Source organism: Megascapheus bottae, chromosome 3 (assembly GCF_031878675.1).
Source record: "Megascapheus bottae isolate mThoBot1 chromosome 3, mThoBot2.hap1, whole genome shotgun sequence".
Classification (NCBI taxonomy): Eukaryota; Metazoa; Chordata; class Mammalia; order Rodentia; family Geomyidae; genus Megascapheus; species Megascapheus bottae.
The window spans coordinates 82,818,397-82,929,954 of NC_143511.1; the positions used below are offsets into that span (position 1 = coordinate 82,818,397).

The window sequence follows — 111,558 nt, forward strand, 5'->3', positions numbered from 1 at the left end:
GCGGTTTAACCCGAGCGTCTGTCCTGCGGCTCACCTGCATCACGGCTGCCCGGACGAAGCAGCCTCACCCGGTGGTGGCACGCCCCGTCCACCCGCCGCCCGCCTCCTCAGAACAGCTGGACTAGGCTCAAAGAAACCACGACAGGATCGGCCGATCAAACAACCAACCAAACTAACAAAACAACCGGGACTCGGAAATCTGTACATCAGAGCAAGTACGAATCCACAACTCCAAGGCAGGTGAAAATATCTGAGATGTCATCTGGAAGGTTAGCTATTAAGCAATTGGTAACAGCAGCCAAAACATTAAGCAAATAATGTTTATTTTTATATCGATGATACACTTAATATACACGTGGATTCAAGATACAAAATTCATTTACAAGAGTTCACACCTGATGAATGTAGTCACATTCCTAAAGAACATTTATCAATGCAAAATTTTCTTTATTACACTGACAACAAAAAGCAAGTATTCTGTAATCGTGTTTAATAAACATCAAAACAATGTTTAAATCCCCATCCTCTAATATTTAAGTGCCCTCAAGGTGATAGGCACTGTGTAACAGGAAAAATATTGAATGCCTATGGATCTGCTCTGCAGAATCACAGTGTTTACTCTGAAATTCATTTAGTGAAGGTAGTGAAAAGTTTGCTGTCTTTTATGACAAATCACGTACACAGGAGCCAAACGTGATGAACTCGAGAAAATAAAGTAGCATGAAATTTCCAACCTCTAAAATCTATGAAATATCATCTTTAACAGACAAAGCTGAAAAAAAGCTTCTGGAAGGGGGCAGGGAAACAAAACAACGAACGTCCTTGTTTAAGAGAATGTATAGCTTATGCAATTTAGAAACACTGAAAGACAAGATTTACACATCACCACAAATGTTCAAGTCAAATGATATTGATAATGTAATTTTCCCTTAGTTGTAGGTTGTAAATATCCCCTTCAAAGTTTATTCTACTGGTATTACACATAAAAACGAATAAATCCAAACAATTTGCTGTCTAACAGAGCTGAGTTGAGAGATCTTGTTCTAAAGTATTAACTCACAATACTCATAAATTTTAATACAAATGAGCAACAAGGCTGTGTCTCAAGGATTACAAGGGATCTGTGAAATAGCTAGATAGGCAACCAAATAGTTTCATTATTTGCAGGACAGATTAGCAGCACTTGGATAAGGATTGTTACATGAAAATTATTGTGCTTCAGTCTCTTGAGGAGAGCTAATATAACTCTATAGTCCCTATAGTGTTATAGTTCTAGAACATTTCAGTTACAGACAAGCACAATTTTTACAAAAGTATTTCATACCACTAGAAAAATCAAGTAATTATATCCTCCAAACGCAATTTCTGCTATGATTTCAACAAGTGCATTTCTGCCTAATACTCATAATGCGGACGACAGATTCACTATAATTTTCAGGAAAAAATAAAGACCAACTTTTTACATAATTCCTACTTGATTAAATTAAGCCTTACTGATATTCTGAGTAAAGAAAGAGGATACCAACAGTATGTTGGCTATTGTTGAGAAAATGGCCTAAAACTACAATAGTCTTCAGAGCAAAGTAAGAAATGACCTCTACTACTTCACTGGACTGAATGATTAATGCAAACACTATTTATAGGGGTGCCAACACAATGAACAAAATCCTTCACTGATGACCTCTGCCATGAAACTGTCAGGACATATCTGCATTTCCCATGATCTAACTGAGACCTTTCTACTACACCTGGAAGAATCCTGGAAAATATAGGACTTCTTAGTTTAAACTGCAAAGTTTGCTAAAAAAAAAAAAAAATTGGAAAATCAATGTGGCAAAAGGAATGTTGTAAATTGGATAATATTAAGACACAAAAAAGTTCTAAATTATCAAAATACTAAAGGCAATTTAATGATGACATAATAAACAAGACAAACTATTCTTCAGAAAATAAAATACTGTGTTACAAAAGTAATAGTTTTCTGAAGATTTTTTAATACATCACAATAGCTTTAATTTAGTGGGAAAAATCAGTGGAATACAAAGGAGGGTGAGCATAAGATTTGGAAAAAATGCAGTGGTGTATGGTTTGGAAATATTTACTTGGGGATTATACTGGTTCACATTTTATAGTGATTTAGTCATACTGATTTGATGTTTAGAAAATTTATGATTTAAATTAGGTTTACAAATCTTTTTTTTTTTTTTTTTTGGCCAGTCTTGGAGCTTGAACTCAGGGCCTGAGCTGTGTCCTTGGGCTTTCTCAAGGTAGAGCTCTACCACGTGAGCCACAGCATCATTTCCACTTTTTTCTATGTATGTGGTACTGAGGAATCGAACCCAGGTCTTCATGAATGCTAGGCAAGCACTCTACCACTCAGCCAAACTCCTGGCCCAGCTTTACAAATCTTAATTTGAGTCAAGGACAAGTGGACAGTCATAACTTTCAAATGAGAAAAATGTATTAGACAAACTTAAACACCTTTCACTGCAGACTTATAAGAAGGCTACCCAAAGTTCTTTAACTCAGTCCATGAATTTTCACTCCATAGGTTTATGAGAAAAGTGTGAAACCTAAAATTATCAATATATCCATAAACAATATTACATCTAAAAAGATGATTGTCTTAGGCTATAGATTGGAATTGTCCACTAAAATGGGAAAAAAAAGTTCCCAATTTGTAGTCTGTTATGTGACCAAATTCAGGCTGGATTATAGGAAACTGTGTATGTAATGTACTTCAAAATATTATGAAACTTGAAACTACAATTCAAATATGTTTTTAAAAATAAATTATACTTTTCAAGAGTAGTGTGATAACTAAAATTATTTGACAAAGAAATGGTTAAAATGTCTTAAAATTAAGAAAGGGTGCTTCAGTTAGTGATTAAGTGACAATGTTACATAAAAACAGAATTCTTTTCAAAAGTCAATATTACACAAAAAGAATAAGTGGAAAAATACTAATTTTAGCTTAAGAAAACATTCCTATTTACAGAAGTCCAAAGAAAATACTATGGCACCAACAGATGAGTTATCTTCTATACATTTATCTTACCTAGTCAAGTGCAAACTCTTACCCTCTAATACCCTCCCTATTACTCCATTCACAGGCCAATTACTTTCCTGTGAAACAGGGCAGGTTTAAATAATTGCAACTTGAGGAAGGTGAATCATCTTTTGTGTTTGGTTATCTTGTCTAAGAAAATGGTCCCAGTATCCTGGAAGGTCTGGGAGTCACAGCACAAATGGTGTCAAGTATCAGAGTGTAAGAGAATGAAGGGAAAGGACGTGCTTTTCACAGCAATCCCTAACACACTGAACAGCACGGCTACAGCTCTCCAACTGTGCGATCAGAGGTCACAGCCACAGTGTCAGTCTTATCTGCTGTACCTTTGAGACATAAACTGACTATGCAAGCTAGCCCTGCACTTGGATTTCTCCTGTTTTAACCTCCTGAGGGCTGAGATTGCAGGTGTGTACCATTGTACATGGCTTCATAGTTGCTGCTATTCTCTCAAATGAATGCTCACATTAAGCTGAGTCAGTTCCATGAATAAAAGTATGGTATGTCTTTTGTTGAGTAGCAACTGCAAATATAGGATTTGGTTGCAGAAAGAACAAAACATCAGACCCTATGTACTAATTCAATGACTTCTCAGAAATAATATAATATTACATTGGAGAATTTATCCAGGTAAAAGCTGTAAATGATTTTATTTTAAATTTAATGCTACAATTTAAAAGTGTTAAGAACAGTTATCTGTTCTATTAAAAAATACCATAGTAGGTAAATGTAATATTTTGGGGGATGGTCAATGCAATCCGGAACTAATTGCTCTTTTCAGGTGATTTACTATTGGATAAGTTAGGTTTAATCTTCTGAACAAGAGGGTAAAAAGCTGCTGTGCAGTTTATACTTTATCATGATAAAATAACTTCTACTTCATTTCTGCAGTGAGTATACTGAAGTGTCTATTAAACATCTCTTTGACTCATGTAAATAACCATACCATCTGAACACAGAGGTAACTCAATGTTGATACTCTGCAATATCCCACAGATTCATAAATGGGCACAGTATTTTCTGTATCCACTCCAACTCTATCATCCCAAATTTTTCTACCATGTGGGGAATAGTTAAAACATGAATGCATATGGGAATATATATGGTCAGACTGCAGAACACAAATGGTCTCACAGAGACTCCAAAGTACAATAAAAGGTATTGGATTTACTGGAAGCTTTTTCTCCAACGAGCACACTCATTCATATGCAATTCCAGAAAAAAAAAATCTAGAGTTAGTGCCAAGACAGGGCTAACTTACCATGGCTGCTCCAAGCATACTGATGGACAGCCTCGGCTCCTCATTAAGTTCCATTCTACCTAGATTACATCTTCTTCATTAATGCCTTTTTTTTTTTCTGCCTCACAGAGACACAGGTAAAACAAGGCATACTGATGAAAAAAAAGTTCCAAAATTTATAGTCAGGCATTAAAACAAGTAGGAACTATTTTTCCCCTACTTAAAGAACATTATTTTCCTATTTAAAAATGTGATTGAAATGATTTTTCCCCAAATCCCTTGAGTACTGATATAAATGATGCACTACTCAGTAATAATATTCAAATATGGGTCAAGAAAACAAAGCACAAACACAGCTGAAGAATCTGCTGGTGTCTCAGTTTCACATATTTAGGTTTTTCAGGTTCCTATAAGTTATCATTCAATTTACATGGAAGTTTGCAGGTGGTTTTTACAGCAAAGAATGTCCAGCTTCTCATTAAGATCTTTATGTCCTAATTTTAACTGCAAATGAGCACATTTTATCCCAACACACGCCCCTCAAAACAGAGGCCGATGGATGAGATCCAGCCACAACCTATCTAAAGCAGCACGAACGATGCCACTAGGATGTCCTCACAGAACTTAAATAAATTCAGCCCACACAGGGATGGGTATATCATATACACATACTACCTCATTTGCATACCAAGATATTTACAAGTATGTATACATATATACAAAAAGTATGCACAGATTGCATTGAGCATCACAAAAATATATACATGCCATTAAAAATAAGAATTCTAAATAAATAAGGTAAATAAAAAAGAGCCCTCAATGTAAATATTATTGTTCAAATAAGCACAAAGCAACAGAACACAAAAACACCCAAAATATCACCAGGGGACTCAAGGCATTCATACTCAAATCTTTTACTCACATATTGGTGGGCAGATGATTTTGAACTATTGGCAGGAGCCAAATTACAAACCTTGGCACTTCACTGTTCTTCTAGCCAGAATGTTCCCTGGTTATCAGACAGATTCTAAGTCTCATGAACAATTAAGTTCAAGATTTTTCAAATGAGTTGAAACTACCTCTCCAAGATAGAACGTTACTAAGTCACAGAGGTCAGAGATGAAACTCAGAAAAGGATGCCAGAGAAAGCTCCCAAATTGAGATATACACATAGAATCTGATTTGTCACTTTCCCCTTTATCTCAATTAAATACAGCACAACTGCCAACTAATGTTTCAGGGAATTCTACTGCAAGCAAACAGGCAGTAGTCCCAGGTCAGAAGAGGGTGTGGATGAGACCCAGACCCTTTATCAGGAAACAGCAAACACAAATGGATCATTCTTTGTTTCTATAATGACCAAATGTTCCAACTTGTTTAAAAATATGAAGGGCACAATAAATCCTCTGCTTTGAGAGGTTCAGAGAGCACCACTTTCTAGAAGGAAAACACACATACAAAGAATATATCCTGATTAAAGTCAGGGGACAAAATCTGACGTAGAATTAACAAACACACCTGGTAGGAGAGAGTCACTGGTTTCAATATTTGACACACCAAGAAAAATAAAGCAACTTTTATGTCAACATAGAAATTTCTAATAATTTCTTTCTTATACAAAACAGTGGAGCCGCTAGAGAAACAGGGCTGAGATTAGGAGATCTGAGTTTTAGTTCTAGCTGTCAGGGTGGATAATTAAATAGCCGTTTTTTTTTTGTTTGTTTGTTTTTGCCAGTTCTGGTCTTGGGCTCAGGGCCTGGGCACTGTCTTGGGCTTTTTCCCTCAAGGCTAGCTCTCTACCATTTGAGCCACAGCACCACTTCTGGCTTTTTTCTATTTGTGTGGTACCGAGGAATTGAACCCGGGTCTTCATGCATGCCAGGCCAAATTCCCAGCCCTCACATAACTTTCTGAATCCAGCTTTCTCTTTTGTAAAAGAGGAAATATGGTTGATTTACCAACTTCAGAAACAAGTGAAGGCAGAAAATTCCATTGTGCTTCATTGTATGTGTGTGTGTGTGTGTGTGTGTGTGTGTGTGTGTGTGTGTGTGTGTGTGTGTGTGTGTGTGTGTGTGCGCGCGCATGACTGACCTCTTGCAATCTTATGCTTTCTAAATTGTTAACTATGGTTCTTAAGAGACCAGAGACTATATCAGAATCTCCAGGAAGAATTTGTGCAATCTGAAAACAAAAGATTTTGTTTTCTATTGCTTTGGTAGTCTTATTACTAATATTTAAATATTTATGAATTCTGAAATGAAATAAGCAAAGGCCAAATTAAAAAATATTTATAAGGAGGGATGGTAAAAGCAATTTAAACACAAAATTCTTGCCTCAGTTCCACTGAGCCATTGGGTGACTGTTCTTTTTACATACCACTCCCTTGATTAACATATGAAAATGTAGAGGCTGGGTAAAAGCACACAGAATTATTCAATTCTGTGCACCTAAATTTTTCCTAACAAAATGTAAGAAAACTGTTTTCTGCCCACCCACCCCCCTTTGCCAAATGTCACCTTCTTATCCATGCTACCTTCTGACTTTCATCACTATTTTTGGTGCTGGTTCTGGGGTTTTAACTCAGATTTTGTGCTCCAGGCTAGCACTACTACTTGAACTACAGCTCTACTTCTGGCTTTTTTAGTAGTTAACTGGAGATAAGAGTCTCCAGAGCCTTCCTGCCCAGGCTGGCTTTGAACTGCAATACTGTGATCCTAAGTACCTTGGCTTATAGTCCTACGCCACCAATGCCCAGATTGTGGGTTTTGTTTTTGTCAGTCCTGGGGCTTTGAACTCAGGCCTGGGCACTGTCCTTGCACTTTCTCAAGAATAGCATGCTACCACTTGACCCACAGCACCATTTCTGGCCTTTTCTGTGTGTGAGGTACAGAGGAATCAAACCCAGGTCTTTGTGCATGCTAGGTAAGCACTCACCACTAGGCCACACTGCTTGTTATTTTTATTTTATATCATTCTATTTCATTTTGGTGAGCTGTACACTAAGATAGGTGCTCTACCACTTGAATCATGCTCCTAACCTTCTATACATTGTTCTTTTTTTAAAAGAAATATTTTACCTTCCAAATGTGCTGTTTTCTCCATCATATTCATCATTGTCTAACACATCTTACATTTACTGCCTGATTCCTCTACCAAGACATTAGCTTCATGAAGACAAGACTATTTCCTTTGAGCTGGGAGCTGGTGGCTTATGCCGGTAATCCTAACTACTCAGAAGGCTGAGCTCTGAGGATTGAGGTTCCAAGCCAGCCTGGGCACAAAAGTATGTGAGACTCTCGTCTCCAATTAACTACCAGAAAACTGGGAAAAAAGAAAATTTTCTTTGCATTTTTTTCCTTTATTCGAGACAGGATATTGTTATGTAACTCAAGCTGGCCTCAAACTTGCATCTCTTCTGATTTTACCTATTTAGTGCTGCAATTATAGGTTACATGCACCATCATCTCCTGTCTAAGCCAAGCATTCTGTGTGTGTGTGTGTGTGTGTGTGTGTGTGTGTGTGTGTGTGTGTGCAGTGCTGCAGTCTGAAGCCAGAGCTGTGCACATGCTGGGAAAGCACTCTACTACAGAGCCATCCACAGAACCCAGAACTTTGATTGCTTCACCAGTGAGTCAAAGCAGCCATGGAAATCAGTGGCTGTGGGTAGGACTGGGGATTGAATTTGGGTCTCATACTTGCGAGGCAGGTGTTTTATCACTTGAGCAATATGCCTCTAACCCTACCTTTTGCTGGATATTCTGAATCTAGTTTTTTTTGTTTGTTTTGCCCAAGCTGGTCTTTAACATTGATCCTCCAGATCTCAGACTCTTAAGTAGCTAGGATTAGTGGTGTGAATTACTACTTACCTATTTGCAAGTCTAGAGCACTTTCAAACAGTTATGCTCACTTTGAAGATTCAAGATCATTTCAGTTCATTTAGTTTTTGAAACGATATAGTCCAGTTTCATCTGGAACTCACAATCCTGCCTCATCTCTGAGTGCAAGAGTTATGGACATCTATTACTTTCCTTACTAAACAGTTGTCTGGCTCTTTTGGGGTTTTATTTTTATTACAAGTTTTCATCATTACAAATATGTCTTTCTTAGGAATCACTATGGGACTTTAGATTACGGCATGGTTCCCTGAGGTGAGAGGTGTATAATCCTTTACTTTTTTTTTTTTGGCCAGTCTTGGGGCTTGAATCCAGGATTTGGGCACTGTCCTTGGGCATTCTCAAGACTAGTGCTCTACCACTTAAGCCACAGCACCACTTCTGGCCTTTTCTGTGTATGTGATACAAAGGAATCCAACCTACAGCTTCATGCATGCTAGGTGAACACTCTACCATACCACTAGGCCATACTCCTAGAAGTAGAATTTTTTACTGGTAGTTAAACTTCTAAAGTAGAATGAAGGGCTAGGAATGTGGCTTTCTGGTATAGCTTTTGCCTAGGAGGAACACGGCCCTGGGCTCTAGTCTGTAGAGTATAGTCTCTCTCTCTCTGAGCTAGTCTCTAAAAAAGCTAAGTGGGACTTGATAATTTTCTCCAACAGATGATCTATAAACATGATCTAGAAAAATATGTTACCTAGAGTAAAAACAGACATGAGTTTTTCTGGTAATGGACAAATCAGAATTTCAGGAACTAAATATCCGCACTGTAGAATGAGAATTGGAAATGATGTTGGATCAAGCACTGCTCTTTGCATGGGAGAGGGCTGAAAAGCAAGACACATGAAGCCATTTGTCACAGGACATCCTTCTAGTTACTAAGAAAGCCAGAAATAAAACTCACATCTCCAGGTTCTCAGACCAGTGCTCCTTTTGTGTAGCAGGTAAAGATGAAAGTCAGGAAGATACACATTATTTGAACATCAGAGGAGAGGAAAAAAAATGTGGGGAAGAGAGGAGTATAACAGGCACAGAACCTTGAGACAAGGGGAACAAGAGGCCAGATAATTAAAGACAGTCTCCTGCTGAAGTTCAGGTGAGTGCTGTTAGGAAAAGAAAACTGGGAAATTTATTAAGATACTGGGGGAAAAAATGAGTGGGGAAAGAAGAAATCTATTTGCAAATAAGAAGTAATTCACTAGCAAAAGAAAGCTTATCCCAGAGTGACTTTCCCAGGTTTTAGAAACACTGTTTGAAAGAAATAAACAAAAATAAAGTACGTTTTAAAATGGAAATGAAACACAAAAGGTCTTTAAACCCATGAACAATTATTTGATTTTAGATGAAAAAGCAGCCAAATTGGAACAGGTTATGGCATACTTAATACCAAAACAATTCTCTAGGTCAGAAATGACAACCAAGTGTAACATCTTACAGTAAAATTTCCAAGGGACGAAGGAAAGAGACTTCAAAGTAATCACTTCATTTGCCCTGGTATAGCCAAGGGTAAGCTGCAAGTCTATACAAAGATTAGGTAATAGGCCTTTTGATTAATAAGCTTCTAAACTTGAAAGTTTTACATCAAGTGATGAAGAGATCACTATTTATATCTAGTGCAATGATGAAGGGAAGTGAAGCACAAACATCTTCATATTACACAGAGCCCTAAATAAAACAATAACACTTGTACATGAATATAAACTACCATGGAAGTTTTTATCAAATCATATCCCTAAACTGTGAATGAAAAAAAAATCAACATACATTTTACCTTCATAACACCAAGATACCTTCAACTGACAGTAGGAATATCTGATTTTAAAGTCTGAAGAAACTTGAACTAGTCTAAACATCAGAAACTGTACTGTACACTGACTTCAATCTCGAATGATCTCAGAAACTCAAGCATGTAAGGAAAATTCCCATTGGAGACACTATTAGGAAGCCAACCACTGTTTTGTTTTTTGACTGAAATATTTGTTATTGCCTATTTCATTTCCAACACTCAAAACTATGCAAATGTCATGTAACAGAAGACTCACACATTCCAAGTATTCATAATCACCTCAAGTCCTAATTAAAGATTTAGTTTTATTTATTTATTTTTTTTGCCAGTCCTGGGCTTGAGCTCAGGGCCTTAGCATTGTCCTTGGACTTTCTCAAGGCTTTGAGTTCTACCACTTGAGCTACAGCACCACTTCTGGCTTTTTCTATGTATGTGGAACCAAGGAATCGAACCTGGGTCTTTGTGCATGCTAGGCAAGCACTCTACCACTAGGCCAAACTCCCAGCCCAAAGATTTAGTATTCTGAGGCAAATCAACTCAAGGTTTCTGAATTATTGACATAATTATTAAAAGGAATTCAATGATTTCAAGAACTGTTACCACGCTTCAGAGAATCACACATTTTTCCTACTAATGCAGATTGAAAAGCAATACCAGGGAAGGATATTGTTCTTGAGTTTCAGTAGTTCATGCTAGACAATTTCATTTGCGTGTTCTCTAAATCCAGTCATAAAAGGTCCAAGGGTAAAAGTGTGGAATTTTCCTCATTATGAAAAACAAACAACTTGCTCTTCTCAGGGTGAAAATCCTATAGGATTGGATGTTGCAAGTAAGTATGCAGATGTCAAAACCAAAAAAAAAAAAGAAAAAAAATTAAAAGTCCAAGATTGACACTTTAAAAGACCTGAAAGACTGCATTTAAAAAGTGATCCTAAAAGTTTGAACTTGTTTTCTCAGTTTGTGGTCCTAAAATTAAAAAATAAAAACTAAGTTACACACTGTGTGTCTGTCATCACATTAGAAAACTGCACCATTTAAAATCTGTGGAGAATGAAAACGGTTTCAACAGGAGTGTTATGGTTCTAATAGTCATCGATGGTATTTTCAAAGAAGACACTTCGGACATCCAAGATGGCCGCTAGTTCCAAAATGTGCTTCTGAAGATGAGGATTCTCCACTGTTTCATCCCGTGGCAGTTGTGGGTACGACTCTGGGTAGTTTCGTGTTTCCTGGTAGGTAAAGAAGAAAAAAAAAATCAAGTGGGTGAATTTAATGGAAGAAAATTATATATAGCTTTGATACATCATTAAGGAGAGACTAAAATTTGTTTTTCTTGATAGTGGTTGATAGCTGAATTACTATTTGATCTCTAAAAATGATAATTTCATATGCTTTCACCTAAGATTTAGTGATTTGTTTTACAAATGTTTGCCGAGATCCATATCACTGTTACGCACATAATTCAGTATCATCTAGGAACCACATACAGATGCTTTCTGGGAGTGAAGAATGTTAGCACATCTGAAAATCCAACACAGCTTGTTAAATCAATGTAGCCAAAATGACAAGAGAAATATTCAAATTAATGGCTTTGGTAGTTAATTACACTTATAATTATACAAGAAATATTAATAGAGCAGATAAGAAGTTGGGGGCTACTGAAAGAAAGGAGGCAAAGCAACTAATCTGGGGACAGAATGCAGATTCAGGTTTTATTTGAGATACTGGGATAATATAGATGGGACATATATCAAAAGACAGATTTACAGTGTGTTATGGATATGGATATAAGTCAGTTTTACAGCACTTGGGAATAGAAGAAGAAGAAGAAGAAGAAGAAGAAGAAGAAAAAGAAGAAGAAGAGGAGGAGGAGGAGGAGGAGGAGGAGGAGGAGGAGGAAGAAAAGCGGAGGAGGAGGAAGCGGAGGCGGTGGCAGTGCCAGTTATAGTGGCTCACACCTATAATCCTAGCTACTCAGGAGGCTGAGATCAAAGGATCATGGTTCAAAGCCAGCCTAGGTACTAAAGTCCATGAAACTTTTTTTTTTTTGGCAGTCCAGGGCTTGGGCTCAGGGCCTGAGCACTGACCTTGGGCTACCCTCACAGCTAGAGCTCTACCACTTGAGCCACAGCACCACTTCTGGCTTTTTTCTACATATGTGGTACTGAGGAATTGAACCCAGGTCTTCGTGCATGCTAGATAAGCACTCTACCACTAGGCCAAACTCCCAGCCCCTGTAAACTTAAATTTTATTTTATATAAGTGTCCTGTAGTATCTGACACTGAAATGAGTAAAACTATGTCATTAACAATATTTTTTACCTACCCGAAAAATCTTGTGCATTCTCATGGTGGCTGAACAGAAGATGAATCTTGTGAGAAGCAAGCGAAGAAATTCATCTCCAAAAAACTGCAGAAATGCCTGATCTGTAAAGAGGAGAAAGGTGACAGTAAAAGGTTTATGTGGAAATTACACTTCAAAAAAGATGAAGAAAGTTCAGGAAAATGCTCTCAACTTTCCTGCCTGGGACAAAGCCCTTTTCAAATCCAAGCACTTTAAGATAGGTAAGAATTACATTTGGTTAAGTGTGCGGTTAGACTGGTAGGGTACCTATTGAACGCGAATGGGTCAGGAGCTGGGCAATATCACGGTTGATTTTTCGAAGGTACTCTTGACACTTTTCCCATAGGCTTCTACGCATGCTTGACAGTCCAGAGACAAACAGGAAGGCCATTAGAGGATTGTTCAAAAAGAGAGTGAAGAGGCTACCACGTTGAGATTGATCTGTAATACAAACATGTTACACATATAGACAACAGTTTTGCAAAAGGTAAAAGATACAGATGAGGAATACTTTAATATAGTGATGAGATATAAAATTAAAGCAATTCAAAAATGCAAGTTCTTTCTACAAGTGCAAAAATATACCCCAGGCATATTGACTTCTTTTGAGCCAACATAAAATTGGAGCCTTGTGTATATAAGAGAAATGAAATCTTGCATTCTCTGAATTCTTTTTCATTCTCTTTGGTTAACTGTTCTTTCTCTGGTGAACCCTAAATATCAGCAATTTCTTTCTCTGACCCTATACACTGCTTATCTCATTGGCTCCTCTGATTTTACCACCTAATGTACCTGTTGAATTTGTAGTAATTACTGGATACTCAAAATGTCCACATTGAGACACAATATAATATGCAGTGGATTTCAAAATTTCAGTTAAAAAAAAAAAAGAAAGAACCTGGGGCAGGGATGTAGCTCAGTGACAAAATGTTTGCATAGCAAGTACAAGGACCTAGTTTCAATCTCTAGTTCCAAAAAAGAAAAGACAACAAACAAAACCCAAAATATCACAATACCAAAAATACCTTTTTAAAGAAAAAAGGCATGATGCTAACATTCATTCATCTTTTTCTGTATATGTTTAAAAAAATGTGGACAAGTCAGACACTGTTGGCTCATACTTGTAATCCTATCTACTCAGGAGGTTGAGATATGAGGATCATGGTTCAAAGCTAGCCTGGGCATGAAATTCGGTAAGATTTTTTTTTTTTGGTCAGTTGTGGGGCCTGAACTTTGGGTCTGGGTACTGTCCCTGAGCTCTTCAGCTCAAGGCTACCACCCTACCCCTGGAGTCACAGCTCCACTTCTACTTTTCTAGTGGCTAACTGGAGATAAGAGTCTCATGGACTTTAGTGTCCAGGCTCACTTTGAACTGAGATCCTCAGATCTCAGCCCTCTAAGTAGCTAGGATTACAGGTGTGAGTTCAGCCCTTAGTTCTTATCTCCAACTAACTATCAGAAAACTGGAAGTGGCACTGTGGTAGGGCACTAGCCTTGAACTGAACAGCTCAGGTACAGTGCCCAGGCCCAGAGTTCAAAACTCATGACCAACAACAACAACAAAAAAATTGGGTAAGCTGGGGACTGGTAGCTCATGTCTGTAAGTCTGTAATCCTAGTTATTGAGGAGACTGAGAACCAAGGATTACAGTTTGAAGCCAGCCCAGAGAAGAAAGTCTGTGAGACTGATATCTCCAATGAACCAACAAAAAGCTGGAAGTAGAGCTCCAGCTCATTAGTGGTAGAACACTAGCCTTAGAGCAAGAAAGTTTACGTTTTCTCTCTCTCTCTCTCTCTCTCTCTCTCTCTCTCTCTCTCTCTCTCTCTCTCTCTCTCTCTCTCTCTCTCTCACACACACACACACACACACACACAAAGTGGGTAGTAGAAAAATTTAAAAATCAGATGTAAAACTTACTCGATAGTTCTATTGGAAGTGTTGCTCTAGACTCCTAAATTCAACCTGTCAAAGCACCTTGATGCCCACAATGGAAAGCAAATTTCTTCCCATTTTATTCTTTGCAAACATGCTTCTCTTCTTGGTCCCACCAACGACTGAGCTAGAGATCTGAAAGTCTAGTCCTATCTTCTTGCTCCCATACGCAGCCCATCACATCTTGCTGGTGCAAATGGGCTTTGTATCGGTCACTGAGTACCAGCTCCAGCCACTTTGTCTCCCTATTCCAGTAATTCATTCTCGACTAGCTTAACCACATGTTCTTTCATTCCACTCTTCTGAAATTCTTTGCTGAGACCCCACTGTGCTTTACTTAAATCATGTAACAAATCTTAAAAGGTTTTTTATCATTCAGTCTCGCAGTCCTACACTATCCTTCAAGTAGAAAAGCTACTTTAATTTCTCTGAGTGCACTCTTAAGCTCTCTTTTCTTAAGCCTAGCCCATGCAGTATCTCCACAGGAACACTTAATGTTTCCAACCCTCATCATCATGTGATTCTCCATGTCTGAAGTCCACCTCAGACTTCTTATCCCCTTGCTTTAACCCATGCACTGGTTATCAGCTACTTGGCAGTGTTCCTGTGCCTCTCACAGTACTTAGGTCATTTCTACTGGACACTGGCTCTGTGAGAAATCTAACATACTATCAGGAATCTAACATATTATCTTTGTTACCTGATTCATGGTAGAACCAGGGCTGATGGTGCATGCCTGCAATCCTAGCTACTCAGGAGGCTGAGATCTGAGGATCACAGTTCAAAGCCAGCCCAGGCACCAAAGTCCATGAGACTCCTATCGCCAATTAACCACCAGAAAACCAGAAGCGGTACTGTAGCACTAACTTTGAGCTGAAAAGCTTAAGGACATTGCCCAGGCCCAGAGTTCAAGCCCCATGACCAACAAAACAAAAACAAACAAACAAACAAAAAAAGCTAGATAATTGGTATTGAATGAATAAAGCTAATCTTGGCTAATGACAGAGATGTAGGCTTTTGACTCCTAAAGAACAGGAAACTGCTAGGTTTGTTCCAAGATAGAGGGCCAAATCTTTTGCAGTGGTCCTAATCTCTCTCTTAATAGAACTATACATGTGTTTAGGTGAAGAATTTTAATTCAGATACATGAGGTCGAAGCTTCAGAGCTCAAAGACAGGATGCTGGGGCCAAAGGGTCAAGTACACACATGACAACTAAGCATATTATGACCATGAGAGTATTTTCTGGATAACTAGCACTATTTCTAGATACCTAGCACTGTTCTATGAGGTAGGCACTAGTATTATTTCCCTTTGACAGATGAGGTAACTGAGACACAGATTGCTGACTAACTGTTATAGATCACACAGCAAGTTAAGAGGTGAGGTTGAGATTCAGTCTGTCATTTGGTTTCCAAACTCTGTGCTTTTCCTTCTACCTAATAGTCTTTCAGGCCAAATAATGCTGTCATTAACCCATTTGAGGATGTAGTTTTTCATAAAGCTACATCAAGACACAACAGATGGATAGCACTCTCAACTAGCTGGACTGACTAGAGCCCATCCAGAAATGACTAACAGGATGACAAAATCCTCAAAGCAGGAGAATTTTACCGTTGTTTGAAGGTAAGTTCTATCCCATAGGAATTTAGCTTGTGGCTACATGAACTTAGTATTTCTATATGTTTTGCTTTGTTTTTCCCTGTTAAGCAGCAGAACTTACCTTAAAACAAAGGTGAAAGTCTCCAGCTTCTCTCAGGCATTCAAATGCTGACCTTCACTTCCTGTGTCAAACTATGTCAGCAGACAGGACTTCAGAGCTGGGAGGTGGCAGTACAATGCCATCTCCCACAGAGAGACATCGGCACTATTCACAGTCAGGGAGATAGCGAAACAGTGACAAGTACTGCTAAGACAGTGGTAAGCTTGCTGAGTATGTAACCTACGAAATGACTGGGAGTTAGAATTATACTTTATGCTTCCGATTAAGGACAAGTTACTAAGGGCAAAAGATCTTTTGATTTGCAGCCACTAGAAAAATGGCCCAAACAAACTTGTCCTTCTGGCAGATTTGGAAGAGGTTCTTTCATTTAAATAGCACGAGGTAAAAATTTAATGGGTAGGTGAGTGGGTGAGGGACAAGACCCTTTTAAGTTGTACCAAATAGATTATCCTAACTCTTAAGCATAAGCTGGAAAGTTTCCTAGATCAGAAATCTAAGATGCCTAAATATATAACCAAAGATGTAGAAAATAGAACAAGTAAATCAAGACAAATGCCTGCAAAACAAATTTTTAAATTATGGTTCATGAGTTTCCCAACAGCAAGGGACCAAAACCACTCTTCCTCAGATAGGAATTATCTCAAGGCACGTTAAGAAGTCTGGTTGTTGGCAAGGCTTCTGGGTATAGTTGTTTTGACACCTGCCACATTAAACAGCATAAATCCACACTTAATCAGTATGGGAGGGAAAACAAAGATCAGTATTTCTCAAAATGAAGTTCCGGCTCATACGCAGCTACTATATATGTCAGACACTGAGAGAACGTACCTTGTAAAGCTTTTGGATATGCCGTGGGAGATAGTAAGCAGACTAGTGGCTGTCCAAACAAGTTTGTGAAATTCTGTAATATACAAGAATTTAAATATCTTATTAAAAATCTGACCAATGGGAGTTACTTAACATTTTGTCAAAGTACATCATGGGTACAGACTGAGTTCTTCTGATTCTAAGCAGATGTGGAAAAAGCAGCTCTGCAGACATATAACATGCATACCTAATGACTATGCATATAGACTTGCTAATAAAAAAGTTTCTCACTGAACAGTTATCATTAATAATTCAACTACTGATTTTAAAAATAACAGCAAATATATACCCCTTCTGGTACAGGACATGAAAGGGTAAATTTTCCAAAACGCAGGATCTTAGCTTTTAAGAGCCTCAAACTAAACTCTGATTTTAGCCTCTAAAGTCTGATTTACCGGTATGTGAGGACTGGAGCCATCTCTGATTGAGAATTACAGTAACCTTTCACTGCTCACATAAAATAATATATATAACTAGAATGTCAATGTGTTAATTCTACTAAGAACTAAACTAATACTCAAGACTTTGTGGCCAGGCACCAATCGCTCACGCCTGTAATCCTAGCAACTCAGGAGGCTGAGATCTGAGGGTCAAGGTTCAAAGCCAGCCTGGGCATGAAAGTCCAAAAGTCTATGAGACTCTAATCTTGAATTAACCACCAGAAAACTAGAAGTGGCTCTATGGTTTAAAGTGGTAGAGCAGTAGCCTTGAGCTGAAGAGCTCAGAGATGTCGAGGCCCAGGGTTCAAGCCCTACTACTAACCAAAAAAAAAAAAAAAAAAAGACTGTATAATTAACGATATCTTTTTCCTAAAGATAAGACTTTCATAAGCAAAATCATAAGTAAAATGATAAACTGTTTGATAAAGTACAAATAAACTCTTAGGAGCAAAATAAAAAATGACTTGAAAAGGGGAAGGGGTGTATGGCTCAAGTACTAGAGTTTAGAGTGGCTGCTTTGCAAGCACAAGGCCCTGAGTATAAATTCAAATGCCACAAAAATAAATAAATAATAAGGGCCATGAGTGTGACCTAGTGGCAGAGTGCTTGCCTAGCATGCATGAAGACCCAGGTTCCATTCCTTGGTAACACATTCACAGAAAAAGCTGGAAGTGGTGCTGTGGCTCAAGTGGTAGAATGCCCCTGAGAAAGCCCACAGATAGGGCTCAGGCCCTGAATTCAAGCCACAAGACACACACACACACACACACACACACACACACAGCCTCTAAAGTACTACGAAAATGAAAATAAATAAGTTAAAAGATATATGTTCTTAGAAATAAACCAATTTCAGTTGGGTATGGTGGTTTAGCCTGTAACCTCAGCTACTCAGGAGGCTGAGATCTGAGGACTGCGTTTCAATGCCAGCCCAAGTACTAAAGACCAAGACCATGAGACTCTTATCTCCAATTAACCACTAGAAAACCGAAGTGGCTCTGTGGCTGAAGGGGTAGGGTGGTAGCTGTGAGCTACGGAGCTCAGGAACAGTGCCAAGGCCCAGAGTCCAAGCCCGACAAAAAAGGGGGAAAAAAAAAACAGAAATAAACTCATTCTAAATTTCTATTATACTAATTTATTAATATTTAAAATAACCTCAAAAGCAGATACTATTTTTTTGGTATCATGGGAACTGTAATTTGAATACAGAAACCGGCTTTTTTGTGGGTCCTGGGGCTTGAACTCGGCCGGGGAACTGTCCCTCAGCTCTTCAGTTCAAAACTATGGCTTTACACCTGGCCTGGGAGTTGTCCCTGAGCTCTACAGCTCAAGGCTACCACCCTACCCTTGAGCCAAGCCCCACTTCCCATTTTCTAGAGGTTAATTGGAGATAAGAGTCTCAGGTCCTTTTGTGCCAGGGCTTTTGAACCTTGATCCTCAAATCTCAGCCTCCTGAGTAGCTAGAATTATAGTCGTGAGCCACAGAAACTGGGTTTTTGCTAGTCCTGGGGCCTGAATTTGGGGCCTAGGCTAACACTCTACCACTTGAGCCACAACTCCATTCTGGGTTTTTTTGGTCGTTAAATGGAGATAAGAGTCTCACAAACTTTCAAAGACAATATATGTGAGGGTGTGAAAGGTGACATCCAATTATGAAGTATCATTGGGAGTAAAAACATATTAAATTTTTCTTTTCTTGGCTGGGAGTTTGGCCTAGTGGCAGACTGCTTGCCTAGCACGCACAAAGTTCCAGGTACCATTCCTTGGTATCACAAACACAGAAAAAGCCAGAAGTGATACTGTAGCTCAAGTGGTAGAGCTATAATCTTGAAAAAGACCAAGGACAGTGCTCACACCCTGAGTTCAAGTCCCAGGTCTGGACAAAAGAAAGAATTTTTTTCTTTTTTGGGGGGTATGAGTCTAGAATTTGGCCTGGTCGTTGTCCCTGAGCTCTTCAGCTCTAGCTCTCTACCACTTGAGTCACAGCACTACTTCCAGTTTTCTGGCAGTTTACTGGAGATAAGAGTCTCATGGACTTTTGTGCCTGGGATGGGTGAACCATGATCCTCAGACTTCAGCCTCCTGACTAGCTAGGATTACAAGTGGGAGCCACCAGCACCAGGTTACAATTTTCTGAATGTACATAAAAATGTACGGTAAGGTATGAACTTGACCTGGTGTATCAATACATTCTGTCCTATCATCAGATTGTAACAAACAATTCCTTTTCATTGACAAAGACACAGAATAAAGTTTCCTTTGATTTCTGAGAAGGCACATATTTGATTGGACTCTTGGCTTGGAAAGTTTAAAGGGAATAATAACCAATAAACCTTTTCCTTCACTAACCTCTCACCCTCTCCTACCTTCTAAGACATACACACAAGAAAGCAGATATTTAATTTCCTTGAAATCCAAAACTTCGATTATTATACTTTAAAAAAAGGAGAGCAAAGCTGGGTACAGTGGCTCACACCTGTAATCCTAGCTACTCAGGAGGCTGAGATCTGAGGATGGAGATTCAAAGCCAGTCTGGGCACTAATGACCGTGAGACTTTTATCTCCAATTAAAAGCCCTAGAAAAACGGAAGTGGTACTGTGGGTCAAGGGGTAGGGTGGTAGTCTTGAACTGGAGGGCTCAGGGACAGTACCCAGGCCCAGAGTTCATGCCCCACAACTGACCAAAAAAAAGAGAGAGAGAGAGAAAAAAAAAGAGGGTAGCAAGAAGTAAGAAGCTTTAAAACTCAGAGTGGGCTAGATGCTAAAAAAGAAACAAGTCAGGGCCAGGAGTTTGGCTTGTGGTAGAGTGCTTTGCCTAGCATACACGAAGACCTGGGTTCGATTCCTTGGTACCACATACATAGAAAAAAGCCAGAAGTAGTGCTGAGGCTCAAGTGGTAGAGCTCTAGCCTTGAGAAAGTCCAAGGACAGTGCTCAGGCCCTGAGCTCAAGCCCAGGACTGGCAAAAAAACAACAACAAAAAAAAAAACAAAAAAAGAAACAAGTCATGAAACAAAATGCAATCCATACTGCGAGTTTGGCCTAGTGGTAGCATGCTTGCCTAGCATGCATGAAGACGTGGGTTCAATTCCTTGGTACCACATACATAGAAAAAAGCCAGAAATGGTGCTGTGGCTCAAGTGGTAAAGCCTAGCCTTGAGAAAACCCAAGGACAGTACCCAGGCCCTGAGTTCAAACCCCAGAACTGGCAAAAATAAAATTAATAACAAAACGCAATGCATATAATTGGGGCTATCACTTTTTTTTTGTGGGGCTTGGAATCAGGGCCAGGGTGCTATTCTTGAGCTCTTTTGGTCAAGGTTAAGTCTGGTGCCCTACAACTCTGAGCCATAGCTCCACTTTTTTCTGGAGGTTAATTGGAGATAAATCTCATGGACTATCCTGCTCAGACTGGCTTTGAATCAGTCTTCAGATATCAGTCTCCTGAGGAGCTAGGATTACAGCTGTGAGCCACCAGCATCTGGTTCAGCCATCCTTCTTTTTTTTTTTTTTTTTTGCCAGTCCTGGGCTTGAGCTCAGGGCCTGAGCACTGTCCTTGGACTTTCTCAAGGCTAGAGCTCTACCACTTGAGCCTCAGCACCACTTCCGGCTTTTTTCTATGTATGTGGTACCGAGGAATCGAACCCGGGTCTTCATGCATGCTAGGCAAGCACTTTAACCACTAGGCCAAACTCCCGGCCCTCAGCCATCCTTCTTGACAATTGGGTGTTACCAGTCCTGAAATCAACTACTGTTTGCTTCTTTATGTTGTTGGTGCCCATGAACAGCCATAACAGAAACAACTTTTTCATCCAGGCTCGAGTCCCAGCATGTGTCAGGACAAAGAATTCATCAAGGACACATTCCAACACAGTGCAAAAGCTCTCTAAAGGTGGGGTTTTCAATTTCCTACCGATTCTTTTTCATTTTATTATTATTTTTTTGCAGTGCTGGGACTTGAACTCAAGGCCTGGGCACTGTCTTTGAGCTTTCTCAAGGCTAGCCCTCTATCACTTGAGCCATACACAGTACCACTTCTGGCCTCTTCTGTGTATGTGGTACCAAGGAATTGAACCAAGTGCTTTGTGCAAGCTAGGCAAACACTAGGCCATACTCCTGGCCATTCCTATCAATTCTTATAGTTTTTTTTTGTTTTTGTTTTTGTTTTTTGCCAGTCCTGGGCTTGAGCTCAGGGACTGAGCACTGTCCTTGGACTTTCTCAAGGCTAGAGCTCTACCACTTGTGCCTCAGCACCACTTCCGGCTTTTTTCTATGTATGTGGTACCAAGGAATCGAACCCGGGTCTTCGTGCATGGTAGGCAAGCACTTTAATCACTAGGCCAAACTCCCAGCCCCTCAATTCTTATAGTTTGAACTCTTAACAATAAACTTTGAAGAGTTTAATCTGTCATTCTCTTAAGAAAATCAGTAAAAATCATTGTTTCAGTATTAAAAGATTTTTTAAAAAGACATGTTATTCTTACAATATTCAATATTACCTGGTTGTCATAATTTTTTAAAGTCAATCAAATGTAAAACAATATGTTAATATGCAAGGACTATCATTTTGTAAGGTGAGACAAAAGTTTTACTTAAACTAAAGCAGCTTAGTGTGTAGAAAGGGAAAACATTTGAAAACTAGAAAATAAAATTCAATTCTTATGTCTCTACCTCTATAAAAGAATATTACTCTGCGTTATAAAACAAAAATAAACCTTCCACCAGAGATCTTGGAAATCTTGATTATTTTTTTCCTGCAGGAGGATTTATTATTTTCCACTGAGTGTGTCCATTCATGCGTTTTCTTCTTGTTTCTATTCATAGCACCAGATCCTGACTAGCATGCACAACCTCAAAAGAAAAGAAACACTAAATCCGAACTGTGTAAATTAAGTTGGAAAAAAAAAAAAGCACAATAAAAAGGCACACGCTACAAGGGGCGTCCTTAGCTGGTGCCTGTGTACACTGCTCTCTCTCACCTTGTAGGCGACACTGTTAGACGAGTCCACGATGACAAACAGGGGCTTCCTTGTGAAAGGGTACAGGTCTCCAGGATGAAGGCTGTAGAAATAACAACAACTGTGAGGGATTGCACAACTATGACAGCCAAGGCTTAGAAATCCTGATCCATGCTCCTCTTAATCACAGTGCTGGGAGAAAACCAAAGAGTAATTACGGTGAGAACAAAACATGTCTATATTTACTGGGACAATCTAAGTGGGTTGGCCTGAAAAACTGTTGAGAGACCATTATTATTCAAGAATAGGTAAGCTAGCTACTTAGAAGGATGAGATTGAGAGGATGATGATTCTAAGATATACCTTGGGAACAAATTTTTTGTTTTTTTCCCTGTCAGTCCTGGGGCTTGAATTCTGGGTTGAGCTGCTGTCCCTGAGCTCAACTCAAGGCTAGTGCTCTGGCACTTTGAACCACAGTGCCATTTCATTTTCTGGTGGTTAATTGGAGGTAAGTGCCTCATGGATTTTCATGTCCAGCTTTAAACCATGATCCTCAGATCTCAGCCTCTTGAGTAGCTAGGATTACAGGCATGAGCCACCGATGCCAAGTTTTTGAGAGTATATCTCAACAAGTAATCTGGGTGTTCCGGTGTGGGCCTGTCATCTTACTTACATTGGTCTGAGAAAAGTAAAACCCTATTCCAAAAAATAAGAAAGAGCTAGGGATAGCCAGGCGCCGTGGCTCACGCCTGTAATCCTAGCTACTCAGGAGGCTGAGATCTGAGGATGGAGTTGAAAGCCAGCCCAGGCACTAAAGAACGTGATACTCTTATCTCCAATTAATACTGGAAAATGGGAAGTGGGGCTGAGGGTCAAGGGGTTGGGTGGTAGCCTTGAGCAGAAGAGCTCAGGGACAGCTCCTAGGCCCAGAGTTCAAGACCCATGACCCACAAAGAAAAAAAAAATCTGGGGATGTGGCACTAATGGTAAGGATCTGACTGGAAAACATAAAGGCCTGAGTTCAAATCCCAGTACTGCGAAAAAAAAAATCGAAGCAAAAGAGAAGTCTACATACTTAAAAATGAATAAATACATAACATGGAGCCTTCAGAAGTCAGTACATAAGCAAATGCTATTGTTTCTTTTTTTCTTTTAAAATTTTTCTTGAGACACAGTTCCAGGCTGGTTTGGAATTCTCTATATAGTTCAAACTGACCTCCTGCCACAGCCTCCTGATTGCTGGGAAGTACATGCTTGGAAGTATGTCTCGTGTGTGTGTGTGTGTGTGTGTGTGTGTGTGTCACTGTGCATGTGACAGTCCTGGGGATTGAAATGAGAGCCTGGGCGCTGTCTCTGACCTTTTGTGCTCACGGATAGTGCCCTACCACTTGAGCCACAGCACTAACTATGAGGACTAGCCTTGAGTAAAAGAACTCAGGGACAGCTCAAGCCCAGAGTTCAAGCACCACAGCTGAGGAAAATAAATTACATATAAATGAAACCATCCAGTAATTTTTTTTTGGGGGGGGGATGTCAGTTGTGGGGCTTGAACTTTGGGCCTGGGTGCTATCTCTGAGCTCTTCAGCTCAAGGCTACCACCCTACCCCTTGAACCACAGTACCACTTCTAGTTTTCTAGTGGTTAATTGGAGAGAAGAGCCTCACATTCTTTAGTGCCCAGACTGGCTTTAAACTGGATTCTCAGATCTCAGCTTCCTGATTAGCTAGGATTACAAGTGTGAGCCAAGTTACCAGCTGAATAGTTATCATAAATGGAATTTTAGATACATCACTTTTTGGTGCTAGTTCTGTACACAGGGCCTTCTTGTGCTTCTTAGGCATGTTTTCTACCATTTGAGTCATGCCTCTGGTCCATTTTTGCTACAGCTATTTTTTTCAGCTATGATCTGTTTGTACTGAAACTTCCTACCTAAAGCCTTTGGCATAGCTGACATTACAGATGAATGCCATTACACACAGCTTAGTTGACTTGCTACATTTTTGCCAGGGCTATCCTTATGATCTTCACAGTCGATGGCTCCAGAGTAGCTGTGATTATATGAACCATTCCACCTGGCCCCGTTTTTATTCATAATTACCCTTCTCTCAACTAGAGACATTTTAGGCACAATAACAGTTTATGCAATGTGAAGGTACTTTTCCTATAAATCATATAACTAAGTAAATTCATGCTCTATCAAACCAACAGAACTATGTACTCAAAACTTTATACTGGCTGGAAATGTTGCTCAGTGGCAGAGCACTTGTCTTGCATGTGTAGGGCTGTAGGTCTGATCATCACCACCACCACTACTAAATCCCAAAGTTCATATTAAGGAAAAAAAGTTGACATATTTGCTGTTCTTCAAGTTAGAAAAAAAATTGCTGTTATTCCTAATGAAAGTAGAGTGCCAAATATATAATAGATACTCCAAAAATCTTTTCTCAGTGTAGTTCTAGTTTTCTATGTTGATCTGACACTGCTGGCATCTCAGTAAGTGTTACTAACTGTGGTCGAAGAGAACCATTCCCGTAGCAATGAAAGTCTCTGCTCCACTTACTGTTTTGAAAGGAGGGCTAGGATTCTTGCAACAGAGGAGACATAGCTACATACCAATGCATTTCCTTGTGAGACTGGTTTCGTTTGTGGATTGCATCTCCATTTATAACGTCCCGGTTGCTGTTGGTAAGAACACCTCCAAAGTCATAAGGGCCTATCAAAACAAAGGGAGAATCCTAGAATTCAGCTGGAGAGTAACATGGATCTGATGATATTCAGATGCAAAAGTATTGAAGGAATCTCTCATTATACAAACTGGAAAATAATTACAAAGCAGTCTAATTATTTTAAAATCTAACATTTTAATTTAATGCAATATTTAAATGATTTCGGCATGTTGCTTATTTCAACATTTAAAAAAATCATTTAATTTTTCATCAGTTCTTCAAATAGTATATAATGACAAACAAAACAAGAATCTACTGAGTCCCATGAACCTGGGTAGTAAAAGGGATGTTCAAAACGACTTCTACAATAGAAGCAAAATTTAAATGTCTCTTTTAAACGAAATTACTTTAAAAAGAGAGTTGCACACTGATATCTTAATCTTCAAAATAGTGTGCAAATATGTACATATGTGTACACATATACACCTCCTCTGTCTCTGTCTCTACTTTTCTAGGCTGGTTTTGATCTTCTGGGATCAAGAAGTTCTCATGTATTTATCAGACCTTTTGGCTCTAATAATGTAATTTAAATAAGCTAACTGCAAAATTTAGAGAAAAATATTAGTGGAATGTGAAAATTCTCAAACCCCCAAAATTCCTCCCCCACCTTTTTAAAATCAGTGACAGGGCTTGAACTCTGGGCCTGGGTGCTGTCCCTGAGCTCTTCAGCTCAAAGCTACCACCCTACCCCTGGAGTCTCAGCCCCACTTCCTGGCTTTCTAGAGGTTAATTAGAGATAAGAGTCTCAGGTTCTTTAGTACCTGGGCTAGCCGACCCTCAAATCTCAGCTTCCTGAGCAGCTAAGATTACAGGCGTGAGCCACCACGCCCGGCAACCCTTTGTTTTTAAGAAATGCATCACAATATTTTAGTGTGTGTGTGTGTGTGTGTGTGTGTGTGTGTGTGTGTGTGTGTGTGTGTGTATTCCAGTCCTAGGACTTGAATTCAAGACCTAGATAAGGTCCCTGAGATTCTTTTTCTCAAGGCTAGAGCCACAGCTCCATTTACAGCCTCTTGCTGGTTAACTGAAGATGTGAGTCTCATGGGCTTTCCTTTCCTGTTTGAGCTGACCTCAAGACACAATCCTTAGTTCTTAGCTTCCTGAGTAGTTAGGATTACAGTGTGAATCACCAGTACCCCACTTATCCATGATAATTTGAAATAGTGATCAATATGCTAAAAAAAAAAAGGGGGGACCCAGAAACTGGTTGCATGTTGGAAGACACAGAAATAATTGTTTATAAATAAAATCACTAATTTTTTAATGCAATTTTAAAGCAGTTAAGAATGTGCCTTATTTGTAAAGCAAGAATTGATGTATACTCCATTAAGGCCTCACTGCAATGAAGACTATGGTGGTTTATTGTTTTGTTTTCATTTTAACATTTTAAGAGAATCTGTAGTCATGCAAGGAAGATGGCAGGGACATGCGTTTTATAAAGGAATGCAAATTTCAACAAACAAATGAGGAGGAAAATGTTTAAAATGTTAATTTTTTTCTCCAAAGATTTGATTGCCTTATTCACATTCAAGTTACTAATCTATTATGACCCATTTCTAGATCTAAATATTCTGGATAGTTTAAGATTTTTTTATTCTGAAACAGCATCCCAATATTCCACAGACTGAACAAAAGAAAATAAAGAAAAAAACAAAAGCACTGAAAGTGAGATCATAACAAGGACTTGAACTTTCACAGTTACAAAAGTACACTGATTTCTACAAAGACTTTCAGCCATGATATAGCCGCTGACCAGAACCCCGAGTTCACTAGAGGCTCACAAAAAATTCAATGTTGTTTAGCTCATAGCTGGGCTTGCTTACTCCCTCACCCTTTTCAACTTTAAAACACAAAACTCCATACATATGTATCTGATTAAGATGCTCTGAACAAATTTGATAGTGAAGCACGTATTTCATATATGAATTTTCTGATCTTTATGGGCTTCAAGTGTAATAGTTCAGCAAACAAATTAAGACTGGAGTATCTGCAAGATTGCCAACTTGATAAGCAAAGCAGCTTTTAAATTTGGAAGTCTGTTTAGAAAGCTTGAAATGGTCTGTGGGCTCTGGGCCATCGTCTTGTAGAAAATAAAGACAATTCAAGCCCTGCTCACGATGGGAGCATTCCTTTATTGTACCTTCACTATCAGAACGACCTGTGGGGAAAACGCCAGTGGCTGACAGGTAAATCAGAAGCACACTATTGGCAGGCAGCTCCTGAAATTAAAGAAAACCACATACACAAAACAACAAACAGGAAAAACAACACAGTTTTATTTACAGGTCAGGACATTTTAAAGTTGTGAGGAAAACAGGAACGTAACTTAACATACTGTTGTTACTTCCTAAAAAGTCTCCCGGTTCTGACTGAAAATCACTTAGCAAAGGTTCACTAGTAACCTATAATGGGAAACGGTTGCCCACAGCTGGGAAAACAGTCTCTGCTTCAACACCCCTCTCACCCCACCCCTTAGAGTCTATTCTCTGAAAACTAAGAATGGAAAACAATGAACCAACAGTTGATCTAAAAAACAAGCTCTCCCCTCCACATTTTTATCGAAATAAACTTCAGGAATTCCTGATTTTCATCATCCATTTTTTCTTCTTTTTCTTTTATTGGAGATAAGATCATATACATTGGCTTCAAACTCAAACTCTTTCTACCTCTGGCTTCTAAACTATTCAATTACAGGTATGCACCACCATTCCTATTCTTCTTCACAATCCTTCTACCACTGCCTTCTGAGTTCTGGAATTATAAAAATGCACATCTCTCCTGTTTACAGAGACTGTGTCCGAGGGCTTTCTGTATATGAGACATGCTATACAATCGGCCAGTTTCTTAGGTCTTCACTGACAAACCTAGAGTGGTCTAGTGATCCAAACATGGTGAAACAACATTATGACACCATAAGCAACTTTCATCCTTCAGATTGCTGTGATTCAGGTCGCTGTCTAGAGGCAGCTGTCCATGTCATATTTTACCGGACCTCTTGACTCCACAGCTGAAGGGTGACTCTCAGATTTCACCAAGGACATCCTTTTCCCCCAGCAGAAGATAGTACTAGACCACACATACCTTAAAAGATGCTGCTAAAAATGTATACAGCTGGCTGAAGGTGGGTTTGTAGAGCAGATACTTGTGGGGGTTTTCTCGCCTGGCAGGCTTGTCAGCTGATTCCTATATTTGCATAAAATAACAACAGACATACAAACTCTGTTTGACAGATGAGTTACAATGCCTTATTTTCCCCATCCTCTCTGTCAAATATCAATCATTTTGCTCACTATAACTTTGCTTTATGAATTTCTCCATGTCTCATAAAAATGAACACTTTCATTCATACCAATCACCCCAAGGGAAAGCAGAACACAGGTCGCAGCTCACCTGCATTCCTGGTTTATTCATTTGAGAAGCTAAATTCATTGGCTCGCGTTCCAGGGCTTGTAACATCCGGAACATGTCAACAGTCAGTTCACTAAACTTAACCTGCAAGAAAAAAAAAAACAAGAAACAGCGCTGCTGGTGTAGTTTGGGAACTTGAGGTCTTCAGTCACAACATCACTCTTGGGTTTCATGTGTACTTAATGATGTTAAAGGATTTGGAGGGCTTTTTGGCTTGGTTTTTGTGCTGGTATTGAGGCGTGAACTCAAAGCCTTATGCTCTTAGCTTTTTCCCTCAAAGATAGGACTATAGTTTGGGCTTTTTATTAGTTAATAGAGATAAAAGTCTTGTGACTGGGCTTGCTTCAAAGTAATAGTAGTTTTTTCTTTTTCTTTTTGTCAATATGGGACTTGAACTCTGGGCTTTGAACTCTTCAGCTCAAGGATGCCGCTCTACCCCTTGAGCCACAGCACCACTTGCAGTAATAGTAGTTTTATAAAGCACCTGTTTGCATGAAATCTACTACTGTTGTATATATGTATCTGGTACCGGTTCTGGGGTGTGAACTCTTTTTGCTCAAGGCTAGCTCCATACTTCTTAAGTCACAGCTCCATGTCTTGCTTTTTTGGTAATTATTAGAGTTGCATGGTCTTTCCTGCCCATTTAATTCTACTTTTATAGATGTCAATTTTTTGGCAAACTTGTGTCCTACTGTCTCTATTAGTTACATTTCCCCCTCCCCCCCCCCCTCTCTCTCTCTCTTTCGGTTGTGGAGCTTGAACTCTGGGCCTAGGTGTGCTGTCCCTGATCTTTAACACTCTACCACTGAGCCACACCATCACTTCCGATTTTCTGGTGGTTAATTTGGAGACTTGGAGATAAGATTCTCACAGTCTTTTGTGCCTGGGCAGGCTTTGAACTGAGATCATCAGATCTCAGCCTCCTGACTAGCTAGGATTACAGGCATGAGCCAGAGACGGACAGCTCGTTTCTCATTTTCTAAATTCACTTATATTGACTTATACTGTACTGATTCTTCATTTGCCTAAAAACATATGATTGAATCCCTGTAATTAGACATTCCAGGTGAGCTTTCTATATTAAGGTTTATGCCTTTCTTTTGCCGAGCATAAATGTGGGAACTGACCACCCAAATTTATTCAGAATCTGAATTTAGGGCAGTGTTACCATTTTGATAAAACACAACCCATCTTTCCCAACCCTGTGTTAGGTCCTGGATTTTCAAGTTTGAGGAAAATTATAGGCATATATTCAAGATAATAAAAAACAAATTTAGAATTATGGAATTATAATAATTACAATGCTAAAATCAGTGATAAAGAATAAATCATAATAGTAGAATCATACCCAAAGGCAAAAAGATACAGGATATACATAAGGTAAGATTTTCCACAAATGCCTATAAACTACTCATCTCTCTCATTCTTTAATGTTTTTCTAATTGGAAAAGTCATATTTACATCTTTGGCAAAGTTTAGAAAGTTATAAAGAAGAAAATAAACTCACTTATAATTCAGTAATTCAGAAATAAACATTTCTGATATTGGTAAATATCTTGATAGTTTTTTTCTGTACATACATCTATACTGACATTCTAACATAGGAAATTGTTTTGTTTACATGTTTTCATAATAAGATTATTTTCTTATATTATTAAAATTCTTTGTTCTTTGGAGGCCAGGAATTTGGCCTAGTAGTAGAGTGTTTGCCTAGCATGCAAGAAGACCCAGGTCTGATTCTTCGGTACCACCTACACAGAAAAAAGCTGGCAATGGTGCTGTGGCTCATGTAGTAGAGCTCTAGTCTTGAGAAAGCTCAAGGACAATACTCAGGCCCTTAGTTCAAGCCCCAGGACTGGCAAAAAAAAAAATCTTTGTTCTTGGAAGAAAGCAAGAATAGCCTATAAACACAGGAGAAAATGCTCAACACACTCCTAGCATAAAGGAAATGCAAATCAAAATAACATTGAGATTCTCACCCCAATAAGATAAGTCAACCTTGCTAGGCATGGTGGCTTACGCCTATAATCCTAGCTACTCAGGAGGCTGAGATCTGAGGATCACAGTTCAAAGCCAGCCCCAACACTAAAGTCACTAAAGTCCATGAGACTCTTATCTTCATTAATCACCAGAAAACTGGAAGTGTCCCTATGGCTCAAGGGGTAGGGCAGCAGTCTTGAGCTGAAGAGCTAAGGGACAGTGCCCAGGCTAAGAGTGCAAGCCCCACAACTGACAAAAATAAATAAATAAATAAAAAAGATTTGTTGACTTCAACAATTCAAACAATAACAAATGCTGCTGGGGTGGGGTGGTAGGGAAAAGGCAACCCTACCATACTGTTGGTGGGAATGTAAACTAGTACAATTACTCTACAAGACAGATTGGAGACTCCCAAAAAACTGAAACTAAGCATAGCCACCCATATCACTCCTGGGTATCTACCCAGAGCATTACAAATCAGGATATAGTAAAGACACCTGCACATCCAACCTTATTGCTGCATAATTCCCAATAGCCATGATAAGGATATAGCCCAGATGCCCTATAATAGATGAGTGGATCAAAAAATGTGGAACATATACTCAGTGGGAATTTACTCATCTATCAGAAAGAATAATATGCTATTTACAGAAAAATGGCTGGGCCTAGAAAAAATATGCTAAGTAAATCATGCTCAGAGAGACAAAGGGTACATGTTTTCTCTCATATGTGGAAGTGAGATCTAATATACAAACATACATAACATAAATAGGGTTATATGCATATATATAGAAAAGAACTGAATAAATAATGGTATAATCAAGGGAAGAGGCCAATAGTGTAACTCCTTTAAACAACTAACTATTTAATAAAATAAATACCAGGAAGCAAAAACATGTTTGGGTGGGGAGGCAGTAATGAGACGGAGGTACACAAATGGAAGAGGGCACGCAAATATATTTACTATATTCAATGGGCACTATGTAAAAACTGGAAGATAGGGATGGCATGGGGAAAAATGGGGAAGAACACATTGTACTCATAACCTGACTGAAACCTTTTTGTAGAACATGTGTATGTGTATATATATTTACATATAAATATGATATACAATAATATATAATATATATTTTAAAAATTCCAGGTGAATCACTGAAGTAGTTATATATTCCATACATGCACATAATATAATTCATTAACCATTTCTTCATAGATGGATATTAGGATATTTGCAGGGGGAGAACTCTACGATAATCAAAATGCTTTTGCAAAGCTAATTTTAAGCATAAATCCCTTTGAAATGCTTTACCTGATTGTTACAATTACCAATAATGAGTGCATCAGCCAAAGACAATTGGCCCACAATCATGCCCTGCTCCAGCAGTGGGGCTCCTGTCTCAGCAAGGCGATTAGATGTGATAACGATGGTGTTATCATCATTTAACACCATCACCGGATCTGCCTAAAGAAAAGAGCAGGAGGTTAACGGCAAGACAAAGTATGAGTAAAAGTTAATTCTTCTTCCTGACATCATATACATGCAAAAACACATGTCACACTCAATACTGATAGTGAGCAAAACCTTTTCTTAATTTAGTTTTATTTCTTATAGTATTATAAATTAAACCCATGCCCTGAATATGTGAGGCAAATTTTCTACTACTAAGTCATAGACAGCCCTGACAATTCTGCAAAAGAAAGAGAAAAAGAAAATCTAGCCATAGCTAGGTGCCTGTGGCTGAGGCCTGTAATCCCAGCTCTTTGCAGTCATGATTTGAGACCAGCCTAGGCAAAAGATCACAAAAACACAGCTCAATAGAAAAACCTGGATGCTATATTCCTGTGCTCAGTCAGTAAACATATCCAGGCCAGACCAGTAACACCCTATTTCAAAAGCAGCCACTGTAAAAAGGACTGGAGCCATGGCTCAAAAGGCAGAATGTCTACCAAATAAGCATGAAGCCCTGAGTTCATATAACCTAGGCTTGCCGAATAAACCAAACTGACCTCAATGAAAGCGGCTACTTCCTGAAGCACCAAGTTCCATTCCACTTGATCTTCTGTATTAAAACGGTGAGTATAATCCTCTATTTCATCTGACAACTCCTGATATTAAGATATCACAAAGAAAAGTATTTGAAACATCCCATAAAATATATGGCTACATGATAATCTTCTTAATATACACTATTATACTTAAGAAGTTTCACTACTCGGAACACCCAGTTCCAATTACCATGGAAAAGACAGAATGAAAATTGCACTGGCTTGTTTCAAGATCAAAAACTGAAGAAGGACATGCACTAAATTTGAACTTTCGAGGTCTACTCCCCAGTCAATGCTATGTGAGCAACCAATCTATTGGTAGAAAAGTCTGAGTGGCATCTGTACTGGGGCTTGAACTCAGGGCCTGGGCACTGTCCTTGGACTTTCTCAAAGCTAGTGTTCTACCACTTGAGCTACAGCACCACTTCCAGCCTTTTCTGTATATGTGGTACTGAAAAATTGAACCCAGGGCTTTGTGCATACTAGGTAAGCAACCTACCACTAGGCCATACTCCTGCCCCCAATGGAGTGATGTCATATGTTTGAAGATAGTCTTGTTAATAACTAGGATTGAGAAAGACAGAGAGGTATACAGAGCTACTTCAGGTATGCTGAAAGACTGTTCTTTCTTTCTTTTTTTTTTTTGCCAGTCCTGGGCTTGAGCTCAGGGCCTGAGCACTGTCCTTGGACTTTCTCAAGGCTAGAGCTCTACCACTTGAGCCTCAGCACCATTTCCGGCTTTTTTTTCTATGTGGTACTGAGGATTCGAACCCGGGTCTTCATGCATGCTAGGCAAGCACTTTAACCACTAGGCCAAACTCCCGGCCAATGCACTTTTTCTTCACCAAACCTTTCCACTGTCTTCTCCTAAACTAAGGATCTTCACTGCTGCTTGCAATTCCTAGCCTATCCATGGATAAGGTGTAAAATGTAAAACATGCAAGGGATGGAGATAGTCACTTAAGAGTAGTCAAATGTGTTTGAAACACAAGCCAGGAAATGTTCTGTCACAACCTTGCAGAAGTAATTATGTTTTAAATCTAACTGCTCTTTGATACACAAATAGAGCACATTTGTCATAAGGCAGCACTGGGCTCAATTCCTAGAACACACTTCGAAAAATTGAACTAGCCAGGCATAGTGGCTCACACCTGTAATCCTAACTACTCAGTAGGCTGAGATCTCAAGGTTCAAAACCAGGCTGGGCACAAAAGGACCTGAGACTCTTATCTCCAATTAACCACTAGAAAAAACAGGAAGTGGGGCTTGGCTCAAGGGCAAGCCTTGAGCTAAAGAGCTCAGGGACAGTGCCCAGGCCAAGTTCAAGCCCCATGACCTCCCCCACACACATACACAAAAATTAACTGCAAATCTACAAATAATCCATATATAATTAAGAGATTAAGATGTGTTAATATCCTAATATTAACTAATATTATATATATTAATATTAGATATATTATATTACTATCCAATACTTAGGAGACTGAGGCAAGAGGATTGTAAGTTAGAGGTCAGCCTGAACCTATCTTTAAAATGAAGCACACTAAGCTGGGCGCTGATGGCTTAGGCCTGCAATCCTAGCTACTTAGGAGGCTGAGATCCGAGAATCAAGGTTCAAAGCCAGCCTGGGCACTAAAGTCCATGAAACTCTTATCTCCAATTAACCATCAGAAAACGGAAAGTAGATAGAGGTAGAGCAGCAGCCTTGAGCTGAAGAGCTCAGGGACAGCGCCCAGGCCCAGAGTTCAAGCCCCATGACCACAAAAAAACCCTAAACAAACCCTAAAATGAAGCACACTTACCTTTACCAGATCCTTTACAACATCCATTTTGTTGAGAAGAAGACAAACCACTATAAATCTTGCATAGTATCGCAGCTTCTTAACTACCAACTCAGGTCTATCGTAGAGAAATGAAAAATTGCTCATTAGATAAAACATAATATATGATTTTTTGATATCTGAAACCTGTGTGTGTGTGTGTGTGTGTGTGTGTGTGTGTGTGTGCGTGCGTGCGTGCGTGCGTGTGTGTGTGTTTATGCCGGTGCTGGGGCTTGATCTCAGGACTTCAACAAGACTGATGCTCAACCAACTACCTGAGCCACATCTCCATTTCTGGCTTTATGGTAGTTAATTGTAGCTAAGAGTTTTGTGGCGTTTTCTCTCCAGGCTGGTTTTGAAACACAATCCTAAAATCTCAGCTTCCTAAGTAGCTAATTACAGACATGAGCCACTGATGCCTAGCATGAAGGAACAGTAATTGAAGGAACTTTGATAGAGGACGATGTAAGAGAACAACAAAGAAACAGGAGGGGAAATGTGACTGGAGCATTACACACAGAACTGTGTCTAGTCATCCCTTTCTACAAGGCTGTACACATGCAAGGGACCTGAGGGTATTCTTAGAAGGGGCTTTAAAGGCCGGGAGTTTGGCCTAGTGGTTAAAGTGCTTGCCGAGCATGCATGAAGACCCGGGTTCGATTCCTCGGTACCACATACATAGAAAAAAGCCGGAAGTGGTGCTGAGGTTCAAGTGGTAGAGCTCTAGCCTTGAGAAAGTCCAAGGACAGTGCTCAGGCCCTGAGCTCAAGCCCAGGACTAGCTAAAAAAAAAAAAAAAAGAAGGGGCTTTAAAGAAGTTCATTTAGGGCCGGGAGTTTGGCCTAGTGGTTAAAGTGCTTGCCTAGCATGCACGAAGACCCGGGTTCGATTCCTTGGTACCACATACATAGAAAAAAAGCTGGTAGTGGTGCTGTGGCTCAAGTGGTAGAGCTCTAGCCTTGAGAAATGTCCAAGGACAGTGCTCAGGCCCTGAGCTCAAGCCCCACAACTGGCAAAAAAAAAAAAAAAAAAAAGAAATTCATTTAGCTGTATAATTCAGCACTGTCAACAACCAAGTATTCTCTAGAAAAACAGGCCAAAGGTTTGTTTTAGCTGGGCACTGTTGGCTTAGGCCTGTAATCCTAGCTACTCAGGAAGCTGAGATCTGAGGGTCACAAGCCTAAGCCAGTCCAGGAAGAAAAGTCCACGCCACTCTTATCTATAATTAACCACCAAAAAAAGAAAGAAAGAAACCCAGAAGTAGTAGAGCACTACCTTGAGTAAAAAAAGCTCCAAGACAACACTCAGGCTCTGAGTTCAAGCCCCAGGACCAGCACACACACAAAAAAATCCCCAAACCAAAAGAAGAATTTTGTTTTCTTTCATTGCTAAAAAATATATAACAGCTGAGAGTTGTTAGGAGTGGAAAGAACATACAGACTCCTGTCCCTCAACTCTTTCTTTCAACCATTCGTGGAACCCTAGAAACAAACACTCCTGCACATCCCGAGTTCTTCCCTCAGTTCATCCTTCTCTGAACACTGTGATCAGTGCTCAGCCAAGGACGTCTGGGACCCGATTAGAGGACTATCTTCTGAGGGGAAATTAGCATGCCTGCTCTTCTCCTACCTAAGCACCTAAGAGGATACAGATTTGTAATATAGTGTTCAATAGATTTCTGCTGGAAATCAGTAAGTTCCACATGATTCTTTCTGAGGCTATAAAACTACATAAACAGGAAGGAAGTTACAACACAAAATTCAAGCAGCTAGAACCAACGTTGCTCTAGTCTCATATAACAGTTGTTACAGTTGTCAGCAGGCTTTTGAAAATAAAATTACATAGGTTAATGAGAATAAAGCTAATTCACTAAGCCTCACTCTGGAGTTGTTTCTTTTCTATGAAACTTGTAAGACGATCTTTTTTTTTTTTTTTTTCCTCTGTCCTGGGGACTGAACTCAGGGCCTAAGCACTGTCCTTGGGCTTTCCTCAAAGCTAGTGCTCTACCACTTGAGCCACAGCATCACTTCCGGCTTTTCTATGTATGTGATACCAGGGAATTGAACCCTGGTCTTCATGCATGCTAGGCAAGTACTCTACCACTAGGCCAAACTCCCAGCCCTACCCTCTTTTTTTTTTTTTTTTAAAAGCATGGAGATACATACCTGTCTTCTTTATTGACTTGGGAGTAATATGATCTCTGTCTGATTGCAGAGTAGAAGGAGAAAGCCTCATTAAGATAGCTGGTCTCAGATGTGCGTAAGCTATGAGAAAAAAAAAAATATGACCCAAACTGAAACTACCCACCATGAGAAACACTTGTTCTATGCTACTTATATCTTTCTACATGGGGAGATGGATAGGAATAAACGACTTAATATTAAGTTAGCAATGCAATAACATCACTCTTAATTTGTATAACAATAAAATAACAGTAATAATAAGCCAGGGATAATGAAGTAGTTACATCTATAATCCTAAATTCTAGCTATGTAGAAGCTGAGATGAGATGGACTGTGGTTAAGGCTAACCTGAGGAAAAAGTTAGAGAGACCTCATCTCAACTGCTAAAAAAAGTTAGGCATGGAGGTACATACTAACTAACTTAGCTATACAGGAAGTACAAATAAAATCATATTCCAGGCTAACCTGAGGTATGCAAGATCCCATCTGGTAAAATAAAATAGAATGATAGGGGGCCATGGCTTAAGTGGTAGACTAGCAAATGCAAAGCCCTGAGCTCAACACTTACATTGAAACAAGGAAAAATAATAAAAAATATTTCCCTCATGCTCCCAAGGAAATTTATTATTTTTTTTTTTGCCAGTTCTGTCTGGGGCTTGAACTCAGAATGTAGACACTGTCCTTGAGCTAGACTATGCCTCCAGTACCCAAGCATTTTTTTATGCCAACTAAAGCACCTATCATTCTCATCATCCTACAAAGTGACTCTCCAGAGAACATTGGACTTGGTTACATTTGCCCCCAGGGCAAGGACCTAATTCATGGCACTGGAACCTTGGCCCATTTCTTTAGTATTTTCTTTTTCAAAGCTCATAAAAGGACTAAATGTACTGATCTATGATTTTGGTTCTTGGTTTAAAATTTATAGATTGTTTTTTGATACTGGGGTTTGAACTCAGAGCCTCATGTCTGCTAAGATAAGTAGGCATCAGCACCTACAGTTTTGTAAGGGATTTTTAAGAACATATTCTTCCCAGGAAACTGATTTTGATGGTGGACATTTTAGACAGCATGCCAAACATGAAGAAAGATGAATCACTTCCCTTATCTTTTAAATTGTGAAGTAGTCCAAGCTTTCGGTACTGTATATGTGAAGTTACTTTGTGATTAAGATTTAGATTGCTAAAATCAGCTAGATTTAGAGTGTTAAATGCCACTCTTCCTTGACTCAAGGGTAGGCATATAGATGTGATTGTTCCAGGGATGTAATCAAAAAAATACTTTCATATAGTGCATACCATATTCATATTGAGTTTTGAAGTATTCTTCCAAAAAGCAACCACTAAAGCATGAATGTGTGCATCCCATCAAGACATTAGCAAAGCCATAGAAATGAATTCATTTGCGCTGGGTGTGGTGGCTCATGCCTATAATCCTAGCTGTTCAGGAGGCTGAGATCTGAGGATCGCAGTTTAAAGCCAGCCTGGGCACTAAAAAGTCCATTAGACTCTTATCTCCAATTAACCACCAGAAAGCTGGAAGTGGTACTGTGGCTCAATGGGTAAGGCAGTAGCCATGAGCTGAAGTGCTCAGGGACAATGCGCACGCCTAGAGTTCAAGCTCCACAAGTGACCAAAAGACAAAAAAAAATTCATTTGATATTAACCATGTATCAAAAAACAAGATCAAGCCAGGTGTGCACCTATCTACTCAGGAGGCTAAGATCTGAGGATCAACTGGTTCAAAGCCAGTTGAAGCAAGCAAGTCAGTGAGACTTTTACCTCCAATTAACCACCAAAAAAGCCAGAAGTAGAATTGTGGCTCAAGTGGTAAAAACAAGGAAGCTCATGAATAGCATCCCAGCCCAGAGCTCAAGCTCAAGACAGGCTTACCCATGGGTGTGTGCAGGCATGCACACAGACACACATGTGCACACTTGCTCACACCACACACACACACACACACACACACACACACACACAGAATTCCTTTAAGTCCGATTAAAGGAATTGTTATTTCCATGGAGCAAATATAACTGCTTGCATTATGGAAGGCTATTTCCTGAAGCTGCCTTGAAATCTCATTTGAAACAGATTTCACTTATAACTCATTATCTAGCCCAGAACCAGTGAGTATATATGAGACCTTGGCAGGCAGTGTTGCAATCAGAGCAATGTTTTCGTCTTCAAATGTGTAATTTACTTACTAGTAGTGGTAGTAGAGCTGCCCAATCTTGGAAGCAATTTCACCTATTTGCCATCGCTTCAAGCCATACCGATTATCTAGGACTTGTCTGTTTTATACAGGAGACAAGAAAATAGAAATAAGCAACTATAAATTTTAAAAGTAACCAAATCTGTAAAGTCAACAGGATAAAATAGCATGCAATTAGCAAAGCTTATGAATTTCTCATGAGATTTCAATCTAATTGTTCAACAAGATTAAAAGCATTTATTAAATATCCTTTTAAAAATAAGTTGGGATATAAAAAGGAGTCCTTAGGCTCTGTTTATTCAAATTAGAAACAATATCTCTTCCCCAAATAGCTGATCAATAAACAGATACATTCCTGAGTAAACTAGAGATCGTTTTCCCATACTAGTTAACATAAGGATGCAACAGTGTCTCAAAAAATTAGATAATGAAAAAATTAGACATTAACAAATTTAAAATCTTAAATAAATGGAGGAAAAAAGGATTCATTCTTATTTGGCCCATGATCATGAAACTGGGACTTTAAAAGTCCCAAGATAAAAGTACTGAGATAGTTAAAGGTGAAAACTTGCTATAGATGGGCCTTCACTCTCCCTTAAAATTCCTTCAAAGTTCCTTTACCGATGTTGCTGCTGGAACTTCCAGAGTTTGGTGTAAACATCAAAAGTTCTTCCAAAGTAGGACTGCCACTGCTTCTGTCCATATTGTGGCAAATCTCTGTAATAACAAAATGCATATATCAACCTCATATCTCTTATCCTGTTTGTGATAGTAAAAGACTTGAAGGACTTAAGGTACTTGAACTTAGGTTTTCTTTTTTTTTTTTTCTTTTAATGTTACTATAGCGGCAATATACAAAGGAGTCACAGTCACATAAGTCAGGTAAAGAGTACAAGGTCACCCCTCCTTCACTCTCTCCTAGTTTTTCCCTCTTCCCTCCCATCCCTACTCCCAAATTGTTCAGTACATTTTCTTTTCTTTTTTCTTTTGTTTTGCTGGTCCTGGGACTTGAACTCAGCCTGGACTCTGTCCCTGAACTTCTTTTTGCTCAGGACTAGCTTTGCCTCCACTTGAACCACAGTGCCAGTGCCACTTCCAGCTTTTTTTTTTTTTTTTTGCCTGTCCCTGGGCTTGAACTCAGAGCCTGGGCACTGTCCTTGGATACTTTTTGCTCAAGTCTAGCCCTCTGCCACTTGAGTCACAGTGCCATCTCTGGCTTTTTCTGTGTATATGATACCAAGAATTGAACTTGGGGCTTCCCGCATACTAGGTAAGCACTCTACCACTAGGCCACACAGGTTTTCTTAAAAAAAGAAAAAACAAAACAAAGTAGGCTGGGAAGGCAGCTTAGTGGTAGAGTGCTTACCTAGCATGCATGAAGCCCTGGGTCCAATTCCTCAGTATCACATAAACAGAAAAGGCTGGAAATGGTATTGTGGCTCAAGTGGTTGAGTGCTAGCCTTGAGCAAAAGAAGCTCAGGGACAGTGCCTAGGTCCTGAGTTCAAGCCACCGGGCTGGCAAAACCAACACCAAAGCCAAAACAAAAAGTTAATATTGTTGGAGCAAAGATAGTTCTACAGATCAAGGACATATTCTTCCCTAAACTTGTTCTCCTTGCCCTTCGCACCTATTCCTTCGTAACTGTTCCAGCACTCTTTGTTCTCCCTGGTGATCATATTTATACCCATTTATACTGATAGCTTCCAGATGTCTGCTTTCAGCTAAGATCTTAGTAGTTTGGAAATCTGCTGTAGGGAACGTATCTAGGCATGAGTGTGAAAGTGATTTACTTTTCTCAATGATTCTACCCTGTTTTTTTTTTAAAAACATACACGCCCCCTGTCCTTTAGAAGACAAATAACTTACTAGGCACTGGTGGTTCACGGCTGTGATCCTAACTACTCAAGAGGCTGAGATCTGGGCAGCAAAGCCCATCAGGTTCTTATCTCCAATTAACTATCCAAAAAAAGCTGGACGTGGAGCTGTGCCTAAGTAGTAGAAGGATAGTCTTATGCAAAAAAGCTCAAACACAGTATCCAGGTCCTGAGTTGAAATCCCAGGACTTGTGCACACACATGCACACACACAAAGAAAACAAATAACTCTAGCTCATGAACATGGGCTTAGCCATTGTTAATTCTTTGCTAATGACACAGAATGAAAAGTTCTCTACACCATGTCCAGAGAATAGACTTTGTATGGTTTAACATTTTCATTTCTCCTTTATGTTTCCCTCCAACAAAAGCCATGTTTAATGAGCCTTAGGGATTGTAGACTAACATGGGAGCCAGAAATAAATCTATTGCAGTAAGTCACCAACATTTGGTTATTTGTTACAAATGCCTAATTTGCAAAACTGAGTGAGTACTGCCATAGACAGCAGGAGTAAATTACTGCCATGAAAAACACATATCCTATGTGACACTAGCATTGAGATTAGGAAGCAAGGATGGGAGCAAGCACCTGAATGTGCAGAAATCAAACTACAGGCAGACAGTGGGACTAATGGTTTACACAAAGAAGTCAGAAGCAGTATAGTACCGGACTTGGAAGCACTTTATCAAAACAGCACTAGAAAAAAAGATGAACTCAACAAAGGAGTGGCTAGAATCATATGATGGTGAAGAAATATAATCCACAAGACTGAAAGATATAGACACGGATAATATTCAGCTATAAAAGACATAACTGAGCTGGGCACAATGGTGGTGGTAGACATCTGCAATCCCACAGAGGGGAAGGCCAAGAGTGGGAAGACAGGAGAATGCCAGATGAGGTCAGCCTGCACTCCACAGTAAGTTGCTGCCTCAAAACAAAAACAAAAACAAAAAGACATCATGAAGAACTGTTCACTATTGATGCACTAAAGACTCATGCTCCTCTTCAGGCCCATAATCAGTTATAATCTGTAAATAAACTGAAAGTGATCCAAATGCATTCTTAGTATGGGGCAGAAGAGATCAGGAACTGGACATTGGTGGCTCATATGTAATCCTAGCTTCTCAGGAGGCTGAGATCTGAGGATCTGAGATCCTGCTGGCCCAGGCAAGAATGTACCCAAGGCTGTATCTCCAATTAACCACCATTAAACCAGAAGTGGCAATGGCTGTTACTCAAAGTGGTAGAAAGCTGAGCAAAAAAGCTCAGGGACCACGCCTGTAATCCTAGTTACTCAGGAGGCTGAGATCTGAGGATGGTGGTTCAAAGCCATCCCAGGTACTAAAGACTGTGAGACTCTTATCTCCAATAAACCACTAGAAAACGAGAAGTGGGAGAAGTGGCGCTGTGGCTCAAGGAGCAGGGCAGTAGCCTTGAGCTGAAGATCTCAAGGACAGCAACTGGCCCGGAGTTCAAGCCTCACAATCAACAACAACAAAAAAAGCTCAAGGACAGAGCCTAGGTCCTAAATTCAAGCCCCATAAACCAAAAAGAGAGAGGAAGGGAGGAATGAAGAGAAGAAAACAGGAAGGGAGAATAAGCATTTGGTTGTCTTCAAGAGGCTTGACAAGCTGAAGTAGCTGTCATTAAGGCTAGTCTCAAAAATGTGTGGGTTTGGCTATTGGTACAGGGAGCTAACTTGAAAAAACATAATCAACTGCTTTTCATGACTTAGACGGCCAAATAATCTAAAGTCGCAGCAGTCACTCATTGATTATAGTGTGGCATACTTTTCATCCTACTTCTCAGTTGTCAGCTCTTTTGTTTTTTAATAAGTAGTTATCAAATGTGTCAATCTTATTTTTATGGTTAGTGCCTTTTCTGTCTTTTTTACAGAAAATGAACCATCTGATGATATTTTCAAATTTAACTCTAAACCAACCAAAACCAGTTTCAGATCTATGTAACAAAATTATATTTGAATGTTAGTTTAAATGTGTGTGTGTGTGTGTGTGTGTGTGTGTGTGTGTGTGTGTGTGTGTCTGTTTAAAACAGTTTGACAGATCTGGAATTAGGTTTCAGTTTTTCTGATTGGTGTCTCAGCTTTTCATTTTGTTCTGTTTCCTATTTATTTATTTATTTTGTCTGCCCTGGGGCTTGAACTCAGGGCCTGGGTTGAGCTTTCTCAAGGCTAACCTTCTACCTCTTCCAGCTTTTTCTGTGTACATGGTACTGAGGAACTGAATCCAGGGCTTCGTGAATGCTAGGCAAGCACTCTACCACTAGGCCATACTTCCAGCACCTCACTAACATTTTTGTTTATTACTTTAGCTTTATAATAAGCATTTTTTTTTAACCAGGCACAGTGGCTCACGCCTGTAATCCTAGCTACTCAGGAGGCCTAAGATCTAAGGATCACAGTTCAAAGCCAGCCCAAGCACTAAAGACTAAAAAAAAAAAAATACATTTTTCTTTTTTCACCAATCCCAGGGCTTGAACTCAGGGCCTGACACTGTCCTTGGGCTTTCCTCAAGGCTACTGCTCTACCACTTGAGCTACAGCAGCAGTTGTAGCCTTTTTTTGGCGGGGAGGGGAGGTCATGGGGCTTAAATTCTCAGCCTGGGCGCTGTCCCTGAGTTCTTCAGCTCAAGGTTACTGCCCTTCCCTTGAAGCACAGCCCCCACTTCCCATTTTCTAGTGATTAATTGGAGATGAGTCTCTTGGCTTTGTAGTGTCTCCCTTAATTATAGGTGTAAGCCAACACGTTCAGCCAGTTCTAGCTTTTATATGTATGTGGTACCGAGAAATCAAACCTGGGTCTTTGTGAAGGGTAGCAAGCATTCTACCACTAGACCAAACTCCTGGCCCTAGTTTTTTTTTTTTTTTCTGTGTATGTAGTACTGAGGAATTAAACCTGGGTCTTTGTGCATGCTGGCAGGCACTCTACCACTAGGCCAAACTCCTGTCACTCCCCCCTCACTTTTTTTTTGGCCAGTCCTAGTGCTTGAACTCAGGGCCTGAGCACTGTCCTTGGACACTTTTTGCTTAAGGCTAGCGCTCTGCCACTTGAGCTACAGTACCACTTCAGGCTTTTTTTGAGTATGTGGTATACGTGGTACTGTGGAATTGAACCCAAGGCTTTATACATGGTAGGCAAGCACTCTATCTCTAGGCTATACTCCTGGCCCCATGTTTCTTGTTCTTATGGAATGAACTGGCTATTTCTAGTTCCAGGTGTTGTCATATGAATATATATTTTTAAAAAATCAGCCCATCAAAGTTCTACCAAAATATATTTATGGAACACAATTAGAACCAAATTGATAGATCATTTGAGAAGCTGACCATTTTTCTTAAGTCTGAACATCAATAGAGTCTCATAACTGATGTTGAAAATACTTTCATTAAAAATATTATAGATCTGAGCTGGGTTCGGTGGCTCATGCCTATAATCCCAGTAATCTTAGCTATCAGGAGGCTGAGATCTGAGGATCAAGGTTGAAAGCCAGCCTGGGCACAAAAGGACTCTTATCTCCAATTAACCTCTACAAAAACGGGAAGTGGAGCTTGGCTCAGGGGGAGGCAATAACTTGGAGCTGAAGAGCTCAGAGACAATGCCCAGGCCCAGGGGTAGGGTGGTAGACTTGAGCTAAAGAGCTCAGGGACAGTGGCCATGCCCAGAGTTCAAGCCCCATGACCCACACACACAAAAAAAATTATAGCTCTGTAAAGATCTTCTATTTCTTGGTTCATATTACTGCAAGCTCTTGTATATTTTTTTGGTCAGTGGTGGGGGCTTAAACTCTGGCGTTGTCCCTCAGCTCTTCAGCTCAAGGCTAGTGCTCAAGGCTATCATGTTGAACTACAGTGTCACTTCTGGTTTTCTGGTGGTTAGCTGATAAGAGTCTCATGGACTTTCATGCCTGTGCTGGCTCTGAATCGTGATCCTCAAATCTTAGCCTCTAAGTAGCCAGGATTACAAGTGTGAGCCACCAGTACTGGCACTCTTGAATTTGTATTACTTTAGTGAAAGGTATCACTGATGTATACTAGGTATCAAGGTATCACTTGTATACTATTTAAATAATTTCAAAGCTGTTCCTAAAAATAAATAAAAGAAATTGTAAAAGGAGGCAATCTATGGAAAGATTTCAACAAATTTCTAGAATAATAATGTCAGCTGAAATTATTCCACAGGCTCATGCCTGCAGTCCTAGCTACTCAAGAGGCTGCCATCCACAGGATGGCAGTTTGAGAACAATCTAAGTAGAAAAGTTTCAGGCCACAGGCATAGCAAGTGGTAGAGTACCAGCCTTGGAAACACTGCCCCAAGTTCTAATCCCAAGAATCAAAAAAAAAAAGACAATATTACTGGCTATCATTCAAACATGACAGCCCTGTATTCATTCTCTTGACTCCAAATGTATCTTTCTGTCCTTGGGTACTGAGAGTACCTTTAATTTATGCTAATACTACTTTACTGTTTCTGTGTAATATCAGTTGCTACAGCCCTAGATTAGCAGTACCAGTACTACTTTTTATGGTCCTGGATGTGAAATTTGATCTGATATTGCATTTTTTTTGTTGTTTTCCTTCCTTATCCTCATGAAAAGGAAGAATACAGTGAGTTTTCATCTCTTTTATACCTACCTGAATCACTGGATCTCCAGGTACATTGGGAAGAAGATATTTGTAAGTGGAGGCCACAAGACTCTTACATATTCTCATCAAGCAGCTGCTGTTAGAAGCTGTATTATTATATAAAAGCACTTGTCAGCACCACCAACCTTTTGACAACCAACAATTACTGGCTTCTTCTTTAAAGATAATATGAAGTTTTTGGCATCTTTTCAAAGAAACACTGCCTGTAAGTTTCTTTGAGGTTTTTCAAACTGACAAAATTAATAAATCTCAGCAATGTATCCTGTCAAGGGAGAGCTGAAAGGGAAAGCTAGCATTTCACTCTATGACTACATCACCTCTGGGGTAGAGAAGAAAAGCTCCATAGGAAAGGAAATTTTGTCCAAGACTAGTAATTATGTAGGATGTGATTTGAAAGTCTAGAACAAGCTAGGAGCCTGTGGCTCACACCTGTAGTCCCAGCTACTCAGGAGGCTTGAGATCTGAGGATTGCAGTTCGAAGCCAACCTGGGCAGGAAAGTCTATATTTTTGTGTCCATTTAAACACCAGAAAACCAGAATTGGCTCTATGGCTCAAAGTGGTAGAGTGCCATCCTTGAGCAAAATAGCTCAGACCGTAGTTAGGTCTTATGTTCAAGACCCACAAGTCACCCCCCAAAAAAAATCTAGAAGAGTTCTGGGCACTGAGAGCTCATACCTATAATCTTAGCTACTCAGGAGGTTAAGATTTAAGGATCATAGTTTGAAGTCCGTGAGACTCTGTTTTTTTTTGTTTTTTTTTTGTTGTTGTTTGCCAGTCCTGGGCTTGAACCCAGGGCCTGAGCACTGTCCTTGACCTTTTTCAAGGCTAGCACTCTACCACTTTGAGCCACAGCACTACTTCCAACTTTTTCTACGTATGTGGTACTGAGGAACTGAACTCGGGTCTCTGTGTATGCTAGGCAAGCATTCTACCACTAGGCCAAACTCCCTGCTCCAGTGTTCCTCAAATGAATCCAGGCTGGGTGCTGGTAGCTCATGCCTTAATTCTTACTACTCAGGAAGCTGAAATCTGATGATCTCCATTTAAGGCCAGCTTGGCAAAGACAGTCCTTGAGACTCTTATCTCCAATTAACCACCAGAAAACTAGAAGCAAAGCTGTGTCTCAGAATGGTAAGGGCACTGGCCTTGTGCGAAAGAGCTCTGAGGTAGTACGCATGCCCTGAGTTCAAGACCTGTGGCCAGTCCAAAAAAAAAAAAAAAAAAAGAAAGAAAGAAAGAAAGAAAAAGAATTCAGATCATCTATTACAGAAGATATATTACTACAGCCAAAGGAATCATTAGTTCAGGCTTAGCCTAGATTACATAGTGAGACCCTGTCTCAACAAAATCTATAAAGAAAGGGCAGTTTCAATTACAAGATTCCATTTTTTTAATTTCCTAAAGGCTGAGTTCTATTCTCACTCCCTTTTCTAATGAGACATATCAAAGAAGCTAATATACCAACCACTGTAATATGATTAGAGTCTAAAATTAACTAAGGTACTTTATAAAGAGTTTCAATCAAGTTTTACTATTCAGAGCTTGGCAATGGTTTTCAAATCTGAATATATCATTTGGTCATTATTACTGTCAAAAGAGATGGGATATTAATGGTCCACAGAATTAAAATTAAATGGGGACCTGTGAAATACTCCATGAGTTAAATGACCCTTTATTTCACATTTTGCAATGACACCTGTGTTATAATTAGGCTGCCATCTTCTCTTCTCAAAGCTACAGAGAGAAGAGGAAGTATGCTGCAGATCTCTCCCTTTCAATCCTTAGTGCTATGAACAGAAGTAGGGACTGTGGCACAAGAAATGCGGCACCAACGATGACACTAAATCTGAAATGACGTTTCAAATGTATAGGTAGAATGTCAAAACTCAAGACATTTTTCTCAAGTTCCTTTACTAACCTGAACAAGCTATGATCACAGCAGCTGTCTACAACTACCATTCAAGTTCAGCAGTCATTCCTGGTCCCCCTTGTATGGGTCCTACTTCATATGGTCGCCTTGGATGGCTCCCCCTTATAAGGGGGACCACTAAGCTCTACTTCCTCACCCTCTTGTCTCCCTTTGTTCTTATGATCTTCATTGGCTTCTCTTTCCTAAATCTAGTCCTTAAACACTTAGCTTCTCTGGGTTATGTGTGCATAGGTCTGTTTACATACACAAGTGAATAGACATTTACATGTGCATATAGTAAGTTGCTTGGGAATTGTGCCAGTACGGTTTAGAGCTAGAATTCTCATTTGACCCATCCTACTCCTAATCTAATGCATTCCCTTCATGACCACATGGAATAACAAACTAGATGTCTATATTAAAAAGGTTCTTTTCTAGGAGCTAATTCTGTTTCACAGGACTTAGGATGCTACTGATCTCCAATGAAGCCCTGGTCAGGCAAGGCATGATTCCAGCACTAGGGAGGCTGAGGCAGAAGAATGGAGAGTTTGAGGCTAGCCTTGATACAGAGGGAGACATTGTCTCAAAAACAAACACACACTAAACAAAACTGTGGTTAAGCCAGGCACCAGTGCTCATGCCTGTAATCCCAGATACTTCGGAAGCTGAGATCTTAGGATCTAGGTTCAAAGCCAGCCCAAGCTGTGAGACTCTTATCTCCACTAAATGAGTCAGAAAATGGCAGAAGTGGCCCCATGGTTAAAGTGATTGAGCACTAGCCTTGAACTAAGAGCCTGGGCCTATACCTGACCAGTTTTGCTCAAGGCTAGTGTACTACTACTCTGAGCCACAGCTTCACTTCCAGTTTTGAGTGGTACATTAGAGATGAGTCTCACTAGGACTTTTCTGCTTGGGTTGGCTTTGAACCACAATTCTTAGATCTCAGCCTCCTGAGTATCTGGGATCACAGGTGTGAGCCTCTGGTGCCTGACTACACACATCATCATCATCATCATTATTATTATTATTATTATTATTATTATTATTATTATTATTATTGCCATCCTGATATTTGAACTCAGGGCCTGAATACTGTCCTTGTGCTTTCTCAAGGCTAGCTTTCTACCACTTGAGCACCATGTCTGGCTTTTTCTATGTATGTGGTAGCAAAAAATAGAACCCAGGTCTTCATGCATGCGAGGCAAGACACTCTACCACTAGGCCAGACTCCCTGCCCCACACATTCTTTTTTATCCTGTCGATTAACCTGGTTTTGGCATCTGGACACAGGAGAGGATTGTGAAAGGATCTGCAAGGTGTTCTGGGTATGCAGAGACTCAAGCTGAAAGGGCAGAGTGGCTCCAGGGGGGCACAGAGAACTTCATGATGTCACTGAAATACCTCTGTTGACTGATAAGTGAGCAAATCTTTTTTGTGCAAATATGTTTGGATGATATGCAAGCAGGCAGTTTTCATTGAATCCCGCCTCTATTCCCAGCATTTAGCATGGTGCTGGCACATACTGTTCATTCCTAATGATAGCTTACAAGGTTGAAGAGCTTTGAATAACCACTTTGAGTTGGAATATAGACACAGTCAAATAAGGCAAAAGAATGGCATTTCCTCTAGAGAACCAGTTCCAGAGGAAGCAGGAGACCTTCATACATTTTCCAATGTTATTTTTCCATAAAAAAAAAAAAGATAGCTGCCATTTTTCTTTTCAAGTTCTCTCCGTGCTGCCCAGGCTGTCCTCAAAATTGACTTAAAGCGATCCTGACCCCTTAGTCTCCTTAGCAGTTGGGGCTATCAGTATGTACCACTTACTGTGTGTAGCTAGGTTGCCAACCTTAAATTCCATGTCACTTCTAATGTTTCTGGTTCATTTGTCCTGGAAAATAGCCATGGCTAGTATATAGACTGGCTACTGCACTATCAAGTAAGCCACAGTACCACTTTTAGTCTTTTCTGAGTAGATTATTAGAGATGAGAGTCTCATGAACTTTCATGCCCAGGCTGGCTTCAAACCACACTGCTCAGATCTCATCCTCCTGAGTAGCTAGGATTACAGGTATGAGGTACTAGTGTCTTGCTTTTAATTTCTTTTTTTAAATTCTACTGCTGCAGGTTCTTAAAAATGAACCATGAATCTATCTTTAATTAATTTTCTGATCTTGCTTCCAGAAGCAACTTACAAGGGAAGATATGATGACAGTGTAGCTATATTTCTACTCAACTCTAATGATTAAGATCTTAGAGCTGGGTGTGGTGGTACATGCCTATAATCCTAGCTTGAAAAATAGTCATAGAGAAGCCAATTTGTAGCCAGATATTGACTTTTGATAAGAAACACTGAGAGAACAATGATCAATTTTAATAGTTTAGTATAGAATTTTGTTTTGTTGTAGCCTAGGTTGGCCTTGAACTTGAGACAATCATGCGCCATCTCCCAAATGCAGAGATTGTAGATATCTACCATACCTATCTAGTATAGGATTTTTTTTTCCTTTTGGTTGGGTATAGGGCTTGAACTTGGGTGCTGTTCCTGAGTTTCATGGGCTTTCTTACCTGGCTTCCAACTGCAATCCTCAGATCTCAGCCTCCTTAGTAGCTAGAATTACAGATGTGAGTCACCGGTGCCCAAAAGTACAGGATTTAAATCACTGATTTTTCTGGGTTCTACAGAATGATGGTAGAAGAGTTTTGAATCTATTCAGACATTTTCCAAAAACTGACAGAACAAACAGATATATCTAAAAATTCCACAGCTAGCCCTGTCCCCAAACCACCTCCTATACTACTATAATGAAAAAAAATGGCTGGCTCATGCATGTATTCCTAGCTACACAGAAGGCTGAGATCTGAGGATCAAGGTTCAAAGCCTGCCCAGGCACAAGAGACCAAGAAACTCTTATCTCCAAATAACCACCAGAAAATGGGAATTGGTACTGCGGCTCAAGTGGCAGAGCACTAGCCTTGAGCTGAAGAGCTCAAAGACAATGCTCAGTCCCAGAGTTCAAGCCCCATGATGAACAAGTAAAACAAAAAACATTTCCAGCAAGACTATAATAGATTGAACTTAATTTTTTTTTAAATTATCAGGATAATGTATAGAGGGTTACAGTTACATATATCAGGTAGTAGGTCCATTTATTCTTACATATTGATACCCCTTCTCCTGTCTTGTCTAGAGTGAACTTTTTTTTTTTTTGCCAGTCTTGGGGCTTGAACTCGGGGCCTGAGCACTGTCTTTGAGCTTTTTCTCAAGGCTAGAGCTCTACCACTTGAACCACACACCATTCCGGTTTTTTTTTTTTGTATGTGGTACCGAGGAATTGAACCTAGGTCTTTGTGCAGGCTAGGCAAACACTCTACCACTAGGCCCTGGACTAAACTTTACTCCACTAAATTCTCTTGTTGAAGTGCGAACCCACAGTACCTCTGAATATGACTGCATCTGAATACAAGACTAAGGAGACAGAGTAGGACCCATTACATTGACTATTTAAGAAATCTAAAAGACAGGCGTGGTGGCTCACACCTGTAATCTTAGCTACTCAGGAGGGTGAGAACTGAGGATCAAGGTTCAAAGACAGTCCAAGCACAAAAAGGACCTGAGACTCTTATCTCCAATTAACCTCTAGAAAATGGGAAATGGGGCTTGGCTCAAGGGTAGGGTGGTAGCCTTGAGCTGAAGAGCTCAGGGACAACCCTCAAGCCCAGAGTTCAAGCCCCATGACCCACAAAAAAAGAGAGAGAGAGATCTAGGAGTGGGGCTGCCAATGGCTCATGTCTGGAATCCTAGCTACTCCCTAGGAAGCTGAGATCTGAAGATTGTGGTTCAAAGCCAGCCTGGGCAGAAAAGTCACTGTGGGATTCTTATGTCTAATTAACCACTCAAAACCAGGAAGTAGTGCTACAGCTCAAAGTAGTAGAATGGAAGCCTGAGCAAAAGAGTTCAGGGACACTTTACATGGGGAGAAGGCAGCCATTCTCAAGCCAAGGAAACAGGCCTCAGAAGAAAACAAAACTGCCAACACTTTGTTTCTCAGCCTTCTAGTCTCCAGAACTATGAGAAAGAAATTTGTTTTCAAGTCCCACAGCCTTCGGTGTTATTTATTGTGACCTTGCACACAAATGCACTGAGAGAGAAGGCATCTGTGTAGTCTCTAAATGCAGGTAGATGGTGACAAGTTACCAGCAAGCAAAAGGCCTACATGCTATCAACACCAGCCCAGGAAGACTGTGAAAGCAGATGGATGCTTGTGGTGAACCTGTGAAGAAGAGAACCCAAGACAGCCAAAATGAATTCACCAGAAGGCAGTGTGGGCCATTCTGAGAACAGAAGCTAAAACTGAAACAACTGTTGTCTAAGTCATAACCACGAGTGGTTCCTGAGCACTGGAAATGGGGCTAACCTGAACTGACATGAATGTTAATGTAAAATATTCACTGCATGAAAAAAGGAATGCAACATGTCTCATTAATGATTTTCCTGTACTGAATTACATCTTAAAGCAATATTTTTGACATTTAAATCAGATAAAACACATTATTAAAATTAATTTCACATGTTTCTTTTACATTTTTAGCATGCCTAGACAACTTGCCTTTGCATTGTGATTCACATTATGTTTCTATTAGTCAGAGCTGTTCTGACCCCGTAAACAGGCATCTGGTACACTCTGCTGGTTGTCTACCTGAGTGCACAACTAACTTGAGTGCTAAGCCTTGCATCACAAGCCTGTACAGGCAGTTCAGGACATAATCTCTGAAAAAGTACACTGCTGACTTGCAAAACTTGCTTCCAGGAGTATGTTCATTTTCTCAAAAAGGAAGAGGGCACAGGGAGCTGGTGGCTCATGCCTATAATCCTAGCTACTTAGTAGACAGAGATCTGAGGATCATGGTTCAAAGTCAGCCTGGGCAGGAAAATCCATGAGAATCATCACCAGAGAACCACCAGAACACCAGAAGTAAAGATGTGGCACAAAGTGGTAGAGCACTAGCCTTGGGTGAAAAAGAGTTTAAGGACAATGCTCAGGCAGGTTCTGAGTTCAAGTCCCACAATTGACAAAAACAAAAAAGAAAAAAGAGAGGAAGGAGGGAAGGAAAAAATAGTATGGAGAAAGGGAATGAGAACACTAAGATATGTTATTTCTTAGGTATCTTCCCATATAGGAACAAGGTATCTGAAAAACAAGTCTTCAGGAGCTGGGAGTTTGCCTAGTGGTAGAATGCTTACCTAGCATGCATGAAGACCGGGGTTCGATTCCTCAGTATGACAGATATAGAAAAAGCTGGAAGTGGTACTGTGGCTCAAGTGGTAGAGCTCTAGCCTTGAGAAAGCTCAGGCCCTGAGCTCAAGCCCCAAGACTGGCAAAAACAAAATAAAAAAACAAAGCAAAAACAACAACAAAAAAAGTCTTCAAGCAGAGCACCAGTAGCTTACACTTGTAATTCTAGCTACTTTAAGAGGCTGAGATCTAAGGATTGTGGTTCAAAGACAACTTGGGCAAGGAAATCTGTGAGACTATTATTCCCAATTAACTACTAAAAAAAAAGCTGAAAGTGAATTGTGGCTCAATGGATAAAGCATTAGCCTTGTGAACAAAAGTTCAGGGACAGCACCGGGGCCATGAGTTAAAACCCCAAAACCAATTAAAAAAAAAAAAAAAGAAAAAATGTCTTCTAAAGGAAATACTGTAGATGGTTTACTCCTTAATTTAAATATTAAGAGCATATTTAATACAAATAACTTCCATATTTTTGAAGCCACTTATGCTTTTCTTGTGATTAATTAATAAGAGTTTCAAGGGTATTTCTTCATGGGTTGGATTTGAACTGTGATCTTCAGATCCCAGCCTTCTGAGGAGCTGGGATTATAGACATGAGCAACTAGTGCCTGGCTTCTGTGAGGATTTTTATTTAAGACTATTATACTTCACTTTGGTGTAATTCGTTTGGTAGAATTTTCAGTGGTGGGGAGTGTATGTGTGTGTGTGTGTGTGTGTGTGTGTGTGTGTGTAGGTGTACCTGTGTGAATGTGTGTGTATATGTACGTGTATATGTGTGTATGTGTATATATGTATGCGTATAAATATACACATATACACACACACACACACACCTTCCCCATGGCCACCAAAGCTTGTTCGGCTTTGTGTATGTGTTCCTGTACAGTGAAATAACAAGGGATTTAGAGGCCTCCACTTCTGCAAGGCATAAGTTCTGGAGGTCACTGGTAGACACAGCTGCGTTTGTCAAACAGTCTGGATGGAGATGCTGCCTTAGATAAACCCACCCAGTATTCAATTCTGCTTCGTCTTAGTCACCATGGCAACCAGAACACTGTAAGCACTTGGGCTTTTGATCATTTTCTGCAGCATTCAAAGTGTTTCTGATATTTTCACTGCATTACTACTGTTCACTGCATTACTACTGAAACTATATACAAAACACCATTCATTTTGCCAATTTTATACTTTCTGGACTATGCTTCCTCACACAGTGAATGGGAAGCAGAGCGTAATTTATTATGTCCATATTTTAGAAAGATGTTTTTGACCAAGAAAAAGTTCTTTGTTAAGATATTAAGAATCGGTCTTATCTCTAGAAAACAGGAAGTGGGGTTTGGCTCAAGGGTAGGGCAGCAGCCTTAAGCTGAAGAGCTCAGGGACAGCGCCCAGGCCAGAGTTCAAGCCGCAAGATCCACCCAAAAAAAAAAAAAAAAGAAGAAGAAGAAGATATTGAGAGCTGGGAAAATGAAAGGCTGTGGCAATGCAAACAAATAGCTCACTATAAAATAAGAAGGCACATCTCTAAGAGTAAAAAGAAATTTACTACGCTCCAAAGGAGTATAGTTTTTACACAAAAGATCTGAAGCCTAATTTATTTTTTAGTGATGCTGGGGATTCAATACAGGGTCTTCCTACTTGCTAGGAAGGCTCTATACAGCTTGAATTAGCTGGCTAGTCAGACATTTGAGTGTGAGTGTGTGTGTGTGTGTGTGTGTGTGTGTGTGTGTGTGTGTGTGTGTGTGTGTGTGTGTTTGATATTAGGGCTTGAATTCAGGGTCTTGTGTTTTCACTTTACTCTTTTGCTCATAGCTAGTACTCTTCCACTTAAGCCAATCAGGCACTTTGCTGGTTAGCTGGAGTCTTTTTCTGCTTGGGCTGAGTTTGAACCACAATCCTTAATGGATCCTAGCTTCCTGAAAAGATAGGATTACAGGTGTGAGCCACCTGTGTCCAACTTGTTGGTTAGATCATGATATAGTCTCATAAGGAGTAGACATCTGGAATATGTAAAGACTGTCTACAATTTAATAATAAAGATACAATCTATTTTTTAATATTTAAAGGATTAAAACACATTTTTCCCAAAGAAACAATAAAATGGAAGCAGCACATAAAAAATGTGCTCAGATTTCAAATATTAGGGAGATGCAAATCAAAACCATAAAGAGACATCAGTTCCCACCCACTAGGATGTCTCATAAAAAAAGACAGAAAATGGTAAGTGCTGGGAAGACAGGGAGTCAAGTTACATTGCTGGTGGTACAGCCACTCTGGCAAATAGCTCAGCAGCTCCTCAAAAGGTAAAAAATTATTTCTGTCACACCCATAACACATTCACACACTTCTTAATGTACAGCTATTCTACCCAAGATATACCCAACTTAAGCAAAAACAAGACTTTCTAGAACCTTAGTCTGTAGACAACCCCAGCCCTCCCGCAAAAAGAGAAAAGGAACAATAAATGTTTAAAACTTCGCAAGAGTCTTCACTTCTAATTGCCTTTGAACTCCTTGATTCCCATAAATATATAACAGAACGCCAATCAGGTGCGGAGTGAATAGTGTATATAGATCCCCCGCCACTACCACAAAAACCGTCCAGCTCTCCACTTGAGTAAAATAGGGTTTCCTCCTTTCCTACTGTCTTTTTAATCCATCTAAGAATAGTGTCAAAGGAAAACAAAATGATAATCATGCCACTAATACAGGTATTTTCATAACATTCTGTGACTTTGAGTTACTTACCACAGATCAGCCAGTAAAAAACAAAAGTAGAAAAAATATTGAAGGGACTGGAGACGTGGCTTAGTGGTTACACTGCTTGCCTAGCATGACTGAAGCCCTGGGTTCAATTTTCCAGTAGCACATAAACAGAAAAAATTGGAAGTGACACTGTGGCTCAAATGGTACAGTGCTAGCCCTGAGCAAAAGAAGCTCAGAGATAGTGCCCAGATCCTGAGTTCAAGCCCAGGCAAAAAAAAAAAAAGATAGAGAGAAAGAGAGAGATAGAGAGAGAGCAAGAGAGAGCGAGAGCGAGAGCGCAAGCAAGCTAGGCATGGAGGCTCACACCTATAATCCTAGCTACTCAGGAGGCTGAGATCTGAAGATCACAGTTCAAAGCCAGCCCCACACTAAAGTCTATGAGACTTTTTTTTTTTTTTTGCCAGTCCTGGGCTTGAGCTCAGGGCCTGATCACTGTCCTTGGACTTTCTCAAGGCTAGAGCTCTACCACTTGAGCCTCAGCACCACTTCTGGCTTTTTTCTATGTATGTGGGACTGAGGAATTGAACCCAGGTCTTCATGCATGCTAGGCAAGCACTCTACCACTAGGCCAAACTCCTGGCCCCGTCTATGAGACTCTTATCTCCAATTAACCACCAGAAAACCAGAAGTGGAGCTGCGGCTCAAGGGGTAGCTTGAACTAAAGAGCTCAGGGACAGCACCTAGGCCCAGAGTTCAAGCTCCATGACTGACAAAAGAGAAAAAGAGAGGGGAGGGGGGAACACTGAAGCATCAAGAGTCCACTAACCTTAGCCCATTGAACAGCTGCTTAGATTTGTCGAGAAGATAACAAAAGTCTGTAACTGTTTTCCTCTCTCCTTGGGGGATGTCATCTTCACCACCTCCAGAGGACATGATTTCTTTAACAGCAAATTCAGTCCTGCAAGAAAAAAATATGTCCATTTAACAGTTGGTAAAAACAAAGGAGAAGGAGACTAGTTATATCTTTTTCGTTGCTTTTTTTTAGATACAGGCTCTCACTATGGAGTGTACAGGCACAGCACAAATTTGCAGTCCTCCTGGGTGAGCCTCCCAGTTCAGGAATTCCAGGCATAACCCCCATAATGGGCCTAAAAACTTACACCTATCATCTGCTAGCATCTTCCTCATAGATTCATGAGGAAATACACTCAAATACAAATCATGTACATGTTGAAAAAGAAATAATAATGTATTGTTAGCAGGAATAGAAATTGGTAGAACAGCTGGATGCAGTGGTTCATGCCTATAATCCTAGCTACTCATGAGGCTGAGATCTGAGGATTGCGGTTCAAACCCAACCCGGCCACTAAAGTCCATGAGACTCTTTATCTCCAATTAACCACGAGAAAACTGGAAGTGGCACTGAGGCTCAAGGGGTAGGGTGGTAGCCTTGAGCTGAAGAGCTCAGGCACAACGCCCAGGCCCAGAGTTCAAGCCCCAGGACCAACAACCAACAAAAAACAAAATAACAACAAAAACAAAAGCTTTTATTTAACCCAAAGTATGTCATCTAGAACTTAAATATTGTTATCTTTAAAATACTAAGCTATACTTAATTAAAAATGAAAACAAAACCTCTGTTTAAACACAGAACTCTTTGGGACAACAAACTTATATGACTACAAGTTTAATATTTGAAGAATAGGAGAAAACTGCCAAATACTATCCTATTATTATTGTTAAGCATCTTGAGTTTAAGACAAGCCTTAAAAGTGTAAGGTGAGACAAACTTAATGAGAGCCTATGTTAAAAACAAAATACAAAATAAAGGGTTAGAGACACTGATCAAGTAGTGGAGTATTTGTTTAGTACATGTAAAGTTCTAGGTTCAATCCACTTCCAAAAAAGAAGCAGCGAAGGAAGCAGAAGAGAAGAAGAGGAAGAGGAGGAGTAGGAGAAACCAAGAGCAGCAGTTAAAGCCTTTAGTCATGGCTTCTTGGGAGGTAGAGATCAAAGGATCCTGGTTCTAGGCCAGCTCAGACGTAAAAGTTAGCAAGACATTTTAATTGATGACTAAGTGTTGTGCCATGTACCTGTCCATCCAACACAGGGAAACACAAATAGCAGGATGATAGATCACAGGCAGATGTGGGCATAAAGCAATATCATACATCAACATAACCAATATAAAAGGATGCTGGAGACATGGTTCAAGTCCTAGAGTACCTACCTGCCTACCAAGCTCTAGGTTCAATTCTAAGCCTTTACTTCAATCCCCAGAACAGAAAACGACAAGGAGGAGGAGGAAGAGAGGCCTGGGAGTGGGGCCTAGTGGTAGAGGACTTACTTGCCTAGCATACATGAAGCCCTGGGTCTAATTCCTTGGTACCACATACACAGAAAACGCTGGACATGGTGCTGTGGTTCAAATGGTAGAGCACTAGCCTTGAGAAAAGTCAAGGACAGTGCCCAGGCCCTGAGTTCAAGCTCCAGGATTAACCAGGGGGGGGAGGTGGGAAGGGAAGGAAGACTGGGCCCGATGGCTCATGCCTGTAATCCTAGCTACTCAGGAGGCTGAGATCTGAGGATCGAGGTTCAAAGCCAGCCAGTTACTAAAGTAATTGAGACTCTTATCTCCAATTAACCACTAGAAAACTATAAGTGGCACTGTGGCTCCAGGGGTAGGTCGGTAGCTTTGAGCTGAGGAGCTCAAGGATAGAGCCCAGGCCCAGAGTTCAAGCCCCATGACCAAAAAAAAAAAAAAAAAAAAAGAGAGAGAGAGAGGGAGAGAACACGAGAGAAAGAAAGAGATGAAGAGGAGGAGGAAGAGAAGAAGGGAAGGGAAAACTAAAAATCCTTGCTGGGAGCAGTGGTTCACTCCCGTAATCCTACTTACTCAGGAGGCAGAGATCTGAGGATCAAGGTACAAAGCCAGCCCAGGCACAAAAGAACCTGAGACTCATCTCCAATTAATCTCTAGAAAATGGGAAGTGGGGCCTAGCTCAAGGGTAGGGTAGTAGCCTTGAGCTGAAGAGCTCAGGGACAGCACCCAGGCCAAGTTCAAGCCCTATGACCCCCCCCCCCGCTCCCCCCCCCAAAAAAAAACTCCTTGGTTATAGTATCTGGGGTGTAAATCAAGTGGAGAGTGCTTACAGATGTAAAGTGCTGGGTTCAATCTCCAAGATTATTACCAAAAGAAAGAAAGGAGGGGGAAGAAGGGAGGAGGAAGAAGAAATTGATGGCCTTTTTGAAAGCCTCAAACATGATGAAGGCCCAGATGGCCAAACATTTAAATAAGGGGGAAAAGATGTCCATCTTAAACTAACTCTTACAGTATATAGAAGCATCATTTCCCAACTTATTTCCTGGGGCCATTGTAACTAAAACTAAACAAAGATATTGAGAGGAAGGAACATTATAGGCCATTCTCACTAATGAATAGATATGAATATCCTAACCCAAATGCTAGCAAATCCAATTCAGCAATATATAAAAAGGACATGAGAAAATTGGGCTTATTTTAGGAATGCAAAGCTGATTGGATATTTGAAAATCAATCACTGTAATTACCATGTAAGTAAAATGAAGGACAAAAAAATCAAAAGTTGGTTGCTCAACAGATGCAGTACAGATTTGGTACAATCTGACTCAAAATAAGAAAAAAAATGAGGAAATGAGGAATTGAGAGTAACATTCATAAAGAACATGCATTTTAAAATTATAGCAAAAATCACATTTTCTGATGAAATGGGAATATATATTCCCCATGAGATGTGAACGCAGGTGAGAATTTTGGTTGGTTGTTTTATATGTAGTCCAGGCTGGCCTTGAATCAGCCTCCAGAATTCTTGGGATTACAGGAGTTCTCTATGGCAAACTCAATCCTGATACAATATTGAATAAAGGAAAAGGGGAAAAAGTATAAAGACCAAAGAAGAAAAAGGAACAAACCCCGTGGGAAGGGGACACAAAGGAAGAACCTCGGCTTTTCATACACTTTATCAAACAAATGGCCAAGCTCTGATATCAGAATGAGCCTAACAGAATGCTGGGTTAAAAAAAAAAAAAAAGGGAGGAGGGGAGGGGAGGAACAGGAGTTTGGCCTAGTGGTAGAGTGCTTGCCTTGCATACATGAAGACCCGGGTTCAATTTCTTGGTACCACATACATAGAAAAAGCCAAAAGTGGTGCTGTGGCTTAAGTGGTAGAGCTCTAGCCTTGAGAAAGCCCAAGGCAGTGCTCAGGCTCTGAGTTCAAGCCTCAGGACTGGCAAAAAAGAAAAACAAAAAAAAGCAAACAGAAAGTAATACATTCTATCTGGTTCAAAGACACAGTATAGCATCAGCACAGAGGAATTAGGAAGCAATTAAGAGGAATACTAGCAACATGGTATTTCTTTTTCTTCTATGCAGTACTCTGGTTTGAACTCAAGAACTTCATGCTTGCTAAGTAGGGTTCATGTTTGCTAAGTAGGGACTCTACCCCTTGTACCACACTTTTTTGCCTTTGTTATTTTTATTGTAGAGTACTATAGTTTATTCTTTTTCATTATACTCCATCTTTCTATTCACTTATGCATTTTGACCTTTGTCCAGTCTTATTTCTTGAAGTATACTACCTCATGTGAGTAGCTTACTCAGATTCATCTACCTGCTTCTTAGATCAAGGTATATCTATGTTTTGTTTTCTATCATGTTTCTGATCCTTGTGATTATTTTGCCACAAAAGATAAATGGTGAATTAAGATTTAGCAATACAATTAAATTACATGGGAAAATTACATACTGGAATCTATACACAGAGGTAACCATATCGTAGGTGTAAGGAAAAGATAGAGGTCTGAAAAGGCAAAAGTGTGAGCCAAATTATATCTCCCCATGAAAAAAGATATATTGAAGTCCTAATCCCGGCACCTATGGATGGAATTTCACTCAGGAATAGTCTTTAGGACATACTTAAGATGTAAGTTAAGTCAGACACCAGTAACTCACACCTGTGATCCTATCCACTCAGGAGGCTGAGATCTGAAGATCACAGTTTGAATGAAGCCAGGCTGAGCAGGAAAGTCCATGATACTCTTATCTCAAATAACTGAACAAAAAAGGTGAAAGTGGAGCTGTGGCTTAAGAATGTTGGCCTTGGGCTGAGAGTTTGGGTTAGTGGTAGAGTACTTGCCTAGCATGCACAAAGATCCAGGTCTGATTCCTCAGTAAAACATACAAAGAAAAAAAAATAGAAGTGGTGCTATGGCTCAAGTGGTAGAGCTCTTGCCTTGAGAAAACCCAAGGACAGTGTTCAGATCCTAAATTCAAGCTCCAGGATTGCCCCTCCCCTCAAAAAAAAAAAAAGAATATTAGCTTTGTGGACATCCCTCTCCAAAAAAAAGTTAAGATAAGGTAACACTGAAGTAGAGAGGGTCTTTATCCAAAGTTACTGAAATCCTCATTTATAAGACAGGGGCAGACATAGAAGAAAGCTATGACGGGACAGAGGGAAGATGTATGAGGATAGCAGCACAGACAGGAATTATGCAACTACAAACCAAGGAACGCCAAGGATTGTTGGCAGCAAGCTGAAGCCAGGAGAGGAATGCAAGAAACAAGCCCAAGAAGGAACCAATTTCCCAACACCTTAATTTGGGACTCTGGCTACTGAACTGTGAAAGGGTACTTTTTTTTTCTTGTTTTAACCTGTTCAGTTTTATTTCTCATTTTAGCTCAAATTTGCATTGCTCTGGTGACTAAGAAAGTTAAAAAAGCCTAGAAACGGATAGGCAGATCAATTCACCCACAGATTACAATGTGGCAATGAGAACGAATGACTACTTCAAGACAAGTTCTGCTAAGCCGTGGAAATGAACTAGTTATTGACCTGTTTTGTTGACATACCCCCCTCCCCATCTCCACTCCTGGGGCTTGAACTCAGGACTTGGGCACTGTCCTTGGACACTTTTTACTCAAGGTTATCACTCTGCCACTCGAGAGATAATGCCATTTCCAGCATTTTCTATGTATGTGGTACCAAGGAATAGAACCAGGGATTTGTGCATGCTAGGTGAGCACTCTACCACTAGGCTATGCTCCCAACCCCCGTCATTTCTGTTTATAGAAAGTCTTTTAACAAAGCAACAAGAAAAACTGCTACTCTGGATTTAGTTCTGAGTTAAAAGGGTTTGAAACATGAAAGCCTGGAAGAAATCTGGAGGGAAAAAGCCAAATGGCTTACCCAGTATACCCAGGAACTCAGAGCAGCCACCGTGGCAGTGGATGAAACTTGGGTAGGACAAGGAAGATGAAATATTCTGGTCCTAATGCTTATTAGTTATCTGACAGTGAGCCAAAAAAAAAAAGAACTATAAAAGAAGCTTAAAAATCTACACAATTACTGCTATCATCATCAGTCACTATTTTAGTGATCAAGACTCAAAAAGAAAACAAAGAGAAGGACCAGGAGTTTGGCCTAGTGGTAGAGTGCTTGCCTAGCATGCACGAAGCCCTGGGTTCAATTCCTCAGTACCACATACACAGAAAAAGCCCGAAGTGGTACTGTGGCTCAAGTGGCAGAATGTCAGCCTTGAACACAGGCTCAGGGATAGTGCCCAGGCCCTGAGTTCAAACCCCAGGACTGGCCAAAACAAAAAAAGTAAACAGAAAGACAAGGCAGGTGCAGGTAGCTCACACCTATAATCCTAGCTACTCAGGAGCCTAAGATCTGAGGATTGCAGTTCAAAACCAGCAGGGTAGAAAAATCTGAAGGATTTTTATCCCCAATAAACCACTCAGAAAAAGCTGGAAGTAATGCTGTAGCTCAAGAGGTAGAGTACTTAGCCTTGAGTAAAGAGAAGCTCAGGAATAGTGTCTAGGCCCAGAGTCCAAGCCCCAGGACCAGGAAGGAACAAAAAGGAAATACATAGGAATGATAAGCTACTATGATCTCTATGAAATAGATCATTTTATATGAACAGAGGGGTTATAGTTACATATGTATGGTAGTGATTACATTTTTTGTTGGATATTGTTACCTGCTCGAATGTTTCACTTCCACCTTCCCTTCCCCCAAGAGTTCATCTTTCCTCCTCTTCCTCCTCCTCTCCCTCCTCCTCCTCTTCTTCTTTTTACCAGTCCTAAGGCTTGAACTCAGGGCCTGGGCACTGTCCTTGGACACCTTTTGCTTGAGGCTCATGCTCTGCCACTTGAGCCATACACCACTTCCATCTTTTTCTGAGTATGTGGTACTGAGTAATCGAATCCAGGGTTTCGTGCATGCTAGGCAAGCACACTACCACTAGGCCACGCTCCTGGCCCCGTGCTCAGATTTTTAAAACACAGAAAGAAGATGGCTGCAAAACCCAACATGAATATGAAAGAATCATGCACTCAACAAGCACTGATGGCTCAAATTTATAATTTAGCTACTCAGGAGACTAATATCTGGGGATTGTAGTTCAAAGCTAGCCCAGGCAGTAAAGTCCTAGTGACTCTTATCTCCAATTAACTGCTTGGAAGTAGAGCTGTGGCTCAAAGTGATGAAGCACGAGCCTTGAGCAAAAGAGCTTAAGAACAGTATTCAAGCCCTGCAACAGACAAAAAAGAATCATGTGTTTGGTCAGCCACAATAATGTAATAGTAGTAACGTCTAGTTCACAAAATGAACTAATAGATGTAAAATTGTCCTGTGAATTACAAAGTAGTTATGTAATGTTGTTACAAGCATACAAAAAAAAAATAGAATGTAGCCAGGCACTGGTGGCTCATGCCTGTAATCCTAGCTACTCAGGAGGCTGAGATATGAGCATCATGGTTCAAAGCCAGCCCTGGGATGAAAGTCAGTGAGAGTCTTTTTTTTTTTTCCCTTGCCAGTCCTGGACCTTAAACTCAGGTACTGAGCACTGTCCTTGGGCTTTCTCAAGGCTAGAGCTCTACCACTTGAGCCACAGCACCATTCTTGGCTTTTTCTTTGTATGTGGTACTGAGGAATCAAAATCCAGATCTTCAGGCCTGGTGTGGTAGCTCACGCCTGTAACCCTAGCTACTCAGGAGGCTGAGATATGAGCATCATGGTTCAAAGCGAGTCCAGGCACAAAAGACCATAAGAATCTTGTCTCCAATAAATCACTAGAAAATGGGAAGAAGGACTGTGGTTCCAGTGGTAGGGTGGTAGCCTTGAGCTGAAGAATTCAGGGACAGCGCCCAGGCCTAGAGTTCAAGCCCCATGACCCACAAAAACAAAACAAAACAAAATAAAAACAAAAATACCCAGATCTTTGTGCACTAGGCCAAACTCCTGGCCCCTCCATGAGACTCTTATCCCCAATTAACCACCAGAAAGCCAGAAGTGGTGTTGTGGCTCCAAGAGTAGAGTGCTAACTTTGAGCTGAAGAGCTCAGGGACAATGCCCAGGCCTAGAATTCAAGTCTCACTGGCAATAAATAAAATAAAGACTGACAAATAAATAAAATAAAATAAAATGTAAATTTAAAAGTACCAAATACAATAAAAGGTTGAGTGTGTGCGTGGGGTGGAGGTGACGAGCCGCCATGCCGGGTACAGAAGGAACACGAAGCTCTGATCAGTACAGATGGTGTTCCTGGAATCTGAACATGTAACAGAGCTCCAAAAGCTGGTTCTTTCCAGATTGGGAGGCATCTTCATGTATCAAGGACAATATAAAACCATGAATTATGTACAATCTTTTCTTTTTCTTTTCTTTCTTTCTTTTTTTGACAGTCAATCTGAGTACTGTCCTTGGGCCTTCCTCAAGGCTTGAGGCACAGCACCACTCCCAGATTGCTTTTTTTTTTTTTTTTTTTTGCCAGTCCTGGGCTTGAGCTCACAGCCTGAGCACTGTCATTGGACTTTCTCCAGGCTAGACCTCTACCACTTGAGCTCTCAGCACCACTTCCAGCTTTTTTCTATGTATGTGGTACCAAAGAATCGAACCCAGGTCTCTGTGCATGCTAGGCAAGCAATCTACCACTAGGCCAAAGTCCTGGCCCCAACTCCCAGCTTTTCTATGTATGTGGAACTGAGGAATGGAACCCGGGTCTTTGTGTATGCTAGACAAGCATTCTACCTCTAGGCTATGCTCCCAGCCCATGCACAATATTTTCTAAAATCTTTTTTTAACTGATCATCACCACTGAAGTTAAATTACATGTTATAATAATTAGACGAAAAATATGTACTCCTAACTTTCACTGATCATTGTATAAAGAATCAGGCTGGGGGTGCAGCTAAGGGTGATGACCTCCAGCATACACACTTCCCCTAAATGTACAGAGTCCAGGAACCTTACTAATACCATGATGGCAAAGATAGTTTTAAAAAGTAGGAAGAGGAGAAGCTATGCCATTTTGCCTACTAAGTATGGAAAATGAAATATGCAATAAGCAAACACCAGGATTAGTTCACCTGAGCCCAAGCAGGGCCACAGCACATAGCAGAGCCAAGTACCGGCTAGACAGGACAGCTATAGATCTGGATGGTGCAGTCCCACAAGAGGTCTGTGAGTGATCAGTCCCACAGACTGAGCTGGAGGCAGCACATGAAGGAATACCTTTTTCCCAGTTGAGCCCATTCTACAGTTGGACATGTGGATGCTTCACCCACTACCAGAAAGAAAAACTGAAGAGGGCAAGAGATGGAGCTAACTGAGAAGAAAGACTGTTAACATTTTCTTCTCTTGCCCACCTGACTATATTTAGAACTATTATCATCTGAATGTATAAAAGTAACAAGCAAAAAAAAGAACATTAAGAACTGAGAATATAAATGAAAGAATAGAATAGAAAAATAAAAAAGCTCTTTAAACTTTATTCTTAGCTGGGGGCAATGGCTCAGGCCTGTAATCCTAGCTACTCAAGAGACTGAGATCTGAGGATCGTGGTTCAAAGCCAATATGGGCACAGAAGTCAGTGAGACTCTCATCTCCCACTAACTTCCAGAAAACCAGAAGAAGCACTGTGACCCATCAAGGTAGAGCGCCAGCCTTGAGCTGAAAGCTCAGGGATAGCGCCCAGTCCCAGAGTTCAAGCCTCAAGACCAAAACAAAACAAAACAAAACAAAAACTTTATTCTTGCAAGTAGAGGTGTGACTCAAGTGGTAGAGTACCAGCCTCGAGGAAAAACAAAAAAACAAAACAAACAAAAAAAAACAAGTACCAGTGTGAGGATCTGTCTGGGCACAGTGGCTCAGGCTTGTAATCTTAGCTACTCAAGAGGCTGAGATCTGAGGATAGGGGTTCAGAGTCAGCCAGGGCACCAAAGTCCATAAGACTCTTATTTCCAATTAATCACCAGAAAACTGGAAGTGGAGCTGATGCTCAAAGGGGTAGGGCTGTAGCCTTGAGCTGAAGAGTTCAAGGACAGTGTCCAGGCCCAGAGTCCAAGCCCCATGACTGACCAACCTCCCCACTCCAAAAATAAAGAGTATGAGGATCTGAGTTCAAGAACCAGTATCATCATGAAAAAAAAAATAGGAATAAACTTTCCCCAAATGAGGTATTTCTAGAAGTAGTAATGATACACTGTGTGGATATCCCACATTTTGTTTATCCAGTAATTTGCTGACAGTAGCTTCCACTTTTTGGTTATCATAACATACCATTTCTACAGGCAGCAGCGTGTGAACTAACGAACATCTCCATGTCCTCACTTTGGCATCTACTTGATTTTAGCCATGATTCTTGGTTCTGATTTACATGCCCCCAATGAGTAATAATGCTGAGCATCTATCCATTTGATTATGGAACTTTAGCACCCCCACCCCTCCTCTTTTTTTAATGGATTATACTGTTTACTAGAGTTATACGAATTCATTATATACTCTAGGTCAATGAACTGGATATAGGATTTACAAATATATTTTTCCTTTCTAGGGATTGTCTTTTCACTTCTGGGTGGGTTATATTTCTCTTTTTTTTAATCACTGTTAACGTCTGTTTTACCCAAATAATATATAGGTAAGCAAAAATCAGTGGTAGTCAAAAAGGCTGAAATACCCCTCTATACATCACTCCCAAAATATAATTACAGGCCGGGAGTTTGGCCTAGTGGTTAAAGTGCTTGCCTAGCATGCATGAAGACCCGGGTTCAATTCCTTGGTACCACATACATAGAAAAAAGCCGGAAGTGGTGCTGAGGCTCAAGTGGTAGAGCTCTAGCCTTGAGAAAGTCCAAGGACATTGCTCAGGACCTGAGCTCAAGCCCAGGACTGGCAATAAATAAATAAATAAATAAATAATATATATATATATATATATATATAATTACAAAAAGAAAAGAAAAGAAGCTGGGTGTGGTGGCTCACACCTGTAATCCTAGCTACTCTGAAGGCTGAGATCTGAGGATCAAGGTTCAAAGCCAGCCCAGGCACAAAAGGACTTGAGACTCTTATCTCCAATTAGCTTCTAGAAAACAGGAAGGGGGGCTTGACTCAAGGGTAGCCTTGAGTTAAAAAGCTCAGGGACAACGCCCAGGCCAATTTCAAGCCCTAAGACACACACACACACTCAGAGACTGAAATAAAAAGAGGTACTCTGGCCAGGGTTAGTGGTCCTTGTCTGTAGTCATTTGGGAAGCTATGACAAGAAGAACAAAACTTTAAAGCCATCCTGAACTATGTAACAAGTTCAGGATCAATCGACCTTATGGGGAAACCTTGTCTCCCCGCATATCACTCCCCCAAAAAGAATAAAGCAAGCTCACCACTCACTTTTCCCAGCTAGTCCCAGCCCTTAGCATCAGTAGCTATGATATCTCTGGGTTGTCTTGTCTGGTGGTTTCCTTTATGGGCCTACATAAAAAGCTTACTTTACAATTACTTACTTGATTTGTTTCTAACATTCCAGACTTTTCTTATAGTTCTCAGAATCCTCTTCATAGCACTAGTTATATCATTAACATTTATGTCATTATTTGGGATGACAAATTAATCTTTAAATTATGCATACTTTGTTGAAGTCAAGAATTAATGCTTCATCTGTGATCCATTCTTTTTTTTCTTTTCTTTCTTTTTTTTTCTTTACTTTTTTTGCCAGTCCTGAGGCTTTAACTCAGGGCCTGAGCACCGTCCTTAGGCTTTCTCAAGGCTAGTGCTCTATCACTTCCAGAGCCACAGCACCACTTCCAGCTTTTTCCTATGTATGTGGTACCAAGGAATCAAACCCGAGTCTTCACGCATGGTAGGCAAGCACTCTACCACTAGGCCAATAATTATTATTATTATCCAGTTTAGAAAAGTAAATTCTTTGGGTTGTGCATGACATTGCTATTCTATTGACAAGGTGATAATGGTTATGAAATTCTACTTGGTACTGGGTGCCAGTGGCTCATGCCTGTAATCTTAGCTACTCAGGAGCCTGAAATGTGAGGAGGTGGTTCAAAGCCAGCCCAAGTAGGAAAGTCCATGAGACTCTTATCTTCAATTAACCACCAGAAAACTGGAAGCAGTGCTCTGGCTCAAAGTGGTAGCGCACTAGCCTTGAACAAAAGAGTTCAGGGACAACACCTAAGACCTAAGTTTAAGCCCCGTAACAGACAAAAATTAAAGAAACTCTACTTGGTGCTGGGCATGGTAGTACACATTTGTAATTTAGGAAACTGAGGCAGAAGGTTCATGAGTTTGAAGTCAGCCTGGGCTACATAGGGAGATTCTCAAAAAAAAAAAAAAAACCCACAAAAAAGAAATCCTATTTGGCAGTGGCTAAATATGTAGCACTTGTTTACTATGCATAAGGCCCTTGGTTCAATTCTCAGCCACACAAAAAGAAAACGGCTTTTACCTGGGTTGTTGTGCATGCCTGCAATCCCTGCACTGGGAATATATGTGGTTTAGGAGTTTTTGAGTTCAAGGAAAACCTGGGGTACTCATCAAGACCACATCTCAAAAAACAAAGAAAAACAGAAAACAAAAAAAAGGGCCAGGAACCGGTGGCTCATGTCTTTAATCCTGAGAGGTTAAAATCTGAGGATCAGGGCTCAAAGCCAGCTTTGGCAAGAAAGCCCATGAAATTCTTATCACCATTTCACTACTAAAAAAGCTGGAAGAAAAGCTGTAACTTGGGCCGGGAGTTTGGCCTAGTGGTAGAGTGCTTGCCTAGCATGCATGAAGACCCAGATTCAATTCCTTGGTACCACATACTTAGAAAAAGCCAGAAATGGTGCTGAGGCTCAAGTGGTACAGTTCTAGCCTTGAGAAAAAATCCAAGGGCAGTGCTCAGGCCCTGCGCTCAAGCCCAGGACTGGCAAAAAAAAAAAAAAAAAAGAAAGAAAAGAAAAGCTTTAACTCTAATGGAAGAGTGCTATCCTTGAGCACAATAGCTCAAGAATAGTACCTCAGACAACAGTAACAAAAGAATGAAAAGGCAAAATGGGCCTTCTCAGTAATTTGGGATCTTTCCTCAGTATTAGGAAATGACTCTTTGAAAAAAAAAAGATTTTCTTTTATTTTTTTGCCAGTCCTGGGACTTGAACTCAGGGCCTGGGCACTGTCTTTGAACACTTTTGGCTCAAAGCTAGGACTCTACCACTCGAGCCACAGTGCCACTTCTGGCTTTTTCTACATATATGGTACCGAGGAATCGAACCCAGCTTTTTGTGCATGCTAGGCAAGCACTCTACCATAAGGCCATATTCCTGGCCCAAAAAGGTTTTGTTTTGTTTTTTGCCAGTCCTGGGCTTGAGCTCAGGGCCTGAGCACTGTCCTTGGACTTTCTCAAAGCTAGAGCTCAACCACTTGAGCCTCAGCACCACTTCCGGTTTTTTTTTCTATGTATGTGGTACCGAGGAATTGAACCCAGGTCTTCGTGCATGCTAGGCAAGCACTCTACCACTAGGCCAAACTCCCAGCCCCCAAAAAGGTATTTTTTAATTAACTTACTTTATTGTTATTTTAGAGGTGATATGCAGAGGGATATTTCCTTTCATAGCGTCTTCTGTTCACTCAATCTCTCCCAGTTCCTCCTTCCCTTTTCCACCCAGAAATTGTATAGTGCATCAGTGTCCAGTGAGTACCACTGCTTCACTTTGAAAAATAGTTTGTTGCTGTTGTTGTTCATGGGACGTTGTCCGAGCTCTTCAGCTCAAGGCCACTGTCCTTCCCCTTTCATAAGCACGGTCTTAACCATTATCACCTTGTCACTTCCGGTTTTCTGGTGATTAACTGGAGATAAGTCTCATGGACTTTATGGACTTTAGTGCTTGGGCTGGCTCTGACTCTGAACCATGATCCTCAGATCTCAGCCTCCTGAGTAGCTAGGATTCCAGGCATAAGCCACTGTGCCCGGCAGTTTTTCTTTGTTTTTGTTTTTGTTTTTTTCAACTCCCCAAAGCAGGGTATTGGTGGCTTGCATCTATAAGCCTAGCTACTTAGGAGAATGAGAGCTGCGAACTGTGGTTGGAAGCCAGCCCAGAAGTATCTGAGAGGCTCTTATTTAATTGGGAAGAGGCATGACTCGAGTGACAGAGCACCAGCCAAGAACAAAATAAATCAAGTATGAAAGTATGAGGCCCTTAGTTCAAGCCCCCTGACACACAAAAAGACCCCCAAAACTCACTAGTAACAATTCTTGCAAAATGGATTCTGGTTGTCAGATTTACCTCTCAAGGAAGGATTCTAATTATGAGATACTTTATTTTGAGCATGTTATAAATTTTATTAGCTTTGAGGGTTTTTTTTTGTTGTTTTATTTTTATTTTTTGCCAGTCGTGGGGCTTGAACTCAGCCTGGGCATTGTCCTTGGACACGTTTTGCTCAAGGCCAGTGCTCTGCCACTTGAGCCACTGTGCCATTTCCAGCTTTTTATGTGGTACTGAAGAATCAAACCCAGGGCTTTGTGCATGCGAGGCGAGCTCTCTACCACTAGGCTATGCTGCCAGTGCTAGCTTTGGAATTTTTTCTATTCCAAAAGTAGTATTGTAGGGCTGGGATGTAGCTCAGTGGCAAAGCGCTTGCCTAGCAAGCGCAATGTCCTGGGTTTCGATCCCCAGTGTCAAAAAAAGAAGAGACAAAAAAGATAGTTTTTTTTTTTAAGTAATATTGTACTATTTACTCCTAATAATAGTGATACAACTATTATGAATATTCTATGAGACAATATTCATAATATCATGGCACAGAAGGTCGCTAAGTAACCAACAAACAGTAGCAATCTTTTCCCTGGATGTTCATCATGGAACCCAGAGCCTCCCATATGTGAGACACATGCTTTACCAAGTAAGCCACACACTAGGCAAAGGTGGCAAATACTAAAACTGGCAATTTATACTGTCTATTACAATGCATCATTAGTTCATTCACTCAATAACTACTAAGCTAACTATCCTTCTAGATTCTGGAATACACTAGAGAACAAAACCGGCAAAATGACAGTGTGCTTTTTAGCAATAGACAAAACCCACAAAAATAACAGTCCAGGATGGAGAAAATACAGCTCTAGCAGAGCAGGCAAGGCACTGAGAATCATCGAAGCAGTGATGAAGACAAAGTGAAGGGCCAAGATGACAACTGAGGATCTGAGCAGAGGGAATGTACAATAACGTGCTAAGACAGGTACAGACTTGGTACACTGAGGAATGAGAGGTTCAGTTTAGAAATACAACACTGAAGTACCTGGGCTCCTCATAAATAAAGACAAGCAGGATTCACAGCTGCTGCTTTTTAAACATTACATAAAAGAGGCAAAGGGGAGTTCAACCCCCATACATATTCTCTAAGCCTAGCAGGAATGACTTTTATTGCCTGACCCTCAAAGGGAGCATCTGGTTCACTGAGGAGGGAAGACTGTCTTTTTAAAATTTGCACCAAGGGATCATACAGGCCACCTGCATTCCATGAGATTTCTCTTCAGCAGAATTTATTGTATCTACAATCATAAAGTGGTGCTGATAGGCCTGCAAACCCATGAATGTAAACAGATGATGAAGCTAGACTTCATAACGGTTTGTATTTGAAAAGGTTATGATGTAAAGTGATTACAGCTTCTTTTGTTCTCTATCTAGATATTAAAAGTTAAAGCAGCAGGGCAGACTGGTGGCTCACAGCTACAAACCTAGCTACTCAGGAGGCTGAGATCTGAGGATCAAGGTTAAAAGCCAGCCCTGGCACAAAAGGACCTGAGACTCTTATCTCCAATTAACCTCTAGAAAACAGAAAGTGGAGCTTGGCTCAAAGGCAGGGCAGTAACCTTGAGCTGAAGACCTCAGGGACAGCACCCACGCCTACTTCAAGCCACATGACCCACACACACAAAAAAAAGTCAAAGCAATGCTATGCAATATAAACTGGGCTTATGATTTTTTGTCAGTGAGGGGATTTAACTCAGGGCCTCACACTTTAGCCAAGCTCCCAGCCCTTTGCTTGCTATTTTTGAGATAAGACCTTGTTTTTGCTCAGACTAGTCTCAGACCAACATCCTCCTGTCCACAAAGACCTCCCACATAGCTGGGATTATAGCTTTGAGCCACCATACCCAACTTGACTGGAATTCTGATGAGTCAAAGATAAGTGCTAATTGTTTTAGAGCATAGCACTTGCTCAGCATGTGAGAGATATTCATCAATACCCAGCACCACCAAAAAACAAAGCAAAACAAAAACAAAACAAAACAACTTTGGGCTGTTTCCTCCAGCCACAATGCTTACAGCTCAGTGTAACTTTTATTTCCTCATTTATAAAGCAAGAATAATGAAAACCACTCTATTTTACCATATAAGCCTAAGTGTCAAATGTAATCCTCTTTAGATATCATAAGAGTAATTAGTTAAATGTAACCATAGTCCAATAAAAATTGATGATATAAAGAAAATTTAAAACAATACTAATCTTTACCTGGCACCAGTAACTCATGTCTTTAATCATTCTTGCTACACAGAAGATGGACGTTTAGAGAATCTCAGCTGGAAGCGAACCCAAACAAAAGTCTTCAAGACTCCATTTCCAATTAACTATCAAAAATCTGGGTGATGCCGAGCACGGTGGCTCATGCTTGTAATCTTAGCTACACAGGAGGCTAAGATCTGAGGACTGGGGTTTCAAAGCCAGCCTAGGCACTAAAGAATATTGAGACTCTTACCTCCAATTAATCACTAGAAAATGACAAATGGGGCTGTGGCTGAAGTGATAGGGTGGTACCCTTGAGCTAAAAGAGCTTAGAGACAACATCCAGGCCCAGGTGAGGTTTTGAGTTCAAGCCCAGTACTAGTAAGTAAGGAAATATATATATATATATATATGGATATATATATATATATAAGGATATATATATATATATATATGACTAAGACAATGCAAACCTACAATCCTAGCATAAGAGGCAGGAGGATTGAGTTGAAGGCCAACCTAAGTAACATAATAAATCCCTTTCTCAAATAAAATTAAAAAAAAAATAGAAGAGGAGAGACAAGAGAGGAAAGAAGGCAGGGAAGCTCTGGACAGGAATTGAGTTTAAGTGGTGAGCTGCTGTGCAGTGCCATCTGTTCCTGCTACTCTGGCAACCTCGGAGGGTCAGAAGGGGCCACGAGGATAGTAGTACTATAAAAACAAAGCAGGACTACTGGCCTGGACTTCTCTCAGAGGACAGGGTGTCAAATTGATCAAACTCTCATCCGCAGAATTATCTTAATCTTCTGTTTGGCCTCTGCTCTGGGCACACTTGGTCCCTGTTTGTAGATATCCAATAGTCACTTTCAACCACTTGAACTGACCAGTTATTAAACTGATTTCAGTGCCACCAACTCTATACAACCTCCCTGGATCAGAAACAATTGTGTTTTTCCCTGAACTCTGAAATGACTGTCACAAAGCTCAGTTGCTTGATATAGTGGTTATTTATGCCCATCATTCTGCCTTTACTGATGTGTCTTGAAAGTTACTATCTGTGTGAAATACCTTCCTCACAGGACCTGGTGCAAGTGGTGCCTTGAAGCCTTATGACTAGAAACAGCCTCAGCCCCATGGCAGCGACAATGACTGGGAGTGCCTGCTACCTGGTGGGTACCATTCCAGGTGCTTGGACAGTGTGCAGGTATGAACAAAACCAAAGCTAGCTAGAGGCAAGGAAAAGGACTGTTGCAGAGACTTCAGAATCTCTACAGGCTGGGAAGATCATCACCTGAGCGCCTCAGGGAGAATGACGAGCATGAAAAGCAGAACTGTTCAATCTTCCAAGAAAAAAAGCCTTCTGCAATTACCCTGATGGAGTCGTATAAGAGGACTCTGCAGTGATTTGGTGAAAATGAGGAAGCTCCCCAAATTCTAAGGCTTTAGGCAGACTTCTAAATCAAAAATACACAAATTATTTACATCAGGGGACACTCAGTCAATCAGCATGAATTTAACAAAAGGACCAGCACAAAATATCCATACATAAATCTTAGTTCTCACACAGACTACACAAACATAGCTGCACGAGCTCTGCCAGTTATTTGGACTTAGTCCTTCATTTCCCTAGGTAAAGTGGGGAAAAAAATAGGATCTACTTCTTAAGAGTTGTCATGATGATTAAGTAAGTGGTGGGTGCTACTGGTGGCTCACGCCTACAATGCAAACTACTCAAGGAAGCTGAAATATGAGGACTGTGGTTCAAAGCCAGAATGGGCAGGAAAGTCTGGAAGCCTCAAGCCCAAACTCTCTCTCCTCTCTCCTCTCTCTCCCTCTCCCTCTCCCTCTCCCTCCCCCCCCCCCTCTCTCTCTCTCTCTCTCTCTCTCTCTCTCTCTCTCTCTCGTGCGTGCGCGCGCGTGCACGCGCACTCGCACACACACACATACACACAAAGATTAAATAAGAATATATGCAAGAGTTTTAGAAGAGTGTCTGGCACACATTAACTGTTATATATTTAAATAAGAAGAGAAATATCATTTAATTTACTTTCTAAACAAAATTCTGTAGAGGAAAAAAAGGAGTACTTGTAATAATTATATCAAGATTATGCAAGAGCTAAAAGTGCTATCAGACTAGCTAAGCAGGACATAAAATCACACATTATAAATAAATATGGAATAAGAAAATAAGAGCAAGTGACCAGAGAAAGCCAACTTCCTAGTTTAACATCCTGACATGGAAGCTACCCATAGATGCAGGTACCAAACGTTAATGTCTGAGGCATCTTCTCTACGCACCTGTTAGGCTGCTGGAAATGATTCTGCTGTAAATAACTGCTATGAGCCAGACACCCTGGTTGATAAACAATCAACATGGCTCCCTCAAGATTACTAACAGACAGCTAATGAATACTGAGGGCATGCTGACGCTATTAGGCAGAGAGGGGCGGGCCCTGGCCCTCAAGAAGCTCACCACCAGTTAAGTGAATGATGCCTGCAGGGATGCTCCTGTTAATAGTTCCCAGAGGCCATTGCTACAGCAAAGCAGGAAGACAGCTCAGAGAAACACTGGAAAAGGCGAGAAAGGCCATCTGAAAAATAGATGCAGTAAAAATGAGACATAAGTATTTCATTACTTTACATGGCACATCCAAACAGATTAAGATAGTCTAGAGAGACAAAACAAAATTTATGAGAAATATTTGTGGAAGATAGCTCTTGCTTTGGTCCATTTTCCTTTCTTTGTGGAATTAGTGGTCTCTTAATACATTGAATCTCATCAGAAACAACAAATCCATTTTGGAAGAAAAACATAAGGAGTTGGGAGAGAAGGACAGGAATTAGGAAAGGGGGGAGGGAAAGTAAATCAGGGAAATAGTAATTGTACATATGAAAATGGCTCAAAAAGAGGCTAGAGACAGACACTGAAAGACTGACAGATGTAATGAATAATCAGATGTCTACAATGGACACAGGAAATAATTACTCTATTTCTGTAAGTTTAAATTATTTCAAAAGAAAGTTTAATACAGCTATAATGTATGTCATATAAAAGCAATTTTATCTTTTCCTCTATATATACACAGATATCTGGGATAATATTCATGTATACACAATGATAGACATTTTGTTCTTGCTTTTATCTTTTGTTCCAGTCCTCAGGCTTGAACTCAGGGCTTGGACACTGTCCTTGGGTTTTTCTCAAGGTTAGTGCTCTACCATTTGAATCACAGCACCACTTCCAGCTTTTTCTGTGTATTGGTACCACAGAATCAAACCCAGGGTTTCATGCATGCTAGGCAAGCACTCCTGGCCAATGATAGACATGTCTAGGTAGGGAGATTTGGTAGAATTTCATTATTACATCACTGAACTTTCTATAGTTTAGAATCCAAAGTAAATATCATGTATTATTTTACTAGGAATAATGAGGTGACAACTTTATAACAAAATACTATAATTAAATATGCCAAACTACAAATGTAGGTTAAATCTGATTGGAAACAATGTGCATGAATATTTTCTATTTGTATTTTCTGGGATTTTTTTTTTTTTACTGTTGTTATCAAGCTGACCTTGAATTTCTAATCCTTCTATCTTAAAATCTAGAGTGCTGAAGCTTACAGATAGGCATGTACGTCCACATACTGCTCTATCTTATTTAATTAGTTAATTAATGTGTGTGTGTGCGTGTGCATGCGCACGCGTCTGTCCTGGAACTTAAATTCAGGGCCTGAACACAGTCCCTGAGCTTCTTTGCTGAAGGTTAATGGTGTATCACTTGAGCCACAGCTCTACTTCCAGTTCTTCTGGTAGTTAATAAGAGTCCTGGGCTGGGAGTTTGGCCTAGTGGTAGAGTGCTTGCCTAGCATGCACAAAGACCTGGGTTCGATTCCTCAGTACCACATACATAGAAAAAGCCAGAAGTGGTGCTGAGGCTCAATGGTAGAGCTCTAACCTTGAGAAAGTCCAAGGACAGTGCTCAAGCCCTGAGCTCAAGCCCAGGACTTGGGGGGGGAGGGAGGAGGAATCCCAATTCTTGTGAATATTCTCTACAGTAAGGTTTCTCGAACTTGGCTCTATTAATCTTTTACACCAAACAATTCATTGTCATCAGGGGTTACCTGGGGCATAAGAGTATGTTTAGCATCTTTCCCACTAGAGGCCAGGAGCATCTCTGACTGCTAGCATACCATTTACCTTTAATCCAAAACATGCACCAACCCTCAAACTCACCAATCCTTATGTATATTCTACATGTTGAATAGTAATTTTCAACGTCTTTTGTCTCCTTTTCTTTTTAAAACTTATTTTTATTATCTTTAAGTTTTTGTACAAAATTGTTTCCACGCAACAAGGCAGTTTATGAATACAATGTATCTTGATCTCTTCTTAATTTGGTAATCAATATTCTGTTAGTTCAGAATAACACAAGTATTTGACTAAATTTTGCCACTGCAGAATTAACAATTCAATCAAAACTACTGCTCTGACAGTTCTCTTCATCCATTTAGAAGGGCTGAAAATACAGACCTTAAGCTATGTATAATACAATAACCTTCCAAGGTATGAAAGAAAGCAGGAAAGAGTATATAATCCAATTTCTTAACAGATACCACTCAAATATTTGGTCAAATTAATTAGAACAGTACCCCACGCAAAGATGGAATTGCAAAGGAGACTATCATTATTACCCAGTTCCTTAACACCCCAAATGGGATATGCAGCTCAGCAGCCCCCACCCAGCTTAATATAAAGAAAGAATCTCAGCTTCACTTCAGACCTGCTAAAGCAGAATCTGAATTTTAGCAAGTTCTCCAGATGATCTGCATGCATATTAAGTTTGAAAAGCAGTGACCTGGCTGCTTCCATACCAACTTCCTCAAGGTCGGTGGATGCACTCTCGAGTTTGAGCACAAAAGCTCAGAGACAGTGGCCAGGCCTAGAGTTCAGGCCCCAGGACTGGCACACTAGAGTACAAGAGTCAGTTACTGTTTTCCCATTAAGGTAACGGGTAAATGTTTGACTTCAGATAACCAAACATAACTATAGTAATGATGAGTGCTAGGAAACAGTTGAGATGAAAACCAGATTATGTTTGTTTGGTTTTGTTCATTTTCACTGTGTTGCCCAGACTGGACTGGAACTCTTGGAATCAAGCTATCCTCCTGATTCGACTTCCTAAGCAGCTGAAACAACAGAGTTCTTGCCACTGTACTTGGTTGGAAATCTGTATTCTTAATTATAGACCTCTAGAAAAAAGAAGTCTGGTTAGCACAATTTGCAATCATAGTGTTTTGACAGAAATCAGTTATTTCTAGATTTGAATTCAATTTGAAAGTGATTAACCACTACCTTTAGTATAGTGTACACAGTGGGATCTTAGAAATATTTCCGTATTGAACAAATGATGCATATTTAAGGATTCCATGTTACCCTGTTCTATATAAGACAGAATAAACATGCTTCTAGAAATAAAAAAAAATGCTTCTAGAAATATATGGATTTTTGGGAGGGGGGAAGGAAATGGGGACAAAAACATGAAAAGGGGTATCAATGTGTGAGAAGTAATGAACCTACTATCTGGCGAATGTAAGCGTAACTCCTCTATACATTACCCCAACAATAAAAAATGAAAGAAAAAGAAATATATGGATTTTTATTTTTGCAAGTCCTGGGGCTTGAACTCAGGCCAGAGCCTGGCCATTGTCCTGGGGCTTTCACAAGGTTAGCGCTCTCCCACTTGAGCCACAGCACTACTTCTGGTTTTTTCTGTGTATGTGGTACCAAGGAATCAAACTCAGGGCTTTGTGCATGCTAGGTAGGCACTCTACCACTAGGCCATGCTCCTAGCCCCTATGGATTTTTGAAAAGTGAGAAATAGGAGAAGAGGAGCAGAAAGAGGTTGAGAAATAAGAGAAGGAAGAAATTTTCCCCCTCCTGAATAATAATAATTTTAGCAACAATCTAATGGGTTATTTCATGAATATGTTGGCTTGCTTTCCTTGCTGTCACCATCCTAATCAAAATCACTACCATCTATTTTGGAGTCTTATGATTCATTCTCCACATTTCCACTCTTGATCCCTTACTCTAGTCTTGTCATAACAGATGGAAAGATCTCTTTGAAGGTTTCTGTAATACAACCAATGAGTCCAGTAAGACAGGACAGGCAGAAATTATCCCTCCAACAGAGGCTCAGAAATGGAGGCCTCCTGCCTCTGTGTTATGACTGGCAGGGACTCCAATTATGATTCTCTTATATGTGCCTAGTTTCTGGATCAGATCATCTAGACTTGCCATCAGTGCTCTCAGTTACTGACAACCTTCCAAAACATTCCTTCTCTGCTTAAGTTAGCTGGAATTAGAGTCTATAATTTTCATCTAAAAACCTGTCCTGGAACAATGCCACATCCTGTATTTTAAAAAAATGACCTGTCACTCACTATGCTTAGCTTTCCAAATGAGTATAATTAAAAATCTGAAATTTTAAATAGCATTCACATCACCAGCCTCCTGAAAATAGCTTTCAAAGTGAACAATTAGTTTTTCTATTACTTGATTAAATCCAACCCTCTATCTACTTTGTGCTTGCACCTAGGCAGCTAAATATATGGCTGAAGAAACCATGATGACTTGTCATACTTTAATTCACTGCCTCACAGAGGCTTTCTGGCTATTCCCTAATCCACTCACTCATCTTCCTATTTTACACATTCTCCTCTCCTCAAACAAGATCTTATATCTCAGATCTCAGCCTCCCAACTAGCTAGAATTACAGGCGTGGTGAGCCTCTGGCACCCAGCTCACAATTTAACTCTTTTATTTTTTTTTTGACAGTCCTGAGGCTTGAACTCAGGGCCTGAGCACTATCCTTGGATTTTTCTCAAGGCTAGTGCTCTACCACTTGAGCCACAGTACCACTTCCAGCTTTTTTCTATGTATGTGGTATCGAGGAATCAAACTCGGGTCTTTGTGCATGCGAGGCAAGCACTCTACCTCTAGGCCAAACTCCCGGCCCCACAATTTAACTCTTTAGAAGACTCTGCTGGCCTCCACACTGGCTTCCACTGTCTCAGACATACCAATCCACTTTGTCCCCATCATTCTAGCAAAGCACCACGGTCAACACTAATAACCTCCATAATGGTAAGCCATTGGGCAATTCTGTCCTTATTTTAATACTGTCCCTGAGCTTTGTTGCTGAAGGCTAGCACTCTACCCTTTTGAACCACAGTACTACTTCCAGTATCCTAGTAGTTAAATGGAGATAAGAAGCTCGAGTACTTTCTTACATAGGCTGCCTTTGAACCTCAATCCTAGATCTCAGTATCCTGAGTAACTAGAATTACAGGTGTCAGCACCAGTGCCCATCCATTTTCCTCTTCTTGAAACACTATTTGTCAACTATGACATCATTTTCCCCTCTTAATTGGGGAGTGGAGAAACAGGTTCAACCTTAAAGTATTCCAGGGCCCTGAGCCCAAACCTCTGAGATGTTCTTTTCTTTCTCTTTCTATTTTTCTTTCTCTTCTCATTCTTATGACTTTAAAGTGTACAATAACAGTTCCCAAATTTTGAAGCGAATACTAGATTTGTTTCCATTCCCCAACTTCTTACCCGACATCTCCGTTTGGATACCTAACTAGCAATCCAACACAAACTATCCAGTGAATCAACCATTCCTCCCCCAAATCTACTCTACTCAGTCTTCCACATCTCCCATGGGTTCTTACTCAGATATAATTCATTCCAAACACAGCTGACAATATGCCCTTTTGAAAGTATGCCATATTCCTATTATTTCTCTGCTCAAAATCTCTACATCGTTCCCCATCCGACTCTGAGAAGTAGTACTTACAAATGTCATGTGACCTGACCACCAAGATGTCCAACACCATCTCCTATTCTGCGACTCTCATTCACTTTAACCACGATGGCCCCTTGCTATTCCTCACATTGAAGCCCACGAAACATCCCACCATCTGCTGTTCTTTCAGCCAGGTCTACTCCTCTCCAAAGACTTACATGGTAGTCCTGGGCTTGAACTCAAGGCCTGAGCACTGTCCTTGGATTTTCTCAAGGCTAGAGCTCTACCACTTGAGCCTCAGCACCACCTCCAGCTTTTTTTCTAGGTATGTGGTACCAAGGAATTGAACCGGGTCTTCGTGCATGCCAGTACTGGGTTTCAACTCAAGGCCTGAGCACTGTCCTTGGACTTTCTCAAGGCTAGAGCTCTACCCCTTGAGCCACAGCACCACTTCCGGTTTTCTGGCAGCTAACTGGAGATAAAAGTCTCACAGTGTTTAGTGCCCAGGCCAGCTTTGAACCTCGATCCTCAGATCTTGGCCTTCTGAGATCTAGGATTACAGGCATGAGCCATCGTACCGGGCTAGCTTTTTACTTTTGAGATCAAGTCTTTTGAACATTTTTGCCCAAGCTGGCCTGGAATAGCAATCCTCCCAGCATGAGAATTACTGTGAGCTACCTCACCCAGCCTAAACTGCCTTACTCCCATCTGGAACTCTGCAATGTAAAATAGTAAACATTTTGGAGGGCCAATATCATGACAATTATAATGCCCAAATGCTAAAATGTGCCTGTATCACCAGCATGACACAAGAACTGTTACTGCTGGTAAACTAAACAATAGATGTTGTCAGATGTGAGATGGAATTGTGTGGTAGTGCATTTCCTATTTGTGCAGTACAAAGGGAAGTCTCCCATCTAGTTATTAAACGTTTACTCTGTCTGCGGTAATAGCTCTTATGCCAAATGCAATTACACAGGCTAGAGCTGGATCTGTGAAGGGCTTGTTGTTGTTTTGGCTTTGTACTATTATGACCTTAATCCTTAATCAGTAGTCACATCTACAATGTCAAAACTCTTCCTCCTGTTTCCAGCTCTTCTCAATTAAACAAACAACAAAAAACCAGGGCTATTTCCCTAGATATTTGTGTACAATAAAGTGGGAAAAAAAACATGGGAAGGGATAACAATGTTCAAGAAACAATGTACTCACTGTCTTATGAATGAAATTGTAACCCCTCTATATACCATTCTGATAAAATAAAAATTTAAAAAATGTGTACAATATTCTCTTAGACGCAAATACTTTTAGGTAACGTGTGTGTGTGTGTGTGTGTGTGTGTGTGTGTGTGTGTGTGTGAGAGAGAGAGAGAGAGAGAGAGAGTTTAGAGAGTGTTTAGAGGTTTGCACTCAGAGCCTGGGCACTGTCCCTGAACTTTTTTTGGGGGGGGGAGGGGGGGTCATGGGGCTTGAACTTGGCCTAGATGCTGTCCCTGATCTCTTCAGTTCAAGGCTACTGCCCTTCCCTTGGGCCAAGCCCCACTTCCCATTTTCTAGAGGTTAACTGAAGATAAGAGCCTCAGGTCCTTTTGTGCCTGGGCTGGTTTTGAACCTTGATCCTCAGCTATAAGCCTCCTGAGTAGCTAAGATTACAAGACCACTGGGCTTGTCCCTGAACTCTTTTGCTCAAGGTTAGTGCTACAGCATTATTTCCCGGGGAGTTTTGTTTGTTTTTGTTGGTCTGAGGTTTGAACTGAGGTTACCACAGGTTTGATTACAAAGATGACAGATGAATAAACCTGAAGAACAGGCCAAGGCAGAGATAAAGAGAGGAGTCAGCCAGCCTGGAGGAAAATCTAGTGTGTCTGATGTGGGGCTAGCCACAGACTGGTGTTGTGACAATTCAGAAAAGGCACTGGAAGAATTGACCTGTGTGTGGCCATGGGCCACTGAAATGCCTCACTGTATGCTGAGGGAACTGAGAAGCCACTGGGGCATTCTGAACAAAGACCTTACCCAAAGATCACACTGGCTCACATTATGTTGGGAGGGAAGTCAGTTAAGGGACATGCAAGCTACCCAGGCAACAGCTAACAACAGCATGAATCTGAAGGGAAGCAGGGGAGAGTAGGAAATGATTAAACTGAATCTATCTATCTATCTATCTATCTTTCTTTCTTTCTTTCTTTCTGTCATGGGACTTGAACTCAGGGCCTGGGCACTATCCCTGAGCAAGTCTACTCAAGGCCAGCACTCTACCACATTGAGCCACAGCACCAGTTTTCTGGTGGTTAATTGGAGATAAGAGTCTCATGGACTTTCCTGCGCTGGTTGGCTTTGAATTGTCATTCTCAGATCTCAGTCTCCTGAGTAGTTAGGGTTACAAGCATGAGCCGCCAATACCCAGCTTAAAGTGATATTTCTTTGAGGACTAGGGGGAATCCCTCACTGCTAGGTGAAGAGCTAAGGAGGAATGAAGAACAGGCCGCTGAGATTGGGAGTCAGTCTAGGGGTTGGTGAAGGATGGGGACAATGCCATAAATCTGGGAGATGCTAAGTACTGCTTCCCAATACTACTCTTTAGAAGTACCAAGTATAGAGGCTGAGAGTGGTGGCCTAGTGGTAGAGTGCTTGCCTAGCATGCATGAAGACCTAGGTTCAATTCCTCAGTACCACATACATAGAAAAAGCTGGAAGTGATACTGTGGCTCAAGTGGTAGAGCTCTTGCCTTGAGAAAGCCTAAGGACAGTGCTCAGGCCCTGAGCTCAAGCCCAGGACAATATATGTATATGTATATATATATATATACATACATATATATGTATATATGTGTGTGTGTGTACCAAGTATTCAATTACAAATAAAATGTTGTAAATCATATCAACTTAACCAAGGTGAATTTAAAAGCACAATTTACTTCAACAAAATGTGCCAGGCATTATGCCAAACACTAGAAATAGAGAGAATCTGTTAGCCAAGTGTAGCCTTTTCCTAATGGGTTCCTTGGTGTTAATAGTTTTTTGTTTTTTGGGGGGGAGGATAGTAAACTAAATGATATATAGATTGCTCTCCTGATTCCATTCAGATTAATACATTACCACGACTTTCAGAGAGGGAATATATGAAACTGTTGGATTGAAGGGAATGTCCAGTCTACAACAAGGATATAAACAACATATCAGATATTTGGGACCAGGATACTCCGGGGCATCCTGTCCTCTACACACTAGGTGCAGCTAGCATGTCCCACCACGTGACAGCATGAATGCTCCTCACATACTGCTTAATGTCCCCTGGGGAACAAAGTTCACAATAATGTTTCCATAGAAAGAGAATGTTTTTCATTTTGACTAGATTGAACAGTGAACTCATGGCCTGGCCTTACAACCTGCCTTGCTAAGGCAGGTAATCTGTTCTTCCATCTACCTTTTTTCTAATTTAATTAATTAGCTAATTGATTTATTTTTTATGATTGTACTGGAGCTTGAAGTTAGGGCCATACACTCATTCTGCCACTTCAGCCACACCTCTATTTCCAGTTTTTTCCTGGTTATGTGGAGATAAGTCTTGAGTTATGTGCCTGTGCTAGGCTCCACATTCTCAGATCTTTATGGGCACGGTGGCTCACACCTGTAATCCTAGCTACTCAGGAGATCTGAGGATCACAGTTCAAAGACAGCCTGGGCACTCTTATCTCCAATTAACCACTAGAAAACTGGAAGTGGAGCTGAGCCTCAAGGGGTATGGCAGTAGCCTTGAGCTGAAGAGGTCAGGGACAGCACCCAGGCCCAGAGTTCAAGCCCCACGACCAACAAACAAAAACAAGATTCTCAGATGTCAGTTTCTTAAAGTAGGTACAATTATAGGCATCAGCCACTTGGAACCTTGCTTCTAGTACCATTTCACAAGGATTATCTTTTACATATGGTCTCCTTTCCTGCCCAGGAATGCACTGGATTGTGATCCTGTTGTATTCTGCTTCCCACCGTAGTTGAGATCACATGTATTCAGCTTCTTCCACTGAAATAGAATCTCACAGACTTTTCTGCCCTGGCTGACCTGTAGCCACGATCCTCCTGATCTCAGCCCCCTGTGTAGCTGGGATGACAGTGAAGGAGGAAGTGGTGCTGTGCTCAAGGAGTAAAACGATAGCCTTGAGCTAAAGAGCTCAGGGACAGCATTGAGGCCCAGAGTTCCATGACTGATAGAAAGAAAGAAAGAAAGAAAGAAAGAAAGAAAGAAAGAAAGAAAAGAAAAGAGTGGCTGAGTGCCTGTGCATGTGCCTATAATCCTAGCTACCCAGGAGGCTGAGATTGGGAGGACTGCAGTTTGAATCAGTCTGGGCAGAAGAATTTGCAAGACTGCTTCCTAACCAATACCCGAGCATAGTGTCCTTTCTGGTGGTTAATTGGAGATAAGAGTCTCATGGACTTTGGTGTCCAAGGTGGTTTTGAACCGCAATCCTCAGATCTCAGCCTTCTGAGTAGCTAGGATTATAGGCATGAGTCACTGGTGCCTGGCTTCACTGTTTCCTTTATATAGGTCTTTTACTAATTTAGCAATAGAAAAGGATCTGTCCAACCTACTTCTCTACTTAAATAGTTGCAGCATCATGAATTTCTTCATATTCTCTCCCTGCAGTCTCAAATTAAGTGTGTCTTCCTCATTCTCTAAAAGTCCAGCTGCTCTCTGGGTCTCTGTCTATTCCTCAAATCCACTGATGCTTACCTTGTACCATGACTTGCCCAACAACTTTCTCTGTCCTGTAGACTTAATTTTTCACTCAGGCTCCAAACATCTTAATTTATTTCTTTTCCTAAATAAACCAAATCTAAATGCTTTCTCTGTGTTATCTTTTTCTCTTTTGGCAGTATTGAGGTTTGAACTCAGGGCTTCAAACCTACCATTTGAGCTATACCTCCAGACCTTTGTGTTTCCCTTGTTTTCAATATTAGGTTTTTCCTTTTGCTCTGGTTGGCTGGAACCTCAATCTTATTATACTTCTTGCATAGCTGTAATGAGAGGTGCATATCCAAGTTGTCCTCAAACTATAATCCCCCCACCTCTACCTCCCAAGTAGTGTCTCTCTTCTCCTTCTAGCTCTCCCTCTTCTACATAAAAGGAGTTTGAATGTGTCCCACAAAACCACGTGTTGGAAACCTAATTCGCAAAGCAAGATCATTTCACAGTTAGACCTAAAGTGAAGGGCTTGTTTTGATAATAATCTACAGGATTCCACCTCTATGAGTGGAATAACACCTGTTACTAAAAAAAAAAAACGTTTGAGGATGAGCACATGTGTAGGCAAGAAGCAACCATCTCCCTCCCTTCCTCTCTTTCCTATTCTTTCTATCATTGGCCATGGGATGACCCAACAAGAATACAAGATGCAGTCCCTTGATCTTGGACTTCTTAGCCTCCAAAACCAGTAACTTTCTGTTGATGATAACTGTCTTAGTCTCAGATACTCTGTTATAGTAGCATCAAATGGATCAAACCAACCAAACTTTCATCTAACATGCATGGCTGTCAATTTCTTCACCTCTCTACTGGGTAAAATTTATGCCTACAGGTATTTTTCTTATTTCTCAAAGATTAAGACCTTGGGCCGGGTGTTTGGCCTAGTGATAGAGTGCTTGTCTAGCATGCACAAAGACCGGGGTTCGATTCCGCGGTACCACATATGTGGAAAAAAGCCGGGATTGGTGCTGTGGTAGAGCTCTGGCCTTGAGAAAGTCCAAGGACAGTGCTCAGGCCCTGAACTCAAGCCCAAGACCAGCAAAAAAAAAAGTATAAAAGATTAAAACCTTCTACCTGCCTGATTCAATAGATTCTTCAGATCCTTCTACCACCTGACTCAATCTTTTGAATGAACCAAAAAAAACATGGTAAGCAAAGATCTCCCCGAATCCCATGACACTGTGCTTTTAGTTCTCCTTTCCATTTCCTCCCTGTTTTTTCTGCATCCACAGAATATGGCTTCTTGCAAGTGATTTCCAATCCTCTTCCGAATGATTTTCACCACTCCATATACTAGGAATTGTTTATCTCTAACTGTGTAATGACCAGACTTGAATTCCAAATTAAGTTTTTTTCTTCAGTAAAAAGTTGGCAGTTTTTTAAATAAAAGGAACTCGAAGAAATATTAAATATCAACAATGATAATAATCATCACAAGCACCACCAAATTGTCTTTATATACAGCCACAGAAATAGTAAATGATATTAACAACTAACTTAATATAATCCTTAACAATCCTATGAAGCAGGCCTTACTAGTCCAACCATATGAAGTTATATTCTCAGAAAAATTAAGTAACTTCTTCACATAGCTAGTAAATTATGTATCTGGGATTAAAATGAAATTTGATATCAAGGAGCTGAGAGTTTGGTCTAGTGGTAGAGTGCTTGCCTAGCATGTACGAAGACAGGGTTCAATTCCTCGATACCACATACATGGAAAAAAAAAAAAGCAGAAATGGTGCTATAGCTCAAGTAGTAGAGCTCTAGCCTTGAGAAAGGCCAAAGACAGTGCTCAGGCCCTGAGTTCAAGCCCCAGGACTGGCAAAATAGAGGGGGGGGGAGAGAGACAGAGAGACAAAGACAGAGAGAGACAGAGTGGGACAGAGACAGGGAGGGAGAGAAGAAGGGGGAGAGAGAGAGAGAGACAGAGAGAGGGAGAGGGAGAAAGAGAGAGAGATTCCATGTCAAAGTCAATCATTCTTTAACCAGGTAACATTTTTTCATGTTATCTTTTTAGTATCTCCTTAAAATTCAATTCGCTTAAGTTTTCCTGAGTTTCACAAATTTGAAAGACAATTATTGAAGGTCAATATTTTAAATGATACATTCTTGGCTTTAAGGAAAATATCATCCTGGGCTACATAGAAATCAATTGTTAGAAACTCCATCTCCGAGCCCGCAGGCAGGATTCTGTCTAACCCATTCAGACAGATGGGTAACTCTATTTTTAATGGCACAGAGGAAAGGAGATGCCTGCCTGCTAAATTTAGATTGTGAGGCATAGGAAGAAAGCACATCTAATTTTATGCTCCATATAGCTATACCTTCACATATAGTTAGTAAAGTGCAGCTGAACAAAATTATTATCACAAAAAAATTACCACTATAATCCAAAAATAAAGTCAGTCATTACAAAGGGATTCCACTGGGCTCTTGAAGTTGACAAGGGTACAAAACTATTCCTGTTCAAAGCACAGTGGAGTTGGCATGGTAACAGCTGTTCCTGCCCTGTCAAAACCCATTTCCTGGATGAGTCTGGAAAAAAATCATACTGAATGAAGTAAGCCAGGCACAGGCACAGAAAAACAAAGAGTACATGTTTTCTCTTCTGTGTAGATGTTATACCTACAAAATAAACTGTCTGGTAAATGCCCAGTCGTATGCACAAATACATTGTTGAGCCAGCTAAAGTATGGTATATTCAGAAGTGAGGTTCCCTGGTATAACCCATTTAAACAATTAGCAGACAATTTAAAGAAAATGAGTATCAGAAAGCTGAAAAATGACTTGAATGAGGGAGGAGTTAATGGGAGAAGGTGGACAAAGGGAAGAAGGAATGGTAGAGGAATATAGTCATAATATTCAATGTATGTACATGAAAACCCAAGTAGGAAGCCAGTCCCTGGCAGTCCATGTCTGTAGTCCTAGATACTCAGGAGGCTGAGTTCTAAGACCTGCAGTTTGAGGCCTGCCTAAACAGAAAAGTCCATGAGATTCTTATCTCCAATAAACAACTCAGAAAAAGCCAGAAGTGATGCTGTGGCTCAAGTGGTAGAGTGCTACCTGTGAGCAAAAAGAAGCTCGGGGACAGCGCCCAGTTCCTGAGTTCAAGTCCCAGGACTTGTACTTAAAAAAAATAAAATAAAATAAAGTAGGAAATTGGTCACAAGTGGAAGAAGAGAGAGTGGGAGGGGGATAGAATGATGGAAGGGGTAACTTTGAACAAGATGTACCATACATAAAATGGATGCTTAAATTGAAACCCCTTTGTACAACCATTCGAGATAGCAATAAAAGCTGGGTATGGTGGCTCACACCTATAATCTTAGCTACTCAGGAGGCTGAGATCTGAGGATTTCGGTTCAAAGCCGGCCCAGGCACTGGAGTCCATGAAACTCTTATCTCTAATTAACCACCAGAAAACTGGAAGTGGTACCATGGCTTAAGGGGTAGGGTGGTAGCCTTGGACTGAGAGTTCCAGGACAATGCCCAGGCCCAGAGTTCAAGTGCCATGACCAAACAAAATATAAAAAAATAAAAAGGAAAGAAAAGAAAAATAACAAGTGCAGCCAGGTGTGAGTGGTTCATGCCTGTGAAATCCTAGCTGAGATCTGAGGATCGAGGTTCAAAGCCAGCTGGGGCATTAAAAAGTGGTGGGACTCTTATCTCCAATTAACCACTAGAAAACCAGAAGTGGTACTGTGGTTCAAGGGATAAAATGATATCCTTGAGCTGAAGAGTTCAGGAACAGCACCCAGGCCCAGAGACCAAGCCCCACGACTGACCAAAAATAAACAACAACAACAAAAGATAAAAATAAAAATTTAAAAACCATTTCCCACAAGTAATTGGTAAGAAATGTTCAGTATGACATACACATGTTATATACTTGTCACTAGACCCACAAAGATAACTTCAGATTATAACAGAAATGAATTCTATATACATGTAAGTCAGTAACATGTTAAAAGCATATAGTTCTGCCCTTAGTTTTCTCGGCTTTAAATTCAGAATGCAACCGCTTCATAAGATTTGAGTCTATTTTGTCTGTCAGATCCTCTTTAACAGATCTAAACATGTTAAAAGAAAAGTATTTCTTTAGGGTAAAAAACAAATAGAACAAAAAAATTCACAAGTGTTGCAAAATGAGGAGGTTTTAGATAATGTGATTAAGTGAGAAAAATCAAAACAACCCCCCCCCAACTCTTTGCACTCAATGTCTGTGACAACAGAAAGCTTTATCACTTTAAGGACGATTTTCTTGAAAAACCTACTGGCTAGAGCTGACATAAAAGTTAAATTAGTCCTAAGTCAAACATTCCAAATTAATCATATGAGCTTGCATCTTTTCAAAGTTTAGGAGAGATTTTATGACTTCCAATAACGTAAGTGTATGGGCAAATGGATTTTTAATAATAAAAAGAAACTGTATAGGAGAGCCAGGAATGGGTCTAAGTGGTAGAGTGCTCACTTAGATTGCACGAAGCCCTGGGTTTGATTCCTCAGCACCACACATACAGAGAAGAAAAAAAAAGTTGGAAGTGGTGCTGTGGCTCAAGTGGTAGAGCTCTAGCCTTGGAAAAGCCCAAGGACAGTGCCCAAGCCCTGAATGCAAGCCCCAGGACTGGCAAAGAGAAAGAGAGAGAGAGGGTGGGGGGAAAGAGGAGGAGGAAGAGGAAAAGGAGAAGGAGGAAAAGGAGGAGGAGGAGGAGGAGGAGGAGGAGGAGGAGGAGGAGGAGGAGGAGGAGGAGGAAGGTGATGACAAAGAAGAGGGAGAAGAAGAAAGAAATTGTAGAACAGGCTATCAGAGGCTCATGCCTGTAATCCTAGATACACAGGAGGCTGAGATCTAAGGATCCCAGTTCAAAGCCAGATAGTAAAGTCCATGAGACTGTCATTACCAATTAACCAGAAGCTGAGCTGTAGCTCAAGTAGTAAAGTGTTCATCTTGGACAAAAAAAGCTCAGGGACAGCACCCAGGACCAGAAAAGAAAGAAAGAAAGAAAGAAAGAAAGAAAGAAAGAAAGAGAGAGAGAGAGAGAGAGAGAGAGAGAGAGAGAGAGAGAGAGAGAGAGGAAAAGAAAAGAAAAGAAGGAGGGAGGAAGGAAGAAAAGAAATTTCAAAGTAGAAACCACACAAATATAAATTTTGACCTCCATTATCACATTAAAAGCTGGCAAAGAATAGCAGTAAGTGCAGGTTAGGGTAACATTTGTATAATATTATGGTACAATTGTATAACTGGTGCAATTCCAAAAGCCAGGGTCATAGCCCAACCATCTTTTCAAACAAATGTGGATCAGAAATAGCAAATCCCAAAAGTAAGATGAAAATATTGATGAGGCCTAAGCACAAAACCACCAACCGCTTTTCTGAAAGTAATTCATGTTGTTTCCCAAAAGAGAACTTCTATTTCTGAGTACAATAATGAGGTAGGCCAAATAGTTCCTTCTCCACCTGTTCAGTGAAGGATTGAACTGAACTGGAGTTAAAGGGACAAAGCTTTATTTTGTCATATTCTGAGTTTATAATCATTGTTTTCGCCTGTGTTAACCTATGAAATCCTGCTACAAGCACAAAAAAAGGACTATGCAGACAATATTGGTCCTATAAAATTTTATTGTCTGGGACTGAGAACGTGGCTTGGTGGTAGAGTGCTTGCCTAACAGGCATGAAGCGCTGTACCACCAACACAGAAAAAAGCCTGAACTGGTGTTTGGCTCCAGTAATAGTGTATTAGCCTTGGGAAAGTTCAAGGACAGTGCCCAGGCCCTGAATTCAAGCTCCAGGACTGGCAAAAAAAAAAAGTAGGGAGCAGAGGGAGATAAACTGTGACAGAGCTGAGTAAACACTTTAATAAATACAAACATGACACACTTTTGTGCACAAACATAAATTTCAAATGCCTAACACTGAAAGAATGACTACATGCGTAATGGAAGGAGGGGTCTAGAGAGAATGAAAGAATGCAAACATGCTTAGAATATTAATATGCAAATATGAAAATAAAACAATGACATTTCTTTTTTTTTTCAATTGTGCTTCTTTACCCTTTTAAGATTTTCTATAACCTATTGTAGTTACACGAACGGTGAGGGGTAATGTATTACAGAGATCAGTAAATCAGATTGGGATGGTGGTTCATGTCTGTAACTACGGCATTAAGCCAGGGAGAAGGCTAGAAAATCTAAAGTCAGTCTACACAGCTAGAGCCTGTCTCTTAGACTAGAATGGAATAAAAAATTTGTGATTGCCATGGTAACAACTTCAAGTGAAGCCAGCAGTGCTAGGTAAAGGAAAACCAAGAAAATTAATGTGACCTGTAATTCTACTGATATTAAATAAATTCCGAAATGGTGGAGAGAGTATATTGGTCTGTTAAAAGCATAGCTCCTTCACAAAAATAAATAAGAAAATTTGGAACATTTATAATCTGAAGACATTCTCATTAAGGATTGTTTTCATATCACTTACATGACTTTAATAAACCCTCATATAATAAATTGTTTCAAGGCTATAACAAATTAATTCAAGGCTGGGAGTATAGCTCAGTGGTACAGTATTTTCCCAGAATGTCTAAAATCTTAGGGTCTATCTCCAGCATTGCAAAAATATTAATAATTTCAGTGTGCCACAATCTTAATGAGTATAGTGTATCTTCAATCTAAACATACAAAATACTCTAAGCTTCAAAACTTTTTGAGTACCAATATGAAACCATAAGTGAAAGATCCGACATCTGACCTCAAGTGATGGACAATAATCAAAATGTAGGTGTCCTGAAAATACTGTATAAAATTATTTTCAGCCAGGCACTGGTGGCTCATGCCTATATAATCCTAGCTACTCACGAGGCTTATGTTTGAGGATCTCAGTTTGAAGCCAGCCCAGGCAGGAAACTCCATGAGACTCTTCTTTTCCTAACTCAGGGCCTCAGAACTGTCCTTGGGCTTTCTCAAGGTTAGAGCTCTACCATTTGAGCCACAGCACCAATTCCAGCTTTTTCTGTGTATGTGGTACTAAGGAATCAAACCCAGGGCTTCATGCATGCTAGGCACTCTACCACTAGGCTACATTCCCGGCCCCTCCATGAGACTCTTATCCAATAAACCACTGTGGCTCAAGTGGACAGGCTCAGGGACAGAGCCCAGATTCTGAATTCATGTCCTAGGACTAGAAAAAACGAATTATGGGGAAAAAATTTTCTATTTAAAACTCAAGTCCCATCTTTAAGAATAACTCTTTATGTATGTATACACACTTATTCAAAAACCTGGGGGGGGGGGAGCCTGAAATCAGAAAATCTGTAAAAATAAGACTTTTATAGAGTAGAACTATTTTGCCTTCTCTAGGTCTCTTATCTTTCTTTCTTTTTTAGTGGTATTAGGGTTTGATCTTGTATTGCTAGGAAAGCACTCTACCACTTGAGTCACTCATTTGTGCTGCATTTTATGGGAAATAAATCCTTGTTCTTTGAGTCAGAGAAAGGACACATTCTTCTTTTATAGGTCAGATAATATTGCCTGTCTTCTAATGAGGTTACAAATAGAAACGGTTAATAAGCACTAGTAACCTAGGAATTAAGTCATTCTCCATTGATCTTCTCCTTCCACTTAGTTCAGTGTCTGCTGATAAAAGGAGACATTCTGAAAAGGCCTAAATTTTTCTTACAAGGTCCAGAGGATGGAAGGAAGGTGAGATACGGGAGGCTAATCAGTTAACGGCCATGGATGATAGCTACACACTATTCCACATTCCCAAATATATGGTTAAAACTCCAACTTAAAACCTGTAGTGTGGAAGAGTGCATGGCTTATTGGTAGAGTGCTTGCCTAGCATGCACAAAGCCCTGGGTTCAATTTCTCCATACCACATACTTAGAAAAAGCAAGGAATGGTTCTATGGCTCAAGTGGTAGAGCACTAGCCTTGAGAAAGCCCAAGGACAGTGCCCAGGCCCTGAGTTCAGGACTATCCAACACACACACACACACACACACACACACACACACACCTCTATAGTGAGCAATCTAGAGTGAAGACAATACCTCCTGGTGACACAGAAATTTCCAAGCTACTGGCAAGGAGTTTGTCCTAATGGTAGAGTACTTGCCTAGCACACATGAAGACAGAGGTTTGATTCCTCAGTACCACACACACAGGAAAAAGCCAGAAGTGGTGCTCAAATAGTAGAGCTCTAGCCTTGAGAAAGCCCAAGGACAGTGCATAGGCCTGGACTAGCCAAAAAAAAAAAAAAAAAATTCCAGGCGGCTGACCTTAACTAATGCAGAAGCAACAAGTACTTCTCTAACACAGACTGGCCTCTACCCCAAAACACTCCCAATTTCATTTTGCACTACTCCATTACACTTCCAGTGTAAGCAATTTAGGCCTTGCTTCTCTAGATTTTCATTATTTAAAAGAAAGCTTTTGACTTTAGGGCACAGTTTATGTATTCTCAACTAGATAAAGTTATAGAACTCCATTCAAACCTGGTCCTTTCTGGATAGAATCAGCTCAACAAAACCCTCTGATTTCAAAGATCTTTTGGTATCACGATTTTTTATTTTAAAATGCTGATATTAGTTATTAATATAAACACTGAGCAACTTAGAACTGATTAAAACATGGTGGGAACTGGTAATGTGGCTTAGTGGTAGAGTGCTTGTCTAGCATGCATGAAGTGCTGGGTTCATTTCCTTAGTACCACATAAATAAAAAAAGCTGGAAATGGCACTGTGGCTCAAGTGGTAGAGTGCTAGCCTTGAGCAAAAGAAGCTCAAAGACAGTGTCCAGGCTCTGAGTTCAAGCCTCAGGACTGGGAAAACACACACACACACACACACACACACACACACACACACACACACACAGTGGATTTAATGTCTATAGTTTGTTATATGTAAAACATTTCTCATTGAATGGAAAAAGACTTACGAATACTCTTTATTTACTTATTTATTTATTTATTTTTGGTCAGTCATGGGGCTTGAACTCAAGGCGTAGGTGCTATTCCTGAGTTCTTTTGCTCAAGGCTATCACTTTACCACTTTGAGCCACAGCATCACTTCTAGTTTTCTGCTGGTTAACTGGAGATAAGAGCCTGAGGGGACTTTCCTTCTTGAGTTGGCTCTGAATTGTGACCTTCAGATCTCAGCCTCCTGAGTAACTAGACGAGAGCCTTGCAGACATGAGTCATCAGTGCCTGGTGAATAATATTTGAGACATCATTCCTAATCTATCAAATACTATTCAAATACTATTGCTAGCCAAGAAATCCAAAAAGCAGGCACTGCTTACCTCCACCACCATTCCCTTGATCTTTGTTTTCCCAAAGAGGTCATTGTGATCTTCATTTTATCACCCAATCTTTAAGCTCTGCAAAATCTAAAATGTGTTTCTTATCTCCCAGTTCCTTTAGCTTTCCCAACATTCTTCTGCCCCTGACTTCCTGGGAGTGCTGCTCATTCTTGAGTTCAGATTACAACCTTCCACTGATTATCCTTCCCCTTCCCCAGTCTAAAAATATACTCAGAGGAGTGGCATCAGTAGTGATAATCAGATACCATATATCAGGCATCACTGAAATCTCACTATAAACACAGACCTTCACACACTTTGCCTTCCAAGGTCACACATCTGACTTGACTCATTAGAAGGCCACTGCTGCTTGTTTGAATGACCGCAACATTTTAAAGCAAGAGGTACACGGGAGGGTGAAGGAGGGAAATGAGGACCAAGACATGAGGAAGGATATCAATGTTTGTGAAGTAATGCACCTTCTATCTGGTAAATATAATGTAACCCTTCTATTAATTACAATAAAAATATATAGGAAAAAAAGAGGTACACGGGAAAGAAATAACCTGTGTAGAGAGGTTGTACAATAATTGCTTCTGTTAATTTAAAATCCATAATTTAGTATGAAAAATACAAATCAATGAGGTAAATATCAATCAAGGAGGAAACTAACAGTATTCCTAAAAGGAGAAATGCTATCCTGATCTTATGGTTGAGGCAGTCTAAAAAGTAGTTCAACCTCAAAACTCTGGCACACAGAGTTCTGACATGATTATCTACTGCTGTGGACTCAGTGGCCTTGATCTTATCCTCTGCTGCGATCAAGAACTTGCACTTGGAGCAGCACTTGGCAGAGACACCACAGCTCTTGCTCTATTTGGATGCCCACAGGCACCTCAATGGAATCTGGCGGATTACAATTCTTCTAGGAGATCTCATGTGCATGACTGGCAACCTGATGCTAGATGTCAGCTGGGAGCTCAGTGTGGCGAAGGTCCAGGCTGAGACTCTTATCTCCAATTACCCACTAGAAAACTGGAAGTGGCACTGGATCAAGTGGTAGAGCAATAGCCTTGAGCTGAAGAGCTCAGGGACAACGCCCAGGCCCAGAGTTCAAGCCTCATGACTGACAATGAAAGAGAGAAGGCAGGAAGGAAGGGAGGGAGTGAGGGAAGCCATTTTCTCTTCATTTGTCAATGAAGTTTAGGGAAGTCTCTTACTTTCAGTAAATTCCCTTTTTTCCCCCCAGTCCTGGGGTTTGTGCTCAGGACTTGAGCACTGTCCTTGGGCTTTCTCAAGGCTAGTGCTCTACCACTTGGGCCACAGCACCACTTCTGGTTTCTTTTGTATGTATGTGGTACCAAGAAATTGAACCTGGGTCTTCATGCATGCTAGGCAAGCACTCTACCACTAGGCCAAACTCCCGGCCCACTTTCAGTAAATTTCTAAAGTTAGTAAATTCTAATCTCTGCTGTTATGAAGGGTAAAAATATTTTAAAATGAAATAGAGTAAGCCAGGTACCAGTGGCTCATGTCTGTCATCTCAACTATTTAGGAAGCTGAGATCTGAGGATAACCATTTGAAGCTAACCTGGCAGCAAAGTCTGTGACACATTTATCTCCAATTAACCACAAAAAAAAACCCACCAAAAAGCAAACGAACAATTAAGCAGAAGTGGAGCTGTGGCTCTAGTGGTACAAAACTACCATTGAGCAAAGAAGTCAGGGTGCAGACCCTGAGTTCAAGTCCAGGATCACCCTCCTTCCACTAACAAATGGAATAGCATCAGATATTTTCAGGCTTAAGAAGGTACAAGAAAGCTGGGTGCAGTGGCTCACGCCTATAATCCTAGCTTCTCAGGAGGCTGAGATCTGAGGATCAAGGTTCAAAGCCAGCTGGAGCACTAAAGACTGTGAGACTCTTACCTCCAATTAACCTCTAGAAAATCAGAAATGGCATTGAGCCTCAAGGGGTAAGAAACCCAATGACTCAAACCCTGCCATAGTTCTGGGGATTTCTCCAGAACATGGGACTCAATGCGCTTTAAACTTGTCTTTCTACAGAGACTCACCTGTAAACCACAGTTTTTTTTCTACATTAGAACAAGTACCAGTTCCAAAGCTGAGTGCTGACGGCACACTTCTATAACCCCAGCTATTCAGGAGGTTGAGATCTAAGGACAGGTTTGAAGCCAACTAGGGCAATTAAGTCAGGGAGACTCTTATCTTAAATCAACCACCAAAAAAACCCCAAAACAAAACAAAACAAAACAAAAAACCCAGAAGTAAATGGGGCTGTGGCTCAAGGAGTAGGGCAGTAGTCTTGAGCAGAAGAGCTCAGGGACAGTGTCTGGGCCCAGATTTCAAGCCCCATGACCCACAAAAACAAAAACAAAACAAAATAGAACAAACAACAACAACAAAAACAGGGGCCAGGAGTTTGGCCCAGTGGTAGAGTGCTTGCCTAGCATGTATGAAGACCCAGGTTCGATCCCTCAGTATCACATACATAGAAAAAGATGGAAATGGTGCTGTGGCTCAAATGGTAGAGCTCTGGCCTTGAGAAAGCCCAAGGACAATGCTCAGGCCTTGAGTTCAAGCCCCAGGACTGGCAAAAAAAAAAAAAAAAAAAAAAAACAGAGGTAGAGCTGTGGCTCAAGTGGTAATGCCCTAGCCTTGAGCAAAAATGCTCAGGGACAACTCCCAAACCCTGGGTTTAGGGCCCAGGACCAACTCAAAAACCAAAAAGAACTGATTCCAAATATCATTAATCTAGGGATTCCCAGTGTCCTAAAGGAAAAAATCCTGTGGATACTCACATGACCATTGTAATTATATTATGTCATTCAGAAAAATCAATTCTGACAGAACTTCTCCAGAACTTCTGCTAAATCTTATTTGCATTTTTACAGGAGTGTTTATTATATACCACAATACATACATGAAATGCTTGATTTGGATGAGTTTATAAAAAGAACACATTAATTAATGATAAAGATTTGAGTAAAGTGTATAAAGTATATTGGAAACACTATGGGCCAGTTATGGTGGTGCTTGCTTAAATCCCAGCACTCAGTGGCTGGGGCAGGAGGACTGAAAGCTGGAGACCAACCTGGGCTATATAGTGAGTCAAGGAAGGGAACAAAGGAGAGGCAGGAAAGAGAAGGAAAGAAATACCGGGACATAAATTTTCAATGTTAACCTAGGATTTCACCTATTGTTCATATGGTGGAACTCAGCATCTAACCTCTTTCAATACTAATTCTACATATGTCTTACAAATATTTAACATTGTATTACAGTTGAGCTGGGAGGCCTGGCAGAGTATTTAACTAGGAAGTTATAGGCCTTCAAACTCCAGTTTTACAATAATAATAGTAATAACAACAACAACAACAATAATAATAAAAGATTAGTCAGTTCAAAGATAGCCCAGGCACGGGCCGAGAGTTTGGCCTAGTGGTAGAGTGCTTGCCTAGCATGCACGAAGACCCAGGTTCGATTCCTCGGTACCACATACATAGAAAAAAGCTGGAAGTGGTGCTGAGGCTCAAGTGGTAGAGCTCTGGCCTTGAGAAAGTCCAAGGATAGCACTCAGCCCTCAGCTCAAGCCCAGAACTGGCAAAAAAAACAAAAACAAAAACAAAGACAGCCCAGGCACTAAAGTTTGTGAGACTCTTATCTCCAATTAACTACCAGAAAATTTAAAGTGGGGCTCTGGCTCAAGGGGTGGGGCAGTAGCCTTGAGCTAAAGAGCTCAGGGACAAAGCCCAGGCCCAGAGTTCAAGTACCACAACCAAAAAAAAGAAGATTATTTTCCTCTTCTTTTGTAACTTATATTGTAACAGTGCAACCTAGTTTTAGACAAGGTAGATGTAAATTGATGGAGGATTTTTTTGTTTGCTTGTTTGTTTGTTCTGTCAGTTGTGGGGCTTGAACTCTGGACCTGGGGACTGTCCCTGAGCTTCTTTTGCTCAAGGTTAATATTCTACCACTTAAGCCGTAGTGCCACTTCTGTCTATGTGGTACTGAAAGTCAAACCCTAGGCTTCATGCATGTGCGGCAAGCACAATACCACTATATCACATTCCCAACCTTGCTCATGACAATCTTATCATTAGCCTGCACTAAACCCAACAGATAAACTGATTATCTGTTACAAAACTGGCTATTGGCAACTATTACAGGTCTACAATCTTTATTTTAGGTTGATTTTCTTTTAAAAATCAATACCCACTAATTATAGTTTTGAAACAATAGTAGCTTAAAGTCCTGGCTGCTACTCTATAAAACCATTCTCTTTCACAAAATCACAAGACCTCTCAACATAGGCTCCCATCAGGAAACGTTCCACACACTGCGGAACACGCTGCTGCAGTCTGGGTTTGGGATGCCCACCAGAGGCCCCTGTGTTCAAGGATGAGTCTCCAGCTTGGGCCTAGAAGGTGGTAGAAATGGTGCAGAGCAGGCCTGTGGAAGCTCCTTGGGTCACTGGAAGCACGCTCCTTGAAGAGGAATGTGCAGTCCCAACAGTCTCACTTTTCTTTATGCTCCTTGGTGCTCTCACCACATGTGACCACCATGTTGTGTTGCCTCGCTCCCAAACCACAGGACCAACTGATCCTGGGATGAAACCTCCTTTCCAAAACAACCTCTTTTCTTTATATGCTACTTTTTGCACATATTAGTTACAGTGACAGAAAGCTAACACACAGGCATATACACTGCCCTGGCCTATGGAATATATAAAGAGAACAAAGGGGACACAAATGTAGTGAAACAAGAATACAGAGAATAAAATTTAGCCTCAGAATGAAATGCCCCTGACAAACAGCAGTCAAATAAGTGTATGAAAATCTATGCACCTCCCCTTGTGCTTAGCTTGTGGTGAAGGTGGCCATTTCAGAGCCACCTACTAGCAGTGGAAGCTCTGACAGGTTGTAGGGCACTTTGAAAAATGTAATATGAAACAGAAAGTAAAGCTAGAAAAGATGTCTCAACATGGTTGCAAGAGAAGCAGAACTCGCAGATGTACCAGAAGGAACTCAGTTATGTAATTCAGGGAGAGAAATGATATGGAGATTTGCAAACCAGGAAAGCCAAAGTATAAGTTACTATCTAGGAGTTTACCAGTCTAAAAACCTAGGTTCTGGCTAGGGCTTCATGAATGCCAAGCAAGCACTAGGCCATACTCCCAGCCTAGAAAAGTAGCTTCTTATCTCCCAAAGGGGTAGGAATTAAATGTAAGGTTATGAAAGTTTGTCCTTCATAGTAATTCTGCCATGCCCCACCCCACCCCCCACATTCTGGATTGAGGAGGTGTAGGAAAATGGGGAGTGGACAGGGATTTGATCTATAAATTTTTCAAAACTGACAGCGAAAAAACTAGTAAAACTGATTTGAAGGTTTTTTGTTTTTGTTTTGTTTTTTGTTTGCCACTACTGGAGCCTGAACTCAGGGCCTGAGCACTGTCCTTGAATTTTCTTAAGGCTGGTGGTCTACCACTTGAGCCACAGTACCACTCCTGGCTTTTTCTATATATGTGGTACTGAGGAATCGAACTGGGGTGTTCATGTATGCTAGGCACTCTACCACTAGGCCAAACTCTGGGCCTTGGGTTTTGTTTTTTGTTTTTTTAACCCATAACCTTTACGCATTCAGCATGACTATAATAAGGCTTGGTGACGAAATGTTTCTCCCAACGAACTGGGATGAATAAAATTTATAATATGTTATATACAAAGTTCAAGCTTAAGACTTATATTATAGCATTTTGAATAAACACTTCTGAATGAAAAACCAAACAAAAAAACCTAGGTTCTGGTCCAAAGCCAGAAAAAATAACCAATGTCAGCTGCAAGAGGAGTTTGATCTTGCCTAGCGTGCTTTTTTTGTTGTTATTTTGTTTTGTTGGTCATAGGACCTGAACTCTGGGCCTGGGTGTTGTCCCTGTGCTCTTCAGCTCAAGGCTACCACCCTAACCCTTGAGCCATAGCGCCACTTCAGGTTTTCTGGTGGTTAATTGGAGATAATTGTCTCAAGGACTTCAGTGTCTGGGCTGTCTTTGAACGGCACTCCTCAGATCTCATCTCCTGGGTAGTTAGGATTACAGGCGTGAGCTTTGCTTCAAATCGCCACATGGCCTGCCCACGTAAAGGACATTATACTTTACTCAATATACTAATTCAGTTGTTAATCTCATCCAGCTTCAAAAGCATAAACACACCTATAATAACATTTAACTAAATATCGAGGCACCTTGTGACCCACTCAAGTTAACACAAAAAATTCACCATCATAATTTCCTTCACTTTTACAAATGTGCCTTCTTTCACAATTTTACCCAGACTGTCAAAAAGGAGCTGAAAAGAGTTTAAAACCTAGTGAAATGTACCAGGCACAGAACACTGACTCTTTCCTGGACAACTATCTTATGGTTGGTCCTTCTTCAATGAGCAAAATAAGAAAGAGCAAGAGTCTATATGGCAACCTATGAGGCAAGAGAATAGAGAGGTAAGACTCAAAGTGAACAGCAAGCAAATGCTGCTAGGACAAGCACCCGCTACTGCTCAAGTGGGCCAAGCTTAATGCAAGACACTGTATGGTAAACTTGTCTCTCAGTAGCTACTAATAAGCTCCTGCTTATTAGTATGGACACAGACCTGGGTCGATCTCTGATGCTACACACCCAAGAAAAGCTGTTTCAGAATACACATACATTTCATTCTCTCTTCTCTTTGCTTCTTTCTCCTCTGTTCTTTTCTTTTTCTATCTATGTCTCTGTTTCTGTCACCTCTTTCTCTCACACAAGAGATGCACACATACTCATGCCCATCAGAGACCTATCCAGGAGAGAATTAGAGAATGTTTACATGGAGGTTGAGCCTCTTAGGAGCTGTACCCAAGAAAGGAGATTTCTCCAAGGAAAATCACAGGCTCACAGAGCCCAGCCACTGAGAAGCTAGGAAAGTGAGTCAAGCTTCTGGCTAGGTCTATAGTCATCTTAAGGCTCAATTAAATCTGGAGGAGACCCTTCCAAGCTCACTCATGTGAGCCACTCGCAAGGCTGCCAGCAGGCTGCAGAAAATCTGCATCTAGCTCACTCTTGTGGTTGCTGGCAGGCCTTGCTCTTGCACCACATGGCCCTCCCCATAAGATTGCCAGGTTCTTTTTGCAGAGCTGCTTCACATCATGGCAGATAGCCTGCCCCAGAGCCACTGAAGAGACAGACAGATACAGACAGACAGACAGACAGACAGACAGACACACACACACACACACACACACACACACATACACAATATGAAGAAGAATACACAAAGTAGAAGCCAAAGTGTTTTTTATACCTAAACTGGGAGGTAACCTCTCATCACTGCCCTATATTCTATTCACTAGAATTATGCCACTAATCCCGTCCCCCTTAAAGGGGAGGTGAATTAAGTGACATCCTTTAAAGAAAGGGGAGGGGAATCAAAGGATTTACACAGACCTTTAAAAATTGGAACAGGAACCCAAAGAATCGTGGAGGAAAATAAGTATGGCCAAGTATTAGGAATAGAAGTAGCTACTTGCAAGGCTAAGGCAGGAAGATGGCATGAGTCTTCAAGAATTCAAGGGCAATAGGGGAAACACAGCAAGACTCCAGTTCAGAAAAGAAACACCAAGAGCCAGGTAAGTTACTAAGCTATTGGTGGGACTTGTCTTGTTACTGCATTTCTCAGCTCCCAAGAGGGAATTCAACCGCTCCCTCTGGGGAGATTTATGTTTGCTTCCTGAAAAATTCGAACTCTTTTAGGAGATTATGCTCAGGGAAGAGTAGAAAGATGTGCACCTTTGAGAGAAAAAGGTACAAACAAGAACAAAAGGAATAAAGGAGTATATTCTTAGAAGAGCACAAAGGCTCAATAGCTATGTGCATTTGGTCATATAAAATGACATTTATCAAAATGAATTCCAAGAAATGGAAACAAAAGGGTTTTTTTTTATTGTTTTTCTCTTTTGTCACTTTTTGATTTCAGTACCTTTTGTTTTGTATGTAAGTTTATCTCTCTGGGGGAGGGTAAAGTGAAGCATATGGCAGGACCAAGGGTGAACAAACAGCAGTGATACTCACTACATACGATATGAACTATACTAAGTGAACTATACTAAGGAAGAAGGGACATTGTTCGAAAAGATACTCATTACATGTCTTATGCAACTGTAACTCCTTTGCACAACAACTTTAGAATGAAAAAAGGAAAAAAAGGAGTGATTTATCTGAGAAAGAAATTCCTTAGTGACCCCCCCCCAAAAAAAAAGAGGTCTGAAGTGTCACTTCCTAGCAGTGCTCCAATGAATGGCAAGTTCCAGAGGCATGTGGTCACATGCTGTGCCGAGAAAAACAAAAAGCCGATTCCAGAATCCCAGATTCCTATGACTGTGGATGGTCACAATCATTAATTCAAGGACTCGTATGGCATTCAATATTCCAACACTGTTATCTGAGATATGAACTTAAGAGGAAGGAAACCTTACTTTGGCACTGGTGGATTTAGTTCATGGGTGCTTGGTTGGCCCTGTGGCTTTGGGCTGTAACAAAACACTATCTGATAGCAAGAGAGTAGCAGAAGCCTGTCCATCTCATGGCAGAGAGCTAGGAGGCAAAGAAAAGAGACTGGGAGGGCCCAGATCCCAATATCCTCTTTAAGGGCTCCCACCCCCCACCACAATGACCTTATTTCTTTCTACAAAGATCCCATCCCCTGTAGCTTCTACCACCGCCAGGCTAGAGATCAGTCTTCAGCAAGGATCTTTAACAATGGCTAGAACTCTTACCACTTGAGCCACAACTCCACTTTCTGCTTCTTGAAAGTTAGAGATAGGAGTCTCTCTCAGATGTTTCCCTGGGCTGGCTTTGAACCACTATCCTCATGTCTCAGTCTCCTGAGTAGGTAGAGTAACAGGCATGAGCCACCAATGCCTGTTTTACTTTTTAATGTTTAACCTACTATGGAAACTATGGAAATCTGATACATTAGAGATACTTTGTGATTCTGGGAATACTGTTGATTTTTTTTTTTTTTTGTCCAATGTGGGGCTTGGACTCTGGGCCTGGGAGTTCTTCAGCTCAAGGCTACTGCCCTACCCCTGGAGCCACAGTGACACTTTCGGTTTTCTAGTGGTTAATTGGAGATAGGAGCTGGCTTTGAATGCCTCCTGAGTAGCAAGGATTACAGGCGTGAGCCACTGCACCCAACAATACTGTTAGTTTTTAAGTTATTGTGCGTGGTAGTGGGGTTACGAGTTCTAAGAGCTGCAATATATACTTGAATACTGCCAGATGAGTGGTGTATATGTCCTGTTTCTGTGTACAGTAGGAAACATAACATATAGCTGACACAGGATTAAGCCGGGTGATGAACAATTCAGGTTCATTCAGCAGTAAGCTATTTCTAAAATTTTCCATATTATAAATACACATCAATACTTACATAAACATGGAAGTGGAGTCTCGGAGGCGAGTCTGCTTGACCCTCTGCCTATGCACCCTCCAGGGAACCCTTCAATGAGTTCCATGGAACCTTGGGTTCTTTTTGAACAGCCTTAAAAACCACTGCTTGGTGCTTCTAGGTTTTCTTCTCAAATATTGATACAGAAATGCTACTTATTTTGAGCATGCTCCCTCGGCCCCTGCAGAATCTGGTACAATCCCCTGGATTCCATACCCCATGCAACAGAAAAAATTCTAGCAAAGCCAACAGTTCAGTTATGGGGATGCTGCTGAGTATGGCAGCATCACAAGTTCTAGAACTGAAAGATATTCTTCCACTTTACCAGGAAACTACCTGCCAATCTCAATTTTTCTCAAGAGTACAGAGATCTGACTACTAGGGTTAAGCACTCCCCATCTTGTCCTGAGTCCAAAGATAGATAATGCTACAGACACAGGTAAAACTCCCCAGACACAAAGTGTTCCAGAGCACTATAAGCAAAACATGTCCAAGGACAGTGCCCAGATCCTGAGTTCAAGCCCCAGGACTGGCAAAAAAAAAAAAAAAAGATAGACACAAAACACAAAAGATTAATGCAGGATCTCATGAGTCCATGTATAAGAAAAAAAAAAACCCTACAGTGATAATTTAAAATGGAAAAATTGCACTACATGTAAATAATACAATGAAGGCAATTTTTAAAAGGACTAGAGGGACCGGGAGTTTGGCCTAGTGGGAGAGTGCTTGCCTAGCATGCATGAAGACCCCGGTTCGATTCCTCGGTACCACATACACAGAAAAAAGCCAAAAGTGGTACTGAGGCTCAAGTGGCTCTAGCCTTGAGAGAGTCCAAGGACAGTGCTCAGGCCCTGAGCTCAAGCCCAGGACTGGCAAAAAAATAAAAAAATATAAAATAAAAGGACTAGAAAGGCAAATAAAAGCATTTAATCTATTGAAAGTCACATCTATCATGAGTCCATCCTTACTTTATTTTAAAAAAATTAGACAATGTAATTTACATGATTTTTTTTTCTGCCAGACCCGGGCTTGAGCTCAGGGCCTGAGCACTGTCCTTGGGCGTCCTCAAAGCCAGAGCTCTACCACTTGAGCCACAGCACCATTTCTGGCTTTTTCTATGTATGTGGTACTGAGGAATCAAACCAGGGAATTTGTGTATGCTAGGCAAGCACTCCACCACTATGCTAAACTCCTGGCTACTACATGATTTTGTTTTTAAGAGTGACTCTTGCTATGTAGTCCAGGTTAGTCCCAAAACAAACTTAGAATCCTCCCACCTAAACCTATCACATACTTGGGGTTAGAGTTGTGCACCACCATCCAGCTACCTGTATTATTTCATTGAGTCATCCAACAAAGATTAAGTACCTATTCGGTGTGAGTGCACCAAGGGCTAACTTGGGCAAAATGTCTCCAGAGTTTGTCAAATGACCCTTCAGGTTGCAGTATTAGCTTTCCATCACTGCAAATGCCTAAGATAACAAACTTTGAATAAAGTCCCTGCTTTACTTAGGTTGGTGGCTTCATAGCCCAGGCCTGAGGTGTGGTAGTCAGCAGCACACAGCCAAGGAAAGCTGCTCATCTTGCAGCTAGGAAGCAAAGGCAAATTGAAAAACTGGCTGCAGTCAAGGAATCCACTCCCTTGAACTAGAGCATACTTCCTAATGTCCACTACCTCCCAAGAGCACCTTCAGTTAAGAACCCATCAGGATGAACTCAAGGTCAGAGCTGTGATGGGTGATCCATCACTGCTTCAAAGCCCCATCTTTAAGCACTACAATCAAACCTTTACCAGATGAGCCTTGGGAGACATTTCAGAGTCAGAGAAAAACAGTTGACAGCCAATGCTTAGTATGACACCACAGCCAAAGCTCTTCAAAATACCTTGCTTTCCACACCTGGCACTCCAGATTCAGGTGCTAAATTCAGCTCACTGGAGACTTCAACATTATCACCAGTCTACATCCAAGCTAAGCATCATCATTTCAAGTCACATGATTGCTAAGATTAACTTCTAAACTTTTGGGCCGAAATGAATGCCGGTGGAAACTGTAACACTACCAATGCTCAAAATTAGTACAAACCCTTCAAACATACTATTACAAAGTCTTCACATGGTCTCATATTTCAGGGTCTGTCCTCCCCTGACACATGAGGTTTCCTGGACTGTATCCTACTCATGTCTGTATCCCTGCATCCCAGAACTAGAAACGATTCATATTTTCTTTATCTTTTTAAATATACGAAGGCCAGGCATTGGTGTCTTCATGCCTGTAATCTTGGCTTCTTAGAAGGCTGAGATCTGAGGGTCTTAAGTCAAGACCAGCCCAGACAGGAAAAGCATGAGACTCTTATTCCCAATTAACCAGCAAAAAGTAGAAGTGGAACTGTAGCTCAAGTAGTAAAGTACTAGCCTTGAGCTCAAAAGCTCAGGGTCGGTGCCCAGGTCCTGAGTTCAAGGCCCAGAACCAGTACCAGGCTTCCCAGCCTGCCCCTCCTCCACCCCCAAAGCACACACCATACAGACAATATATGTTTTAAAACTCAAAATATACCGACAAAGGTTTTTATATTCATTATTTTATTTCTGTTTTTGCTTTTGGTTCTGGAGACTGAACCCAGGTCTTGCACATCAGATAAACTTTAATCAATGTGAATTCTATCCAAACAAATGTGCCCTTTTTCCAAATACGACCTGAAAGAATTCCCTAACATAATCCAGACATTACCAAGAGACATAATGAACTCTTTAGAAGTTTCTAAAACCAGGGCAGGGAGCATAACCTAGTGGTAGAGTGCTCATCTAGCATGCATGAAGATCCAGGTTTGATTCCTCCCTCCCACATACATAGAAAAAGCCGGAAGTGGTGCAGTGGCTCAAGTGGTAGAGCTCTAGCCTTGAGAAAGCCCAAGAGACAATGCTCAGGTCCTGGGTTCAAGCGCCAGGACTGGCAATAAAAAAGTTTCCGAACCACAGAGATCAACTTTTGGGAACCTTTTTTTTTCTTTTGTTGTTGTGGGACTTGAACTCTGGGCTTAGGCATTGTCCCTAAGCTCTTCAGCTCAAGGTTACCACCCTACGCCTTGAGACACAGCATCATTTCTGGTTTTCCGGTGGTTAGGTGGTTAGAGATAAGAATCTCGGGGACTTTAGTGCCTGGGCTGGCTTTGAACCGTGATCCTCAGATCTCAGCCTCCTGAGTAGCGAGATTACAGGCATGAGCCACCATGTCCAGCTAATTTTCGGGATCTTCAATTCTCCTTTCAGTCTAGCAGTCTACCAGAAGCTTTCAGGTGTAGCACATTATTTTGAGCCACCAAAGCCCAGATTCATGTTCTGGCTCACAAGGTTTTATTGAGCCATCCTCAGTACCTATTATTAAAGGAGAATACTGTATGTGTTTTTACTAAGTACAAAATAGTCATAAGTACAAAGATGAACAAGAAAATAAAAGTTTCAAATAAATGCTAAGAATAGAGCATGAGGCTCACTGAAATATGCTCACTGGTGATACTCAACTGAGAAGTAGCCACTCCAAGAAGCAATCTTTAAAAGCTCACTACTACAGGCCAGGGGTAAATTTCTGTGGCACAGTGATCAGCTAGTATGCATAAGGTCCTGGATTGGATCCTTAAATGGCAAGCATAAGATAAAATAACACCAACAACAAACACCTCCTGAGGCAGACAGATTGTAAGGTCAAGACCAGCTTGGGTTCCATAGCAGGACCCTATTCAAAACAAACTAGGAAGCAAACAAAACACCTCATTTCTCTGTCACTGGGATTTCACACACATATAAACAAAACAGTGTCTCTTTTTTTTTTTCCCACCAATCCTGGGCTTGGGCTCAGGGCCCGAGTACTGTTCTTGAACTCTCTCAAGGCTAGAGCTCTACCACTTGAGCCTCAGCACCATTTCCAGCTTTTTTCTATGTATGTGGTACTGAGGAATCGAATCGAGGTCTTCGTGCATGCTAGGCAAGCACGAAGGCCAAACTCCCAGGCCCAAAACAGTGTCTTTATTATGAAGACCAGTGTCTCTATTCTAACAGTTGGGCAAAGGTTGGGGGGAGGGAAGATATGCTGCCCTTATCTCAAAACAACACATTTTATTTGTTTGTTTATTTTGTCCATTGTGGGTCTAGAACTCTGGGCCTGGTCATTGTCCCTTCAGCTCAAGGCTACTGCCCTACCCCTTGAGCCACAGTGCCACTTCCAGTTTCCTGGTGCTTAAATGGAGTGGAGCTGTGACTCAAACAGTAGAACACTAGGTTGAGTTAAAAAAAAAAAAAAGCTAAGGGAGAGTATGAGATGAGGTGGAATAAAAGCCTTAGTACCAATACCACATACACACACATATATAGCAAAGGGAAATCCTGTACAAAAACCTAAAGCGGAGGGGTCTTGAATTCTGGAATTGGCAAAATGCACCCAGTTACAATCAGCAATGTTTTTACCATGAAGCATTATTCAGAAAGCTAAGTCATCTAAAATTAGATACTTAGTATTTAGAAGGTTCAGAACTGAGAACTTATATGGCCACAGTACTACCTTGTTGCTAGAAAGACAGGTGGAAGTGTAAAGTCAGTCCTTTAGGATTACACCAAAAAATATGAATTACGTTCAGTAGCAACAGAACTACTCAAGGTTCCTAAGCATGAGAATTACATGATTAACTTGCTCAGTGATGAATAAATTACAGGTTAGTGGTAGGTAACCATTCAGGGCTACTTTAAGAGCCTGGCAGTAAATCTGAACTGTCCAAAAGAAATACAACATAAACCACATATAATTTTTTGATTCCCAGTAGCTGGACACTGTGAAAAGAAATCAGTGAAAATAATTTCAGTGACATTAAAGTTTACTTAATCCAATATATTTAAAATGTTATTCTGCTATACAGTTTTTAAAACTTTGAGTAAGAAACTTTGCATTCACATTTTCATACCAACTTGAAATTTAGTGTTAATCTTTACCTCATTTTATTTTGTTTGTTTTTCTTGTTTGTTTTTTTGCCAGTCCTGGGCTTGAGCTCAGGGCCTGCGCACTGTCCTTGGACTTTCTCAAGGCTAGAGCTCTACCACTTGAGCCTCAGCACCACTTCCGGCTTTTTTCTATGTATGTGGTACCGAGGAATCGAACCCGGGTCTTCATGCATGCTAGGCAAGCATTTTAACCACTAGGCCAAACTCCTGGCCCCTCTTTACCTCGTTTTAAACACTAAATTTTCATTGGAAATATTTGACATATACACCCTAAGTTTTACACATGAAAGAATAGATTCACATTCTCAAGGGCAGTCAAGACATACTTAAACATTTTCCAGGAAGGGATATGCTTGCAAATTTAAATAGTCAAGCCTGGTAGCAGTGGCTCATTCCTATAAGCTTAGCTACTCAGGAGTCTGAAATCAGGAGGATCATGATTCAAAGACAGCCTGAGCAAAAGTCAAGAGAGTTCTCCAACTAAGCAGCAATATGCCAGACTGGAAGTGAGGCTCAAATGATAAGAGCAAGAGAGTTGAGCAAGCATGAGAAATCCTGAGTTCGAGACACCCACACACAAAAAAGCCAGACATCTATCAACTTCTTTCTGTAATCCCAGCCATTCAGGAAGCTGAGATCAGAAGATCACAGCTTGAAGCCAGCCCAGGCAGAAAAGTCTGTAAGACTATCTCCAAAACAACCAGGAAAAATCCACTCTGGATTTTTGAGGTATGGAGACATACCTCAAGTGGTAGAGCATCAGCCAAGCATGCAAACTGATCAAACACAAGGCACTGAGCTCAAACCCCAGTATGAGTGGGGAAAAAAATGATCAGTTCCTCAGACATCCTGGTCATGCTTTGAGTGTCCAGTAGCTAGCTGCACATGATGATCGTATTAAACATTTACAGGCCTTCAGAGTGACAAAGGTACTGCGGCTTTTGACACTTCCCTATCTACCTAATGATCAGGAGTCATACTGTCAGAGTGAACCTATCATACTCTCATAACAGTGGCCTACTTTCAGTAGGCTAATGCTCTCATCTGTAAAAAGGAAATCTTCAAATGACTACAAGGAATTCCTTCATAGTTCCCAACACATGGCATATACTCAAAAAACATTTCTGGAAAGAATAATCTTTACTAATAAAGGAATAATTCACTTGTTTGTGACCTACTTAAGCCGTTTGTTACTATATTCCTAAAACATTCCTATTTTTCAAATAGTTCACTGTATTAGAGTCTATGTTCAAAAAAGAGACCAATAAATATACTGAGGTTTGAACTCAGGCCTTATACTTTCCTAGGCAGGTCCTCTATCACATAAGTTGAGCCTCCCAGTCTTTTGTTTTATTTTTCTGGCCAGGCCTTGAGCTTCTTATATCTCATGGGCCACCATCCTCCTACCTAGCTTTTTTTGTTTCCTAGTTTTACTAACTTCTTTTTAATTTTTTGCCTGGGATGGCCTACAACTGTGAACCTCCTGATCTCTACCTCCCTAATAGCTAACATTACAGATGAGAACTTTTTTATTTTTAATTGTATATTTATTAGAGGTACAGGATATAATGATTAAGACCCTAAGTTCTGGAACCAAGCCATCTGGATTCAAGTATTGGCTCTATCATTTACTAGGCATATGATATTGGGCAAATACCTAACCACTCAGTTTCCTCTTTTGTGTCCAAGGCTGGGAGGTTGGCCTAGTGGTGGAGTGCTTGCCTAGCATACACAAAGGTTGGTTTTGATTCCTCGGTACCACATATATAGAAAAAAAGCTGGAAGTGGTGCAGTGGCTCAAGTGGTAGAGCTCTGGCCTTGAGAAAGCCCAAGGACAGTGCCCAGGCCCTGAGCTCAAGCCCAGGACTGGCAAAAAAAAAAAAAAATTGTCCATGCAGAGCACTGTGGCTCACCCCTGAAATTCTTAGGATGTGAAGATCTGAGGATCATGGTTCAAAGACAATCAGGAAACTAAAATCCATGAGACTCTTATCTCCAATTAACCACCAGAAAATTGGAAGTGATGCTGTAACTCCAGGGGTAGGGCAGTAGCCTTGAGCTGAAGAGCTCAGGGATAATGCTCAGACCCAGAGTTCAAGTCCCACAACTGACCCACCCCCCTAAAAAAATTGTCCTGTCCTGTTAGTAAGAATTACAAAAAATACAAAGCAAAGCACTTGCCCCTAGAACTTAGCCTATAGTAGCTGTTCAATAAATGTTCACTTTTCAAAGATGGTGCAGAAGTTGACATGTAACTAAAGCAAAAACCCCGGGATTTCTCAATTTGTTTTCCCGCATTCTACTAAAAAAATGGGTAGGCAGTAATCTGAAGTCCTCAAAAGGAAAATCTTGTATGTACTTATACTAACAAATCAAAACAAAACAGGAGCTACCTATGAAACTTCAATTACCGACCATGCAGAATTATGCAGTTTAGCAAAGCAAATACAAAAACAAAACAAAAACAAAAAGCCTTTTGCCTTACCTGCTTTTCCGTTTCCGAGGTGGTTTCTCCACTGTGCCAGTCAGTCTGCACATCAGACAAATTAAGACGGTCAACAAAAGTAACGTACAAGAGCCCGTCCCCGGGGCCTCACTATGCCAGTCCAGTACTGAATGTCCCTTCCTCTGGGATCCAGCTCGCCGTGCCCACAGCTAACCTGACAAACACCTTAGGCTGCTTCCCCTACTGACCAACGTCCAGCGATCCTGGGATGCTCGGTCCTCCTCCTTTCCCCTCCGTCCGAGCCCTGCTCCGTCTTCTGGTTCCTCCCTCCACGCTTAGCCCCCCGATGTGTCCACAGGCCAGCTCCCCCAAATCGTCCACCTCATTGTCTGCTTCGCCAGCTCCCCCGCCCCGGCCCCCAGCCCGCGGTCCCCCTTTCCCGTGCCCACCCTCTTCCGACCGCGCACGGCCCACGGAGCCCCGCCCCTCCCGCCCGGGCGCCCCCCGCATTCCAGGGCCCCTCGGCGGGACGCGCGCCGTGCCCCGCCTGGGCCCAGCGCCCCCGGACTCGGCGTTGGCGGCCCCCCTCACCCCGCATCTGGGGTGCAATCGCATCCGCCCTAGGTGCCCTCCAGCGGCTCTGCGCCCCCGCCTCCTGGGTCTCCGCGGCCCCGGCCGCTGCCTCTGGGCCCCGATTCCCCGCCCATCCCCAGGCCGGGCCTCCACCAGAGCTACCTGGGGGCCAGGCGACTCCGCGACGGCTGCGGCTGCCGGGCTCCTCTGACCATCCGGCTCCGGCTCCGCCGCGGGAGCTGCTCCGGCGGCCACGGGGCTCGCTCGGGAGGCTGAGGCGCGGAGGTTGGAGTAGGCGGAGAGGCGGGAGGA

At 40.8% G+C, this 111,558-nt stretch overlaps 1 protein-coding gene across 3 annotated transcripts; it reads right to left on the bottom strand.

Moving 5' to 3' along the window:
* Positions 1–6,815: 6,815 nt before the first annotated feature.
* On the bottom strand, positions 6,816–111,042 carry Scai (suppressor of cancer cell invasion). 3 transcript variants are annotated; one of them, XM_090330627.1, is made up of 19 exons: positions 110,888–111,042; positions 110,713–110,757; positions 74,372–74,489; positions 55,905–56,036; positions 39,250–39,345; positions 38,621–38,707; positions 36,397–36,495; positions 34,215–34,311; positions 32,371–32,469; positions 31,673–31,825; positions 28,366–28,467; positions 28,057–28,158; positions 27,116–27,194; positions 24,863–24,962; positions 22,271–22,352; positions 16,813–16,885; positions 12,598–12,771; positions 12,313–12,413; positions 6,816–11,215 (listed from the first exon to the last, which is right to left on the bottom strand). In XM_090330627.1, the coding sequence occupies exons 4-19, from the start codon at positions 56,009–56,011 to the stop codon at positions 11,069–11,071; spliced, it is 1,698 nt and encodes a 565-aa protein (XP_090186753.1). In that variant the 5' UTR covers positions 56,012–56,036; positions 74,372–74,489; positions 110,713–110,757; positions 110,888–111,042; the 3' UTR covers positions 6,816–11,068. The 3 variants fall into 3 exon arrangements, with proteins under 3 accessions (XP_090186753.1, XP_090186752.1, XP_090186754.1); XM_090330626.1 differs by lacking the exon at positions 74,372–74,489 and having other exon boundaries at positions 110,713–111,042; XM_090330628.1 differs by lacking the exons at positions 6,816–11,215; positions 74,372–74,489 and having other exon boundaries at positions 12,329–12,413; positions 12,598–12,689; positions 110,713–111,042.
* Between the last annotated feature and the right edge of the window lie 516 nt (positions 111,043–111,558).

Bases quoted from the DNA above. Each gene is read 5' to 3' on its own strand.
- Scai (XM_090330626.1), bottom strand. From the start codon at position 110,765: ATGTGCAGACTGACTGGCACAGTGGAGAAACCACCTCGGAAACGGAAA. The intron at 28,468-31,672 runs GTAAAGCATTTC...TTTTTCTTGCAG, and splicing joins TTGGTAATTGTAACAATCAG to GTTAAGTTTAGTGAACTGAC. The intron at 22,353-24,862 runs GTATGTAGCTAT...TTATTTCTACAG, and splicing joins TCTCACAAGGAAATGCATTG to CCTTCATCCTGGAGACCTGT.